The sequence below is a fragment of the Serinus canaria genome, chromosome 1 (genome assembly GCF_022539315.1).
Source record: "Serinus canaria isolate serCan28SL12 chromosome 1, serCan2020, whole genome shotgun sequence".
Lineage (NCBI taxonomy): Eukaryota > Metazoa > Chordata > Aves > Passeriformes > Fringillidae > Serinus > Serinus canaria.
In genome coordinates this window covers 86636288-86776771 of record NC_066313.1, presented here as the reverse complement: position 1 = coordinate 86776771, position 140484 = coordinate 86636288, and the positions used below count along the sequence as shown (strand labels likewise).

Here is a 140484-nt window from a genome sequence, read left to right as displayed (position 1 = left end):
AGTAACCTTTGGATCATACTTCAGGATGCCTGGCCACATCAGGGTGAATATTCCTGCTCATGGGACATACCTGGACACACAGTGGCAAAGCAGCTGTAAGCAGCCCATAAGGGCCCAGACACTGCACATGGGGCTCCCTTCCAGGCAGCCAGCCACATGTCCACCTTCATGTAGGAGCACTAGGAGGAGAGGCTTTACTTACTGCCACCACTTGGAAATAACATGATCATGCAGACTTCAAAAGCACCACCACTGGGGCTTGCTGTTTACTCAGCAAAACCCAGTCCACTTGGCACACATTTTTAAACCTAAAGGAGCAGCACCTGGAAGCCACCAAAGCCTTTGCCTTGCTTTGCTGACTCCACAGAAAACATCAGTGCTTACTTGAGGAGTTGTCTTCTTAAAAAAATAAAATTCAGCCTCAGGTCTGATTTGTGAAGCTCCAATGTGGTGAATGCTTTTTTGACAGCAAAGGCAGGTTAAGCAAACTCTGCCCTGCTTTTCAGACACATTGCTGTGTCTGCCCCCATGGCCCTTCACAGAGTCTTGTAGTGGTCCAGATCAGGGAAGCACTTTTGGCAGCAAATACCCCAAGGGAAAAGAGAGAAACAACCTTCCCATCATTTGGCTTGATCTCCTGATTCACCCTCTCACTGCTGAATGAGACACAGCACAGGGGACGGGAAAACACTGTGCAATGTTGGGAGCCAAGTCAGCGTAGACTGAGACACACTGGGATGTCTCACTACCAAGAAGAGCCTCTCACGTCCCCTCACCCCTTCCAGGAGCTACTCTCACTGCCTATACCACCTTGACTCCAACATCACATCTTCACCCACACAGTTTAACTCACTAAGTCATCAGAAGAATAATCTGGCAGAAGAATAATCCAGCAAAAGCTAACCCAGCAGTAATGGAGGATTCACCCCTGCTTTTACTGCACAGTGGCAGCAGCAAGACCCTTTGTGATAAGGGCTGCACCAACACACAGGGAGGCCTGCTTGCTGTAGGTATTCCTTAAGAAGGTCTCATAACATTTTAGCCTGTTTTCCTGGAAAATGAAGAAGTCTCTGCAGAGGTACCTGCTCAAAAGCCACTCAGGTGACAAGCCACTCCTTTTTTTTTGTCCTGTAAAGGCTTTAAAATCCCTCTCTCTCCGTCTGGCCCAAAGGTCTTGTCTTTTGTGGGTCATTCCCTGAAGTAGGTGGAGGGCTGCCAATCAGAGTCATCTGGAAGAGAAATCCCATCCTTGGGAAAATTTTGGGTGGGAGGTGGAGAGACAAATCTGTCACAAGTATTATTTCTACAGCCACAGGAACAAAAAGGGACTCCAGTGGCTGGATTGCTTTTTATCACCTTGCTGACTCCCACTTTCGCAGCAGGAAGAGAGTGCATGTCCTTGCTTGTCCCCAGGTACTCATCTTCATGCAGGTTTCTGTCTGCACACACCTTGCTGGCCATTAGAGACTGAAGCACGTGCCAAGGAGTTGCCTTCATGGATGTTTGGCAGTGTGCAAGTGACACATGCCTGCTTTGCCCCATGGAGGGGGTTCGTGTGACTCCCTCTACTTCACACACGCAGCTCGTAGCACCCTGACCCTCATTGTCCAGCTGCCACAGAGCAGGGGATGCTGAGGGCACCCAGCTCTTTGCCACAGGCCCTCATGGAAATGTAGCTGATGTTATACTTGTGGCTGAAGGCCACTCATGGGGGAGCTTTGCTGCTCCCTCTTCCTGGCTGTCACTATCCATGACTGTCCATGATGATCCATGACTGTTCTCCAGGCAGAAGAGCCCGTGTGCCACTGCCAAGGGTGAAGTGAGATTGCAGCTACACCTGAAAGGCACCTCAGTGAAGCTCATGAGCAAGAACAATCCTGCCAGATGGCTTAATCCAGGCTCCTTCTGCAGGCTGCATTTCCCAGCCTGAGCATTCAGCATATGCAGGATTCAGCAAATCACCTATCAGACAGAAATCTAATTCCCTGTCTGTCTGGTAAAACACTGATAGGTAGCAACTCTGGGACAAACTTTCCATAATATAGAAACTGAAATTTCAGCTAAGAAAAAACTGCATAAAAGGATTTCTAATGTTCACAGCCACCTTTCTTATAGAGCCTGTGACTCTAAGACTGCATTTTTTGCAATCAAAACTTTCCTGCATAAACCCAGTGTCCAGAAGAACAGCTCTGAAGCAATACCCCAGTTCAGAAGTACAAATCTTTATATCTTTAGAACTAGTTGCTCAGAAAATGTTTTTCAAACACTAAAAAGTAAGGATTAGGAAAACAGTCATGAGACAAATCAAGTAAGACTGGGTGAGAATTCTGCCTCAGTACATAGCTTTGTGTTATTAAACCAGTAACTGGAGCAGAAAGCTCCTTCTAGACAGATGCAAAAGGCAAAAAAAAGGGGTGTTGACGAGTCATTAGTCTGAATTACTGGAAAGTGGGCAGCAAACTGACAGGTAGCTTCCAGCAAAATTCTGTATAAAGGTTTAGTAGAACTTTCCCACCAAAAGATTTGAGACTTTCAGGACTTTCGCTCCTGATCACTAAGAAAGGCTTAGACATTACCCCAAGGAAGCTTCAATATTTAGAAATCTGATAACACACACATGATGGGGAAATGTCAGCAGAAGGTGGCTGCTTTTAGAACTGTGGGAGATGGACAGAAGGGAATTCTGTTCATTAAGATATTTTATTTCAGATTGCTTGATCCATATTATTTAAATAGTATGTCAGGCTAAATCAGAAAGAAAGACAGTTTCCTTTTTGACATTAGTGATTTTGCTTTGTGGTGCCTGAAATTGCTGTAAACAATCCTGCAGCTACTGAGCTATATAGTAACTAAATAATCTGTCTTGGGGAAATTCTTTCTCTTCTTCTGCCAACTCTGCCTCTTTTTGGCCACCTCCTACCTCCTCACATTCCAGCCATGGCTTTGTTTTTACTCCTGTATTTTTCACAGTACCCGTGGCTCAGAGTGGAACATCTTTGCACCTCTCTCCCTTATGCTAATGGACTTTGCTATGAATGGCCCCTTCTGTGAGGACACACGTGAGCTCTCAGAGCTCAGCAGCATTTTGTTGAGGGCATTGGCACAGAGGTACCCTGCTGCCAGCTTTGTTCCATAAATAACTACAGCATCATTTTTTGGAGAGGGGTGGTGATAGAGCGAGAAACCACAGCATCTCTTCCACCATCACCCTGTCCCAGTTAAGTGAGTGAGTCCCATCAAAATCCTTCTCCCCTTCAGACTTCAATGCTTGTCTAAAGCAGATGGCCCCATAAATAATACATCCTAGGAAACCCAATCAGTCACCTCTGGGATGTGCTTGAGCTCCTGTCTCTCATCATATCATCACTAGATTAGCTCTGGGAATTCTTTTAATTTAATCCTTTTAACAGGTCATGTGTGCAAGAAGCAGGGACTGGGAAATTAGATGCATTTGACTGGGCTGTATTGTTGGTAGCCTGAAGTCAGCAGGTCCCCACTCAGTCCTTTTGGGGATATTTTTGGGCTCTGCACTCAGCTGCTGACCCCTCACTACCCAAGCCCAAGGCAATGAGACACAGGACTGGTGTGGCTGAACGTGGGGAGGCCAGGAGAAAGGGTCCAGGGGCCAGAGTATCTGAGCAGCACTATCACACATGGCAAGTGTTCTCAGCAGGAAAACTTTGAGCAGGGAGGTACTTACTACCTCCACTGGGAATGGAAAATGCTGCATTTATTTTAGGATTTAAGATGGAAATCCGTAAATCCCATTGTCTTTGTCTTTAGTCTCCTATACTTATTCAAATTACTGGATTTTAGCAGGGGCTCAGAGACATCCCACAGGATTTATTCTCACATTCATGCAAACCTCATTTCAGGTAAGTGGGAAAAAATTCTGGGTAGCAGTGATGAGGTGAGTCCTTTTTACAGTTACTGCCAAGGTGACACCAGTCTCAGGGCTTCCTGCCCTCCCTGCCCTGCCACAGCCCCAACTCCACACACACTGGCAAAATGTCCCTGCTTGGTTCGTGTTCCCTTCATTGCAATGCCCACAAGGATGGGTGTGCAGCTGGAGCTGGGGGAGATACAGGGTCTGTTCACATGGGGAACAGAGGCAAGAGTAGGACAGCTTTCCATGCCTCTGTGCCTGCAGAGCCACAGCCTGGTCCATGTGGTCATACAGGCTGCAGCATGCAAGCTCAAAGTTCCATTTCCAAAGGGTTTGGAAACCACTCTGCTTTTTTAAAAAATTGGTACCGGAAAAGAAAAGCTGGGCTTGAGTTCTTATCTGGAAATGCCTGCAGGATGCAAATATTTGAAAGCAGCATTGCTAAACCAGAATGGCTTTTAAATCATAACAAATCATATCTTGCATTTCTGCAATGCCTTTCATCCTATGTTCTCTTCACAAACATAAACACATGAAGTTCAACAACACATCTGGCAAAGCATTGTGCCGTGTGGGAGCTTTCACCTCCCAGTTTGGTAGATGAGCAGACATGTGGGGTCAGTGGTGGCTGCCTGCCCCACATCAGACAGGATATCTGCAGCAGTGGTTGGAATACGGCCAAGATCTCAGCTCAAGTTGGGAGAAATCTTTCCCTGGCATCCCTGGGGAATTATTTGTCAAGAGACTTGGTCACAAATCCAGAAAATAAAATCTTGAAGACTGCAGGGGACAAAACAAACTCAACTTTTCCAGCTATCTTTTTTGAGCTTTTCTGTGTCCATCCAATGCTTTGGCAATTGGAGATGTCACCACATTTAGGTTTCTGTCTTCTGCATGCCCGGTTGGTATTCAGCTGGAAACCAATTATCAAGAGACACATTTACTGTGTGGCAAATCAGAATTTGTTATTATCACCACCCCATTAATTTCCACACACATCTGCTAGAATACTTGTTTCTGCCTGTGTCTCACATTTATCTTCATCTAATCCACTTTTTACTGCCCTTGTCTTAGTGCCAGCAACTATCATGAGGCACTGTAAACGCTTGTTAGTTAACCATTTATGATCTCCAGCTCTTCAAACTCCACATTGCACTAGTTGTTGGAGTTAAGTGAGTTTAAGATTTCCCATATCACTATTATTTTGCTGCGTTAAGAATAAGTCACAAGTAAGCACCCTGAGATGGCCCCAGCCCCCCAGGGGCAGGAGGGGAGAGGGAGTTTGGGATTTTTAAAGAGATCCAGGAACTGAGGAGCCCAGTTCCTCCTGGATATCTGTGGGGCTGAGCTGAGCTCAGTCTGTGCCAGCTTCTTCTAGAAAGCGAAACCTAAGTCCTTTGATAAGCAAATAAGTCAAGAGGTTTTGTGCATCCTAAGCCTTCTTTGGGTCCAACACCAGCCTAAATGTGCCCTGGCAGGTCCCACCCCACTGGTTGCTGCCACCCCTCTGATGCAGCAGGAAGGTGGAGTGGTGCCAGCTGGTAGGAAATGTCAGGCTCAGCAGCCTTTCAACTCCTGTCTTTCAGCTACTGTCCAAATAGAACATGTCCCCAGTGAAGGGGGAATGTTTCTGAAAAGACAACATATCCTGCTCTCAGAAATGCTGGCTTCATATCTGCACCTACTTCCTACAGGATGCCTCAGGTTAAAATGACTTCTGCTGAATCAAAAGTAATTTTTCCCATATTACTTGACAGCCTCTTCCTCTGTCAAATGCAATTATTTCCCATTAATTAAAGGGCTGCACCCAGGCTCAGTGGGAGGCTGGAGAAGCCCAGCTCTCGACTGCAAACTCTTCATTTCTGCTCAGCATTCAGATACCCAAAGCTCAGGAAACCCAGCCTGACTCCCTCCATGGTGCTGCATCCTGTTGGCACTCTCCTCTTTGGAGACAGAAACAAAGCCTGGGCTCCATCAGCTGAGGAGGCTGTGGTGGTGTCAGACAGGAGTGGGCAGCAGGAGTCAGCACACCCATGGTGGGCTCCCCTCAGTGCGGTGGACACCAGCAGATGTTACTCAAAGGTTTCTTCTGGCCCAATTCTGTATCTGTCAATGGGCTGAATAAAATTAAAAAGTGGTGTTGATATCATCTCCGAGCACTGAACTGCCTTGTTGTGCTGTGATCCATCCTGATTGGACTCACTGCACCCTGTTGGGTTAAATTTCCTCTTTCTGCCTTTTTCTGAAGTACATATACAGTAGGCAAACATTGGCAGGATAAAAATATCCTCCCAGAACCTCCCAGGCAACTGCAAGAAGCCTGGATGCAGGGAGCTTCATTGCACTAATGGCCTTATCAATATGTGCTGGCACTGCCTGGACCTGTAGCATTCCCCAGCCTCTCTGTGGAGCAAGAAGGCACCAGAGAGAGGAATCACTGCATTTTCACCCACACAGCCACCTGCAGCAGTGCAAAGAACAAGTATGTGCCTGTACCAGATCTAATCTGCCCCAATATCCCCTGTGCACCTGTTCCCCTGTGCCTTGGTCCCTCCTGCCTGCTCGCCACACTGTGACTCTCTATGGATTATGGGCAGGAGATCCAAAGAGAGTAGCCTGTTGTAAAGGGCATGTGCTATCACAAACTGGCAGAGGCACCCACCCTCTTTCCTCTTCAGGCCCTGCAACATCCCATTAACTTGAGCAGTAGGAGATTAGTTCTTGTATTAAGGTTGAATTCACCTGACTTAAATTTCTACCCACTGGATCTTGTTGTCCCCTTGTCTGTAACTTCATACCACCCCACCATTCCCTTATCAGATAGATTTTAATGTCTGCACAAACATAAGGCTGCTAAGATTTCTCCTAGGTGAGAATGACAGCCTTTCTGCCCCAAGTCATACCTGGGAAGGCTTAGTCTCCAGGCTGAGGGTCACCTGGACTGTTTTCCTCGGGCTCTCCCCAGTATTTCCTCATTTTTTGTGCAGCCTGGACTCCATACCAGGGCATTTCTCTCCAGAGTGGTCTTCTGTGTGCTGCACAGACAAATAGCAAAGAGACTGGTCCTGCTTGGTGCTCCTCTTCTTGCAACATTGCCCTGGGAAGTTGTGCTGAGGAGGCTGTTCATCATCACTCTCATGGCCTGTCTGGGACAGATTCTCCTGTCTTACAGGTACTCCTTATATTTTCCAAGCTGCAACGCGCCTCTATTTTAAAAATATTTAAAGGTGTTTTGGATGGTGACTATTAACCAGACATTATTCTTTCTTACTAACCTGTCATTACCACTGTAGTTTCATCCCCTAACTTTCCCACAATCCATTTTATTTTATAGCACAAGCTGATTGTAGCACTTAATGGTTTAAATACTAGATGAAATTTTGCTAGTTACAATTCTTTAATGTTTTACTTTTTGCACAGGTCTTCTTCACTATAATTAAATATGGATCTATTCCTTTTGAAATCTGTTTCTGGTGATGGCTTGGACTATAAGGGTGGCTGCCAAAATTCTGCTCCAGACTCTTGTAGTGTGGAAGACAAGAATACAGTTGATCTCCACGCCAAAAATAAATCCCAGGAGCTTATTTAAAAGCAATTTAGCTTCTAAAGTTAAAGTTTAATTACTAAAGTATCTGAACATTTACCAGGTTAATTAGACTGGATCAGCAAAATCTCATTCAGATGTAGTGGTTTCCCCATTTCCATTAAGATAGGGATCTCTTTCAGCTTTATGCTGTGAACCTTCATATCCAAGTCAGCAAAAATGCCTGCAGCCTTTTTTCTCTTCTCACTTGCTTCTTTTTTTTTCTCCTCTTTCTAATTTTTGTCATTACATAATGGCACTCTGCTTCACTCCAAATGCATTGTTCTGTCTGAAACTCACTGGAGCTAATGAAAGTCCTTCCACTGCTCTCAGAAGGCCCTACCTAAGGCTCATAATTTATGCATTACCTCGGCTATAAGCATCTGAGATATGTAAAGAATATAATCTCTTTCTATCATGTCTTCTTTTTGTTCCTTCTATTTTTTTCAAACACTGCATACAAGCTGTTAATGGAGCAAATGACATGGAAACATAATCTGTATTCCTGCAGGTTTTGTGGCTGTGCTTGCTGCTTATTCCTTATCACCTGAAGTGATAAAGCAGTGTTGGTGATACCATAATTGAGTTAGTGGAAGTGATTTATCAAGTTGCCAACAGAGAATGAAAACTTTGGGGGGCATGGGGGGAAACAAGCAGCAGGAGAATATGGAGTTTTCAGAAACAAGAATCTTGCTTTTTATGCAAATGGTTATGTTAATGAAAATCAAGGGGGGGAGGAACCCATAATCACAAGAATTTTGCTTACAGAGCGGATGATAGTTTATCTAAGGAAAAGGCTTTTAAAGCTCGCCCTGAAATGTCATGTGGGTTTCATTATCTCTCTGATAAAGCCTAGTGTGTAGGATCTGTTCTTCACTCCTTGCTGCTAACTGACTAGGAATAAGTCTATAATTCTTCATTATGCAGAGAAAATGTGGAAGAATCCTCTACTTGAATAACTTGAACAACATACTTCTCGTGTTTCTTTCAGGGAAAAAAAAAATTTTTCTCAAGAACCAAATCAAAATCCTTAATGGCTTCAAAAGAAAAGCCTTAACAGAGTTTGAGACAAGCTTTTGGTTAGTTCATTTTCCTATTCTTACTTCTATAAATTATTATCTAATATTTGCACTGTAGGACCACTCAAAAGCCCCAAACCTGGGGTTCCGTTGAGCTAAGCTCCAGATAAGCATCAAGATATCAAATTTTGTAAGTGAGCAGCTGCTGCAGCCTGTGACAGGGCAGAGCCCTGCAGCTGTCCTCAGCAGCCTCAGGCCTGGTAGCTCCCCCTCTGCCAGGGCCTGGAAAAAGCCAAGTGTTCCCCAAGGGCTGATGTGGGGACTGTGACCTCCAGCCCATCCTGGGGGTGACACCAACCACGTGTCCTGTACCTGCAGCCAGGCGTTGGATGAAACTGCACCTCAGCAGTTAATCAGTGAGCCAATGAGTTTAAAATTAAGCTGGTGTTCAAATGTTGCTGAATGGCTCAGGAGAAAGTGCTGACACCTGGCAACAGCACTGCAGTTTGAGAGCTCATACAGCTTCTGGGCACTGGTGTCTGTGGAAGCTGCTCACCTTTGGAGATCACCACCTTCCTCACCAAGCCCAAAATAAATTCATTACCACAAGAGGTTGAATTTTATTTGGCTGGGGAGTCATTGCTTTGGAAAAATTCTCCCTTTTATTTAATTACTTGTTTTGTTTTCCTCTCTACAGGTACAGGAACTGTGAAACAACCCTATCAGTTATTCCTAATTTTGATAAATTAATTGTCTCCCTGTAGAGTGATTGATTACAGGAGATGCTGAGAAACGCATTTGCACGTTTCAGAGTGCCTCAAATTAATTAATTATTCCACTTGAGTTACAAGTTAGTGATCAGGATGAAGAAAATGCCTTTGGAATAACTGTTAGCAGCTCCCTTGTTTTTAAATAGGCGGCTAACAATTTCCTGCTCCCTCCTCTTCACTCGTTTGTTTCGTTTAAACTAAAGAGTTTATTAAACTTGAAGATTAACAAAGTTTTTAAACTTTGTTAAAATAAAGTTTGTCAGGAAGGAGAACCTCAGTCATCCCTTCCAGTTTGATGCCAGGGCCAGCATGAGATGCCCAGAGCCTGGAGAAGGATTACAGGTCATCAGGAGAGCACCTGAAGCACAGCACATTGGAATTCCTGCCCCCCCAGCCAGTAAGTCATCTCTACTAGGGGGCCCAGTTTAAATACCTCTGCTCAAACACACAGCATGGGCAATAAATGAGACAAGCTGGGGTTGTGTGCACGCCTGCAGAACTACGGCCTCATGAGCATCATGGAGACATGGCTCCCATGACTGGGGTCTTGGAATGGAAGGATACAGCTCCTCAGGAGGGACAGGCAGGGGACATGAAGGAGGTGGTGATGCTCTCTATGTCAGCCACCAGCTGCCAAGGGAGGGGATTCTGCCACACTGCTCCACTCCGGTAAGATCCCATCTGGAATGCTGCATCCCCTTCTGGGGGCATAGGAAGTGTGTGGACCTGTTGACATGAGTGCAAAAAAGGGCCACAAAGATGATCACAGGGCTGGAACATCTCTCCTGTGTAGGCAGGCTGAAATTGGGGTTGTTCAGCCTTGAGAAAAGAAGCCTTCAGGGAGACTTTATAACAGTTATAGACAGCCTTCCAGTTCCTAAAGGGAAAGGTGGAGAGGGACTTCTTACAAGGGCATTTAGTGATAGGACAAGGGATAATGGCTTCAAACTGGAAGAGGGCAGGTTTAGGTTAGATATTAGAAAGAAAATATTTATTGTGAGGGTGGTGAGGCACTGGAAGAGGTTGCCCAGAGAAACTGTGGATGCCTCATTCCTGGAAGTGTTTAAAACCAGGTTGGATGGGGCTCTGAGCAACCTGGGCTAGAGGAAGGAGTGCCTGCCCAAGGTGGGGTGGTGGAGGGGAGGGGAGATTGGAATGAGATAATTTTTAATGCCCCTTCTAACCTGAACCATTCTATGATTTTATGATTTTTCATATGAAAGAGAATGCAATCAGCTTTTCTATTAAATAAAGAAGATGAGGCTCCCATTTTTAAAACACATTCACTGGCACCTCTTTATCTCTGCAGCACAACAGATGTTTTCTAAACCTTCTATTTTCCATTTTACTGTGTGTCTTCAGTTCCTGCTTTTTCTATCAATATATCTCTAATATATCTGTAAAATTGCTGTGGCAACATTTTGACTCATATTTTCTTCTCTTCTTTGCAGACAGAGGTAGCTTCCTTCCTTGTAGGTCATTCCAGAAGCCAGGCAGGACTCGTTATCCTGGGACCAGCACAATCTTCCCATCTCCCCTAGACCTTCCATGGGGCCACCTTGAGAAGACTGCAGCACAGTCCCTGTGCTTTCCCTTTCAGAAGAGCCACTGAGATGCTCAGAGGCACTGAGGGTGCAGTGCAGGAGGTACCTCTAGTCTGTCGCAGTTGATGTTGCATTCAGACCCATTGGGCCACGTGAGTCCGTGATGAAGCACTGAAGAGCAGCTTTGGTAACTCTCCCTCAGTCCCTTCATGGGCCCTGAGTGTTTCCTCTCCGTTCCCATGCCAGGGCAATGCCTCCTGGCCAGAATAATAGTGCAGCCTTGCAGATTTGTTAAACATCTGAGGGGTGAGGATGCCTCTACCTGTAGAGTGTCTGAGTGACTGCATGATCCTGCCTGATAAAAGATGATGAAAGAGACATGACAAACAAAGGAGCATGGAGGGGGTGATACGAAGAGCTGTGATGAGATCTCCAAAACCCCAGCAGAGAAGCAGGCAATGAAGGAATAGTCCCACAGCCCATTCAGCCAAATTCTGCAGAAAACATTGAGAAAATAAGGAAGGGACTGTATCTGCAGGATTGTGGTGGCTGCCAAAAGTCCTTCCTGTTGATTCTTGAATTTCTCTTTCACGATTAAAGGGCTGAGAGGCCTCAGGCATGTTTAAGATTGTGATATACAAAGAGACTCCATTGCTGCATGGGGAATGAGAAAATCTTTCTCTAAAACATCAAATTCAGAAGAAGGGTTTGGGATGCAAAAGTCAAAAGGTTTCAAATCTTTAACATCTCGAAATTTCAGGCTCCCTTCAGCTCCTTCCTCTGGGTCACTTGCGACTTTCAAAACTGAGAGTCCTGCTCCCAACACAAGCAAAGAAGAGCATAGTCAGGGCAATAATCCAAATTCTCCTACAAGCTCAGCCTGAACTGCTAGTATCAGTAATACAACTGGAAGAAGCCTTTGAGTGAGTAAATCCAGTCTTTGGCAGTCACAGGCAACCATACAAAGGAAGAACCCACGCCCTTCCCTTGTTTTCCCATGAAACACTTCATTAATCCATGAGAAAATCAAGATCTTTGGTGCAGAAATAAAGTATGCAGCAGCCACCCCGAAGGACCACAGAAAGGCAGCAATAAGGATCCTAATGGCCTGAGACAATGCCAGAGTAAGAAGCACGTCAGCAGAATAAGTCCAGATGGTATCTTCAGAGGCAGCTCATCAGTTCTTGATTTGATTCTTGTTTCTAACCTGGCGATCATATCAGTTCTGAGTTTGAGGAGCAGAGACGTGACTCATCACTCACAAGGTTGCTTGGTTGCTTGGTCCTACATGGAGAAGCTTTGCCTCTTGTCCACCTTCTCCCCTTCTACTGTTGCCAGTCTCTGACCTCCAGAAGGAGGAGAGGCACCAAGAACCACATCTTATCCAAACCTTCCCTATTCCCCCTACTCAGATAAACTGAGCATTACGGGATGACAGGATGTGCCCTGGGTCCTACAAAGGACTGTCAGGAGCATGGAATTAACTAATCCTTATCCCACCCTGGCAGAAGTCCCAGTCAATTGAGCATTTTGCCAGGGAATCTGTGGCTGAGGATCTAGCTGCATTTTTGGGATAAACCCTGCTTTAGAAGTTTAAATATTTAGCCAATGTTGAATATTGAAACAGGAAAACTCTGGGTAGCCATACATGTTAGCAGGGGACATGGCAGGTAGGTAGGAGGTTTATTGTCTACAAAATTATCTTTTCAGGCAAACTGATTAAAATCGGGGTTTGGGAAAACAAAACATGAAAATGAGGACACCTTTAAAAGTTCCCCAGATACGCTGCTATTTCCCTGCATTATGTCATGTTCTTCTATTTCTGTGTTGCTACTACAGCAACAATTTGATGTCACAAACAGAAAATAATAGTTTAAGGAGAGAGAGATATGCAGGAGCAGACGTTCTCTTTTAAAGTTAATAATAATAATAATCCTCTTTTCCTGCAAAAACCTTTGGTGACAAAAAGCTAGAAGAAAAGTAGAAAAATGAAGTAATATACAAGTCCTAGAACTGTCACTAAAAAGTGAGGTTTGTTTTAAAGCCTCCAAACAAGATGTAAGTGGGTCTTTTAGCCTGTAGCTATTGCTGCAAAAAAAAAAAAAAAAAAAGTTAAAAGAAAATAACAAAGATTCTTCTTTCTACTCTGGAATTCTTACCAGAACATGGTCTTGAGCACCACATCAGTGCAGTTCCCACAGAAGACAAGGTCAGAGTTTGACCCTTCACTTTATTTTTAAACACACTTTTTTGCATTTGAACATGTAAGTAGTAGTAGTTCAAGGGAAAAATAAAAAGGTCCAGATACTTGATGAAATATCAGCAAGGAATAAGTTGATCCTGCTTCCAGCTGATGCATTTATTGTCCCTATTGCCATGGTAGGACACCACAGTATACTGGGCAAGCATACCCAAGTAGATACATTATTTTCATTAGGGTGAAATAAATGTCTCAGAAAAGGCAGAATAAAAATTAAAACTAAAAAAAAAATAAAAGGAGTATCAGATCATAAATTAGGGCAAATTTATGATCTGCCTTGAGTCAAGAGAATACAGAAGATAAATCAGGGAAAAATGAAGGATGTTACGTGCTGTTCTGAAGGTGGGCGAAAGAAGACTTTTCATTGAAGTGCCTTGAAAGAAAAGAAGACTTTGGAAAGAAAAACTTCTTGAACATCAAAAGATAAAGGACACCAATCAGGCTTAGAGAGCTAGTCTTTGAAATGCAGTACCAACTTCTAAGTCAGCAAAACATGTGCAGATTTAAGTAAAACAGCACAATGTTCTCCCATACTTATGGAGTTATTTTCACAAATGAGACTGCATGTCTCTATTAACTAAATTCCTTTTTCTGCAGCCTGCATATCCAAAAATAAACCAGTAAAGCAGAAAATCCTCATGTTGAGAGAAACTGAGAGGGCTGCCAGAGCTGCCTATTTAAAATCTCTCCCAGAGTGGGATACATCCACTTGCTTACACATGCTAGTGCATATCTAATCACTGCAGTTAACAACCCAGCTGCAGGGTGTAATCCAGGCCCTTTCATAGCCCAGACTGAGTGCATCAGGTTGGATATGGAAGCACCTTGCCCCCATAGCTGTCAGTCTACTTTTGGGAGGATATTTTAGCACTAAGATGGTGAAGCTCAGTGAGAGGAGCCAGGGGAGGGAAGTTGCAGTGCTGGTTTTCTTGCATAGCTCGTGAGTTTAAAGCACCCAAACAGGGGACACACTGAACCCACACCCATCCAGGCACACATGTCATCTGTGTATTGCCTTCCATGAGATAAAAGGTTTCATTTCCAGCTTGCAAGATTTGATGGCAAACAACCTGGAGAACAACAGGGCTACTGAAGTGATTTTGGGGTTTGTTTGAAGGTGCTGGAATACACCAGCAGAAAGAAAACCACGGTGAAGTCTGTAAGAGGAGCTGGACACATATTGTAAAAGATGTTATGACATAAACACAGTTTCTGAGGGACTTCCCCACCACAGCAGGGACATTGTCCATAGCCCTGTGTTGCATTTGAGGTGAGAGTGGCACTTTGAGCCACACCATGGGACAGGACAAGCATGGCCACCTTCCCCTTCTGGCAAAACTTCTCAAGAAAACACTTTCACAAATCCAAGGGAGCAAGACAGGGAGGCTCATTCTTTATTAAAAAAGAAAACAAAATTGGTTCTTGTCCCACTAAGGAAACCTGAATAAAGAAGAGACAGAAGGAAGACATTTACCTATTAAAAAGAAAAGATTCAGAGATTAACTTTTGAGACTGGCACCATATAGCTGGAAAACATCTAAAGGAAAAAAAAAATTAATCCTCCTGAGACTGAATCTCCATTTGATAGGAACTTGAGCAAGGGTGTGCTCCCTGGGGGCCTTTTAACACTCCTTAGAGCAGATGCCTGGATGCTCACCTGTGGTACCAGCACATGGCTATTCCTTTCAAGCACAAGCACAGTGGCTTGTGTTTCTTTGGAGGTGTTGGGTTTGTAGCTCTTCCAGGACTATAAAAAAGTGTCACTTGTTGGTTCTCTCCCTATACACTGCTCTTTCAAGCAGAGACTAGACAGCATGCAAACCACATGCTAAATAATATTTAAATACATGTCATCTTAAGCACCCTGTGGTTAGGAGGCAGGTCTGTGCCAGGGTGGCATCCCTGAAGTGCTTTGGGAGGAAAGAGGGAAAGAAAGGCTGCAGGCAGGTGCTGCTGGCACTGCTGGGACGTGGAGAAAGGGCCAGGGGGTGCAGCCCCCACTTCTGCACTGCCCAGACCTGCAGCTGCTGCCAGCCCTGAGCCCGAGGTTCCTGTCTAGGAGACCTCTTACATCACCTCAGACTCCAGTCCAGGACTGAAACAAACATACTGGACAGACTGGGAGGGGGTGGGGGAGCAGAATCAGGCCAGGCTAATAGTGGGTTTGAGACTGAAATTCCCAGTATGACTACATACATGCTGAATGAGAATACAGCAAAACACAGGCAGGCCAGGCAGACCTCATCCCAGGATTCAGGATCAGACATGGGAGAGCCCTGACCTTCTTTCTGACCTGCACATGGGGGACCAGACTGTGCAGAGGGTCCATTTTACTCCATCCTTTTACTTGCATTGTGCATGTGAACAACTGCAGCAGGATGCATGAAAGGGGTTGAGATACAAAATTTAGTCTTGTCTGAGGTTTTGGCTCAGAAGCTCCACTGATGTTTTAGCAGCTCTAAAATGAGGTGAGGGCTGAAGAAGGCCTGGGAAACAAGGGATGAGACCTGTTGAGGAGAGCTGCCACTTGTTCCTTGTGAAGAATGGGTTAACACCATATGACAGGTCATGCTTGTATTTTAATTATGTGCCATTTACTGCCTGAATCATGAAATATCAGGGTCTTGCTCGGGCAAAGACACTGCAGAACAATGGAGGGAAAAACATCTCTGGGAGAAGGCTGTAGGACTTGTCTGGGACTAGTAAAGGAAAGGGGCTCCTGTGTGTCAATAATGCATGAAGGACAGGGGTGTGGGAGCACCCCAGCAGCTGCAACACAGCTGGTGCAGGTCTGGCAGGTGATGTAGAGACCAGATACTGTGCAGCAGCTGCTTCAGCCCCTGGAGGGGATGTACACATCCCATGCCATGCTCTTTGGCCTTCTGGCTGTCACACCTAGGGGAGCTCACGGAGCAGAGAGCGAGTTAATGACTTTTAGAAGTGAAGCCTCGAGTGAAGGAGGGCAGTGTGAAGCTCACTGCCCACAGGAGGTGATTATACCCCAATTCTTTAAAAAGCAAAGATAGATGAGAGGTCTTAGCCCAGGTCAAGCTAATATGATTTGTGAGGGATGGCAATCAATCAGCAATCAGCACACACACACACACACACATACACACACACACAGGAGGAGGAGGAAAGGAAGACCATTCCTGTGGACTCATATCTAGCCCTGTTTTCTGCTCTCCCTCCCTGTATGCAGGACTTTATGCCACTGCCCCAAAACCCAGAGAAGCTGTGCTCCCCCATGCAGGCCACTCTCACCAGCCTTTGTTTCACAGATTTTTGCACAAGGTTTACATCCTCCGGCTGCTTTCCCCGCCCCCATCCTGCTGCTGCTTTTTAAGGCAGTTTCTGAAAGGAGGGTCCATCCCTGAGGATGGCCAGCACATTCCCAGGAGCCCTAGGGAACTGATGTGACTGCAGGGCTGGCAAGCTGTCGTGTCCTGGGAGTACAGGCACAACCCCGTGTGTACAAGGACACACAGCCAGTCGTGGGGCCTGGACATTCTTCCTTTGTTTAGTATTTTTCTGTATCGTATACAAAGCTGTATATACAGCACAGCAGCTGTCACAAGGGTGGACATGTCCTGTCATGCAATGCTTAACTCTCCCCTGCTGCCCCAAAGCTGATCTTGCAGCTATTTCCAGCAGTGGGACAACAGTGCCTTTTGTTTGGATCTGCCTTGAGCAGCTGGGCCTCTGAAATATGAATGCTTACATTTTCCCCCTTTCCTTCTCCTTCTCCCATTCTCAGCAGGCTCAGCTGGAGTTCTGGCATAATAGATTGAGCCTCTGGCAGTCGAGCATTTGCGAGTTTCTTGTGTGACCACCTCATTCCTCCCTCTGTGCCAGAGCACCTTTGTTTTGTCATCCCTGAGCTGCTGGCAGGACTGGACTCTCTGACACAATGGTTGCAGGTTCAGAAGTACTATCTGCCTTGCACCACTGTTTTCTCCTGCACGTGGTGATCAGTGGCTGTCACCATCTCCCTTTGTCCCTGTGGCAGGGGACCAAGGTATCTGTGTGCTCAGCACCCTCAGGCCCTGCCAGTGTCCATATCTGCTGCTGAGAGTCCCTCAGGTGACATTTCACATTTCCTTCTGCTTCTGTCAGCAAAAATAATGTTGCTTTTGTTGTTCCTTCCCTTCACTCACTTCTGCCTTGCTGCCAAGGTATTTGCCACACAGTACTTCCCCTGCTCCCCCAGATGTCAGTACAGATCCAGCTGCCAGCAGCCCCCACCCTGCAGAGCCTGTAACAAGCCTTTTGCACTCATCTGGATTGTTAGGAGCTATTAGTCAAGTACCTGAATGTACTGGGCTATACAGAAAGATAATTTTCTCTTTGCTTTTTCTCTTCTGCAATAAGCCTTCCCTCACAACAGTCAGATGCCAAGCTCCTACCCATGCACTTAATTTTTGGTGTGGATGCCTAGAAACAGAGAAGCTAGAATGGAAACCCTTCTTCACTGCTGCATCTGGCAGACATTATCAGCCAGGGGTCTGCAAGCTTCGATTCAGGTCAGCTGGCATCAAAGGAGGCTTGGGAGTGTTTGCTTTCAATCCCAAGGCTGAACAAAATAATCTGTTCTAAAGCCCAGGCCTCTGCCTGCCCTTCATCAGGGGTCACTTTCACTTTGTGCAGGGAGAGCAGGGGAGAGAAGAAATGGTGTGCAGAGCAAAAGTCTCTGCTTTGTTCTCTGTGTTAGGGCTGGCGTCAGCAGACCTCTGAAAGAGGGAGGTAACCATGCTACCACTTGTTCAAATATTTTGAATAATAAAGGTGTTAGTTTAATAAATGTCCTGGAGGAGGAAGGGTTGTCCAGCAAAAATAGCTCAGCATTTTCTCTTTTGAGCCTGGAGAAGCTGCAACCAATGGTAAGAGATCTGAGAGGGAGGGTAAAGGCAGGATGGGGATCAAGATTTAATTTTTGTAAGAGGGCTCTTTTGGCTTTGCTTTCAGACATGGTAATCACTACTGCAGGCTCTTCCCTCATTGATCTTTCCTTAAATAAAGAGTGGCAATGTGCAAAGCTGGAAAAATACTCACATTCAAGCTCAGGCTTTTCTTTTGCCCAGTCATTTACCTTCCTGATTAGGGAAATTCTGCATCTGCTAATACTAATAATTTTCAGCAATTTTGTATATTCTTTCCTTCTTGTCATTTCCCTACACTTTAATTTTTTGTTGTGCAAAAGGATTTATTCACCCTGATTTCTGAGGACCAGCTGCGTTCTCTCCCAGGCAGAGCTGGACAGGCAGTAACCCTGCATTTCTGGCTCTGTTGGAGAGTAAGAAGAGTTTGGAAGGGACAGGAGACATGGGTTTGCTTCCTTAGTGTCCTTCTGTCTCACATATGGAGAGCAGGGCCAACAAATCTTCTGTCTCCTGTCCTCTCAGAGGCACAAGCAACTAATTAGAAAAATGGTAAGAACCCAATGTGATTCTTGAAGCTGTCAAGAGTAAACTGTTGTTATTATTATTATTATTATTATTGTTATTACTACTACTACCAAAATTATTGTTGCAATTGCCTTGTGTTTGCTCTTTTTTTCTCTAGCCAAGTGACTACTGAAACAAAGGGGAGCAGTTTCAACAGGAAAGTGAGAGATGAGCCCAAGGAGCCTGAGGGAAAGAGGAGGAAGCTAATCCTTATCTGACACATCCTGGACTAATCCTGGCACTTTCTAAGGAAAGAAGGTCCTCTTCTTCCTCCTGATGTACTTTTTGAGAAAGACTTAGGAAACACATTTCATTCAATGCATCCCCCTCAGGCACTGCAAAAGACCCTGAGCTGGGGAGCTGAGTGTGCAACAAGGCACTGCCCTGACACCAAACACAACCCTCACTCAGAGTAACCATAGGAAGCAATAATCACTTTCTCCTGGAAGAATAAAATCCACTTCCATGCAGCTAGTCATTTTAGAGGCCCACAGATTTCCTTGGGCTTTCTAAATGTCACCCCAAATGCTGTGACCAGACAGGACCATGATTTAAAAGTACATTTTCAGCTTGTTGCATGAGTGGTGGTCATGCATGTCCTTTATGCCTCCTGCTGGAAATGCACTTCCTGATCTCTTAAATGAGAATGAACTTGTTGTTTGTTGTGGATATATAATCTAAGAAATTCAGTGTCTTTTCAAATCTAAAACAAATGTTCTTCCACCTAATTTGATCCCATGAGCAGGTTGTGATCTTCTGTAAGCTTTTGTGAACACAATTAACCAAAATACATCACAACAAATATTGGCAAATTGTTATTTCTGCTGCTTCCTCTGTTTTGCATAACCACTGACTCAGGCTTGAAAACATCATGGCAAGACAAGCTAAAGACCTCACCCCAGCCTGCCCATTCACATCACCTCAACACCCAAAAAAAAAAAAAAAAAGCTAAAAAGATTTCTGTTTTTAGCTCTTTTAATTTTCCCCCTAGTTTCTGCTCTGATCTGGTGTCATAGCCCCATGCCCAGGGAGGGGACAGGGAACCTCTGTCCTGCAGCACCACTGCAGAATTCTCTGCTTCGTCAGATCACAGTCTACTTGTTAATTCAGTTAAATCACATGAAAAAGTGTTCTGGCTGAGGTGAAAGGGTCAGGAATAAATAATATATCTTGCTTCACAGTGTTATTTCTACTAAATTGCAACACATTTCAGGATACAATGATTTGATGAATAAGTCTCATCACTGACCTAGCCAGCACATGAAATGGCCAGATATGTGCCAGAGCTGAAGATTCACGAATTTACCAATGGCTTTATCCTTGTATCATCCCCACCATTCATTCCTCCCCTAGGCACCTTCCCCACTGCTGTCCCTACAGCTGGAGAGCCCCTTGGCAATTGCAGCCTCATCAAACCCTCCCTCAGCTCCTGCTCCTGTTGGCTGTCACCCTGCACAGCACCAGCCCCACAGGAGCTACAGAATCACAGAATAATGAGGTTGGAAGAGACCTCTAAGATCATTCAGCCCCAACACTTCAACTAGACTATAGCACCAAGTGTCATGTCCAGTCTTTTTTTAAACACATCCAGAGATGGTGATTCTACCACCTCCCTGGGAAGAGCATTACAGTACTTTATTATTCTTTTGGTGAAAAACTTTTTCCTAACATCCAACCTATCCCTTCCCTGACATAGCTTGAGGCTGTGTGCTCTGGTTCTGCCAGTGCTGCCTGGTGGAAGAGTCTGACCCCACGTGCCTACGACCCCCCTTCAGGAGGTTGTACTGGCAGCAGGGTGTCAGTGTGCCATGCCAGGACAGCCCTTCCACCCCTGGCTCACCCAGCCTTTCACCTCTTCTGCCTGCAGATCCATGTATCCCTCTGCTCCTGGGTGTCAAGGAACTGGGAAGATGAACATGCACCAAACCAAAGCTTTTTTTTTTATTATTTTAATTTTGTTACAGGGGTTTGGTTTGGGTTTTTTAGTGATTTACTCTCCCTTTGGGTAGGGAGCTGTGACTGAGTGGCAGTGTCATCACAATGCTCAAACCTTTGTACAGGTGGTGACTCTATCAGCTTGGAGTTTTTCACATCCACACAGCCTTCTCTATTAGATGTGTGGGAATTGGGTCCCATCAGTCTGACTGAACCCACACCAGAGCGATGTCTTGATTTAATTGCTACAGATGGAGTTACAGCACTACCAAAACGTGTAGGTAAGCCTTTGTGTATCACATGAACATGCAGCAGGGCTCTTTCTGGTGAATGAGGATGCTCAGTGGAGCGTATTACTTTCCACCACACAATAACTCATGAGTTATGTTTGGGCACTTACCATTCATCAGCACTCAACCTGGTATTTACCTTCAGAAATCTCTACTACAGCAATTTTCTTTCCTATCAGTGTCTCTTTCCATTTTTCCTTCCAACTTTCAGAGTCATCCTCCCTTTCTGCGCTCAAACTCTCAAGCTCTCTGAGAAAGCAAACACACATGCTGCACATTTACCTTGATTTCCACAGCACCAGTCTAAATTCAATCCTACAGCTCACAGTCACAGCTTTAGATGCAGTTGGGCTGATCTCAAGGAGCAGATTTTATTCTTTTGCTAAAGATCTGAGAAGCTACAGGAGATAACTCTCACCCAGAGCCATCTGAAACAATAATTACCAGGGAGAACACCTCAGGGTGAGGACCTGTTAACATTCACTGTTCCATTTTCCAGACACACATGGCTCATTCCTTTTCCTGATGAAAAATATTTCTGGGGGGCGAATGCCCCATCCTTCCCAGCATTAAAGCAAAATAAGGAAGATGCAGAGGTCCTTGAGAATATTGGAACACATAGCAGAAGTCACAGAAATAAACTTTGCTAATATGGGAAGTTTTTTATTTTATTAATGAGTGACTTTCCAAATGGGCACACAGATTTGAAGGGGGTGGAAGGAGAGGAAAATGCCTGCAGGATTAAATGACAAGGATCCATGACTTGCTCCAGCAGATGGGTGGGAGACTACATGAAAATAAACACGTGGTCTTTCTCTTGGTGCTGTTGACAGGAACAGCAAGAGCCGGATGCAAAAGAACAGGGAGCTGGTTTGATCCTTCTGTTCTTCCAGCTGGATGCCAGGAGAGAGTCTTCAGCATGGGGGCAAACAGTGCAGAGCCTGTACCAGAACAGGCAGGAAGGTAGCTGGTGTCTGAAGCTATTGTCCCCACCACTTCATCACACAGTCCACACAGGTTAGTGGACAAACATGCTCATCTGGTCTTTGATCCTCCCCATAATTAACCACAGACCCAACAGTGAGACCTGCAGAGGTGTTTGGGGGTGGCTTTTTCCATTAGAGAGGAAGAACACTAAATGGGGCCCACAAACACACTGGCAATATGGGTCTGTTACTAATCTTTAATTGTGCTGGCTGTGGCATTAAGAGTCAAAAGGAGCACAGGGCTTAAACTGCAAAAGCGAGTCACTGTAGCTGGAAGGAAGGCTAGAGACTGTCAGCACTTTATACTGGAGTTATGTGATTATCTCTTGAAGTGCCCACTTTTTTTATCCCTAGGGACAGGGATAAAACTCAGGTTACAGTAACATTGTTTAGGAACGGGACAAAGCCTAAAACCCCAGTTGGCATTGGACTGCCAAAGCAGTGTATAGGATGAAAAAAAGTACCCCTGGACAACCTTTTTCCCTGGGCTCCAGATAAGCTGAGTTGAGAGTCTGGGGTAGGGTTAGGTTTGGGAGAGAAGCAGGGAGAAATTTGGGACAGGAGCTCTTTTGGCATGGGGCTGCCAAGGGGATTCCAAAGTGAGGAGGAGGAAAGAAAAATGTTTCTTCTCTACACTTCTTCATTTAAATGATTGCCCAGGGCTCATTTCACATTTAGTGTTAGGGTTAAGATTTGGGTTTCCTGGAAGACTGCTCCTCTAACATCTTTGTTGGGACCACAGCAGGTTATCCCTAATTATAGTTAACTCAAGGTCAGTCTTTTCCTTTAGGGAAATGCCCTGAAACTTCAGTAGATGTTGCATTTTCCACAGGCTGCCAGGAGAAGCAGCAGTCTCCTAGAAGGTCATTCCTTTGATAATTTCTTGATTTGGGCTTCAGTTCCTCTGTAAAGGATTACCCCATGCACAGCCTTAGAGCTGAGTTCAGTGTTGGGAAAGGGAAAAGCCTACAGTCACAGTTAGCATGGCACTGGTGAGGGACTTCTGCAGGGAAGTGCAGGCCACAGAAATATTTCTTCTCTGATTGCTTTTTCATCTGGACCATTGCTCTGTGTGCTTGACTGAGGATCAGCTGTCCTCAGGGTTTAGGGCTGTGGATGGAAGAGGGACAGAGCCTTGCACTCTAAATAGCAAAGGTCTGCAAAGGGTTTGGAAAAGGCTGGAATGAACAGTAAAAAACTTAACCCCCTGCTACACTTCCCATCTCAGGCACAGCTGGGTGTTCTTACCTGTGAAGCAGCCCACACCTGAGCTCAGGGTTACAGTCTGAGCACTTAGAGGTCCTACAGCTCCAGCTGGCATGGGGTTGTTAATGCACTGCCAAAGGCAAAGGAGAGGCTGCAGTGAGCTTTCTCGCCTCATGAGTTTGTTATCTTGGGCAAGGCTTGGTCTCCTTGGCAAATGCTCAGTTCACACAGAAGGCTTAGGGCTAGGGTTAGTTCAGGGCAATGTCACAGCCTAGAACTGCATGTGATGTGGAGCTGCCAAGGGGGAGGGACTGGATACATTAGGGTTTTGTCTCTGAAAATTTCATCGTTGGTGTGGCTTGTGGTAATCCAGCCAAGGCCAATGTTTAGGGTTAGGAGAGGGAAAACCCTTGAACTCCAGTTGTGTTGTGGCTGACAAGGGAGAATGTAAAAATATTTCTCCCATGATAGCTTTTTGATTTCTGCTACAGCTTGTGGTCCTTGGAAAAGGGTTTAGTCTGTGCCTAGGGTTAGAGTTTGGGTTGGGAAAGGAACAATGTTTGGAGCTCTCATTTGCCTAGGAAGCCTGGGGTTGCCAACAGAAAGAACAAGATGCATAGAGACTTCTCTGGGAATCCCTTCATCCAGGCCCATGGCTTAGGGTCCTTGGCTAAGCCTCACTCAAGTCCATTTGTCAAAGGATGTTCATAAATTTTTTTCTAAGTAAGTGGGAATTTGTCATGCCCATTAGCTTTATTTTCCTCCTGAGGGTTAAAATCAAATCTCATTCTAGATGTTACCTGGAAGTCCTTTAAATAAAACTCCCAAATCTCACAAACTTGGCTGTACAAAATTACTGTTCACAGTGCTCAAAAGGAGGAAAATATTATTGATATGAGGTGAACACCAAAAATAACTCAATGAGACTGACACTGCTCAGTTGTTCAAGCCAAGAGATATGATTCACAGACAAATTCATAACTTTCTTGAAGTGGATAGAAGTCTACCAGAACTTGTTCATAGGTAGATTCTGGTCATAACTTCATACTTGCAAGCCTGTTGACATTTCCACTTAAGTAGCACCAAGTAATTCCCTACTGGGATATGGCCAATTCAACACTGTATTGCCAAAACAACTGAGCTCTTTGGGGGGCAGTAACACCTGCAAGAGCTCAGGCAAATGGGGCACAGTACACATGCTTGTGGCCAGGCCAAGAAAATTTCTAGCCTTCAATTCTTCTCTTTTTCTCAACAGAATCAGTGGGCCAGTTCAGCATGCCCAAAACCTGAACAATACCAACAAAATGTACTCTTCACCCAGGGCATAGAAGGAAGTAAAGTAATGGTATGCTCTTACAACCTGGGTCTGCTAAGAGGTTGATGAGGAGGGGCAAGCTCACTCTGAGGCACTGCAACTTGAGTCCAGTGAGAAATCTAAAAAACACTTGAAGCTAAACAAATTCTTGGCAGAAACTAAGAGAAAGTGGGGGAATAATAGGGTGAAATTGTGAGGAAAGAGAAGGCTGAGGGCTCCTGTTTATGGGGAAGGGTAGTTATCAGTGTGGGTGTGAGATACAGGAGATTCCTCAGACCTCCTTCTCACATCTGCAGTAGAAAAGGGGCCAAGGAGCAAGACTGGGCTTATGGTCAATGGGTCAGGAATGTGAGTGGCCTAGTGGGATGCAAAAGGACATTCATGTACTGGCACTCGTGCCTGGCACTTACCTGAGGCAGGCTGAAGGCAGAAATAGACTTCACAGTTCATAGGCTTGCTGGTATCAAAACCACCAAGTAACAGCTGTGCCTAGGGAACACTATAAACTGTGATCCATAGGAAACCCTGCAGAAAAAATGTTCACCCTCCTCTAGTGCTTCACAGATGGCAATCTCCAGGACATCACCACCTGTGCTGGCCACTGACAATTGGCACAAAGTGGATCACTGATGGTGCAAGAGCTGCAGGTGGCCTTGCATGACGAGCCAACCTGTACTCAGACAAGTGTGTTCAGGGAGCAGTGAGACCCAGCACAGCCTGCTGTGCTGCCCAGAAAAACTGGGCCAGAGTGCTGCAGGTAAATCCCAGAAGCTGCACCCATCTTTGAAGGTCAGCGGGTGAAATGCCGGGACTTGGCCCTTCACTTGGTATTTCCTGGTTTGTCACCCTGACCTTGGTGCTCTGGGAAGACTCAGCACTAACAGAGACTGGGCCTGGCAGGGGCAGGTGGCTCCAGCAGTTGTCTTGTTTGTTCCTTGAAAATGCAGCTCAGCACACAGCGAGACGTGCCAGGAGGTCCCATCCTGCGCCTGCACCTGCACACAGTTAAACGGCTTGTTGGACCAGGGCCACGAGGAAAGGCTTTGCTGAGGTGGGAGAAGAGAAGGGCAAAAAATACAGGATTAACACAATGCACTTGGCTCTGTTTCAAGAGCCTGTTTTGGTGCCACAAGGATCCCAGCCCTTCCCAAAAGCACAGAGGACACAACTTGTTTCGGGTCATGCTACAACCTCAGCCATGTTATGGGCCTTCCAGAGCCAGACCAGCCATCAGTTTTTAGACACACAGATGCAAAACTAACATGAACTGAAAGAAAGATGTTTATGCCCTCACACAAAAACATGACATTCAAGTCCTATTCAGAAGTAGCCCTGCAAAAATCAAGCTAAATTAATAGCTCATATCAACGTTGGCCTCACTTCAAGAAAATTTCTGTTGCCTTGGTAAACACAGCTGAGTCTCCATTTTCCTCCTTCCTATTGGCAATGTACTTTACTTGCTAAATAAAGATATCTAAACAATCTCTCTTTGTACAATACTTTTTATGCTTTCCCCATTGGTCTGTTTCAGTCACTTGCCCCTACTCTGTGCAGTGCAGTGCAAAGCAGCATTCAGAGTATGCATTAAAAAAAAATATTTGGGATTTTGGTCAACATACTAACAGGAAAAAACCCCAAATTTTCTGGATGTAAATGTAAGGTGAGAGAAAGCCCTTCTTCTCTTTCTCTGAGACAATGTCCTGCTACTGTTTCCCTTACAAAAATCTCTTTTTTTCTGCACAGAACTCATGGTATAAATTTACTGCTGTATAGAATCTAGTATTCAGAATCCATCAAAAGTACTTCCATGCATAAAATATTTCATTTTTCTGTTTTATTTCCTAAGATCTTTATTGCTGAATACTGATTAGTTATTTCTGCAACATAAATACTTACCTTATGATTAAATTGCTTTCATTTTTGCCTTCCCTTGGAACTCCCTATAACTAATTTCCATTCATTCTCCACCCCCAGAGGGGCATTATCCTGGGCAGAAATATCTGCTCAAGGAGAACTGGAAGCTGATAACTTTCTCTATCCAGTCATTTCAGCCCTTATGGCAACGAGCAGAAATCCCTGTTCATCAGTCTAACACTGATTTTATTAGGTCTTTGGGTTGAGAACAATCCCAGAAGCAGTTTCTGGAAAATGCCCTACCCAGGTGGTTATCTGGAGCTACTTGCTGCTCCTCCAGCAGCCCAATAGCAGATGGTACATAATGGAGCAGCAAACCTCTCCCTGCACCTCCAGCTGCAAAGAGCAGCACTGCTGCATCCAGCCTTGACTTTTTCCATCCCAAAAATCCTAAAAAACTAAGAACATCATTACCTTTAAATGGAGATGATCTAGGCCATACTCCTTATGCACTCCAGCTTTAGTATAACAATTTCCCATGTGTCAATGCAACCCCAGCTTTTTTTCCTAATGATCATCCTGAGATGAGGAAGAACTCTGTGAAACAAATTGTTATGCTGCTGGTGTAGCCTGCTCCCTATTGAAATAAAATTGGGAATGATGATGAGAGGGCACACACATTAGTAGGTCGAGAGGGAAGAAAACTGTGTGCTTGCCAGTGGTGTCATCTGAACAGCAGCACGGGCTCTGTAACTGATACATGGCATTTTAAGCATGCATGAGCCCTTCTCCTGTGCTGCAGGGCAAAAGCAACTCCTCTGAGACTAGGAAGAAGGATTTACTTGCCTCCCTATGCCTTGGCTTATGAGTGCATGGCATTAATTTGGTTTTAAATTACTCTGAATATAGTGCACAGTTATTGCTTCATCTATTCAAATAAATAATTTGGTTTAAAAAAAAATCTGTTGTTGTTTCTATCCAAAAGCGAGCACTTCTTGCTTCACCAGCTGGACAGGCAAACCTTTGTTCCATAACCCCTACAAGCTTTTCCAGTGGTCAGCACAGAGGGACAGACTGTGCCTGGCAGAGAGAGGATGGGTGTGGGGAGCATGCTGCTGGTGTGCCAGAGCAGTGGCTAACCATGGCCTGGATGAGGGGCAGAGGAACTGTACCAGTCTGTTGGAGCTGCCAGATTTCCTTAAAGGAGATGCTGAGTAGATTCCCTATGCCTGCTCCTCAGTCTAGACCAAACTTTGGCCCTTTGTGAGGGTGTTGTCAGCCATACTCAGCTGCTGCAGGGCTTGTCATTCAGCTCCATGCCTTGGTCATGGTGAGAGAGGTGGAAGAGAAGAGCTGTGTACAAAGGCACACTGATTTTCAAATTGCACTTTGTATTGCAGCACTGCTGAGTTAGAAGAGACTGAAACATCACCCTTTAGGCTTCTGGAAAAGGAGCCTCCCCCATGTTTTAATAGTCACTGGTACAGGCAAGGGCTGCTCACCCTGGTGCTGTTGTCCTCGTGTGAACACAGCCCAGCTCAGCTTCTGCCTGGACCAGAGAGAGATGGGGATCCAGGCCTGCGAAAGGGATAGGTGCAGGAAACTGTTCCACAGTTTGGGGCAGGGACAAGTACCTTGCTGGCACTCTCCACAGAGACAGCCATGGTCTGTCTGCAGCCCTGACTGCAGGAGACTTGATTCATATGCTAGACACATGCCACTGTCCCCATGCTTCAACAGAGAAGATGGTAAGCATCAGCAGAGAGGAAGATGAAAGGTCTGCCTGCTTTTTGCATGATGTTCAGCTTCAAAAGAGCATCAGAAAGACCTTTTTTTGGTCCATGAGAGGGTAGAAAGAGCGTAGAAATAAGCACAAATTATTGGCTCCATCTGCACTCATATTGCTGGAAATTATTTTGAATCACAAATGTAGTAAGGGCATCTTGTGCTTTTATAGAAGCAGCACCACCTACAGAGTGATTCAAAAGCAAAAGGTCTGGTTTAGCCTTTTGCTAAAGCTGGACTCATTGCTTAAATATTTTGTTAGGATCCAAGTGCTCCCCCACCAGCTTCTTTTCTTTTTAATGTAATTAAAAAGAAAATGTAGAAAAAACCCACCAGGCTCAAGATTACACAACAGGACATTTTCTCAGCAAACATGTTACTGGAGCCCAGCAGATGCAGAAAGTACAAAACCTGCTATCAACAGGAGAAAGAGGCAGGGTTTTATGATCAGTAAGAAGTGACATGGATGGAAGAGCAGCAATACCACCAGTCAGTTTACTTCAGTCAGCTGCATAACTTCTGCATCAGGAAAGTTCATGTTTGTGCTGAAAACAAAATTGCTGACTTTATCTGCTGGCATGGAAGTTTCTTCAGAGCAAATCAGAGGGGCTCAAGCACACCTAAACTGGCAGTTTAATCCTGTTACTGTACAGGATCTGCCTTATGAACAGACAGCATCTGCATCTGGAACTGCCAATCCAACTCCTTTCATTTACTCAGAACTGAAAACACAAGATTTCATAAAGGACAAAACAAAAAGGGGGTGTAAGAATACCACATGGCAATGCCTCCCATTACAAACAAGTATCTGCAAAATTAAAATAAGAATGCCTCAATCATAATGCTGATTTTACACAAAAGTAGAATGGTTAGAAATGAAATAGAACAACCTCTTCTCTGATCTTTTTCTGTCTCTTCTAGTTGCATTAGACATGTAAATTACATTATTTGCTTTTGCAGATGAACACATGCAAGGCAATGAATTGTTCTTGTCTGTAGCAGGTTCTGGTTGCCTACTTAATGTGTTTTACCAAAATTTCTGTGCCAGCCTTTCAGCTGAGCCTGAAGACAAAGCATGGTATCAAGGCCAGGTTCACTGACTTTGCCAGATGCTCTGTGACCCAGACCCTTGATGTTCACTGTTCACCTCTCCTCTCAGCCAGAGCAGGGATGACACCAAGCACCAAGAAATGCCTGCCCAGGTGGAAAGCCCTGGAAGAGGTGGGTGGCTGCTGGCAGAGGCAATTCCTCCAGTTCTTGCTGTCCTCCAGTACAGAAACTTGGGGCATGTAGAGATGTGCATTTGTGGCACTGGGAGAAGGGGCTGTTTGACTACAGAACTGGTTAAAAGTTCAACAACTTCACAGCAGGATGAGACACAGAGAGACTGAAGCTGATTTCACAGCCTGGAGAGGAGCTGGAGCCATGGAAGAGAGGGACAAAGATCTTGGTGTTTTAAAAACATCTCAGATCCCAGAGCAAAGAAAGAAAAGACAACTATCAAAAGAAAATTGATTGAAGTCCATCAGCAATTTCTGCCATAGTTATAATTGTTTTGAGTGCTCACCAAGTAATAAAAGAACTGGTTTTAGAAGCCTTTCCCAGGTGGCTGGTTACCACAACAACAACAAACAATCCTGCATTTGTGAGGTCAGTCCCCCGTTGTGCATGGAGCAGCCCCACTCACAGCTACAAGAAAGCCCCTCACTTTCAGCAAATACCCTCTCAGAGGGGACAATGCTCTGCCTTACCTCCCCTTCCTAAAGCTGTTCCAAGGCTCTCCCAAAGTCACCACATACCAGCCTGTTAAGAGACACCAAATTGATTACACTTGTTCATAAAATGTGTTTACAAAACTACTTAATTCCTGTTATTAGCACTTGACATGATGGACTGGTTTTCTTGACACGACTACAATTCCACTCAGCACTCAGTCAATCCCCCAAGAGCAATCCTGAGACATTCCTGCAGCTCAGCCACTCGTGGGTCTCACCTCCAGAGAAGCTGACAGCAGAGACTGAAACACATGCAGTGCTCTTAGCTGTATGTGCAGCATCCTTGGCACTTGCCAGCTCCCAAAACTGTTAAGTGTTTATCTGCTCACCCATCACTTGCATCAGCTTTCTTACTGCTGACCACTGGGATGATCCAGTTCTAAAAGGCTCCACTGCTGCACTGTACATCTTAAATTATACATGCAGCACTGTGCCATAGGAGAAAAGCAATCAGAGTGATTTATTTCTGGGTGAACAGAAAGCGTCCCCTTTGTCTCAAAACAGTAATTACTGTGGGCCACATTCCAATGCTAGCCTTAGCCATGGCAGGAGTGACTAGAACAGAGATTATTTGTGGAGTGAGGTATTTCTCAGCAGGTATCAGGATGCTGGTTTCCAGCCCTAAAGCCTCTACATTAAATACCACACCTTTAATTATTTCAATTTACTTTTAATCAAAGGATGTGAAACTAGAGTGCCTCCCTTTCTCTTTGCTGATAGCTGCTCCCACAGATATGCAGAAAAGCAATTAATTACTGCAAATTTTAGAACAGAAATAGCTGTCCAGGTATCTGTGAAGATGCTAAAAATGTCAGGAGAAAAGTGAGATAAATGTCAATGTTATTAAAAAGAAATGTCTACTTAATGCAACATTTACTTAAATGTTTGCCAGAATACAGCAAATAAGGAATTTAAATCCTGATGTAGCACAATAACATACTGAGGGTAAACTCCACCCCTGCACTGAAAGGCAGACCAAGATGAAAATCTCATTCCAAGCCCTGATATCATCTGTGCTAGCCCTCTGCACAAAAGTGGATTTTATCCAACTTACAGTGACTTTGTAAACAACCCACTTCCTTTTTACCAGTACTGAGTTTAGTTTTCTAATGTTTCCTTCCACATCCACAATGGTGCCTTATCAAACCCCACAACCTGGCAGGGTGTTGGGATTCATACTCCCTTTTCCACCCACCAGGGCCTCTTGGTCACTGCTCTGCTGGACCAAAGCCTCAGGCCCCTTCACCACCTGCTATCTGGAGTTTAAATAGAAGACCCTCTACCAGACAAGTGATATAAGAGTGTTTCTTACATCCTCCCAGTTTATCAAATAATGTGGGTGGCTTTTACAGTGAGCTGCCTTAGTTATTCCCTCAGTTGTGTCTGGTCTGCATGCACATCTACAAACAGTAGCAGCAATCATTTCATGTTTTCTAGCAAGCTACTGACACAAGTGTTAAATAGTAAAAAGCCAGCAAATGACCCCTGAGAGCCCCTACGATACACACCAACAGCTCAGAGATGATTCTCTCCATCCACCTCCACCTGGGGATCCACCAGGATTAAAACCACTTTCTGTTGGACACTGCTCATTTTCTCTCTGGGTCAAGATATGAAGAAGACCCACTCGGGTGACTACTGCAACTTTGACCAGGCAAGCTTGTGCTCTTGGTAAAGCAAAATACATCAGGCTGATTTGGTGAGATCCATTTTCCTTAGGCTCAGGTAGAGAGAAGCTAAGGAAATGCTGCTCCCTATATTTGTTAATAAAGAGCTCCAATTTCAGTAGTTCCATTGTTTTGCTTTGGGTCAATGTCAAGCTGATAGACCAGCACTCAATTTTCACAGCCTGTTATCTGCACACTTTTTTCCACTCACTGACTAAAAATCAAAATACAGAGATCAACTGAGCTCCTATCTCCAGGTCTTTAAAATTTCATGGATAAGAATTTGTTGGATTTGAGAATTCTAAAATGTTCAGAGTCAGCAGTTGTCCACAGCAACCTTCTCTAGCTTCTCTCTCAATGGAAAATACTTCAATTTCATTATCTGTGATAAAGCTACATCTTCTATTTGTTAGGCCATGCAAAACTGTATATTGACACTGTCTTGAGAACCAATCTTAATAGAAACAATCAAAACTAAGCCAGCTTCTTGGTGCACAGTCAAAGCTCCATTTGAAAAGCTCCTGAAAGCTGGTTTCAGCTCTGCTCAAGCTTATCATCTCAGATCAGTGAGAATAAGCTCTTTTCTAGAACATCTTTAAGCATTTCTAGCCAAGCTATAACAATTTCTTTGATGCTTGTGTGATGGACTAGAAGAGACTATAGAGGGCTTCATGCCAAAGAGTTAAACCTCTTTGAAACCAGAATAAAATACAAGCTTTGTTTTACTTAATTTGGGTTAAGAGCAAGATACTGGATCACTTCCTAATTTGACTGGCATTATTTATTTCCCCCAGAAAGCTGAGCTGGAAGCAATCACTGTAACACCAGGGTAACACTCAGCTTCATATACATGCAAGAAGAGTGACAGAAAACAGCAAATGTCCTCACATGCACTGGCAGCTCCTAAACCTGCGGGGGTTGTGCTGCCTGACAGGGAGAAAGCTGGGACCTTGACACTGCTCAAACTAATAAGCACATGCTTGACTAAGATTTGAACAGTGGTTGTAATTGCCATCTGCATTATTTGCCTCTGCTGTGTAAAAGCAGTGGCAGGCCCACATTTTTTGAATATTCAAGGAGGAATTTCAAGATGTCAAGACCTGCCTTCACAGACTGCGAGGTCAGGGCATGCAACTCACATTGTCCATTTCCTTTCACACACTACCTCCCTTCCTTTGGATCACTTCTGACAATGCAATGCCACAGCTTGAGTTCTGAGCAAGCTCTAAAAACTTATCTTCCTCATGGAGGGCAGAAGGAGATATCTGCAGACCATAAAAGATTGCATTTGCATAGCTTAGATATTATCAGCTAACATGGAAACATAATATTCTTCCTTGTATCCCAGTAATATCTAACCCATCCTAATTTCCTGTTCTGCACATCAGAACATCTGTGGCAGCAAATGCACCCCTCAACAAGTTGGAGATGCTGCACAGAGAGCTCCTGCACTCCAATCATGGGAGTTCCCATGAAATGGCTCCCGTGAGATACCTGTCAGCAATCCTTCCCTTTTCATTGCTTCAGCCTACTCCCACTGCTTAATGCACAAGAACAACAATGCTCTATAGCCAGGCAGACTTGAGTGAACAGCACAGCTCTTTAGAAGTTTGCATTGTCAAAGATACAGCTCTTCATGCCTCTTGGAGAAAAAACACTCTCTCCCCAATTACATTTCAAAAATCCATTGTAGATTTTACTGGCACTGCTGCCAATGACAGAAACCACATTGTCAGTATGAAAGATGAAACTGCAACGTAACTAAGAATGAATGCCCACTTTTGTGCAAAAATGCAATCCTAGAAAGCTACAAAAACATTCAGAAACAACAGCTCTTTTATTTGGCCCTGAGACTGCCCTCATGTACAATCCAGAATAAGACAACCCCTATCATTAGAGATGATCTCATCGAAAAGCAGCTCCCAGCAAGTTTTCTTGCAGGGGAGGCTCTAACTGCCTGCCCTGATGCAGCCTGACTGGGAGCGGTGTTTGCTCAGCACATTCTGGTGGTTTCAGAGACAAAGCCAGCATTCCCAAGGCTGGAGATAATCAAGCAGATGAAGTCATGCACTCTGAATGCTCCAGAAAGAGAAATAGATGGGGGCTGTGTAGGGTGGGTGCTGGAGGCAGGAGTGGGGGACCATATTTAACATTACCACATAGAAAAGTAGACAGGAAAAATGTTCCTCATTTAATGATTCACTATGTTAATGACATGCTGGCATTACCAATAAGATAGTATTTGAAGGAATCAGGCATTTAACCCCAGGAGGAGTCAGACTTACAGGCAGCACATTTAAATGCAGGCACTACAATGCAGCACCTACGTGCTCTCCCCAAGGACAGATCTTTGGTGGCTGCAGACAGAGCCTAAAGCCAATGAGGTCCTCTCAGGAGCCTCAGTTAAGCACCACCTCATTATCATCCTCATCTCTTTTGAGGAAGGTACTGCTAATACCAGTCTACAGCATGTAGAAGTAAAAGGTGAAGCACATGCCTACAACAAACCCTTTCATTCAGAGCCTGCTCAGGGAGTAGGCCAGGGCAGAGAGGACCACAGAGCAGTTCTCAGTAGTGATACTTCAAAGGCAGCCCCAGGGTGGGAAACAGGCTAGAATTAGATACTGATAACCACCAACATCTCAGAAAGCAACCAGAGTTTCAAGAGCCTTTGAGTTCAGCTACAGCTGCTTAAGGAAAATAAGATTTCCAGCCCTTTCTAGAAACCCTGTACTAGCTGCTTAAAAACTGAAATCATTGTATTGACCTACCCCTGAACTCCTGTGACTTTTTTGTATTCATCTCGGCCTGCAAGCCCTCCAGGGATGTATCTGGCCTCACACTGCAGCATATTTCTGGGGCTTACACTGCAATTATTATAATGAACATCTTTCTCTTCAGATTCGGGGAGAGTGTGGTGAAAATCCTTCCTATTCTCATGTGTTTTCAATCATTTTTTTCCTCCTTCTTACACACACACAACTCTTTCCAATTCTAAAATATATCATTTCCCTGCAGATAGCACAGCTGGATGGGTACAGCTCATTACTTTCTAAGAAGCTTCTTTTCTTCCAAATTCCCCATTTTTATTTGAACCCTAGCTTTATGCTTTCTTCTGCCTGGGAAGGGATTATGGGCATGATCTCTGCTGCTGGATGGAAGTGCACTATATTCCAGTCTGCTGCATATTAGATACAACCACCTCTGGATAAACTGGAAATCTCCCAAGGGAGACTTTCTGAAGGAAAGTCCATGCCAGGTGCCATGCCAGAATATCTCTCCTTGTGAGACAGGAAGCTGCAGTCAGGCTCAATTCTCCTATTGCCACTGAAATGGCAGCATGAAACTTTAGCAGAGAAAACAGTTTACACTTCAGCATTCCAGCCACAGATAAAACATAGCTAGCATCTCTGTTGTCAAGCATCCTGCTGTCTCTTGCCACACTGATTTCACTCCGTGCTGAGTCTAGTGGCAAAATCCCAGCACTAATGAAGTTAATGGGAGTTTCACCAGTGGATTCAAGAGGGCTGAAATTTCACACTGACTCTTCAGTCATAAAATTCCCTCTGCTCACCTCTGAGCTTAACAACTGTGCCTGTTACACCCAGCATGGAGGATCTGGGGTTGATCCAATACCCTTTTAAGTTAATGGAAAGGCTCCCACTGACTTTAATGAGGACTGAGATAGATGAGTTACTGGATGAGAGCATTTTATTTGAGAAAGGGAAAATGATGTTTCACAGTCACTTACATTGGCTTTTTAACCCCTCATGTACTATTTCTGTGTTTCTCTAATCCCCTGTGTTGATGTAACTTGTTGTCAATGTTTGATGTTGATAATGATTCTGCAACAGTGAAGGAATATTATAAGCATTCAGGTTTTTACTCTTCCTTCCTCCTACCACTTAATGTGAGCAATAACAATTGAGAAAGTTGGACTATCAACAGAAGCATTCAGGAGAAAAAAATACAGATGTAAAAATGCACTAGAAAAAAATTGTCTGCATAACCATGCTGGAGAATAGGCCACAGCCTCAGTTATGCCTGCAGCGACCTCTCTGTGTTAAGGTAATGTCTTTTGTTGGGAGCACACATCAGAAACCAAAAAGCTGTGACAGCAGAGTTGTGCTTAAGAGAAAAGCATTACTTTTGTATCAGTGCCAATCAATAGACCTGATTTAATGCTCTTACCTTTCTGTGTGAATATCAGTGGAGGCTCATTGCTCATCCTGATCTTTCTTGCTCATCCTCCACCCCATGCTTGCTGCATGAAAAACTCACACTTGTGCACCTCTGCTTTCTCTTGTTCCTCCCCATGATCAGTTTTTCTTCAAATACCATTCCACAGGGCACCTTTTTAAAAAGGGCCAACTCTTAATACTTACTCTTAATACCATTCATTTGTTTTAAATCCCAGTCCTAGAACAGTGAAGCAGTTTCTCTAATTCTGGATGAAGCAAGATGGGAGAAAACATAATCCAGGCAAAGTAGGTCTGATTCAAGTCTCAGAGACTGTTGGAGGACTGTGGACAACAGCGATGGCACACATCTCATGTGACCATCTTACAAACCTGCTCTGTGGTTCCCCTCAACCAGTGGCATGAAACTGGGCTTTTACTAGTATTTCACACATTTATTTTCACTGCTCTCTTTAAACCTTACCCTCAGTATTATGGCATGATTGATAACTGAGCAGAAATCTCAAGGCCACATGAATGGTGAAAATGACAGTCACCTGAAGCATCAGCCTGTGGGTTTCAATGCTGTGGCACTGAAGGGAAACACATTTCAGCCCCAGTTCCCACCCCCGAGGCCCCATGTCTCCATTTTAAAATTTTCTGGATCCCAAGAATATTCTCAGACCAATGTATTCAAAATGGAAATGAATAATAACCAGCTTAACAACAGTCATTAATCCCCTGTAAGCACACTTCTGCATGAATCTATTAATTCTCATTTCCAAGTTTTCAGAATTAAAGTGTTTGATATAGCACATGCTACTTATTCCCTTTAATTAAACAACCTCCCACTGCAAAAGCGAGTGAAATATTTCATCAGCCAAGAGCATGCACAGCCCTCATGGATAAAGTTTCCAGGCTTGCCTGACACACAATAAAATATGGAGCATCAGCTGAAGTTTCTAAGCTCACCTTAAATCCCACTTGTGGCAGAAGCAGCAGGGGAAGTAGTTCTCTGCCTTCTTTACCACATGTACCTTAAGAGAGAATTGCAGAGTTCAGATTTATATTGAATGTGTGTACCCTTCTTCACAGGCTGAAGTGTGGCTCTGATCAACAGCAAAAAGAAATTATGAATAACATTGCTGAGCACCTGAATGGCAGCAAATCAGTGACCTATAGAAAACTGTTTTGCATCACCAAAGCAATTCTACATGAACAAATGTCCATTCATGTGATGAATCCATGTGATTTGCCACTTGGCAACTCTGGCAATAAATTCGAGTAGCAGAGGGATACACTGTCTAAGCAGTGCTGAAAAAGGAAGAGACTAGCTGTGTTTACACTTCTCAGTGCTGCAAAGGATGTGGAAGAACAGGAGCTCTAACAAGCCAATGGCAGAAAACGCACAGTACCATTTAATTTTTCTAATTCCTTATTTAGTTCTATTTTGGGGGGCATATACAAAGCATGTATAGAGTGAACAGAAGTAATCTTATGATATTTGTGATTCACTATTGCTTTCACAAATAGAAAAAGGAAATGTTCCACTCTGGCAAGTGGATGGACCTTCACACATTCAACACAAGCTGAAGTTTGTAGAGGCTTTTTAAATGTTGCTTCATAAGTAGGGCCCAAGGTTGAGCTTTCAGCTTTGTATGTGATCAAGAAGTCTCACAAACTGAGCACACAGATACAAGAGGAGGGCACAACAGTGGAAGAATTGGGGTCATAGGGGGTCATTTGACATGGGTGCCTCACATCCAAGCAGGACTGTGACCCTGCTTGCACAGAGAAACTTAGGACTAGAGGAAAGCAAAAAGAAGAGTTTGGCATGAAGGAAACACACTCGTCCAAAAGAGAACAGGCACTTGAGGAAGTCATGTTTTTGAGCCCAGCACTGAAAAATGGTGATTCCTTTGAGACTTTCAAGTTTTTAGGTCACTTTGAACAAGCTTCCTTTAAGTGTGTGCAATGCAAGTCATTCCTGAAAATCCCAGAGGCTTAACACCATCCCCTTGACGGAATTAGATGACAAAGAAAACTTGGGTCATTCAAGAAACATCAACTAATAACAAAGTCATCTCTGGCAGTCCCAGTGGACTGCTGTGTAGGAGGCTGTGAATCACTGAAGACATGGGAAAATGGCAGCAAGAGAAAGAAAAAAAAGACCAGTTTGCAGCAGATAAACAGGTGTAACATCACTAAATCCTTGTCTACTAAAATCCTTGTCAAACTAAAGCAGTTGTCAGGATCTGATCCCGGCCTGGAAACTCCCTGCTCTTGTAAGCATCCAGCCCCTAATACTAAGCATTTTATAATGATTACTGCAATATGAAGCTTGTGAAGCTAGCCAGTCCCAAGCAGTAGAGAAGAAAGGGACATCATTAAGGAGCAAGCTTAATGCTTCTTCTTACAGAGAAGTTGAAAGAGAACTCAAGAGGAACAAACTATCAAACTTAGCTACAGTTGTGTTGTATTGCTATACCACCACAAAGATAAACACCAAAATCTATGAGATGAAGGAATTGAAAGCAATCATTCCTAATCTACTTTTTAAGCTCTTTCATACACTGAAAAACAATTTTCACTACAATGGTGCAACAAATGATGATCTCAAAGGCAAGTCCTGAAACTGGGAATATATGTGAGACTGTGTTCTCTGTGAGTCCAGAAGATTCCAAAAGGCATGGAGAAAAATATATTTCTACACAAATACAGGCCAGGCATGACCTAGTAACATGCACATTGCAGCTCAGAAAATTGATGGTTCTGGGCTGCATCAAAAGCAGTGCAGGCAGCAGGGCAAGGGAGGGGATTCTGCCCCTCTACTGTGCTCCTGTGAGACCCTACCTGGAGGGCTGCATCCAGCACAGGAAAGATGTGGACCCACTGGAGTTCAGAGGAGGGCTGCAAGCACAATCAGAGGGCTGGAACACCTCTCCTTGGAAAACAGGCTGAGAGAATCTGGGTTGTTCAGCCTGGAGAAGAGACATTATAGCTCCTTCCAGTACCTAAATGGAGCTGACAAGAGAGCTGCAGAGGGACTTCTCACAAGGGCATGCAGTGACAGGACAAGGGTAAATGGCTATAAACTGAAGGATGGTAGATTTAGATTAGATATTAGGAAGAAATTATTTACTTGTGAGGGTGGTGGGGCACTGCAGCAGGTTCCCCCAGAGAAGCTGTGGAAAGTCCCTGCAAGTGTCTAAGATCAGACTGGATGGAGTTTTGAGCAAACTGGTCTAAAGGGAGGTGTCCCTGCCCATGGCAGGGGGGTTGAAACTAGATGATCTTTAAGGTCCCTTCCAACCAAAACCATTATGTGATTCTTTGAGACATCCAGAATTTGTTTTTAATATTAGCTTATTATAGATGAAGAAAACTTGCAAAATCTCTATGGAATAGGAATGTAAGGTGCAAGTGCATAGGCATAGTAATATAATAGTGTTCCTTGAAGAGCTGGAACATTATTTGAAAGGTGAAATAAACTGAGAAAACAAATAACATTCTTTTTTTTTCTCCAGCTTGAGGTTTTTAAGTCCCAAAGTATAAAATTCTTTAAATTCTTACTATTAAGGTTTTATCCATTAAAAATAACTAACACTTAAAATATATTCCCCTAGGTAGGATCAGATAACATTAGACAAGGGAGCTCTGAAGTTGGAGGGCTGAATTTTAATAACCAGAAAATCTGAGAAAAGCCACAGTCATTCTACAGCAGAAAACTTAGGAAATCAGATTCAGATAAAGAACAGTGCAATAGTTCATACTGAAGTAAGCATGAAATCCCCTTTCATATAACATTCTCTTTGCAGATTTGGCATTATCTTCACTCTTTATACTTTTTGCAAGATTGGTAAAGTAAATATGCCTCGCCTAAGATAGTTTAAAAAACATGGATATATAATTTAGTCACAAATACAAATTAGTACAAATTAACATTTCTGATCCCCTATATCTTCTAAAATAAGTCCTCTTAAAATCATAAGTGTAAGTGCCTTAATACCTTTTGATATCAAACAGAAGTCAGGAAGAAATGAATTGTATTAGAGTTTGAGCCAAAGCCAAGTCTAGTCATTTTGATCTTTCCATTAAATTTCAGCCTGCCTTAGTATAAGCCCTTAGAGAACATGTAAAGTAAATGTTGATGCTCTTTGTGGTTATTGCATAATGTTGCGAGGTTCTTTCAAAATAATTTCCTTTTTCTGCATCTCAGTTTGTGGCCACTGTCCATTAAAAACAAAAGCATTCTCAAACTACAATCAGGGTGCCAGATAATGTACATGTGTGCAGCACCACTGAGGAGTAGTGAATTTTGTCTGTGCTCACATAATGACAGACAAATCTTGCTGAAACATGCCTGTATGCCATGCTTGCTCAACAAATATATATATTCAAAACATGTGGCAAGTGTAAATTGTAATCATTTACCAGAAGACAGTACCAAGACTGGCCAGTTTCCTGAGTTCTAGGGGAAGAAATTCAGAGGGGGGGGGGGGAGTACTGTGAAACTTCTCTATCAGCTGGATAGGGATTACAGGAAGGGTGAATGACTGTCAAAGAAAAATAACATCTTCATTAATTTTTCCTCTTTTTTTCAGTACCTGTCTATCATCTTAGATGAGCATAAAAAATCTATAGCTCTCTAGATCACAATTTACCATGACTTAATTTCAAGACTGTTCTTCCTAATGTCTGCTGACACAGATAAAACCTTCTGGAAAAAATCTCTGCTTTCTTTTTCAGGCCAATAAAAGACAGCTTTCATGACTGGGAAGCACAGCAGCTGAAAGCCTGGGGGGGATTAGTTCAGAGCACCCTGTAAAGAGTTCATAACTCACTTGCTCCCATCCTGACTGGGAAGAGATGGGTCCCATTCAAACGTACAAGGCCTCACAAGGACTGATGAGGAACCAGCAAAGAGACCAGGTCAGCCAGGATCACCAACAAGAAAGGTGTGTTTTAGCTCAGATTCACATGCTCTCTTGTTTTAAAAACAAGAATCACAGTCAGTCAGTGTTTTTAAGGCCCTGCATCCCCCTCATGTATGTGTACTGGTAAGTCTGCTGTTACAACTGCATAAATAGGAGGGCCAGCACAGACATTAAAACCTCTCCACTGAAAAAGAGATGATTCAGAATTGACACACCATATTTTACCTCTCCTCATCAAGTTTTATGCATCAGCAGCTCTCACTCCAACTCATATCCATGCTGATATCAAATAGCATCAGTATTGACAGAGAGCCTCCTACTGCTCTTCCACCAGGGATGGGGCAGTCCTGTATTTTCTGTGTACTGATGGCAGGCAACACATTCTTCTCACTCTTCTTATGGCAGTGGGCAATGAGGTTCCCTGGCATGGGTATGCCTACATAGGTGCAGATGTTTTCCATATTCAGTGGGAAAGGCTGGTGTGAGAAGAAAGTTCAAGGTGGTTTTCTTTCCAAGTATCAGACTTACAACAACTTGCTCAAGTATCAGGGCTGCAAAACCCTGAATCATGGAAGCCAAACGGGTATGTGTGCCCAAGCCATCGGTATGGTGGGGAAGGAGGAAGAGCAGAGTTTAATGCAATTATGTACCCTACTAAAATGGTTGAAGTACTGGTTCTCCCTTCCTAAGGTATTGAGCTCACCAAGGATTGAGGCAACCATGTACAGTCTAGGACTATGTGGATTACACTCATGCTCAAGAGTAATCAAACCTTTCCCTGCTGACTAGTCTGCTATGGAATGGCTTGCACTGATTCTGGATGGAGAACTGAGTCAGTTCTGAAACAAATAAAATATGAAGCAGTCTTTTAAATGGAGGGAAAGTAAACATGCACACATACACATCTATCTGGGACAAAGGGGATTTCTTAGATGTCTTCATTTCCTGCTGCAGAGGCTGACTGCTTATTCAAGCCCACTGCTATTTATAGCCCGCCTCTGTATCTTGAGAGAAAAAGCACAAACTTCTTTAGAATGAAACTGAAGTTCCTCTGGCCTGGGCCAGCTGAGCCCAGTCCCTTAGCAAATGCCTTATGAAATCATTTTGAACTCCACTCCAGCTCACTGATGCAAACACATACATCACTCCATTCGTGTGGGTGAGCACACTCCCAATGGTGCTGTCACCAGTCCTTTTATGCTGCTTCATTTCCATGGCTCCTTGGTGTATGCTCTTTGTCTGCTCTCCCTCATCACTGTACAGTGAATAACAATTACTTTGGCTCCTCTTTTCAGTTTGAGCTGTTCCTTCCTTTTGTGCGTGGGCTAGAGGCTATTTTTTCTTTTCAATTAAAGGGCTTTGTTTATGATATCAGGTTTTGAATGAAGATTTTATAGCACACACCATAATTGTAACAGTCCCAATAAACAGCACAAACTGGCATTTACAGCTATAACACAGTGTAACAACTCCACTATATCAGCCTAAATATGGATTGATGCATATTTAGGCTTTATTTGCATTCAAGCAAATCACATCTCAGAAGCTGTTACTGCTGAATTGCAACTCTCTTGGAGGAATCCTTACTATTCTCTCTTTTCAGTGCTAGAAAATACCAGCCAGTAGGTCAAGAAGAAACTTCAGCAAGGAAGAAAGAAGAGATAGGCAAACATTCCCAAATACCAACATAAGAATTTCACTGCCCCTGTTTTGATGAGCATGCTGTGTGGCACTTGTGGTAAATATGCAGAAATACTGGCCATGTATTTTCCCACCCCCTATTTCAGAATTGCAGATGCTTAGCCTGTTTGAGCACCTTCCACAGTGAGAACACATGCACTGAAGTCAAGCTGCTGATTCAAGTGGGCATTGCACCATCCAATAACCACCTCTGTGGGCAAGAACAGGTTTGCTCAGGCCATATAGTTATTTGCTTGATTATCTGTTCCCTGATGTTCCCACAAATACAGCTCCATGCAGGGAAGTGGGCCTGCTCCTCTGCAATATGAAGGTGTAAGGGAGAAGTGTGGAGCAAAGCAATCATTCCTCTTCATTAGGCAGGCTCTGAATATTAAAGGTTCTAAACGAAGGGAGAGTAAAAATACTTGAACACAAGAAGGAGGAGATGAAAAATTGAAGAAGCTCTGGGGCACAAGAGAAAACAGGTGAGAAAAGCAAAAAAGCAGAGTAGGAGACTAAGCACAAATGAGGCAGGAAGACAAGGCAGATGAATAAAGCACAGGACAAGCAGGATTCCTGGAAGCTCAACCAGTTCAATGAAAATTATGCCAGACCACATGCAACTGCACTAGGAAAAACACAGAAAAATTATACATCTGGGTCATCATAAAAGTAAAATCAGTGCAGTTAACAGTAAAATAATAAAAATTCAAGCGAGGTGACTGTGCGGTGCCCTACCCTCAAAGATTCAGATCTGTAATATGCACAGTTTGATTTCAGATATATTTCTGAAGGTGGTTTGGGTTGTTCTTCAGAAATTCTAAGACTATTGCAGAATTAACATCCTGCTACTGCTGAAGAAAGCAATCTCCTCCTTCCATAAGTAACCAAAGTAGTTCCTGACATTGTATTATATAATGAGCTCCTCTATTATTACAGTTTTAGAATGACTTGCAAGCTTTTACTACAGAGCATTTGATTTAAACCAGAAGGGTAACCTGTTCCCTCTTTTTCTTTGTTTCTTTCCTAAAGAACAGCCAGAGTTCATTCTATTAGGACAAAGTGCTTCCCAGAACTATCATGAAGGAGGAAAGCACCTTTGGCTCTTATTTCCACAACAGAGGATAATGCAATTCATCATGAAGAGTATTATTTCCCAAGAAGCCAACACTGGATGGAAAGGCCATTGTTCCAAATGATCCACAAAGTTCCAGAACAGCAGCCAAGGACCAGAAGACTTTCCAGGAATTAAAAAGACTGTTAAGACAGATGCACATGTATTTCTAAGAAAAAATATTGGAGAAAAGAAAAAAAAGACAAATCTGATGTTAATTGAAGGAGACAAGTCTCCAATACCACTGTTAAACAATATGGAGGGGCCCATGACTGCTAATCTAATGCTCATCACATGGCAAAGGACTGAGTTGAGAATGATAACTTTTGAAACATACTCAGGCTTCTAATTTTTACAGAAAATGTAACACTAAAGAGCATCAGAATGCTGTCAATATAGGTATAGTTACATACCACACCAGAAATGCCAGCTAAAATGAAGATATAATTTTTCTTAAACCAATTTGAACTTCACAGCAGAATGATTACACAGAGACAAGCCAGAGAAATGGTACACCTGACTCGTTAGCACAAGAAACAACCCTGAGACATATTAACACAAAACATCCAGCACTGATAATGTCAGCATTCACTGCTGAATTAGTAAGGGCAAAGGACAAACATAGCTAGGTCTAATGAGTTCTCTGTGTCATCCACCCATTCCTGGTGGGCTCTTCCACACCTTGTTCTTCTTTTCACACTGCAGTCTGCGCTCAGCCCAAGCCAGTTACACAAGTGCCCTGACACTATGGAAATCTCTTCTAACATAATCACAGTTGCCCTGTCTTTGGTGGAGACAGGTTTTGGCAGCACAAAGACAAGCCAATGCCAGTGCAAAACCAAGGAACATGAATTAACACCCCACTTTTCACTGGGACATAAATCTGCAAGGATTTTCCTTAGGAAAACTGTCACAAACACCAGAATGCTTAATTTTCCTGGGGTTTCAACATTCACATTCTCTCCTGCAGTTAATTCCTGCAAATTTACTTATGTACAAACACACTGTACACCTAAAAAGTGTTAAGTTTAACTTCTACAAATTAGCTACGTATATAAATTAAAATAAACTTCCTAATTCTACAAAGAGAAACCATCAAGACACTTGGTTAATGATGCCAGAGCCTGTTCTCTCTGTCTGCTGGTGCCCTTACCTGCAATTCTTTATGGCTGTATTATCATCACCATCATCTCTGGACTTAGTATTCCAAACATAGCAGCTGCCCACAACTGAAGGGCTTCTTTGCATTACCAATTATAATTGCACTGAATGCACTACTGGTTCTGTGACATAAAAAGGAATTAAAAAAATACCTCATCAAGCTTATTTCAACTTGAGAGAGTTGAACTCAGGTGAAAACCTAAGTCAGTAACCCACAGAACCCACTAATTAATTACCATAGAGATGTATGTATCCAATCTAATGGAGATCAAAATTAAAAAAAAAAAAAAAGTAGCCCATTATTCACCACCAGTTTCAATTACAGGTGGGAGAATAATTCCACTTAATACATTCTCTGTGGCCTGGCCCACACTCAAGAGATGTTTTTTGGGAAGAAGCTTAGAAGCAAAATCTGGCTTGAAAACTGGAGCAAGGCACCTCTTTTGAAGTCTTCCCTCAAAAAATCTAAACAAAAAGCCCCACCACCAACAAAGCAGTCCCCAAAATCCCAGTCCTCCCTTTTTTAAGACAACTATTTTCTATAGTAAGATATTGAGATCAACAACCTTATCCATCCATTCCTTCAATAAAATGGACTACATCAGCATTAATTTGTTAATTTTTGTATTACTTCATGCACTCATGCAATATGATGTCAAGCTAAATTTCAAACAAAATCCATTTAAGAAAACAGAAAAGAAAATTTCTTACCTGTTACTCTTTCCTCAAAACTGTGGACTCCCACTGCTGAAGAGAATCTGTCAAGTTAAAAGTCTTCTTTCTTCTTTCTTTTTGTTTAACCTCCCACTCTTAAACCATTTAATATTACCACATGGGAAAGAAAATGCAAGGAAAAACTTGTCTAATGTGTCAATGGCTACATGCCACTTCTATTAGTCAGCTTCTGTATCAGCCTGGGTGGATAGTTCAAGTAACAACAGGGGAAACATTCTATTTTCTAACAAGAAAAGACACACTAAGAATATGCCAGAAAAAAAATTACATTTACAATACAAAAAGAGCATAGGGTTCCAGCAGCACACAAAAGACCAGAAAGTACTACAGTTTAAGTATAGTATATATAAATTATTTTTCACATTAAGTCAATTTAGGTCAAAAAACATGTATTGATTTCTCCAACAAATTTTAACTATATCCAACAGCATGAATGCCCACCTAAAAAAAAAAAAAGACAGCAAGCTATTGCTTTTGCAAGACAATAGCACAAGAACATACATTAGGCCTTGTTATCACATACTAAAGCTGGTGCACATTTGGGTTGCAACTGCAGTATACTTTCTAGAAGAGTATTGCACACCTGATTTACTTGTTAGTCAAAATAGTGAATGAATGGCAGCATTTACTTGCATCCTTTCATTCACGTGGTACAGGTAATGCCCTTCAGGACTGTGCATGCTGTACTCTTGCTGGCTAATACTTTTCCACTTCATAAAAAAGGCACTGAATTTTGAATGTACTGAAAATAAATTAATAGGAAAGTTCACAGTTCCTAGAGCATTTTAAGAGATCAGCATTACTTCAGCAATACCATTTTCACAGCTTTTATATGTTAACAAGTTTTCCATTTAAAAATGAGTCATCTCATCCCACTGGAGTAAGAAAACAGAACCTGTCAGATTCAAATTGTAGCAATTGCCCAAGTTTCATTTACCTCTGAAGCACTGAATTAAACCATCTTAAGACCAAGAAGAAATCAAAGCCCTTACAGTTATTTAGTAGCTTTTGCCAAATAAATTGTCAGACCTAGTTCAAAGGACCTGTAATCCATTTTCTAGTTTTTTTATTTATAATTTAGACAAAAATCTGACTCATTTTTATAGGTGATATTGTATGGTGGCATTTTGAAAGTACTTCAACTTTGTGTTTAACAGAAGTTATCATTGTAAGCGTGGAAGATCTCTATTTCCCCATAGTAAAACCATTAAACTAGACACCAAACTCCACAGTACAGAAAAGCTGCAATAAAGGCTTAGAGGAACAGCTGTAAACTTTAAGGATTTAATATACATTCATGAGACATGAAGATTGAATGGAGAACACTAAGCAGAACCATTGAAGTGTGGGACTTCAGAGTTCCTGCAGTCAGACATTAAATATCCAAGTGCATGTCCTTCATTGCCTCCTCTCCCCTCAAAAGCAAAGAGTAAGTTGCTTTTGTAACACAGTAGGTCCACGTGAGTTTACCTGGCATGTTCTCAGTGCACTCGTATATTAATCCTTTACTAATTTGTCCCCACCTAATATGTGACACCACGAACAGTCAAGACAACATCAAGTGTGAACTTGTCATCAAGCTCCCAGAGCTTATAAACACGGATCTAAAATTTCTGCCACTGTGTGGAAAGTACAGCAACTGTTATGGATTCACAAGTCATTCACATTCCTCCAAAGACATCAGCAAGGCAAGAAAACGTTAACAGCTGTACAGGAATAGTACTTAGAAGTACAACTTATGCACCTGTATGAATCAGGTAGGATGGCAAAAACACCATAAAGAAAAATCACAACTTCTACTCCATCAGAAATTATTTGAGCCTTTAATGAATATTGTAAGCAAAGAAATTCAGGTCACCATGACTCCGCTCATATTTAAAAAAAAAAAAAAAAAATCCCACCCCCACCACAAGCTTTGACAAAGAGGCTCTAAGTAGTCAAAAAATAAAGGTGAGATTTTGTCCAATAATTGAAAGGTGAGTATAAAATAGGAAAATAATAATAAAATCCACATCTATTGCCCCTTTATGAAGCATATAGCACTGAAGATTATTAATGCTTAAGCCAAGTCCAACAAATGAGATGGCAAAGGTGGCAAAATTTGTACGAACATATCTCAATAATGATGGGAACAACTGAAGAGCTATTAATGAGCCTGTTGAACAGAAGGCATGCTGATAAAATACAGCATGGGAAAAACCAAGGTGAGACTTGAAAAAAAAGAAAAGAAATCACTCAGGCTAGTAATTTACAGGCCATAAACTAACTAACTGCTTCCAAAACAAAGTACTTTACAATTTACACCTCAAGACACAGAAGCTGTTTACAGACGATCAGGTAACAAAAACAAGCAAAGAAAATTTGATAAATCCATTAAAATATAAAGCATATAGTAAAACCTTCATTCAGATGTCTATTTGATTTAGTTCTAAGCTACTAATACTAGAAAGGAGTTAGGAACTAAGAGAGCTTGTAAAATGGACTCTAGAAAAAAGTGAAAAAAGATTGCAAGAAGCATATGAAAGTCCCTGAAACAGGAAACATAGGGAATATTTCACGAAAAAAATGAACACGGGGCATGAAACAGTAATTAATCTGTTTACTGAAAGAGTAAACCATTCCCATATATAATTTTTGCAAATACTACCAAGAGACAAAAGACTGAAAAGCAATTCACTCAAACCTGAAAATGTTCATACAACATATAGCTGACTTTCTTACTATTATTGCCATACCCGGTACATGCTTTGATTCATCTAAAGAAAAATCTAGGTATTAGAAGGCAAATCCCTACATTCTCTGCAGAATTCACTCATGAGGTTTAAGAAGCCCACTGTGGAGTCTTTCTGTAGGCAAGTTGTAAACAACTGGTAATTCTCACCAACTTCCTAAGGAAAACTTTTATCTTCTTAGAAGACAGTTGTGGGTAGGTGCTCTTCAGGATAATGTATGATCATATTGGATTGCTCTGTATCACTGCTTTTTTTCATTAAGCTTTACCAAGCACAAGTGTCACTGCCCATTTTTTAGTTAATGCACATACAGAAAAATACATTTTTTTAGTCTCAGTACAATTCAGAAAACCTTACAGAAATAAGATTTCAAGAGTGGTGGAAAAACAGTATGTGCATAGAACTTCAGAAACTGTATTTGCCTCTTGGATCTGAGCAAGACTGAAGTTCATTGGCAAAAGTGCCAGTGCAGTCTCCTGGCAGCGGCATGATTTACCCCAAAGCAAGTCAGAACAGTGCTGGTATCTGCTTAACCTGCTCTAGTTATACACAGAGGTAGCTGCACTACTACTGGCTGAAACACAGAATAGGTAAGAAATGTGTTTTAATAGCAAAGAGGTACCAGGAAATAGGTCCATCTTGCAGATATCGTTAAAGCTACGAATGGAACTAATTATCACAGAAACAAGAAACACAGAGCTCATTAGACACTGCCTCATATCAAAACTGTCCTCTGCAGTCGCAGATGATTTCTTTTTAGGCCACACAAATTCCAAGACAAACAAATTCATTATTCACTCTATTTCACCTTGCTAAAATAACACCAGGACTACTGCCCAAGGATAAATCCAGTACTCCATCATGACGTAATACCTTTTTTATTACAATATCCAAAAAACTGAGTATGCAAGATTTTGAGATCTCATGATCCGTTCTTCAATCTCAGGAATGTGCCATCTAAAGACTGTATATTTAAACCATAAAGGAGTTTAAATGTAAAGAAAAGAGAAAAATGCAATTTCTTCATAAACATTCTGTGTGTCTCTTCCTACCAACCACGCCATCCTCTGTAAAACCCGAAGATTTCTTTCTGTAAAGCAAATATATATATATAGTGTTGGTAGCCCGCCCCACCCTGTCCCAAGATCAGTTTTTATTAATCTTCTGTATTAGTGTCAACAATCAGCTACAGATACATATTACTTTGAGAATTAAATACATAATCGTTTAATTCAAACAAGCAGAAGGGCAAGAGGAAAAAGCATTATGTGGATGGCACATTTGGTTGTAGATTACCGAAACATTCAGCCTTTACAATTCAATTATTCTTTCTCTAGTAATCAACTTTCAAATAAAATTTCTCTTTGTTGCAATTACAGACCAAAATACACTAGTTTTCTTTTACTACAATCTTACCATAGTAGTTTAAGAAGTACTATTACAAAATGCTTTTAATTAGTGTACTCTTTACAAAGAGTCAGAGAGGCAATGTAACAGCAGAGTACAGTGTAAAGAGTGCTTCTAGGAACTAGGAGGTTTTGTAATATCCTACTCGGTAAGCGATATAGCTACAGAACTCACAGCCACAACTGTTACGTCTACTCTCTCTCACTTAAGCAGCTGCAGCTTCAGTGCATTCAAACTGTGCCCGATGTCTCTGAATGGAGAGTTCTGCCTGCATGAGCAGTCTGAACAGATTAACACTGGTTTGAATTGAAAACGCCCCTCCTTGATCTGAGCTAACTATGTAAACGTACACAGGAGAGGGGCGTTTTGAACTCTGCTGGGAAGGTGAGTGCTCGCCATGGCCACCCGAGGGAAACTCTCAACCTGAAGAGAGGTGGTCAGAGGTTAACAAAACTGGAACACAAAGAGAGGCAAACAAAAAAAAAAGGACAAACAGCAACTGACAGAGCAAACACTTTAGAAAGAGCCTATTCCTTAAGCCTGCTTCAGATATTGCTCTGCTCTATAAAAGTGAATTTAGGACCTAAGGCTTGTAAGTTATAAGAGGCCCAGGTGGCCAAGTCCATCTTCAATGTCACTGAAGTGCTTTCACAAGATATAGCTTTTCCCCGTGTTCACTGGTGAAGATGGGAGCCTTTTTGTAGTGTTCCACCAACTCATCCATAGTATTAAATCGCCGCTGCCCAATACAATAGACATTGTCCACGAGCTGCACCTTGAAATGTTTGTTCTTCCCCGATGCCTTTAGAGATACTGAGAAGTCACTGGGCTGTTGAGAAGAATTGAGAAAGAAAGAGAAAAAATTACATAAAAGAGAACAAAATGACAGCATAATTTTGCAGTTTCAGGAACAAACTGTGTCATATAGTTGACAGTAATTTACATTAGCCACAGCTCGGTGCTTTAGCTTCTTAAGAAACTCAATTGCCTATTATTCAATAAATAATTACCATTGTTATTAACGTGAGCAGTTAAGTCAGTTAAGTGAAAGCTCCCCAGATGCACAGTCTGAAGCTGCCAATTACATGACTAAACTGCAAATATTATCTTAGTTACTCAATCTAGAAGCACAAGAATGTCAAGGAGCAGGGAAGAATTTTTATCATGCATGTCTTCCTCACTGGAGTGCCCTGGAGAAAACAATTACTGCAATATTGCTTGGGCAAGATGAAGAAAATTCCCCATTTCGCTTTTTTTAAAGCCGTGACCACTAGAGGGCCATTCTTGCTTTGCATTGCAAAAGACAAAAACACAGGCACCTTTTATCTTCATTACCACACGTATGGGGAATAATTTCTCCCATTGAGTACATTTTCTTTGTAAAAAAAGATAAAGGTATAGAAGAAAAACACTGTACAAATCTCACCATCACAACACTACCCACAAATGACAGAATTGATGCACTAATTAAGTTACTCAGGACATAACAATTTCTAATGATAAATCTCTTCATCCTGGCAATCAGTTGCTTTAACAAGGAGAGTGCTGTCATCCAAACAGCCAGAATGAGACCATTTCACTTCCTTCACCACATGCCACCATAGGAGGCTAGAAAGGACACAGTGTCCCTCGCTTCCAGATGAACTCTGTCTCCAGCCACCTACTGCTGCTGGCTGCCACAGAGATGGTGTAGAAGCCTGGGCAATAAGGATTTAATGTGCTGCTATCTATGCCTCAAATACCAATGACCTTTCAACCAGGCAAGTTAGAAAAGGATATGGCTGGAAAGGGGGGGATGGGCAGAGGTAGGGCAACACCTTCTGGGGCCAATTTTTCTGTTCTGGTCCATGGAGAACACCCAACACAATGCAGGCATGGGAATGGGGTCAAGGAACAGGCAAGTCCAGTAGAGGGGGATCAAGACTACCAAAAGACCCTCAAAGCTTCCCCCGTTTCCATAAAGGTCCAGAAGAGTACCCATGCTGATTCATTTACCTGAAGAGCAAGAAACCTAATCCCAGGGAGAGGGAAACTTACCTATAACCAGGGAGCCCCACAAAGCCTTGGTGATGTGCTGCCCAGGCCCTGGATACCCTGTTGGCTGGATTGATCCTGGATCCAGGACTGCAGATCTCCTTTCCTCTGCAATCTGATCTCCCTTTCACTTTCTCTTTCTTCCCTCTTTTCTTTTATTTTTGCTCTTACTATTAATTAGAGACTAGGGACAAAACACGAATTTCTACACCAACTGTGTAGTTTGCTAATAAAACTTCATGAGCTTCTTTTGAACCCATGTGGTTTTTGCCATTCTTTGATGAATCTTGGATGCTCCCTTCCATGTAGGAGGGGGATATGACAGATGGGAGGATGAGTTTGCCCTGTGAGAGGTGTATTTAAGTAGGTGACACCAGCCAGCAGGAAAACGAATAAAAAGTACACACTGGAGTTTGTAAAAAGCACTTAGTGGAGTTAAGTAATGCCTGGTGCTACTCTGGAGGTACTGCTGCAGTGTCCCAGCTCACTGAAGGCATGGCTTCAAGCACAAACCACTGAAGGCACATGCCAGGCTTTTGACACTTTAAGGACAACCTTACTGCGTCCCTTGGTCTCTCCCCACCACGCCACTGCTTTGGCTGGGCCAGCACTGCAAACCTGTGCTTGCCCAGGTTAAACAAAACCCACCTGGTTCACAGCACTGCCTTGGGAACAATCCTGAGCACAGCTGTGGCACTGCAGAGGACCAACTGGAGGGGTCAGGAGCCCTCACATGTTACTGCTGACACCAAACTTCACAAAAGTACACCCTGAGACCTCTACACTGCATTTGTGAGGGGCCGAACACACACTGAGCACATACCCAAATAAGCTGGAGGAGAGCATTTTCTCAGATATGCTGTCTTTATTCCTGCAATAAAACAGGTCTCTGCCCACACATTCCTCATGTCCTGCCTATCCCAAAAATCTCATCTCTTGCATCTCCCCCTCACCTGTCTTAGCTTTCTCTGCCTTCCCTCTGACTCCATGTGCTCTGCCCACAGGAAACAAAGCTCCTGCTATGCCTGCTGATCTGGCTCTGGTCCAACTCAGACCCAAGGCTCGACTTTGGGCAGCAGCTCTTCTCCTTTTGTACTGCTAAAGGCAGCAGCAACCTCCACACACCCATGGCCTAACCCTCTTCTACCCCAAGCCACTACATTCCAGATCAACAGGCATCACTTCTTTAAAAATTATTTTATGTAACACCCACAGGATAATTACTTGTTCCACCTATAATCCAGGGTCACCAGGCCTTGACCAGGTCAGCACAGGCTCCATCAGGAAGGCTTCCTCTGGCACTGAGCAGCCACTGGCTCAAAATACATGGAACACTCTCTGTGACTGCCAAGAGGGGACTGGGAAGGGTGGGAGAAAGTGATGGAAAGAAATGTGCATAAGAGTGTATCTTTGAGATTTCCAGTGCTCCAACCAAGATACATTTTGTGCCCTGTTGTCCATCCCTAACTCCAAATATGAAAACTGCTATTTTAAAAGCCAGCTATCTCTGATATTAAGCCCCTGCCTCAGCAGCATCATAAAGAAGACTGCACAGAACTCACACCATAACTGGCTTATTTTCAGCATCTACCCCACTGGGTTAAAGCTAACCTGGCTGTACAAACACTTTGCTGTGGTTAAAGCCCTGAATGCAGTGTGGACAAACCTTCCAGCAGCCATAGCCACACAGGCCTGGGACCTGGTTCCAGTGGAATCTCCAAAGTTCCAAGCAGCAGCCATTAAACAGGGAGAAAGCACAGGCTTGCACAAAGCTCTCCAGAAGCTTTGGGACCCTGGGCTCAGGGAGGAGAATTTTAGGGCAAGGGTAGTGTGCTGACTGCTGTGCCCTGAACACTGGCAGGTCTGTAGGGTCTCACCAAGGACAGACTGAGGCAGCCAGTACAGATTAGCCAAAAACAATATCAAATCTTGCTGACTAATTTCTGCTGCTTCCATGGGTGATGCCTACACCAAACAAAAGCCATTAACCAAAAGGCCCTCAATTAAAACAGAAGAACTTACAAATGGGAAGTTCATAATCTGAACTAAACTTGTTTGTTTGTTTTAGGAACAGGAAACAGTTTTATAGCAAAAGTTTAAAAATAAGTTTAAACAATCACTTTGCTCTCAAAAATCTTTTACTATTTTCTGACAAAGCAGTTGATTTTAGCATGTCAAAATTATGAGTTTTCAAAGCTCCTTGTACCTGTTAAGAAACATTATTTCTAGGCCATAAAAGATGTGCTAATGACACGCAGAGAGATGCTGCACCTCTGACCTACTGTCCTATGACCCAGGCACTGGTCATACTTTTATCTTTGTGAGCTGATCCACACAATATATTAAATATTCTTTCTGCCAGTTTAATTATAAACTTAGTGAAAGAACATTTCTCATGAACTATTGTCTATTCTCCACAGCCCTGGAGCCTGCTAGTTAGATTGACACATAAGTAGAAGGCGATATCATATTTTCTGCAGAATATGTTAAAAAGTTTTTGGTTTTTTTTTCATTATCTGATTTAATTTAAAAAAATGTAAAAAGCGGAAGGGCTGATCTAACTCTTTTGAGAGTCCTTATCCGGTAGAAAGAAATGGAAGAGCTCAAACAGCTGTTGCAAAAATCCTGAAACCCTGCATTGGTCTCAGAATATTAACTTCCATAGGACTCAAGAATGAACAGCAAAAGCAATTTGACTTGTTTTTGTTTTTATTTTGGTTCCTTCTTGCCCTAACAAATGCAAATTCATTAAAAACACTATTTTAAAAAAAAATCTAAAACTATTGCTCTTAACACTTCCATTTCAAAGTATGCTAGTTCAATGCAGTTTGAATTGGTTCCCTGCTGTCCTCCTTGGATTTGCTCCAAGTCTGTTTATTTTATTTACTGTTTAAGCTATTTTGTTCTAACTGCTGGCCAATTTTTCTCTCTTCTCCCTCTTAAATTAATTGCTACATTTAGATGTTTACACACTAACTTTTCCAGGAAAAAAAGACTCACATACACTAAATAAAGGTGTATGTGAGTAAGGAAGAAGTAAGCTTTAATCCCTTAAATCTATAGAACAGTTGATGATTCTGCAACAGAGTTACAGAGCACAGCTTTGTGGCAGGGAAACTATGAATATTTCTGCACCACTATAACTGGAAAGACCTAAACCTGAAAAACCTAACCTGAAGTTAAATCAATTCCTAAATCAGAAAATTAAGTATTAGGCTGAATGCACCTACAGTCCAGGTGTAGCAGTACCTTGAATTGTTTTCAATTCCTTTAACACCTGCTTATATCTAGAGATGATCATGAACTAGCTGGTGCCTATGGCATGTGGAAAACAAATGGTAGGAAGTTGTTTCTTTATTTCTTTGGTGAGGAATTGAATGATCTTTAAAAAAAACACAACCAATTGAAAACTACCATGAAAACGAGTGATAAAGCAATATAAGGAAAAACAAACAGGTGAAACACGAAAAACAGAGTTCCCTCTTCACATCCTCAATTTGAGAATGAAATTTTAATTTTATCATTTATAAATGGCAAGGTTGTGAAAAACAGTTCCCTCTGAAAATCTTTTACTGATCCTGTAACTTATTTTAAATTTTCCCTTTCAATCCAATTCTGTTTGCCAATGCCCTTTCTCCAAGAAAGATATTCTCACACACTCATTCTTCAGGCTATTCCAGGCCCTTTGAGCTCCTGTCAGTGATCCTGTCCTGGGGCTCCCCAGCTCCTTCCATTTCAAGACCCAAGTTTTCCCTCATTTCTCCTCTTACTCTATCACCCGGCCAAAAAACTCAGTCAAGGCTCAAAGATCTAAGGTCAGGCTGGAAAGAGCCATCTGAGAGAGTTAATTCCTTTTTCTACCCCTTCTGTTTCATTTGGATATAAGTAAATACCATTCTCCTCCCTGGGTAATGGTCACGTTCCAAAATCAATATTACACAAGTCACAAATATGAATTGGTTTCATCGATCTTCAACTACAGTTTTAATAAGATTTCTGTTCTTCCATTTAAAATAAGCCTCTAGGATATTTCCTTACGCCTGTTTTCAAAGAAAAACCTTCTCCTCATGTCTGCTGTACTTACCAATCACTGTATGTCACAGACATGACCAGTGTTGACTTTTTAAACAGTTACCACATTTCATTGCTTCTATCCAACTGCTGCAGGATTAAAACCCCAGGAAAACATGCGACACTGAATGCTACAGAATTAGCATCTCAAAAAACATACAAACTCTGAACCTCTGCCTCCTCCTTCTATTATCATTGCTAGACAAAGAACAGAGAAGCTATATATGATCTCAAAAACTGACAAATCCAGTCACACCTACAATCCTGAGTATCATTTTAATATGCCTAAAATCATCATCTTAAAACTATACTCTGCAACTCTCTTTAGGATGGGTTACTGTCATTTGAATGCTGTGACTCTACCAGCAGAAAGTAGCCATTACTTCCTAATGAGTAACTGCTCCTGAAATCATCCAAAAACTTGCATAGCTCACTCACTAGCATAGGCTGAGAAAAATAACACCTTCTCTGCTTCATGAGAAGGCCTCATAGGACTACAAAGCACTGGTGTTTGCTGATCACCAGTTTCACAGCCACCTGCAGAGGACTGCAAGGGGCCCACAAGTTCTGACAAAAGCTCCCTTTGAAGTTTAAGGGTGTCTGCAGCAAAGGCTCTGCTCAGAAGCTGGAGGTGACACACTACTGCTTCCTGTTAGCTGCAGTACTAGTTAGTACACTTGTTTCCTGGTGTGAACCTGAACAAAACAACCCTCTCCCACCCAAATTTCGTTCAACTACTCAGTGAAATCTGAGATCTTCAAAGCATGACAAGCAACCACCCAACCAAGACTACCAGTATCAGCCAAGACCTGTTTGTCTTGGGTTAGAACTACACAGAGAGAGCAAAAATCTGACTGCTGAAGAGCCTGCAATCCAGAAAGTGGCTCTACAGAGACTGCATACGTTAAATCTGCTTGGTTTTTTTTTTAAATTGTTTTGTTACTTAAATGAGACAAACTGCAGGTTTCATTAACCTAGCAGCCTGCAACAGAAAGAACAACTAGTTAGCAGTATTTCTAACTAGGCATGTACCCAGTTCTTTTAGATCTCCAAAACTAAGGTGACATTACCTAGGCATAACACAGTTGGCAAAAACATTATCAGTAGGGAACTGTGCCTGTTACATAAACTATAGGCTTAAATGGTTCAAACAAGTTTATGGTTCCAATAATAGTATTTCGTAATTAATGAAGATAATCAGCCTCCTAGCTACCTTACAGAGTTCATCTCAGGTTATTCTCCTCTATGGTAGCATCCTCTAGATCTAAGTGCTACCGAGGAAAATATTTTTGGCTAAAGGAACCTAGCTGTGAGATAAACATCTGGCAAGTTAGACCTAGAGAAATATTGTAAAATCTTGCAACTACTAAGACTTGAAATGCAAAACCACGACAGTCTCATCTAGTGAATACAGAGTAATACAAACCTTCATCTATCCAAGGACAGCTTTTCATAGCTCAGTAACAAGAGTAAAATTGAAATCTAAGGAAAACTTTTATACAGACCAATTTCTGTAACTATGGCGATGGAAGACTACAGAAAACTCTAAAAGAGGTCAAAAATCAGGCACAGGATTAGGAGTATGACTCACCATTTTATCTATGGACCTTTCTAGAAAGAAATAACCCCTGCATTCCTAGCATTAAAGGTGAGTTAACAACACAGCATAGTGGGAAGTGCTGGTCTGGTGGTCAGATGAGCAAATCAGAGAGCTGACAACTTGGCTCTGCTCAGTCTGTTCTCTCTAATCAAGACCATCTGCTCAGATTGTGAAGACACTCCTGGTGACTTTTAGACACAGCATGGACAACCTCTGTAGTCACATGCGTGAAATACAGCAACTGTCAGAAATTCGTGAGTCATTGCTAAACTCTTTCTTTATTCCATACATAATAAGGTTGAAATAGATTTTTATGATCCTTTTCTCAATGCTACCAAGTATGCCAATTCACTTATTGTATCACTTGTGGCACTCCAGGGAAAAAACTAGCAATCCCCCGTGTTTTATAATTCACATACATAAACACACTATATGATAGAATGATACATAAAGATTAGGGCAGATCAAAGTTTGAGATGCAGTAAATTATTTCTATAAACCTAATAAAAACTAAAACCCACATGCAGTATTAATACACAGAGGTATTTAAGTGCATAACTGCAGTATTCTCATTGCTAAAAAAAGTCTCAAATACAGGGTTTGCAAGACCAGATAAAGAGTACAAAAAGAAGGAAAAAAGCTAAGTTCCTCAGTTCAGTGCTTTTCTTTTTTTTTCCTGCAGGTGCACAAATAACTTGCTGTGATATGAACTGAATACATTTTCTGTTATCCCAATAAGTGCTAGATGTTAGAAAAAGTTTGAAGACCACATTCTGAATGAATGTTTATGTACTCCAAAGCAATGATTTCCAGCAACAATGCAGGCAAAACGTTTGAGACCGCTTTGAATGCAAGGATTTAGTGTTATGATGTCACATTAAATAAAAAGGTTACTGTGCTCTTTCAAGGTAGTTTGTTTACTCCAGAGACAGAGGCAGACTCTTGAAAGCTAAAAAATCAAGCTGTAGCATAGTGGTCACTGTGGCATATTATGTCCTGAGAAATGGGTAAGCATTTTTGTATTTTAAATAATGTATTAATTTTCAAACTCTCCTTCTGGCACTTTCCCAAGAGATTGGGAAAATGAAATTGATAGCAACAGTCTCAGGATAAATCACAATGCAGCCTCTAGATCTGAAAGTGAGCTTCTACCTGCTGGACTGACATGCCAAGAATTCACCACATCTAGTATGCCTCTGACAGGATGTTGATAGAAAAAGTATGTTGAAAAAAACCAAATTAGTGTAGTTTAATGATTACCATAATCCTCCAGTGGCTTTCAACATTTTATAAGACTGTGTATCCCACCAGTCTTTCCTTCTGTTGACTAAACAAACTTGATTCCTCTCAGCCTCTGTAAGTCAGTCATGATTTCTAAATTCCTATTTTTTCCCCATCTTCCTTTAGTTTATTTTTATTTAATCTCTTTTTTCCTATTCACCTGTGGTTTATTTGCATTTGCCTTTGTTTAGTGATTACAATTAAGCAGAAATAGGAATTCAGTGACACAGAGCTTCAAAGAAAGGGTAGTTTGATGGCTATCATGTTTTTTGCAGAGCAAATTCATCAAGGAGAGGTGCCTGAAACTTAATCAGACAATACTGTCTTCAGATAAAAATATCTGGGACTATTACAAAGTCGTACTTTGTCAATTTTCTCAATGTTATGTACGATGTAAGATTAAAATCTGTCACCTTTTCAAAATCTCAAAGGATAATTAAATTTTAGTGCTTTAACTGCAAATTCTCTGGCCTCAGCATACATGAGAAGTCCTTTCAGCTGAATTTTAAATCTGAACTTCCAGAATGACATGAACCGTAATCAGCATTACTCAGATCCCTCTGATGCCATTAAGGCTCAAGTTACAAGGTATATGAGCTGCTGGCTTGACCCTCCCTGTTGTATGTAAAAACTTTAACAACTAGATATAACAATAACTTTACCTTATTACAAACTAAATTATCTCAGTAGATCAAAAACACATTAAAATGGAGTTTTAACTAATAAAGAAACTATGTAATTATTAAATTAAATGAACAGAACTTACCAATGCAAAGATTCTATTTGAAAATAGCTTAAAGATCAAATCAATGACCAAATTTTCAATCACCTAGAATTATTTTATCTTGTAGTGCCTTAAAGTTGAGGATTGCATGAGAAACCCAGAAAAGCTAAATGGAAGCCTGAAATATTTACTTGTTTGTCCGCAAATTTAAAAAACCCCAGGATAATACAGACCACAGCTGTTAAATTTCAGTGTAAATGTCACTGCATTTCACTGACAGACCAATTCTCACAAGGAGGGAGGGTATTGGTTGGCAATGCTGACGCCCTGCTCGCTTTAAGGGTGAGAAGACAGGGAGTCTGTTAAGTGCCGTGCTTGCTAACCCATGCACGGGGGTTACAAACCTGCGGGCTGAGCACCACTTACCGAAGATTCACTGTCTCTAACAAGGAAATCTCCTTCCACTCCCCGTTCATTCAGGGCACATTCTGCTTGGTGCCGGGTAACGTTCCCGTAATACCACTCTCTTCCAGCAAATCGTCCGGTAGAAGATGGTCCCGTGTAGCTTATCTGAGGCGGATGGGAAGTGTTCATGGAAGGACCATCACTAATGATTACTACATAGTTTTTAGGAACAAGACCGATTTGACCTCTGGAATTTTTACATTTCCACCATTCTGGGTCATTTTCTGGCTTTTCAATGACTTCCATCGTTTCCCCTTTTTCAAAATTGAGCTCTTCATCTGTGACCGAGCTGAATGGGTACAGTGTCTGAACGATGTGGAGTACTTTGGTGCCCTGGCCGTTACTCATGGAAGCGCCTTTCCTAAGGCTGAGAAAGCTGGGTGAATCTGCAGTTGCCTCCTCAACCTCCTCGACCACATAGTTCGAAGGGAACCAGCCAATCTGTCCATTGTAGCTCCCTCTCCACCAGCCGTCGCTGCACTTCTCCATGACAATCACCCGGGACCCTTTAACGAGGGACAGCTCATCCTCCCTCTCAGCTACATAGGCAAATTTCACGTAGGCAGGAATGTTAAGGTCGTAAATCCGGTCTGCGCTGCTGCCGTTGGAAGGGTACTCTGCGTCTGTGCTGGGAGTGGGGGAGGCGTCTCTCGCACTCGTCTTTCTCTTGGTTTTTCCCAAGCCTGTTTAAGACAGAAATGCAAAGTGGTCACTTGGAATGCTTGTCCTCAGACTGCAAAAGCTGGATAAGGTGACATGCTGTACCCTCACTTCAAACAACACTGCTAAATGGAGATCTCTGCTCTAATACTACATAGTCAGGAAATAGCAACGCCTTTAAGAGATTCTCCTTAACATCCAGCTGATGCACCATTAGGTAAAAATCAAATTGTGTTATAATGACTTCTATTCTCTTCTCAGAAGGAGCAGAGTTTAAGCACACTTAAACACAGTGATTTCTTCACTGGCAGAACAGCTAATCACTGAAACGTATCTTTAAATTCCAGCCAAATGACCATGCCCCTTTTTATTTTGGATATGACTTCAATTTGGCTCAAACAAAAAGTGAAAGAAAACCTACAAAAATTATCAAGCACAGGAATAAAAGCTAAAGTTTCTCTGCAGACTGTATTGCTCTCTTTGCTCTGGCAGTATCCAGACAGGCACTGCTACAATTCCTTCCAACTGCAGCCCCCCTTCCAAAACTCACACCACATACATTTCATCACACACTGTAACAGCAGAAATCTGATGGTGAGGAAGACCATTTGCATGTGTTTCCCTGTAATCTGTAAATTCTGGTGTCTTGTCATGGCTTTAATTATAGTGTTAAATACAATGTACAGAAGAAACAACAGTAACATTGAACTCATCACTTTTTTTTTAAATTAGAGAAACCATACTAATGTCTGTTTAAATACAGAAAAATTGCACAACACATTTGATGTACTTTTCAAACTTTTGCAGCAACCCCTCCTTAAGCTTATATATAAACAAAATAATAAATAAAGTGAACAAGTAGCCCTCTCTTGTGAAATTCCCTTAGAAAATTTCTGAAAAACAAAATATTATGTCACAGTATAGCACAACCAAGCAACACCCAAAATGTCATGCAAGGGACAGAAAGCAAAACTATCACAGAAATAGGAGCATTTGTACTTTTCTCCATACTCATAGAGCCTGGGTGGCAGGTGAGAGAGATTTAGTTGAGACACAAGAGCACACATGCTGATTATAGAATACTTAATGGAAGAAAAATAAATAAAAGTATTTTGTTCTTATTTCTTCAAATAATCTGAAATAAGGACATGCATGCTATTTCATTTTTAACTATTCTGGCCTATTCAATCCAGCCACTCCACTGCCAAAAAGTGTGCTTTAATATATTTAGATATATATGTACTTGCATGTACAATGGGCATCTTCAGCAAAACTGTTTGTTCACCACCAAACTTCATGCTTATTTCAGTTATCTGTACAGCACAGACTAACTGTGAACACATAACCATGCAGAGATTGCTGTCTCTGCATGGGTTAAAAATGCATTATTTAATATGTGGTCTTATGGTCTCAAAAGATGGCAGAAAATTCTGATGATCCTAAAGTGTTTCCTGACCTTCCCCAGCAGGGCCTTGTTTCCTGCTGTAGCCTGCTACATCCTATTGTCATTCTAACTACATCACTCCAGCCAAGAGCCAGTGCCTGCACTTTCAGGCAAAATGAGGGAGGCAGCTTATTGTACTTGGGAAGACAATCACAGGAAAAGAGTGTACAAGCAAGTACTAATCAGAAGCTGGTCAGGCTCTGATCTCTGCCATGACTGGAAATTTTCATCAGTTTAGAGATCCTTTTTAACCAAAAAGACAAGGATGTTTCAGAACTAATGAGCATTAAATTACAGTGATATAAACAACACAACTTAAAGGTCGTTCTGTTGAGAAAAGGGGGAAATTCCTTTTATAAATTCATGGAAAACAAGCAACTTCATTTCAATAGATTCACTCTACATAAAGCCCTCCACTGAGACTAAGCCTTCCAGATTAAAAACTTAGACTTTTACAGCTCACTAATGAAGATATGCAGTCCACTTCTTGGAATTACAGCAAAAGAACTAATGAAAAAAGCAGTAGATGGTGAAGCAGCTGGCCTACCTAGTTGAAACTCAGAGCACAGAGATAACTGAGAAATGGGGATGCAGAGTGCCAGGAAAATGCCTTAAACTTGAGTATCTAAGGAAAAAACTGTTTACAAACAGGTAAAAATCCAAAATTTCTCAAAAACCCTTCTGAAATCTGATAAAAGTACCTGAACATTTAGGAAAAAGTTATCCTTCAAACACTGTCTTTCATTTGGAGTTGAAGAAGTTCCCTCTTTTTCCACAGACCTTCCAATAGTGCATCTGACATCTCAAATATTGCTTCCTATCATGCCCATTAACCATAAATCATTACTAATTTGGGAAAATAATAATAAAAAACAAACATAGTAAAGTTTCTAATTTTTATCAATAAAGACAACTGGAGTTCTTTGGTTTAAACTTAACATTTCACATGAACAAACTTTTTAAGGCTGACAGCATGGTAATGATTAACATTGTGCAATAGCAGCAATGTGCACCAAAGGCTTTCCCGTTGGTTTGACCAAAGGAACAAACTATGCAGAGACTCATCTGCAGTCAGGCACAGCAAAGGGAATGCAAATTATCTAAGAAGAATTTTTAATGTGAGGTTGCAACATTCGTAACTGTGCCCATGACTGAAGAGGAAACAAGTTGTTCCATGAGCAGAATGAAGGAAATCTGTTCCTGTTTTTCTCTTTATACCTCCTGCTGAACTATTCCTCCTCTTCCTCCCCCTTCTCCTGCAGGATTCACAGTAAGTCACCCTACTGGATGACTGCCTTCACATTCCCAGGTCATTCTCATACCTCTAGGTCCCCACTGCAATCTCCAAAATACCTTCAAAGCATACTCCATCTCCCCTGGAGCTGCCCTCCTCCCTACCTTTGTTGGGCTGGTCGGCCAAGCACAGTGCCTGGTGCCCCCCTGCCTCTCAGCCCTGCCTGGACTGAGCAAAGAGCTGGGGTTGCTCAGGCTTCTCCTCCAGTGAGGGACATCAACAATGACTCTCCCAGGCACAGACTTGGAGAAAACTAGTTAGTTTATCTCTGCCAGTCTGTCAAGTTTGCCTAAAATTGGCTGAGTTATCAAGGATGGACAGATGGACGGACTATGACAGCTGACTGTGACAGCATGACTAGTGTAAGCTTCATTTCCTTAGGAAAGTCTAAAAATACAGTTCAGTGGGATGGTTCATCACAGCTAAGCAAGAATAAAGTCAGGTCAATTATAAACTTTGTATATGCATCTATAACAAAAAAACACAACTCCATTAAAAAAAGAAAAGTACAATCTACATGAGTCATCTCTAGTAGAGTAAGCACTGCCAATTCTGCTAACAGAAATGTTCACTTACTACTATTTGTAAGGGGATTCTTATGTCTGAATGGAATGAAACACATAAAGGATTTCATGGAAAACAAAACATTCAAGCACTTTGGGAGTCACATGTAGAAAAGTTGAATATACTTGCAATTGCAGTATAATAATTTTGGTGTGTTTTATTTTCTTTGTTCTAATGAAAACCTATCTACTGATCTATCTACTGATCTATCTACTGATCTATCTACCTATCCACTACAACTGTGCTTTTCCTATTCTGACTCACTGGTTACAGTTCATCTGTAAACTGTGGAGGCCACAATCCTAAGACAAATAGTTGTAAGGAGTAATCTAAAGCAAGAGGTTAGCTTTCAAGTGAGAGGAAAAGTGAGGAAGGAAAAGAAGCATTGGAAAGCAGCAGAAAGCCTGTTTTGCTACTGCAATTTTTAGGAAGCAATACTGTTCACAATCTACAGTAACCCACAGTAAATTACTTCATTTTCACTCTTATAAATACATTCCCAAGTGATGTGAGCTGGTATAATTCTTAGGATATATTACTGAGACAAAAAAAAAAAAAAAAAAAAAAATCAACTGGTTAGCAATATTTCCAGATAAGAGACCCACTGCAAATCCTCCATCTCTCTGCAGTGAAAGAAATCCTCTGGCCCCACAGTTAGTCTTAGGGAAACTCAGAAACGTGCCTGTTGCATCTCTATGTGCTGTCTTCCTTTCCTAGCTCAGCTGTGGCTCTAAAGAACAGCTTGTTTTTTGAGCAGCAGGCTGAAGACCAGTTTCCTATGAATTTGCTTCCTGTCACTTCAGTTCCCATTGTGCAAACACCCCTTCATTACCAGCTTGTCCCTAAGAAAGTCTTTCCACTGTACCTATAAGGTCCTTGACCTTGCACATCCAATTCCCTCTCCTCACAGCATTTCCAGCCTTCCCACCTCATCCTCCCTAAACTTCCCTAGGAAATGTCTTGAGCTCCCCTGAGCCCCAAAGCCCAAAGTGGTGGAATTTCCCTGTGGTCCATCTCCTTTGGCCTGATGGTGGGCAGTGCCATTTCCCCTATCCCCCAGGTGTGTCTCCTGCCATGCTGGCCACGCTCCTGGGCCAAAGCTTGGCTGCCTGTCAGCACAGATGTCCCAACTGCCCAGGTGATTCTGCTAAAAACAAAAGAATTTCTCTCCCTCTTCTGCCTTCAGAGATGGCACTGAAACAAAGCTGCAGAGCTACAACCTCTATGAAAATTGATTCACAGGATAAACAAGTTTAACTATATTTAAAACATGATCTTAAAACATACCTTATCAAACACATACGTAACAATTGCATAGAAAGGGATTCTTGCCATTAGTACAGGTTTGTGTTCCATTTGCTAATTATGGTTTAATATTCCAAACTACCTTTACTAGGAAAAACCTATTTACAAAACAGACAACTTCCTAATTTTACAAAGATTTATTTGACAAGTCTTTCCACGTTCCTGCAAGCTGGTATCCTTGTCTGAAACTGATGAGCGACCACATTTTGTATTTTAACTGCATTTGATCATCCCTAGAGATGAAAGAACATCTCCACAGGCTTATCCATACTCACAGTTATTAACTTCTGCTTAAGAATAACATGATCCAAACATTAAAGGTATTTGCAGTCAAATTCTCTAGGATCCTCTTCCCAAGACTACTCACTAAATTTGTAAAATCTTGTATGCAGCTTAACTTTAGACTAAATACATTTGTATTTCTTTTTTGAAGAAAGTTTAAGTTGATTTGATACCTGACTTTTTCTAAAGTTGATTTGCTAGTACTGTCTTTTGATTTGATATTACTGCCTTTTATATTTTCTCCCTTCTGTATACAAAAATTATTATTCAGTACCAAATGACAATTTCGGAGAAACTGATCTCAGAAATTGTCTCTGATTTTAATACAGAATTTTAATATAAAAATGATAGGCAAAGATTTTTTTTTGCAGCTCACCTGCATATCAAATCAAAAGCACAGGACCAAAAAAAAAAAAAAAAAAAAAAAAAAACCCCAGAAAACCCTTTCAGAAAAACATTGCAATACAAGAAAACTACTGCTTTGAGAAATTGTGAGATACCAAATTTCCCAAGCAGAATTCCTCAATTCAGAACTCAGTGAAAAAGACCAAATAGATACAACTCCTTAAGAATCCTCCAATAGCTTCTTATTCAAATATCAGGAACAATTAAGGAAGGACACTCTCCTCCAAAAGTGACCTTTAAACTACAGAATACACTGCAAAACTAACAAAAGGGTCTCAGTACAACTGAGTTTTGAAAACTACTTCCTCTTGAAGGGACTAGAGTTCTATAAAATGGTGTTCTTCAAACACCCTCTATCAATGTTGGAGAAGCCAGTTTTAAGTCTAAATATGCAGCTGGAAATATAAAAATGGAGGATGCTGAGTAAAGCTGTCAGTTCTCCCCATGGCAATTAGAAAGACAACCATTTGTGAGTTTTCATCTATTGCTGTATTTACATATTTTAATAGATTTTTTATCATAACAAGTTGGAACTAATTTTTCCATAATGTATTCAACCCTTTATGTCTGAAATTAGTTTTTGATCAGTTAATATATATTACTACAAAACTGTAAGTTGGCAAAAAAGTAACTTGAGCAAGGAAAGAGTCAAAGAGGTAGCTTGAATTAATAGTGCATCAAATACCAACAGGCACTCTCTTTCACAGTCTATTTACAAACACAACAAGCTTTTCTCTCAATTAAAAAATTAAAATATGCTGTATCATCCAACAAAAACACAGAAACTGATACTAGACCTGAAAAGGACACACATACATGCACAACTCTCACACAGGCTGTAAAAGCACGGGTTTTAAACTTCACATAAAAAGCTGAAAATTTATTTATGGGAAAAAACAATTTAAAAAAATATCTTCCATGGGAAATATGAATTAACTAGTAACCCAATTTTTAAAAAAATTAGTGACCATTACCATCTGAATTTTAAAAAATCAAAAAAACAAAACAAAAACAACAAATAACCAAATGCAACAAAACCCCCCCAAACCAACAAAGCAGTTACTTGTAAAATTCTTCATACTAATTTTAATGTATTTTAATTTAGCCACCCTCTCTAAAGTAAAATGCTTTAACAGTACCACTTGCTTTATGGTTATAAAACATCCCCAAAGAACCCCATAAAATTATAGAAGCCACACAAAGAACATGAGCACAGTACAATTTTAATGGAAACATTTTCATTTTAACAATTTTTTATAGCAATGAGTTTTGTTATTTACAATTCAAACTGAAACAAAGCACTCCAGAGTGCTGAAAAATTTAACCTTATTATAATATTTGAAAACAATGACTTCCATTAAAGAACTTAAAGATTCAAGATAAACAAGTTTGAGGCTGATAAATTCGAGGAAGTCAAACAAATGAACTAGGAGAACTCCCAGTATAAATATCCAGCGGGGGGGGGGGGGAATTAACATAATTGCTGCTAATTTCTGAGTTCTATAAAAAGTTAAGAAATAAATTTCATATGAAATTAAGATATGTTTTAGTTCCCTTAAACATTAAATCAAATTTTACAGAACAGCTCTCCTTATTTTAAAAGTCTTCAAAGGCAAGGCAACCAGAAATTTTCATTCCATTTACTAATCTAGTGTTTTCTGTTAGATGTAACAGAAACAAGCAAATACCTCAAAATTAATTTTTAATTTAGAAGTAATATTTCTTCAACATTTTAGCTATTTTTTATTTAAGGCATCTAAAATTATTTTTCTTGTGTATTCTAATAAAATTGAAATTCCATCTGACTTCATACAGATGCAGTTAAAAACAATGATCCTTTCTTGTTTAACAAATAAGTTATTCTTCTCTGAATATTACAGCAATGAATTATATTGCATATTAATGCATACATTTAATAAGAGTGCAAAGTGTACAGTGTCTGTTTTGAAATAAACAAAAAATTGCATTAAGAAAGAAGCAATTAACTTTTCAGGAAATTCTTCAGGAAAAAACCCACCACAATGCAACGTAAATTAAGTAATTCATCCACTCAATACAGAGCTAAACACAACTTCTTGTCAACTGGAATATTCAAATCAGACATTCACGTAGTTTTTTTATTTATTATTACTTTTATAATTTCAAATTAACTTGTCTTTGCTTCTTTATTTCTAAAGAATTCAGCAGACCAAAGTTTCTTCTGTTACACAGAAAGAAAAGCCAAACATTTCTGCACATTTTCAGACTGCAACCTCCCACTCCTCCTTCTCCCCCTCCACTGACACGTCCAGTTTCCAAGAAAATGTTCAAAGGCTAAGATCCATATGGGATAGTCAGTGTTTTAGAAGCAACATATCCATCAACAGCACTCTTTAAAGGACACTGCTAAAAATTCCAGAAACCTTCAACTGCATTTGTAATACAGAAATAAAGCTTTACAGCTCAATTAATGACTTTTTTTATCTTCTCTAAGAAGCTCAATATTGGAAAAAAGCCACACTAGAACAAATCAGAAAATGGAAACTCTTCTCTAAATGTCAAAGTGAAACTCTGACATTTCGACAACCAGGCTGCTTTATCACTGCTTTTCAAATACACAAAAAAGTTTTCCATGCATTGAACACTATTCAGTCAAGGAGGCTTCTGCAAATAAATCAACTCAACAACTATATTGAGAACAACTACTGCATTAATTCCTGTAATTTACACTGTGCTACACATGCCCATTTGGGATTAGGAAAGGTACACTCAAATTCCAGTATCAGGTAATGAGTTTTCTGTACCCAAAGCATTAAAATTATTAAGATGCAATATAGGGACATATGTGAACGGAGACAAATGCACAATCTGCAGGCTCCCATAAACTGCCTCATGTATGTTCTTACCCCAGTGGCAAGGTGAAGTGGAAGACTCATTAGGCAAATTTAAATGGTCTTAGGATTTAAAATCCTCTATATAACAGGAAAACAGCAGGCTTGGTCTCAAATATAAGGCATATAAAATGAACGGGGCTCCTCAAGACCATTCCAATTTCCCTGTACATATTTAAATTGAAGCTTGCTTGCTTTTTAAAGAGGCAGTCTCTGCTTTCAAACACAAATAAAAATATTTCCACCTAATTTTTGATCTTATAAATTATGCTATCTTGACTTTGAAAGATGTCCTGATAAGAGAATATAACCAGAAATGCCTTAAATCTAAAGCAGCCTTATAATTCTAAGAACATATCTATAAAGTGTTGGGAGAAGGCACAGTAGCCATGTAGGACTTCCCATTGCTTTCTGTTCCCTTGATGCAGAGAAGAAAAGCTACACTGTTTTGCCTCTCCTTCACAAACACTAACAGAGGATATTGACAAAAGAAATCACTAATATGCATGAGATGCTCCAAACTGTCTACCTCAATGCCTACTCCTGTCCCTCAGGAAGTGTATCATAGCTTGTGTTCCCTCTCTGCTTCCAGCACTTGGTAGAAAGATGATTTATATTTAGCTATCTCACATTTATATGAAGTGAAAGAGGTGCACATGACAGCTCAGGATACAAATTTGACTTCCTAACACTAACCCACTCAATTAAAAAGAAACTGGGGGAAAAAAATACAGCAAGGTACAAAGTAAACTATCCTGAGTGCAAGATGACAACCCTCCAATTTAAAGACCCTTCTAAATAACCAAGATGGAACTATTCTATTTTAGATACACGTAACTATAGTTCTAACCTAGTCATTTCACTTCCTGTACACTCAAATTTGCTCTCAATTCTGTATCTGAAAAGCAAAGATGTTACAGATAGAGGCTGAAGTTTAGATCACAAAGCCTAAACCTGAACAGAGAAACTACAAAGCAGCAATTCTACAGCCCCTCAACTTAAAGAAATGCTTTAGAAGACAATGATCCAAATACTGACCAAAGGGCAGTATCTCAGCATCAAAAAGCCCAAGACAGTCCCTCCTGAAAGTACAACAGTCACCCCTACCCTTTGAGCTTACCATGTTTTACTCCAGTTGACACACGCCAACACCAAGTAGGATGTAAGTAAGGCCAGAGCGCCCATGTTGTACTATACTAACGTTTCCCAACATTCAACAAGTGTAACAAGAAAATACAAGATATTGATTACATTTTCTCATAAGAAACCTCAAAATTCCTCAAAAGCCTGTCATTGATACTGCAGTTTTATTGCAAACTCCTTTTTGGAAGGGGAAAGCAAACTAAATATCACCTTTTCTGTACTAACTTCCTTTCTGAATTTCAATGCACGTAGCTTTGTTAATCAAGGGCTCTCAGGTTATTTGCAATTGCATACATAAAATCAGGCCTCTCCATCTTTGAAGGGGAAGTAACAGGCTGAAATGTCTCACTTAAGAAACAGCCTACCTCCTCTGAGGTTTAGTCCTCACAGCCAAACCCCAAAACCTCAGGACTCACACACAAACCAGAACAATTTCTTCTGTACATTTAAACTCAGTAGCTACAGAGTAATAATAAATACATTTATCTCCCATTCCGGAGAATAATTTCCTGAATGAACAACTGAAAAAATATCTTACAGGTTGTTTAGGAAACCAGTAGAGCCCATATACAAGAAGAATGACCTTTCCACCACATCAAAATACATTTTTCCTTTCTGTTTTCTTTCACTTTCTATATCCTCTAATTTATAAAATCCCAAAGACTGCAACCAGGCATTATGGCAATGACTGCATACAATTCAGACAGCCTACAGCCTAATTCCTAAATCAATTTCTAGTGCAAAATACAGCTACAAATAGTCATCTGTTAGAAAGAGCAACCTTAAATGTCTACCAGTCCAAGCTGATCATCTATTAAGAGAAGTGTCTGTCCAAATGAACTTGCTGAGACCACAAAAATAACTTGTCAATAAATAATCACATTCACCAGCGAAGTAACTCTTAAAAAAAGCCATCTGTGCTGGAACCTTTCCCCTTGAAACAACAGAGGTGGGCATTCTCTCCAGCACTGCAGCTTTGTGCTTTATGTCTACATACACTCCATGCATGTCAATTCCTGTTTTTTAGACTCCACAAAACAAAACACTTTTGAGACTCAGAAAATGGAAGGAAACCTTTCCTTATACATTCTAAGACAAACCTCAGTTTTCTTTTAGTGTGAATGCTAATTTACAAATTCTGTTTTCCTGGTGTGAGACCATGTCACAGTCTTCAAAAAACCTGAGAAACAGAAAGCAACGGAACCCAAGTGGAAAAAGAAACAAATGCTTAAAAATACTCTGAAATATGAAACCTCAAGACAGCCCAAGGACACACACACAAAAAAAGATATCCATCCAGTAATACCAAAAGAATTACTTGAAGTTGCATATTGAAGGAAATAGCCACATCTGAAGGAGAAAAATTCCCCAATGATTCTAAGGTGGGAGAAGGAACAGCCACTGTCACCTATGTATTGAAAAATCTCTTGTCCTTTGAGTCACTGTAATTCCTTGGAAAATGGTGTCCCTCAGAGTACATACAGAGGCTATTGATTTTTGCCAGTTACCTTAGCTTGGTCTTTGTCTTTAGAATGGTGACCTAGCTCCACACACCAAATAAGGCACACAATACTCCTAATACCTCAGCTCCTGTCATCTGTTTCTTCTCTCTGCTACCACCTTCATGTGCTAGGACATGAAGCCAAAGGGGAAGACAGTATGCAGAGCATACAAATATATGGACTCCTATAAACATGTGCTTATGGAAAAAGTCCAACCCAGGCAGAGAGGTGCCATGCAGTGACCCTCACTGCAGCCCCAGTTCTGCTGCCTCAGACAACTTCAGTTCTCCCAGGAACCTGATGGAAAGGAAGACAGAAGGGAACACTGCAATGAATCCAGAACAAGACAGTACTTGGGAAAAAAACCACACTCTTATTTTCACTGGTTCAGAAGAAGAGACATAATTAGCAAAATGCTTTAAGTATTTTATTCTACATAAAAAACGAAACATCAAAAGAGTTGAGGGTTCAGACACAAACTTTTAAGGCTAGGAAAGTAAAAGACTGCCTCAACACTGGAACAGGGTGTAGGAGGAGCTACCAGCAATGGAGTGACTCTCTTCAATAGTGAGCTGTGAAACTACCTCGGGAGCTAATTTTTGGGCTTGCTCTAAGGCCAGACATTACAGGTTGAAACATAACTGGCTCAGAGAGGGGCAAAACCAAGGGTCCTCCAAGGTGACAATTGAAGGAAATAATACCTAAGACATCAGTACACACAGCCTCATTGTGAGTTGAGGTGATCCTTTTATCTTTTCACACATAATTATGAATACAATAAAGGCTCATTCTTTGATCTGTAAATGCCAATGTACCTCCAAGCACACACAGACATTCTGCATGGGAAAGGGGGAAAAAGTATACCTATTAGATATAACTTCTAATACAATGAACAAATTTATTTACCCAATATAGACTAAAAACAGGAGGACTTCTTTATGCCTTCAGCCTTGCAACATTTTACTGCAACAGTTACAGTAGAAAAATTTGCTGAAAGGTAGAACACATCGTGGTTTCCATAGCATTTTTGTTTTAAATTCTTGAAGCAGCACATCCTTTAAATGATCTACTCCAATAAATAATCTACCCCAATAAAGCTAAAACTTCAACAGAATACAATATATACAATTGTAAAATGAAAAAAGCAAACTTATGAACCATTACAAGCTAGCACAGGAACAAGCTTCAGACTCTGCATTCACTGCTGCATTTGGGGTTTTTACTTTGGAGTAAATAAAGGGCCTGGTGCATACATCCAGCAGAGAAACTTTTTATCAAGCAATAAAAGAAGCATTATTCTATACCATGAGTTCTCCAGAATATTCACCAAAAATGCTTTGCTTTCAACTCTTTAAAAGGCATGAAGTTTGTGTTCAATTTTCATTGGGGATTTTTGTTGTGGTTTTGTTTGTTTGTTTGTTTTGCATTAGTCTGCTCTGCAACTTCAGATTTTTTCCTTCTCGAGCAGATGTTTCCTTAGAAATTACAACACAGTATGTTTCAGAAAGCCTGATTTTAGTTCCACCAAGCAGAGACTTGTATTCCTTTCACGTTACTTTCAGTGGACACAGTTGATATGCACATTAAAATTAGTTAAATGTTTGTGGGTGTAAAACAGGTCCAAAACCATAAATTCATGAGTTTGTTTTGCATTCTAAATAAATATTTAAACATTTTATAGTAATACTAATTCAAAATTAATGTATTTTTTGCAATTATGTATCTAACTGATAGTCAGAAGGCAGATCCTGCCCTGTCATCAGTGTTCGTACGTCATTTTCCATATGCAAAACTGCTGCTATTGGGTATGGCTCCATACCTTCAAAGATCACCAATAAAGTGAAAATGCCTACTTTAATCAAGTCTAGGTTTTAATGGTGATTGTGGGACAGATATATGTCCAGAAAGCAGCAGAGTATTTCAATTACATATTATACAAATCATCTGCTACCACTCCAGTGGCATCAGCACTGCCAGCATCTAACTCCACATGCTCTAGATGGGAATCTAGAAGAAATCTTTTCTGTGTTTGAAATAATTGTGAAGATCTCCCATTCTTCCTTCCTCAGCAATTTATGTAACCACATTCATCTATTATTACTGTGAACATGGAAGAAATGTAATTGTTCCAGCTTATTTTTCCCCCAAAACTAAAGACAGCACCACCTAAAAGGAGTTCCCATCACTTCTCTCACTACCACAAAACCATGTTCTCCTCAGTTTCATCACTGGTGAAGAGTCACCACCGTTGCCACACTGTCTCACAAACAAACATGCTTACTCTGAGCAACGCAACTACAAAGCAGGATGAAGCACTGCAGAGAAAGTGCTTCTGTTCAACAAAATCAACCATGAAATGAGCTATTCTAGGATTCCAGGAAATTGGGCAAGAATTTGTGCTGTATATAAACACTTCCACTACTTCCTCTCCCTAAATTTGAACTTAAAGTCCTGTGTGCGAACTCCTTTAAAGTGCAAATAGAGATGACTTACTCTCATCCAATCCTCCATGAAGCACAACAGACGTGCCACTACTGTCATGCTCACATTTTCTGACAAGCTAGAAAGCTTCAAAGCAACAATAAGTGACACAGAAAAAATACTTTTTACTGAACTCTTACAAGGGGATTGATTTTATCACTAATTTCAACTAGAGATGTTCGGCTAAACAAAAACTTCATATAATTCCTTCATAGGAATTTTTATATGTGATAATAATTTGACAAGTAGCTATATGCTTTAAGAAGTTATTGGTCTTTTAAAATCAACTTTATTAAATGCTGGTTTTTGAATGGGAAGACTAGCATTTCTAACAGGTCTGTGACAAGGAAGGCCAAAAACATTGGAAGCTTGGAGTTCTAGAGAGATTAAAATAACTCTGTTTGTATTGTAGGGTTGACCTGTTTTTATTACAAGAGTTGTATAAGAGGCTGTGCTATACAACAATACACTTATTATAAAATGATACCATATTTATTTTTATTTCTATTCTTTCATTCTGTAGCAAATTTTATGCCCTTATGGTGTCCAGAGAAGACTAGAATTGGAAATAACTAATTAAGAACTAGGAGAAATATTTTCAAACTGGTACTTGTTTCTATTATGAATTTAATATGTTTTCTGTGATCTTGCAGTTAGGGATCAGACAGGCCTCTGATAAACAAATTCATCAAGCAAAGAGTACTGAAGACTCAATTTAGTGCTCTGACTGTGCCAAAAATACTGGACATACTTCTTATGATTACACTTTGAAAAATTAGTGTGGAAGAATTGGAAATATTCAGCTAAAACCTGCAATGTTAAAGTCATACAAGTAACTTTTATGAGTGAAAGACCTTAGTAATCAAGTTTCAATACTTAAAACAAGATTTAGAAGCAATCTGATAAACGTCAAAATACCACCTTATAAGTTAAATCTGCCACACACTTCACATCAGAGCTAGCAAAACTGGACCAAGCAGAACATTGGTCCAGTTATAAGTTATCAACATTCAAGCAGAACTTGAATGTTGATAACTTAACTGAAGAATGAGATTTCATAACCATATTATACAGAACTGTGATGATAATTGCTTAAATCTGAGTTGAAAAATTCATAGGTAAAAAGGAAGTACACCAAGCCTCTTAACCAACAGTTATGAGGAACAGTTTTCCATTGCTAAAAAAAACATTGCATTAAAGAATGAGTAATTCCTCATTTCTGCTTATTACTAGGCAGTGGCTCTGCAAAGAAAAAAGGGCTAACTTCCCCGTCAATTTCCTAATAAGCACTGAGAAAGCAGTACTAACTAGCCCTCAAATGAGAAAATATGAAGTCACAAATTTGAAAAAAACCCAGCATTTTCATAAAAATAACTGAGGAGAGAAGAGGAGAGGAGAGAGATAGAAAACTGTGATTCCTGGAAGCACCAGTATTTATGGCATTCAGGGACTGCTGCAGATCTACAGACTAACCCAAGTAGACACAAACCACAGCAGTTGACAAACACAGGAAATACTCCTGGATGCTCATAACACTTGTGAAATAACTTGCTAGGAAGACTGATGCAAGCAAGAACTGGCTTCTTACATTATATCTTGCTTGGCAATTCTTACTTTCCAAATCTGCTATAATGAGTGAAGTTACTGAAAAGTTTTGCAGACTTTCAGAAGCCCAATACAGGAGCCATTTAAAAAGTCTCTCATGCAACTCCAACACGTCTGTGAAATGTTATCAAGGTTACTGTCACTAGCCATCACCACAAAAACTCATCTATTTCTATTGCTCCTACAGATTTGCAAACACTTCTCCTGCATTCTTGGTGTACAATCTCCTTTTCAATACACATTTTATTAAATCTTCTTCTTTTGCAGGGCATCTGTTCAAAAACCCCCACTAAGAGCAGAGCAGAAGTATCCTCAAGGTTTCTTACGTAGTTGCTCACTAAAGGGAACAAGACCAGAAACCTGTAAAAAAAGCCTATTTGCAGTGCTGGTTGTGAAGCAAAAGCAGCAAAAACATTCAGAAAATCATGGATTCCCATGAAAATGGCACCCTGCTGTTGGATCACACGCTTCAGTCACTAATGGCACGCTGCTGCCTGGGGAGTTGTGCTGCTGCCAGGAAAATGACTTGCAAAGGGATGGAAAAAATGTAGAAGTTTTATTTTGAGTACACAAACAACTGACTTCTCAATTATTTTGGCTTTCTTCAGATAAGGTTTCTGTTTGGCATGACAGAGATGAGCCAGCAGGCATAGATCATCTTTGCTGCAGACGGGGAAACCCGTGGAGTTGCACTCAGAGGCAGCTCTGGGGGTGGTGCTGGCAAACACCCACTCCAACCAAATGGATATGGGAATTCCTTTCCACCCCCCAGCACATGGGAAGAATTACATTTCAGAAAATTACAGTTTAAAAGATGCATGCTGGAGGTCTCTTGCTTAGTAAGACTTATTCAAAATGTATAGAAAATACCCTCCCTGCAAAAGAAATACTGTAAAAGGAAACTATTTTAAGCTTCATTATAATGAATGAAGATGAAATTTTAATCACAGGCATGGAAGCTGGCTTTTGCCTTAAGAATAGTTATAATTACCAGATTTCATTCAATATGAGCAAACAGAAGACAGCGATTTGAAATGGCCAAATTACCATTAATGTTTTACTTGCAGTGCCACTCAGTTAAAACAAAAAAGGGAAGGAGAAGATGAATCATTTAAAATACTCTATAGGTGGCCTATGCACTATATTTCCATAATTAAAACTAGGCCATTGTAGCTGAGTATTCATTAGACCTCACTCAAGAGAGAGATTTAAGAAGACACAAGTAGTATATATCAAGCAGAAAAATGACAAAACCAGACATCCATCAATCAAAGAATTACAAGACTCAAAGTTTCTCCAAGTAATTTATGAAAAGTTAAAAGTTATGGAAAATTCCCTTGTGTCAGGACTAAAAGAAGATACAACAGAACAGAGCATGCCCTTAGAAAGGCAAAGTGAATGGTGTAGAAAAGGCTGTTGTTTTGTGAAAAGGCATAGGATGATTCTAAAGTATCTCTTCAGAAAGTACTGGGGGTCATTTGAGATTTTGGGTGAGCTGTTTTTCAGCTCACAAGGAACTGATTTAAAGAATATATGCTAAACAAGCATTAATCAGTGTTTTAATAAGAACCAAACACATTTAGGAGAGCTGTCTCTGAACACATTTTAATTAATTTTTCTTTTCAAAAAATGCCAAAATAAAATGGAAGTTGAAGAAAGCTTAAAGACATTGCTAAAAATGAGCTGATATTTTAAAACATCAAGCTGCCTATGCTAGGTAGCCATATGTCCATCATCCTTCCACCAACCCTAAGCCAAAAAACTGTAAAGCTGATAGGATTCTATTAATAAAATATTCAAGGGTTGAGATATAATTAATGACAGTCAACAGTTCATGGAAAATTAGTTTTAAGCATCAAATAGGCATGAATTAATTCTTTGATGATATTATAAGTTTTTGTGTACAAGACCCCAACATAACTGGTGGCATAAAATTTAATTAGAACACAGATTGCCAAAGATGAACAGCTATTCTGATGATGCATCTTCAACAGAAAACAAGGGGAACTATTAGTTAAATAGTTATAGCTCCTACAGGGTCTGCCACAATTTGAGCTATGGCTGGCACTTTTCATATTTATTGAATATAAAAATATAAATCAAGCACCAGTAATTACTGGGGATAAGAATAAGAGTGGCAGATAGCTACAGGTAATCACATAGACAACACATGACATCATTTGCATGATAACAATGCTTTCAGATGAATTATTTTTTAACACAAGGAAATATACTCTATTAAGAAAGAGGCAGGGAAAAGTGCATCTCCATGGGAACAACCATTTGCTTGAGTGACACAAGCATGAAAAGGAGGGGGTACAGGTATGTCACTGGAAGCAGCTATGAGTCTGCTGCTTCTCTCCTGAGATTTCACAAGATTCATGATTAATTATTGACAGACTATTAAGTGACATTTTGTTGGGTTTTTTTAAGTTCAGTACCTGATATTTTGACAGCAGCTTCAAGATGAAAATTGGAAACCGATTTGGTTTAAGGACTAATACTCATGACCACCATTCACAACTGTGCTGGGTTAGGAGGTATTTTAATGAAAATTTTCTTGTGATCCTTGGAGAGGCAGGCACGATGATACATTAGACATATCTGAAGAGGACTTCAGAACTTGCTTCACTGGGCTAAGCAAAACTTTCAAAAGCTGTTTCACTAGATGAAGCATCAGTCTTGCAATTTGCAAGCCTTTGTTTAAAAAGAAGGAGTGCATTTTTGATGGCCTCTCAAAACAATGGATCCTCTAAGGAAGGACACATGCTCTGCTTGTTCTGAATGGGAAATTACTGTACAGCAAGACAGGAAAGGCTTAAATACTATAGTTTAGTTGAGGACACTGATTCAGGAAAAGTAAAAAAAGTTGTACAGATACGTGGTGCACAGCACATACATGTTTCATTATGGTAAGGAGTTCACAGCACCTAAACTTTTAAAAAAGAATACTCTTAAGCACCAGCTCCTTGGGGTGGATATTAAGCATATTGTGAATCCATTTGTGAGTAAGGTATGCCTTAGGCAGTTTCTCACTGTCACAGAGTATATGAGCTTAAAAGAGCATGAGAAGTGCTTTACACTCTAGATGCTCACCAGGTAAGTGTGGTCTCAGCACACAAAGCCCAGACTCCATCATAAGGCACTTTCTGCCTCAGCTGAACAAACGCACAGAGAAACCATTAGAAAGGGAACAGGGAACATGTAACTTGTCATAACAGTGCTTCAGAACTCAAAAACCTGTGCAGGTGTGCACAAAGGGCTGAGGCTTGGGAGATGTGACACCCAAGGATGGCTCAGCCAAGAAACCACCAAGCTTTTTTCTCACACCTTTTCATCACTCACCACTAGAGTGAAGGGAAGCACCCTGCACCATGCAGTTTTGCTAAGACTGAAAATAAACACACACGTAGGCTAGGACACACCTCTATTCCTTCACTTAAATAGATTTCTGTTGGACATATATAAAAATGTGTTTGCATCAAGCAAATATTACTCACATTTTACATGAACACTTGAAATATTATTACAACAGGACTGCAATGCTTTCTGAAGGTACCTTTCAGACAAAATACACACTTTATGTTTTAAACAACATAAATCTATAAAAAAGGAGCTTAATATCACAACTGGGTCTTTAATCTTTGAAAAGGCATAATCACATTTCCTGGCACTATAATCAGAATGTTCCAAGAGTATCTGTAAAATGGACTGCGGTTCTAAATGTTACCATGGTAAATTTTATGATAACCTTGTTTGCCTGCCACCCATCCTCTAGTCCCCAATTTCCATGTACTTTATGGCAACTCAGCAGTGGAAGACATGGTAATGAAGGAGTGACTAAGAAACCAAGCCTGTTAGAAACAACATTGGCACAGAATTATCTTGCATCAGCTATTGCCATGTTATTTTTAAGTGAACCTTTTAACTTTTGAAGTCCAATCCCTGAATCCTAATTTTTCTATTGCAGAGTCATTTTGTACAGCAGTCTGCAGCAGAATACATTTTCTCTATGTAAGACTTCATAAAACACAGGCAAAAAAACAAAACAAAAGCAAAAGAAAACCCCTCAAAACACTTTTAATGTGCCTGTTTCTGTTTTATTCATAACATCTTGAAATATCACTAGTAGGTCTTCCTGGCATAAAACAACAACTTATCATTATGTTTATAGCCTTTTCTAACCTTTCCTATACAAGGCCCTTTTTAATCAGTCTTTAAAAATCAAAGAGAAAAAAAAAACATTTAACTTGACTTTCAAATAGATTTCTTTAAAATACATACAAAATTATTCAAAGCTAGATTATTTTACGTGTATGAGATACTGTTGTGAAGACTCTATGTGCAAGTTGAAAATAGAATACATATTTAAGGACTTGGAAGTTGACAGAACATCTCACAGACCACAAAAACTTAACTGTATATAGCCAAACTGTAAAATCCCATTCATAGAGTGATTCAGCTTTGGCTGTGATACCTATGCTGAACAATCCAGTTTACATCCTTCATCTTTCAAGTGAGAAGAGTTAGCATGAAAGGAGAGGATTCAGCAGTTGATTTGTGTATGACACTCAGTTCTTCAGCCACTGAAATTACAGAACCTTTGAAAACTGGAACAAAAGTAACATCTTTTTCTTCTGGATGTGATGGAAGGAAACATAGTACAGATTTTTACACATGATTCTCCACCCACACCTACTCTCTCTGTCTCTCCCTCCCTCAATCATCTACCCATCATGTCACCTCAAACTAAGCATAAAGACCAAACATGCATGTTAATTTTTTTTATATCCACATTACACTCCCAACCTGAAACTCATCAAGTCTACTAAATTTACTCCAAAATACAAAAGGACTTACCCAATGTGTCTTTTAGATTTTTAACCAGAGAACCTTTCTTCAAGCTGTTTTTTCGTTCCACATAATTTGATGGCACATATCCCGTTTTGTTGGCCGCGTTTCTTACCCTCCACCATGTCTTAGAATCGTCTAATAGCCAAAGACGTTCATTTTTCTTGATGTCAAGTTCTTGGTCCTGCTGTGCAGTGTAATCCCACTTTGCAATAACAATAACTTCTTCTGTCATCTTTCATGGAGTCCTTCTGCAACAAAATAATAAAACATTATCCCCCTAAATTTTGTCATATAATTCTTAGTCATTTTTTCCTTTGAATTCTTCTAAAATAAGTAGGAAAACAGCTAGGAGAAAATGAGAATGTCATATAGGAAAAACCCTCTTAAAAATAAGGGAAGTCATAATGACTTTTCTTGATTTTTCAGCCACTAAAATATGGCAACATCTTGATAATAAATTATAGTCATAATGTATTACATTCACTTCCTCCAAATGTATATAAAATATTACATGGATATATATTAACAGAAGCTTATTTATAAAATCTGTTTAATTTTTTCATATAGCATTATAAAAGTATTCCACATGTGGCATTCCAAGTTCTGATCTGAGAAAAAAAATTAAATAGCAACATTTGAAAAATGTATTTTCCCTCTGCACTTGTTCCACATCCTCGTACTAATTTCATACATAAAAGTTTTCTGCATTTAAACAAAGTTGACCATCTTTATTTAGTAGAAAGTTAAGAAACAATTCAGGAAGCAATGCAACCCAGCAGGGAAATCTACCACCAGTAAGTGGGTATTGTCTTTAGCAAGTCTTTGTTCACCGTTTTGTGCAGGCAGCACAAAATTGCATTTAAGACACTTCACTCCCCCTTTGTTCCCAGAAAATCCCAGCTCAGCATAGTCATGCACCAGGCATTAGTCAGTGGGGTGGAAAAGAGCACACACTGGATTTTCACTTCTTCCCTACCTGAAACATATCCAGAGTTCCATTAAGACTGAATCAGTTGTCTTTCTCTCACTTACCTGTAAGAACAATTATATTTTCCAAAGCTATTTGTCAGCTGCACAAAGACAGCTGCATGCCTCCACGTTTTCCTACGCATCCCAGCAATTACCAGGAACAAAGTGAGGCAGCACAATAGTGTGCAGGGATAAGTCCAATACTAGCACCAATATCATTCAAATATGTTATAATGCCAACCGAGACATGTTGATTTTACCTTCTAAATTCTGACGAGTCACCTAAAATGTTCTAATTGCTGCCGTGGAGCTTGGGGGAGAGGGAAGTGGAGGAGGACAGAGAGAGTAGGAGGTGAGAACATATTTAAAAATCAACGTGTCCGATTCTGGGGTTTTTAAAAGAAAAGGTGTAGATTTCATTTAAATTACAGATTAGTAGAAAAAGGTTCAAAAATACTTCAAACTAATAATGTCCAAAGACTTCTGAAATATTTTACTTTGTTGCCTAGGTCTCAGAAGTCCACAGCCCTATCTTCTCTGATACTTAGTAGTTTAGGTGACAGAAAGGTAATTAAAACCCAAACTTCATTCAGAAATTCTGTTCAGCATGTAAATTATATCACCTATATTCCAAAAGGGTTCCTTCTGCAGTCTGTAAATACAGACACAAACACACACACACTTCCCTCTTTAGCTACAGTACAAACTGTGAAAACTGCATGCCAGACAACCCAGCTTATCTACTATAGGAAAAATAAGTGCTTTACTTACTTAATCTATAATCATAAAACATGAATTTTACAATTGCTAAACCATTTGATGGCAAAAAGTTGTGCTCGCCATTTGCTGGCAAACACCAGCAAATTTACCCCTCATGGCCAAGGCAGGACATGACTTTTGAAAATCTGAAGCTGAGTTGAACAGGTTTAAGTTCTCATTTTCCAATCAAAAAACAGAAAGAACATACAGCAATTAAAATATTATTCAAATATGCATTTGTGTGGCTGAGGTCCCCAAGACGAATTTAAAAAGGAGCTATGATGATTTGAATAGCTGAGAAGCACAATCCTTACAGCTTAAACAGGCTGTGACTTATGCAGTGGAACTGATAGTTTTACAAGAAATAAGTCAGTAACCATTCAACCATTTTTTTTCCCCTAAAATAATAATCCTATCTGACAATGATAGAGAAGAGCCTTAACTTTGGACCTCAGTCTCCAATAAACTGCCCTGCTTTCTGACTGACATAAAATGGGCAGAGAGCCTACAGGTCAATAAGCTGATGTAGCCACAGGGGACTGCAATCAAACATGTTCTGGAGGCTGGTGTTGTCAATATAATCCATCTCTCCAATTTAGGTTGGTTTATTTTATCTCAGCAATTATAAAATGGTCAATTCTTACTATTCCTGGGGACATGGAGAACATGAAGAAATAGGACATCATCATTGCAGTTGGTTGATGATGTTGCCACTACATAGGCTCCACTTCTAAAAAAGGTTATTTTCACAATACAGGCAAGTCAAAATTATCAATATTACAGCATATTAATAATAAAAACCCCCACATTAGGAATAATATTTGAGTAGTGATTAGTGGAAAACTATTAAACTCTTCCTATATCTCTAAAGAAAAAAACCATTTGAATTGACCCTTATTGTAAGAGTCATCAAGTATTTCCCCACAGTGTTGGGCAAGGACAGAAGCACAGGAAGAAACTGTTTACCAGGGCTGACAACATCAACTGTAGTCCTCTGAAACTACCCAGGACAGGGTGCTCAAACCTACTCAATTTCTTAAATTCCCATTTAAGTAGACATGCAAAACTGTCACTATGCCTGAGAAATGCTGTCATTTCGCAAGCAGACCCCTTGCACGATGCAATTTTGGCAGAAGTATTCTGGAATAGAGAAGCCAACTTTCCTGAGCACCATGCTCACACATAACCCCTTTCAGTAAAGTAGTCCACAGGTTTTACTAAATGTTTAGTGGCACAAGCTCTCCTTTCCAAGTGGAGACAGGATTTAGAGTCAAAATGCATAATGTAATTGCAGCTGAACATTTGTCTATTTAAAGGTGTGTACATGTGTGTACAATTCAGTTGTGTTGGGTTATTTTTTTAGTTTTAGGTTTGCTCTTTCTGGGGGAGCGAATTTTGTTTTGTGTTTTGGGGTTGTTTGCTTGTTTTGTTTTATTTTGTTTTTAATGTGGGGAAATATATTAAAGTTCTTCAAATTATTTTCTTATGATTACATCATTAGATGTATCCATCAAGGACAATATGGCTCTTCCTGTGACATCTGCAGAGCTAAGATTTCCTAGTATGTAAATAAGGATATATTTGTTTCCCAGAAGGGAGGCTGTAGAGGTAATAGTTTTGAAATGTTTCTGCAACACAGCCATGTGCCAAATAAAAGATTATAAGCAGACAACATAACAAGATTTTGGGGAAAATGAAAAGAAAACACAGTAAGACAGGCTCCCAAAGCATCCGAGAGTACTGTAAAAACTTGACACGGACTGAAAGCATGAAATTTCTTCAGTGTACTGCTTACATACTGCAAAATAAAACATACCACAGTTCCCAAAGATTTTAATGGCAACATAAGATTCCTTCACATCAAGAAATGAAAATCTGTTACTGCGAAAAGCGTACAGCATTTTGGAAAATTCCTTCTCAAAAGTTTAGAAGTCCTAGCACTGAAATACTGAGTTGTCTTCTCTGACCTGACAGAACAACATTCCACACGGAAAGCAGCAGTGAAAAGCTTTGAAATACAGATATAATACAAGTCTGCCAGGAACTATAACAGTCTTTCCTCCATACAAGTTTGCTTCACATGACTCTGGCTTTTACCTTCCCACATCAAGTGGTCATTTGCTTTACTTCTATGGCAATCCAACTTCCAACCTCAAAAACCAGAAACAACCTGAAATGAAGACACCACATTAAATGAGAGCAAACAGAACTCCACAACCCAGACCTTCAGAAGTTAATTCTTGCAATACTAATACACAACCCCAACTCCTTTTAATCCAGCAATTCTTTCACTGCTATCAGTCTCAAAGAACTAATTTATTTTACCAACACTGTATTTTTGCTGAAATGTTAAACTAATATAGTTTAGATTGAGCTCATGTATTTTCAGCCACTTAGTTACTTCCCTTCAGCTTAGGTTTTGTTAGGAAAGGAGTCAAGTCTTCAATGGAAGCTGCCCTACTGCAAAAGTGCACATGAAGATTTTTCTACAGAAAATTATCCTTGGGAGAGAGGGCAAAAACTAAAAAATTGCCAAGAAGGCAACGAACAAAAAATCAGCCAAAATCAAGACAGTTATGGCTCTACTAAAAATCTGCTCAGACAGAGCAGTGGAACATTAACTAACCATATGGCAGAATAAATGCAGACATTGGTAGAGTATCTAGTACTGAAGCATCTGTATGTCTTTATGAGAAGGAAGTCCAGAAAGGAAAAGGTTATGTTCAATAAACTATCAACAATCCAACAACTTAGCAATGACAGTAAAAACAAACTAAACAAAGAAACACCTATGCCATTTTGAAGCTATCCTTAAAACTGAACCATACAAGTAATATATGAGATAATGGAAATTTAAAGATAGAGGAACTTAAGAGAATTTGCTTTAACAGCCTTGCAAATCTACTAGTGATTCTTCATGTGAAAGATTTATTCAGTTGGTGTCATTTTAAATACCAAAATACAAAGAATTGTTACGCAGATCCCATTCTCTTTTTACCAGGCTGGGATTCCAATGCTCACTTCTCTCCCCCTCCCCATATAGGACTAATGTATTTCTCCCACAATGACCAATAGGAAAGGACTCTCATCAGCATGCCAACACAACTGCAATCTTCTCCTATAGACTGACACAAGTTATCACCATGACTAGTTTAATGCCCTAGTCCAGTGGGTAGAAAAGCAGCATCTTTTCTTGGGCTCAAGAGGAAGGCTCACAGTTATGTCAGGGTTAGTTAGGACAGTACAAACAGAAGGTAAAGATGCAGTGAGAAATGAAGCAGTTGCTCTCCTTGTTCACAATTTGTTTTGCAAAAAGGAACATCACTGAAAAATGACTGACAGTAATGCTTGAAATGTAATCCCTCACCAAGGGAACAAGCAAAAATTCTAATAATAGGCAGCACCAATTGATATAACAGACTGTTCTGGAATTGGATGTTTTCTTAAAACACATGGAAGGAAAGGGACAGAATTGATACAGAGGCTTTTGCATGACACTGATGTACATAAACCATCTAACTGCTATACAGTATTAAGTAAAATATAATTACTATATGATATTTAGTTAACTACATGGGAAGAACGGAAAACTAACTAATGATGTATCATGGTTTTCTCTAAGATTTGAAGGCTGAAAAACCTCTCCTCCTGTCCCCAAACTCTGAAAAATCAAAATGTGTTTTGAACCATGCAGCATTTGTTGCTGACAGGCCGGCTATCTAGTGCCCAACTGTTTAATCTTCCATAAGCTATGGCAAATAGGCAATATTCGGTCCTCTAAGGTAATACAGTTGCAGTAAATCAATTTTTAAAATCTGTGTTCATACAGACTTGTTTCATTGTACCTGGATGTGCTTACTGTATTCTGCAATTAATAACTTTTGGCAGATCACTTCATCTGAAGTACACTAAATCTGAAGCTTTCTTGTTTATGATGATGCAATCTCTGGTAAGCCTGCCTACAGTTGCAGGAAATTTGAAGTTTTGTTTTCACCTACAGTTTTTTCTTTATTGCATGAGTGGGTGTGTGGTTAGTTTTCTTACATCAGCCTAGATGAACAGTTTTGACATATAGAAAGATTTCAAAAAAATACATCTTTACATTTAAAATTGTTTTTTCGCTTCTCAAGGACCAGTAAAACACTAACACAAATACCGAAATCAGAAGGCATTAAAAAGAACCAGTAATGTGAATTCAAACAAACGTTTGTGAAAATGAATACACCTTTTGGATATACTTTTAGCTATCTCCAATAGAAACAGGAAAATATTACCTCCTTCATTCACAGGCCAAAGTTAACCTAAACTAAGGAAGACATATTTCTAATGATTGTTACAAGAAAATCTCAAAATGCAAAGGTTTAAAAAGAGTAAACAAACTGACCCAAATTATTACCAGTTGTTAAAATTATAACCATTGTTCTAACTAGCAAAACCCTTTCCATGCTTTGTTATTTGAGCTATTTGCTGGTGCTTGGACAAACAAGAGATGGAACACATAAAGGCCATTTTGTCTAACTGCTTTTGCAGTTTAACACTTTAATACTTCATATAATGTGTGTCAACCCACCCCAAGAGACACATTTCTTTGGAAAGAGGTCACTGCATCAGACTACTCTCTCTCTCTTTTAAAGGAAGCTAACTAAATAGCTGTGGTGGATAAGCATTCATCACCTAGCTATGTGGTTCTCAGGCATCAAACCCATACCTGAGCAAGAACAACCCCCCCCACACAGGCAACCTAAAATAGTTGACTGTTTTAGCACAAGCTTGACAATTAATTTGGGGGATTTCACTATTAGGTCTCATTAGGATACATTGATTACAGAACTAAAAGTGATAGCTGAGTAAGTGCAAGCAATTATTATCTAATTTACTTTGATGTGCAAACTGAAGACACAGTCACAATCAATAGATGCTGCTGTCTGTATTTTAGGGGGCCAGTTTTCCAAAGCTGAAAACAAAGATGAGTGAAAGGCTGTAAAAAATAAATATGAAGAAAGATGTAAATAAATTCATCCACTGCAGAGGAGAAATGTTTTATTACAATTTGTAACCTACTCTCACAATTTAGCATTTACAAAAGAACTGGTTTAAAAAATAATGTGTTAAAAAAGTGAAATATAAAGCCCTGGAGGTTTTCTGTGTCCCCTCTCCCTGGTCCTTTGCATGAAAAGGAAAAACTGACAGCAATTAGCTTAAGTCCAGAAATGCAAACTGAAAGTTTTGGAAGAAATAAAATTCAGCTCATCAAGAACTATAAAAAAGGTATTAAAACTGCCTTGGAATAATTTACATATTAGCAAAAGTATAAGTACAGAATTAGATAGAATATTAAGTTGACTGCACATGATGCAGGGGGAAAAAAGGTTTAATACTTATTTCTACACATGGGATTATTTTTCATAGACAACCATTTTCGTGTCATTAACTAGCATATAAAAGTAATAAGAAAAATTAAAACATTTTTAATGTTCAAATGTACCCCAAATATCAGAAACATCCACAAAGCTATTACAGTTTTAGCTATTCCATTATTTTGTTTTTTCCACTTCTTTTGAGATCCTGGTTTAGGTCGACCCATCCACCCAAGCTGGACAGACTTATCAACCAGCTGAGGGATACCCCCAGCCATAATGCAGGAGCGACTCTAAGGCAGGCTCAGCAGGTGCCATGAGCTTTTCTGGCAGCACTGAGACATTTGTTCTAAAGCACAAAAAATGCTTGATTTCCTTTCAAGTTGCTTAGGGAAAAAAAAAAAAAAAACCAAACCAGAAAGGCATAATTATAAATGAAATGGTGAATGTGAACCAGGCTGGTGCAACACTTAATGGCACCAGAGGTGCTATAGCCTGTGCACCCAGGCAGGACAACCCTGCCAGAGTTCCCTTCTACAGGCACAGAAAGGATGGGGCTAACATAATCAGGTGGTATATCTCCAAAAAGGGTGAAGTATCACTCCTAATTAACCAGTAGTTTAGAGCTGTACTAACTTGACCTTGCTACGTACACACCTCAGACCCTGTCCCCTTGGTGTGGCCAGCCACTGTTACAGGCACAGTGGTGTGAGGACTGGAGTTTGTTTCTGCAGCCAAATGCCTGTGACAGCTGCCAGGCAAGGTTGGCCTCTCCCAGCCCCACAACAGATCTGATAACCCAATCTCTAATACAGCTGCAGCTACACACCGGCACCTTGTATCTTGCATTGCAGAACAACTGAAAACAGGAAACCTCAAGAATAGTTGAGTGGTAACGAATTTCTGCATAGCTCCAAGAGAGCACAGAGCTTAAACACTTTTTTTTTTGTCTTGTAAGCAGCTTAGAAGTCTTTTAAAAAGGCTGACAAAGAAATTAAGGGGAATATATGTTAGAAACACCCTGAAATACACACCCTGAAATACATCTTTCCTGCTAAGGAGTCAGTACAGCATTTTACCATTCAACAAAAACAAAATCTTTGTGTGTTTATCTAAGAATGTATGAAAAGATGTTAGCAAGAAAATTTCTCATCCAAAGTTTTCATGATGTCTATCATACGAATGAGTCTGCTCAGGTGAAATAAGCAAGCAGGGAGTGCTTCAAATGTAAACTCAAAACTTAAGGAAAAGGAATAGTGTTAAACAAAAAGGCTGCAACTTCTAAGCAAGACCCACTTATGTTTTGCTTGAAGTCCAGATTCTTAGTGATTCAATATCTGATGGCTGTAGGTTTTTCCAGCTCTCTAAGCTCCACTTCAACAGGAAGGTGTAGCACAAGTGTCTGTTGTACAAGACAAGGATGCCCTCAAAAGAAGAGGCTGCCCAGCACAATGAATGCAGTGAGGGCAATTTTCCAGCTCACATTTTTCTTCCTCTCTTGAAAACCAAAGTCACCCCACAGTCACAGCTGCCCACTAATCAGACTAATACATATTCATAATTTGAGGCATACAATGTCAAAAGCTGTAAGAAGAAACACAACATAAGACTTTGGAAAATACCAAATAGGAATAAAATGCTAATGGTTATGTCAGAAAGTGGCTTCAACAAATGCAAGCCTTACCTGACCAACTCAGAGTGGCCTTCTATGATGGAGTGACTACAACTGTGGATAAGGGAAAGGATACAGATGTTGTTTGTCTGGACTCCAGTAAGGCCTCTGACACAGTCCCCCACAACACCCTTCTCTCTCCATTGGAGAGATATGGATTTGATGCATAGATTACTCAGTGGAATTGGCTGGATAGTCACATCCCAAGGGTATTTGGACATTGATCAATGGCTCAGTGTCTGGATAGAGATCAGAGGCAAGTGGAGTCCATACTGCGATCAGTACTGTTCAATGTCTTCACCAGTGACACAGATGGGGGAATTGAGCACATCCTCAGCAAGCCTACATGTAACACCAAACTACAGCTGACAAAACTGAAGGATGGGTTGCCATCCAGAGGGACAAGGACAAGCTCAAGAACTGGGCCCATGCTCACCTGAGGATGTTCAAAAGGGCCAAATACAAGGTACTTTGCCTGGGTCAGGGCAACTGTGTATCAGTACAGGCTGGGGGATGCAGGGATTGAGAGCAACCCTATAGAGAAGGACAGTGGAGCATTGGTAGATGAAAGCCTGGATGTGACCCAGCAATGCTTCTTGCAGCCCAGAAATCCAACTGCATCTTGGGCTGTACCAAAAGCAGCATGGCCAGAAGGTCAAAGGTGCTTCTGCCCCTTTACTCTGCTCTGGTGAGACCCCAACCAGAATACTGCATCCAGAACTGGGGCCCTCAGCACAGAAAGAATGGGACTGTTGGAACAGGTCCAAAGGAGGGCCACCAAGATGACCAGTGGGCTCAAGCACCTCTTCTATGAACACAGGCTCTGAGTTGGGGTTGTTCAGCCTGGAGAAGAGACAACTGTATAGAATCTTCTAGTGCATAAAGAGGGCCTATAAGAAAGATGGGGACAGACTTTTTAGCATGGCCTATTGGGATAGGACAAGGGGCAATGGTTTTAAACTAAAAGACCGTAGATTTAGACTAGATATAAAAATTATTTTTTTTTTTTACTATGAGAGTGGTGAAACACTGGAACAAGTTGCCTGGAGGTGTGGTAGATGCTCCATCCCTGGAAATATTCATGGTCAGATTAGAAAGGGCTCTGACCAACCTGATGTACTTGAAGATGTCCCTCCTCACTGCAGGAGGCGTTGGACTAGATGACCTTTACAGGTCCCTTCCAACCCTAAATATTCTACAATTCTATGAAAAGTAGCAGATACTTTGGGCAGCTAACTCTCTGGTGGTACAAAGAGAAAGCCATCCAGGCTGTTATGAGGCAGGCTACTGCAGCATCAGAATGCAAATCTGAGTTCTGGCCTACTAATCATGCAATACCACTCTAATTTTATGCACTCCTGTTTTATGTCGTGACTTTCACACAAGCTAGCTCTCCCTGTTCAATATTTTTTTTTAAGATATTCATTGGTAATACTGCTATACCACTAAATTTCCTCATCTGGTGCAGTTCAAGAAACAAATGCTTAATCAGTGTGGCAGACTTTAAAACACATAATACTAAGTATAATCTTTTCTATTTACAGGATAAGCGCTCTGCTGTTTCAGGATGCTGAGCTTTTAAAAGTCTTTTGATGTTTTACTTGAAAAGGATATTTCTATAGCCTTTTTTGGAACAGTATGACTGTTATAAAGTAGGCAGTGTTCATTTTCAGCTTCTGAAAGATGATTTAAATTTAAAGTTCTATTTCAAAGGGCAAAAAGCTGGTATTCTACAGGAACAAGCAGCTCATGTTACAGTTACACAGTACTAGCTTCAAGCCTTATAACTTACCTATGTTTAGAAGATAAATAGCAATAGTAATACAAATTACAGAGAAAATACTTCATTACATCTTCAACTAAGCTTAGTATAGTCACCAAAAGACAAGGCAAAGGGCTTGTGAGAAAAACCTTGCCCAAATCTTTCCATAAATATGGGATGACAACCTTAAGGGATTAGGAAAACCAAACAAACATGTTTCAGTTTGTTTGGGATGTGTGATGTTTTTAAGAAAAGTATCATTCAGAAAACAGGACGAAGATTAACAGACAGTACTGGCAAGCTCCTAGAGACCAAAAAACCCAAAAAACAACAAAAGGATTTTTGCAGTTAGATGATTTTTACTGTTTCATCTCAGACCGTATTTTTGGAAGAAGGTATTTCCTTCTATCTTGAAGACTATATATCTTTCCATGCTCTTTTATCATATACTTACCAGAAAACACAGGGAATGTGAACTGTCACCTTTGCTGATTTTAATTTGTTGAAAGATGAGAAAAAAAAAAGAGAGAATATAAAGTAACTCCAACAACAGACAGTTGGCTAACATCCCTCTTCTTGGCCAGCCCTTCCTCCAGCCTTTGCCCTCCCTGTGCTTGTGCCATCTGCCCTCAGCCTCCCTCTCCTGCACCTGCTGCTGCAATCCCCAGCAGCAGGCAGGGCTCAGGCAAGTACAGGCAGCAGCTGCAAGGCTTTTTTCTGCCTCCATCAGCTTAATGCAAATGCAGTGACTGTGAATGACCCAACCTGCAGTGACTTTTTCCCCTATTAGTGCAAAAAGTCTTCTTGCTTTATTCTGAAGGCAACCAAGAGCAATGGTACATTCTAGACAGCAGTGGGAATACCCAGACTGTGCAGAGAGAATATCTTCAGACCTTTTGACTACAAACAACATGAGACAAACAGAAAGATGGCAGCTTTTTTGGTCCATTTTTCTTGGCTGCAGAACAGAATCTCAAACTGCCTCACATTTAGATATAGCAAGAGGGCAAGAAAAGAGCATTGGCTCATCTTTTCATGAATTCTTTTAAAAGCAATTCCAGAAAAAAATGTGCAGTTAATAAACTCTGGGGCCCTAAAGAAAACTTTTGGAAAGGTGACCTCATCTCATCTCTAAATCAGCAGCAATGATTAATGACCATATCTCTGCATCGGTTTACGGGCGTTTTGGTGTTTCTACAAAGTCAGAGACACAGATAAGCTTAATGTTTGTTGCTGTTGCTCTGGATGGCTCTCTCTCCACTTCTCCCAGGAGACAGCATTTAAACTTACCTCTCTATTCAGAAACACATGAAACAAAAAGCAAACAAGATTAAAGAGAAGGGAAAGTCCAGGCAGAATAAAACATACCTTAGGTGTCTACATAAGACAAAATTACAAACCATTTCACACCTAACAACCTCTCCACAGCTCTTTCCAAAAACAGAGTAGGAGGGAGCCAAGCACACAAGGTCAGGAAAAAAAAAAACAACCAGACACTCCCCTGAGAGGACATTTAGGTAAACTTAGCTATATGACAGACTGGTGATCCGTGCTCTGTGAAAGAAGAAATTAAGTATACTCCTGTTCACAGACTTTCATCCTTACTATCAGTAAACCTTTCTTCTCAAAATTAAACCAGCCAGCCACTCAGGACATGGTGAACTCCATGAGATTTTATAAAGGAGACATCCTTGAATTTCTTTCAAGATTCCAAATAATAAACTGCTTTAAAGATTTGCTTCCACTGCTGCTTCTTTTCCCATAGTTGAAACATTCAATGGTCTGCAGAGTTATACTTCACTGGAAGAATTAGTACATTTCTGTATTGTATAAACAAAGAACAGTTCTCAGACATAAGAAGTTTAACCTTGATCTCACACAGAAGGACAAAGCTCAGAATCACTGTGGATTGCTACATTTTACTGCTAATCCCTTGAAACACCGCTACCTACTTTTCAAGGGATTTCACTTTAAACTGTCTATAAAATGCTGAAAATAAAACTGAACTGCTGACCTTCTGTTCCCCAATGGAAAAATCATATATTCACTTTTTAACTAGAAAGAGGAAGAGATGTTTGTTCAGTTCAAAAACCCATTTATTTCCAAAGTTTTTAAGGGGGAAAAAAAAAGAATATATTGGCCACTCCTAGACAACATTCTCTCTTTAGTCTTAAGCAATTTATCATTTGCTTTTCCAAAAACTGCCACAACAATCTATCTCATAACAGTAGGAAAATGAGAAAACAATTGTAATTGTTATAAGAATTTTAAACTTTATAGTCCACAGAGTACTAATTAATTTAAAGGTCCTGTTCAGACTCTGCTCCTGTAAACTTTCCAGTTTACTGTCATTTTGAATGCTGAATAAATTCTTAGGTTTCTAGATTTTCTTTACAAGTCACCTGGACCAAAATTTTTACCCAATATCAAAGGGTGCATGTAGCAGTAGGGGAAAAGAAAAAGACACTCCCCAATTTAAATCTCAAGGCAAAGTTCCAAAGCTGAATTGTGGTTAATGAATACCTATTTCTCATATCTAGGAGAGGTTCTCAGGCAAAAATCTACTTTCTAGAAGCAGGGTCTTTGAACAGCTCAGGTAAAAATAATCACTGGACACAAGATACCATTCTTGATTCTGTGCTTATACATGTAACCAAAGAGGAAGCTTGAAAGATGCAGCGCTAAATTTCATTAAGAGACAGCTAACAGTATTAAATTTCTTTCTGTATAAATCTGTACATCTTCCTGAAAATGACTGGAACATGAGATAGTTACTCAGGAAGTTATGCTTTTAATTTCCTGATAGGACATGCACCCAGTGAAAGCACAATTTAAATAAAGAAACACTCCTGGGTCTTTTATGAGATGCGAGTGAATGCTGCAGCTTCACAAGTCTTTTGTCAGTCACACTGACTGCTGTGCTAACCAAGAAAGTGTAGGCTTAGGCAAGAAATGGCAATCCCAGCCTTCCCTTAAAATTACTTATTCTTCCATCTAACAGCACTTAAGAGTCGATACAAGAATCCTTTCTTACTGCTCCCAAAACACAAATGTAGAGGAAACACTATCCCTCAAACTTTCCTAAACAAAACAGGTTTCAAAATGACTTGCCCTATAACTTTAAAGAATGCTTTAAATTTAAAACCAAGACAACATTTTTGGGCTGAATTTTTGGTAGCATTCGTTTATTTCAATCCAATTATTTTCCATATCTTCCTCCAGTTTAAATGAGGACCTCTTCCAAAAAGTTGTACTTGTGAGTGCTCTGCTACACAATTACAGCAGCTAGCTATTGCTAATTCCTCAGTTGATGGAGAGGGACACAAAGCCAAGAGAGAAACACCTTTCAGAGAAGAGGGAAGAGGATGAAAGGGGATTTTCTAAAACCCTTCTTCTAAAACCCCAGGAGTGCTCCAGAGAACACATGCTTCTGTAAGTACGTTAGGAAGACGCTCCTTATTCTGAGCTCTTATGTTGCAGTTCAGGTGCCAGCTGCTCTAAGACAGCTTACACAGACAATCTCAAAAGTTGTTCCACTGCTATTAGCCCAACACAATTTTCCACTGCACCAGATCTGCTGCTCAAAAGGATAAGCTTTTGAAAGTAAATTTGCACTGTAGGAATATCTGACTTCCATAGAAACACTTACCCAAAACCAAAAATAAGCAATTAGAAAAGTCTACATTTCTAAGAGCAAAATATACATTCAAGAGAGGCCACGCTGCCTTCTGATGTCAGACTCTCGTTCTCCTTCATTCCTACTCTCACCTTCAGTGCTTGAACAAAATGCAGTACTTCCAAATGCCTTTAAATCCTATTATTTTTATCTTTTGTCAAATTTCTCCAAAGCTTGCTTTTCCTGAATAAAACATCCCTGCAATAACTTGGTTCAAAATTAACCATTTGGTTTTGGCTGCTAGATCACATTCCCTTTCATCCAGAAATGTTATGTACTCTTGCACTGATGAGACAGTCTACCCTCACACACTCACAGACACATTTTCTTCCCTACTCCTGCCAGATAACAATACCATCAACAAAAATGAAAGGGAAATAATAGCAGCCAAAGGATTTCCAAACGTGGACAGAGATTGTGAGGATTAACAGCTATACAAGAACAAAGATTAAATAAAGAAAAGAACAGGTTCAAAACCACAGGTCTGAAATGTGGACCTTTTAATTACAGAGTTCTTGCTCCTTCTAGATCAATACAATTTAAAAAATTTATACTGTTACTGATTTTCAATAAAAATGACTATGCCATTGCTCTCAAACACCAGTTCAGCTGGAAGCCATACAAAATACTACAGTACTACAAGACACTGTCAAGTACTAAGCATTACTTGTAGTCAATCTCCAAAAGTGACACACCACAACCATATTAAAAGTAATGGTACAACAGAAGTAGGCAATTTCTTCATTATCTAAGACCTTACTCAAACAAGACAATAGTGTTACCAAATCTGGATCAAGCCTCAATGAAAGGCATTCTGACAAAAACCAACACACAAATTACTGGAAGCTATAGTGCAGTGTATTAACAGAGCAGCAAGTTACAATCCCATGAAGAGCAGCAAGTTACAATCCCATGACTAAACAGAAATAGGAGCCTGTGTGCAAAAATTCACAAATCACCTCAAGGTAACAGAGAATAAAACAGAATGTAGAGAAAATAGAGAAAAAAGATAACAGGAACAAGTAGGAAGATATACTCATCCCTTCCTTCTCTGGCCCCCAGGAAGAACTTATAGAAGAGACATCCCTTTTCCTTTCCTCTACCATAGAATCCCTGACTGTTTCAAGTCAATAATACCAACCATTTTTACTTTATTTGTTCTTCAGCTTCTTGCAAAATAAACTCTGAGGAAAAGGTCTTGGTCTGAATTGTTATTTGAGTTCAAAAAACTCCAGCTTGAAACCAAGCTATGGCTTGTAAAGCTAAGTAGCACTACGTAATTTTCATCAAAATTTTTCATCAAATATTGCCCTCAGTTTTGTTTCTCTTATTTTCAAGAATTTTTCAGGATTAGTTAGGGTACTGACTCAGGATGTGGAAATGCCAAAATGCTCAGCCACCCACCGACAGGCCAGAATCTTTAGCTGACCAGTGACCTACTTTGTGCTGTCATTTTTCTCCCCTTCTCCTAAACCACAGGCAGGAAGCAGGTCACAACAACCAACAGGCTTAAGATCTCTCGGCCACCACTTTTTTTCCTAAAGAATACAAAGCAGCATCTGCTCTTCACACAATGGACATAAGCCCAGCACACAAATCGGACACCCCCATTTTGGCCACAAAACAATATGTGAGCACTCACATGGAAGAAGACTTACAGCTCACAGCTCACGACTTCCTCATGTTTCAGTAATTCACTGCAGTCAGAAAGTATGCCACAGCAGCCATGCATCCAAAAAGTGCCTGAAGTGCAAGTCAGCAGCTGAGAGCGCTAGCTTCCATCATTCCTTTGACAGTAAATTCAAATTCTATGGAGCACAATTGTCAAAGCCTTGCTTATGAGGTAGTTTCAAAATCAATTTTATAAACATAAATACACACACAAGTTTTGTAGTTCTACTCCAAACATTCAAGTAAATGCACGGATGTCAACACCCTTTCATTTTGAGACAAATGTTTCACGCCACCATGCATCCCGATCTTCACCATCACAAACCAGCCCTCTCTCCAGCAATAATGGAACAGACCTTTCCAGATCCCATGCAAATCTAAGGCTGGCAGAAAATACCATTCAGTAATCTTCAGGGAGAAAGAAGCAAGGAAAACTAATACTCTGACTGTTTAATCTTGAAAAACAAATTCAGAGATCAAATATAAAGAGAAGTCTAACCCTCATTCAACAGCATTTTTGTGGCTGGTATGTGATAACCTAAGAACTAATGGTATGAGACAACTGAGCTTATCAGGGAATGTGCTAAGAGCTATGGATTTTGGTGCAAGACAGAGAATTCAAAATCAGCCTCTTGGGAAAATTTGGATCCCCCAACACCCTGCTGCTTCAGGGAAATAATCTCTCTGACATCACCTGCTGTAGCTGCTTGCATAAGGCAGATTTCTAGCTCATATATATGAACATGTCTGATGGTTTTGAACATTAAAAAAAAAAAATCAGGCTCCTGGTAAATTTTAAATATTATTAGGAAAAAGTGAAACAAGCAGTCACAAGGAAAAGGTATGCTACAAAACTTCAAGGACCCAAACCAGTGAGGGAAAAAACAGTCTGAGTGGCAACAACAGTACCTGGAAGGATTACGCATAAAGCTGCTGAATCAAAAATCAGGAGAAGGATGATTTTAAAAAAAGGTGGGGGGATAAAAGAGAGGATGAAGCAGGTAGAAAATAGGCTACACCAAGGCTCTACTGTGGGGAACAAGTAAGAAGCTGACACAAACAACAGCCTCCAAAATAAGGAGGGATGAGAGCTGCAAGCAATCCCTGAAACAAAAGGATGGGAAAAGACAGTACAAAGGAAAGTGAGGCTTCAATCCACAAGACAGCAAGGAGACTATGATGTCTTAAAATAAGGCTCTCAAACTTAAAATCAAGGAAAGGAAAAAAAGAGTGTAAAAGGTTTGCATCTGTATGCATGGTATTCTATGCTTTGCTACTGGCTTAAAAAATAAACAGGACAAGCTCATTTTCTCAGTTCTCTCTGCTTGGTACAATTGAAGCTTCGTTACTGCAGTGCAAAGAGTAATAGTAATCCAAGATTAATTAGATAAAATTATTAGAAAAGGAATTCCACAAGAAATACAACACACTAACTTTTAAATATTCCTCTCTTCTGTGAAATTCACCAACTTCAACATCCTGATGACATACCAAACCATTTGGCTCAGAAAAACTGACAAGCTGGATGACAAGACAGACAAAGTCCACACTGGCTGTCATATGCCAAAACTACTTCCATCATGAAAGAAATATGGTCATTTTTATATTTTTACTGAAATTAATTTTCCTGCACTATGAAAACTGTACAGTGTTCTCTGATGAGGAATCCATATGGACTGCAGTTAAAGCACACTGCAAATGACATTTGTGGGCTGTAACGGGTACTGCTGATACCTACAAACATGAGTTGCACCTGAAACTATCAAAACTGGAAAAAATTAGACAACTGATTCTTAACTTCCATATTATTATTAATATTATATTATTAAAACATATAGTTCAAGCAAAGAGCTACAATTACTACAAAGAGAAACAGAAAAAACTGCAGGAAAGAAAAATCTAAAAAAAAAAAATACTAAAATAATGTGATTTAGGGAAGATCAGTTTATTTGAGGTACATACCTGTAATGGAAGTGTAAGAGTGGGCTGAAAGTGTTCTTCCCCACCATCCTCAATTATAGGTTAGAAAGTATTGTGCCACTCACATAATGTAACAGGCAGTATTATATGAATTCATTTATTGTATTAAATGTCTGTAAATATATTTAAGTAACACTGAAGTTGCATTCAAAGTCTTACAATCACTTAGGGCACCTGAGATAATTGGCGTAATTACAGGAATAGTTTTTTAAGAGACAGGAATCCAGACATCCACTCAGCACATACCTTTCATTCTCTTCATAACTGTCAGGATCAAAGTTTCCCACAACTAACTCGTATGAAACACTGAGAATAGGTATCATTTTTCTTGGATTAAAAAATATCCGAAATTAGCAACTACAAACATGCTGAATCACAGAAAAATACCAAGAAATATTCTGATACAGTATCACAAACAGTTCCAACAAGTTGAAATATCTGTGGTGCTTTTTCCTCTTGAACAGAGGAGGTGGTCAGAAGCTGTGTGCAGGTCCCCAGTCTCAAAATGGGAGGAGCTCATCTCTACCATGGTTGCTCTGACAATCTTTACAGACAAGGATTTCTGTTCTCTACTGTGGTACTGCAGCCTTTCACACATCTGCTGAGTATGAAGACATCGATAACTTTACTCATACTGGTTTGATTCTGATCTCATCTAACAATCTCCCTCCCATGTACAGAGGTAACCCTAAAGAACCAATCATTCCATACAGGTGCATTAAGTATTAAAAAATCACAGAACATCTCCCAAAAGATTTTAATCTAAAAAACAAAATGCTCAATGCACATATCAATACTGCAATCACTTTTCAAAATATTTTGTTGTGAAAATACAACATGAGATCTTGGTTTTGATTCAATAACTGCAAGTGAATGAGGGCCAAGTTCAAAAGTATGGAATACCACTACATAAAATATGATGTTAGAGGAGAAGGAGAAGAAAGCAAGGAACTGAAAAAAGCCAGCTTGCCCAGCTACATAAAAGAAGACCTTGCAGACCTTGATAGCCGCAACAAAATCCTGTAAGGATACATATTTGCCTGCAGTTTGGTGCAGTTTAAGGACTTGGAGTGTAATCTCTGAAAATTTACTTTGTTGCCAATTTCATTTCCTTGTCAAAGGGCAAAAGGTTTACTATGTCGTGGTTCAACAAAGAATTAGAAAAGTAGGCTTTACTGAACTTACACCTACACATTCATTTCCTTTTGGGAACAGCATTAGAATGCTGCAGGTTTTGCAGATTCACATATTTAACAAGCTGAATACAGGCCATCAGAAAGAACCACACAAATGATGGGAAAAGGCACAAAATATTAATACAGTTAGATTTAATTTTATCACTGAAATTGAGTGTGGTCCAATCATATACAGCAAATATCCCTGGCACTCATTCTTCAATTAAAAAGGAGAAAAAAAAAAGATACAAAAAGAGAGACACTCATTACAAACTCCACCAAATGACATGCCCAGGTAGTTCTTCCTCAGCTCCTTTCAGTGAGCTGTTACCTATTTACTGCCTCTTGAGAAAATAAATAAAACCTTCACCTGATATAAATACCTCCATTTTGGGCATGTTTGGTTACCCTTCACATTTACTGGATTCAAGAGTAAAAGAAAAATTGCTCAATATTCCATATATCACAGCAACTAGCTCGAGAAATAAAGATGACTAAGTACGTAACCAAGACTTCTGGCAACTTTTTCCTTTAAGTGAGCAGGGGTTTACGTTTAAAATTATTTTCACTGACTATTTAACTTAAAACTCTAATGAAAAAGGACAAGTAAGAGATTCCAAAGATAATACTCTGCATTTTAGATTACACATTTGAAATAAATACATAATTTAGTCCATAGCCAATAAAATACTGGCCTAATTTTGAGAAGAAATTATTGCAGAAAAATAATTTTACAATGACTAAGTCAACAGCTTGATTAATCATTTGCTTTAGGATTGTGTATTTATTTTGTTTTCACATTTACAGCTCTTTCAAGAATATTTTGACTTTGCTACTTATACATCATAGAAAAATTATTAAAGAAAACTAATACAAAGGTTTCTCACTATCAGTCTTTAAACACCTAAGTATTCAAGGTTACACTGATCTGTTAGAGGTCAGGGTTACAAATCTTTTTCAGTACATTTAAAGACATATGTCAGATAATTTGAAAATATAGTGCAAAAGCCCACTATCTCAGTATTACTTCAGAATTTCCTTTTCAATTTAAAGGAAAATCAATCATCTGCAAAAGCATATGGAGACATTATAGTTAAGACTGGATTGCATCTTTAATTCCAAGTGGTTTCCCTTCATTTTATTAAATAAATAAATCTAAATTCAGCATCTCATAACAATTAACTAAGTATTTAATAGAACTCACGGCAACTATCAAGAACACAACACCTAAATTTATTGCTTTCCATTTGAAAGTTCCAAAATGTCAATAAATGGATTCCATAACTTCCCCCTGAAGAAGGCAACATTATTTTTAAACAGAGAATTTGAGTAAGAAGTAATAAATCCACATGGTAAAGTACTGAATAAGGCCAAGATTCCATGCTGCACTACTACAGTACTGAATGCTTATTCAGTGGTCTGCCATTCTGCTTCTATTTTTTGGTACAGCAGTAATGTTAATAAATTCCTACTAAGCCACAGAGACCAACTAAAGCTACTAGAAACTGACAATAGGGTACACAAATTAAAAGAAAACAGCTAGCCAAACTCTACCACAAAAACATCTTCTACAGGAACATCAGCTTCATCAGATAATTTCAAGTCTTCAGAGTCAGCCTAGGAAGATGCTCTCTATATACTAAACACAATTCTCTTCTGCTCTCACAGAAAACACAAAAACCTTCTTTACACCCAATACTTTCAATACTTTTAACACTTGCAAAGCTATTACTTAGTTTTTAGAATTCAACCAAAGAATAATACAAAGCCTGCCCCCACCATGGTTTATGGATGACTGCTTTTCCTCCATACTTTCCAAGCCATTATGTTGTGCTTTCAGGCAGCACCTTCAGGGGAACACATCCCAAGTTAAAACAGCAGGTAGCAGGAGACAGCAGTCATAAAACAGTGGAAGCAATATCTAGTTCTCAATTAATGGTCTGAGCCTATCACTTTTCCTTGGATTTTTTTTTTTTCCTGAATGTAAGAACTAGAACTGATTTGCCCCAGATCACGGACAGAAAAAGACAGGCTATTTAATAACTCATCCAGCAGTTTAAAAATTAAAAAAATCACAACTACACCGCTATTACATAAAAGCCAAAACCAAGCAATACATTCAGTTCACTTGTTATCTTAAGTTATGAAAATAACCACTAAACTTGAACCACTCACCTTTGACACACTGTTAAAAGGACCCAGGCAGTGAAAGGCAGGACTCTCCAACAAAGTTCTATGCAGCACCACCTGAAACAACAAACATATATTTTAGTTCTAGCACTAAACTTAGAACACTTCCAAATATGTAATTTAGCTTTCAGGCTGTCAAAACCTCCTAGGAGATGCTGAAGAGCAGGCAGAATGGCTTGAACTTGATCCACCTGTTGAGCATAAACAGACCCCATCTTCATATTTAACTTCCCTCAATGAATACAAGGTGATTTTAACCCCAAACAATCCAAACTACATACAAGTTAAGCCTTCATAATACAGAAAAAAATCAATCAAGAAATGGAATTAAAAATTCAGCCTAGTTTTAAAAAGATTATATTTTACAAAGCACCATTATTTACTGTTTCCTTCACTCTTGTATTAGTCAGTTTAACTTGACTGTTCTTTTTAAGAAAAAGAAAATGTCTCTACATGTGGAAAAGAGGTACAGCAACAAAAGCATAGGCAGGAGTTTTGTGGGGCAGTGAAGTATTTCCATCCAGAAGGCCCTTACACACACACATGTGTAATTCAGCTGGATTACTACCACATGTACCTTGAAACCTTCTGGCACAAGAGATGGTGACCCAACAAGGGAGCTCTGACAGCAGTGGTGAAGCTTGTCAAAGGGTCATAGAACCACATTCAGGGAAATACTTGCTGGCTGTAAAGAAGGCACAAGGGGGGCCAAGCACGCCACATATACTTTGTGAAGTGATGGGCCTTCTTCCTGGGAAAGTCTCAAATTCTACTGTACATTGCCCCAAGGTGCAGCCTCAGCCTCGACAGAATGTGCAAGGCTTGTCCACAGGTCCCTTCTGGCCTCCACTGTTCTGTGAAGTATTTCTAGCCACAAAAGTAAGAGCCACACCAGAAGAGAGGTCAAAGTACTTAAACACTTGTTTCTGTTTTTAATGACCCTTCTAACTTCACAGGATGTCTAACAAGTTCAGGCCATATCAACCTATCAAGACCCAATTCAAAAAGAAAAAAATTCTCAGCAAATTCTTGTGCTGCAGCCTCTATCTCATAAGGACAATGTGTTAAAACTCCTGCACAACCCCAGGCCACTCATGCACAAATGTTTCTGTTCAAAGTCTTTTCTGAACAGATTCCAAGCAGTTGTGACTCTACAAAAGCCTCCTATGAAGAAATTAACTTCAAAGAAGCAAGTCACCCAGTGATCCCATGCACGATAACCAAGTGAGGGGAGAATAAAAAAGTATTGACAAAGGTATTATAAATACCTTACACAAATGTTTCAAAGTGAGATTTACTCTCCCATTCATTAGTTGTTCTGTTACTCCATCTATTAAAGTCACAGTTTGACAAACATTTAAACCTAAACATATTGGTGGGGGTAAAGAACACAAGACTCCCTGACCCTCAGCTCCTGGAAACTCACCCTTTGCTCCCCAGCAACTGCAAGGGACGACAAACTGTTGCCAGCCCTCCTGAAAAGCACACAAGATTTAAAAAAAATAAATGAATAATGGAGGATGGCAAATGAAAAAATGTTATTCCAACAGAAGAGCTTCCTGATCCAGTTCACCACCTGAACAAAGACTTGCCTATGAGAGCAAAAAGCTGACTCGAGGGTGACCAATCACTTCTCCTCTTCCAGGTGGTGGCTGGAATAGCTGCTGTCCTACCTAAGTTTTCAGTGTTCTGCAGGCTCAGACCTCAGGCAACAACACTTTGCTGTATCAATTTTTCTAAGCAATTACAGACCTTAACCGTATTCCCACTGAAGACTGCTCTATTGAAATTGCAGGACAGATATCAAGTAAATGGGAGAGAGGCTTTAATAAATGAAGCAACATTAAATCCCCAAGGCAGAGCAGATCTACTTTCCTGCTGGCTGAATGTTTTGTAGTACATGTTCTTCTCCTGTCAATAATACAAGGATATTTTTAATATTAAGACGTAAAAAAGAGAAAATAAAAATCTCCTCATTTTTTTGGTACAAGATCTTCTGAATAGTACTATCTTTAATTGTCCTACCTCACAAATCATTTACTGCTCATTACCATCTATCATTGAAGTGCTGTACCAAGCCTCTGATTTTGCTAGGGCATTTTTGTTTCCTTTAAAGAAAAACACAATACCTCCCTTAATTATTGCTTCCACCTTCACAAATGCACACTTGCAAATAGAACATATGTTTGAAAGTGAGCTGGAAAACAGCACTATTCATCATCAATACCTGAAAAACGAGCCCTGTATTTATTAGTCAAATAGAGAAGTACAGTTGGGAAAAAAAAACAGTCCAAATTTCATCTAAACGCGTAAGAATATGAGTCATGTGTTTGTCTCCACATAACAATGCTAACTTCCTTCTGTAGAGCAAGAATGGTTTTATTTTGGCAGCTCAATTAAAAGTAGTTTGGAATGTTAATAGTGATAGTGCAAATAGTCAAAGGAAGAAGATGCACAAAATACCATCACTCCTAACAAGACTCAGATTGAAATAAAACTCTGTTAACCTAACAGACACACAAGCACAAGATGCAGACTGGTCTCTGTCCTCTTTGGGTTCAATCCTGTTGCACTGTGACTCCATTTTCTCATGATTTTTCTCACGATAAAAATCTTCACTTGGCTTTGGAAGACCCAGAGGAAGTTTTCTGCTACGAGTCACACTAACAGGCACTTCCCCAGAGGAGTAGCCAATTTCCATCACACACCCCCACAGTCCAAAGCTTTGCCCAAAACACTGTGATTTGCCAAGTGACACAAACTCAGGATGGAAACCCAGACCTCAAATATTTCACTTATATTTGAAATGTTCATTTAGAATATGTTCCTTGAAACAATCCTCAGTTACAGAAGTTCAGGACCTTCCTTCTCAAGGGTCAAAAAATTATAACAGCAGTTAGGGTTTGGGACTACCTGCCCCCAGGCAGAGTTTACACTACACATGGAGTTTCTGGTTCTTCTGCTATGTCCTATTAGCCAGGAATAGAAAGAAATATTTGATAGCACAGACATTCTGGGGAATTAATTTTAAAATTTTGAGAGTACAAAATTGTTTCCAATCACCTTCAAAAGCCTTGCAGCACACAAGACTTAGTGTTCACCCAAAAGACAAACTGGTGCAACATTGGAAAACTCAGGAAATCAAGTCAACAACTTTTTTTGGAAGTCAGCAAAGCAAATGCAAGCACAGAGGTGGGCAGTCTTCTCCCATGGTATCCCCAGTGCCCATCACTTCTGCACCATTCAGCACAATGTCCATTTGCCACACCTCACTCAATGCTTCTTCTTCTGGAGTAATGTCAGCCTGGCCACATGAAAATGCCATGGCTCCTTGCCACTCATGAGTCTACTCATACCCTACACTTCCCTTGAGGCCCAGAGCAGAGGAACAGAAGACTATTACAAGGAATAGGAATGGCAGAGTATAGGAATTGGATGGACATAGGATTATAAACACACAAAGCAAATAGACAAATTTATCTAGTCTTCAACAATAACTTTAGTCACTCATTTGCTTTCTAAATCAAGGTCTTCCAAACACAAGGACTATAAAAGTTCCACAGTAAAAAGCCTCTGTCAATAGTCAGAAATAAAAATTTGAACTTGATGCTTGCAAACAAGCACCAGAAGGTAATTATCAATAACATCTAATATAAGAACATTATTATAAAGGTTACTGCCTCACAGAATAAATTAGTGGTCTTATAATGATTACATTATAAGAGACATCCACAGTTATTAACCACCTCTTCTTTCACTAATAGCTCTAATGTGCCCCATTTTCTTTATCTCCATGGCTAAAATCCAGATTCAGCCTTACAGCAACGATCTCCATCACAATTCTCTCAGGCTCTCTTCCCAAAACCCAACTACCTCCAATTTAAATTCTGACATGAAATCGCTAAAATAATCTCTTTGATACTTAATATGCTAATACACAAGAATGATCTGACCATAAACCTGTACTGCACAGAGTGGGAATTTTAACTCCAATTGACATATTACTGGTGACCTTCTGGAGAACAAATGAAAAGCATCACATTAATACAAATTCTCCTGTGGAGAAGATCAAGTTGGCAATCTGCCAGTTCATTACACCATCTAGCTTCACTCCAACATTAAATATTGCCTTCCTTTGTAATTGACTGAAATACACTGGAGCAATTGCAGGTAACCACTTTGGGCTATTAAAGTATTCCATTAAGACTTCTCCATTAGGCAGATATTTCAAAAGAAGTTACATTAAAATAGGCTACGTTCAAAATATTTTAACTATGCAGACAATTGGGCAAGCACAATCCAGTTCCATAGAGCAGCAGACAGATCAGCCTAAGCACTCAAAAGCTCAGTGCCTGAATTTGCTTAAAGGGAAAAGAAATCCGACAAGTTTTTTAATACTCTAGTATATGCTTTGTATTTTAAACCTCCTAGTCATATACATTGTCTCAAAACTCACTTAATATTACCTTCTTCTACAGCTAAGAAAATGGTTATGTTAAAATACTAATACACTTTCAGAGGCAGTATGAAAAAGAAAGAAAAAAGAAAAGTGAATTTACATCATATTTCAGGTTTCAAAAAGGCAGCAAATTAAAACACTGCATTACAATGTGTAGAACATTTTAAAAACAAACAAAAGAGTTAAAATCCTTTCATACTATATAGCCTATACAACTAAGCCTTTCTTCTCTTAAGATTGTGGTTCCCTAACAGCAAGGAAGCAAGTGAAATGAGGCACAAGAATAGGTTCACTGCCTTGCTTGCAGAAACAACTGTGAGATACTTAAAACACTGGGAAAGAGTTGAGCTTGCATGCCAGCTATAAAAACAGGAATAGCCCTTGAAGCAAAGACAAATTTCTGTGTTTAAACGGCCTTTTTTAAGCAGTCCAGGTTTGGAGCAATCACCACAGGTTGCACAAGTTACCCTAAGAAATTCATGTCTCTATGGAACAGCACACAGGCAGGAGGTTGTGCATCTTCTCTATGCCCCTGTCTGGATGCAAGAGATGCCGTGCACCTCTGGCCTTGCTGGCTGTATCGAAGAGAAAGCAGTTAGACACGTATCATTGGTCCTTCAAACCACTCCTTCTTTAAATAAGCATCTACTTGTGGGGGAATAGGAAAAGAAATGCAGCTAGAGGAAATATGCATGGCTCTCATTTTAATCACACACAATTAAAGAATCTATGCTGACTTGTATTCTCATTTAACTCCTTCAGTAAAGTGCATATTCTCTGGAGTACAATATGTTTCCAAAAAACAAGAATATTTTTACACATATTTGCACAAATACCTGATATACTCATGACACACAAGTAATTGGTAGTTTAAATAATATTAGTATTTAAAATAAATACTGTCTTTCAAAACCGAACTGCCATTGCAAGCTTCCTATTTATTGTATGTATAACCTTCAATCACTTTCATGACTAGCATCTTTTTAAACTGGAAAGAAATGAGGAGGGATCTGTTAGAGGATGCATCTGCTGAAATTTCTACAACATATATTGTACAAATTTACATTATTTTAAGAGAAATCACAAGCTTTTTACATTCTCTAGCTCTCCCCCAAAAGTCCAAGCTATTAAAAAACCTAAATACTGATAACAAATTATTACCTAAACTCATTGTAAAATGCAAATTTTAAAATTCCTGGATTAAGCAGGATTTTCTATCTTGATACCTGCTGATGATCTAAATTATCTAAATTGATTCTCTAAATGACATTTAATGATCTAAATTCATATTTGATTATGCCTAGCTGCTAACTTCCGTGGCAGCCCCTTCATGAGAAAAAGAAAAAAATAAACCAAAAACCATAAAGCACAGTTGAAAAATCATGAATGGGTGGCCAGAAAGCTTCCCTGACAGGAAGGCTATGAACTCTTTGAGAAGACATGCAATATTGCAGTCTCAAAACCAAATAACCCCCATGACCAAAACCCCACATTATCTGTTGTTCAGACCAAAAATCAAGCACAAAATAAGTGCAAGGTGTGACCAGTTACTCTGCAAGCTGAAGGAAGCTCACAACAAAGGTGCTTTGCCACTATCACAGCTCCAGGTTTTTTAGAATTCCTATTCAAGAACTATCAGCAAAAAGTGAAGTATTCAAACTCCATTTTACATCAATCCCCTATTTTTTCTTCTTTATCTGCAGTAAGAAAACAGAGCTTGCAACCTTTCTTATTTTCTTTTTTGAAGGGTTTACAAGCTGGCTCTGTAAGAATATGGATGAATATCCCTAAAGCTCACATAGGAGAAGCAACAAAAATCTTGATTCATGCCTAGGACAGCTCTAACCACTTCAAGAACCCTTACAAATGTACGTGGAAAGACCTGCATTGCAAATTATAACTGCCAATAGATCAGCAGAAACTGAACTGTATGTACCAAGACTGTTCTTAAACTTTGTCTCACAGTGTCTCTAGGGAAAGGAAGGGATTAGACTTCAGCCCTAGGTAATACTTCACTAAGTGAGCTTCTCAGGCCATGGTTTGAGCATCAAAATTATTTTTGTTTCCTTAATAGGATGCTTTATTATTCAAATTACAGATACCACTTTTAGAAACATCTTAGCATCTATCATTAGCAAGAATTTCATAAACTAGTGCTTTAAAGATAAACAGTTTAATAACTGGTTCCATTTGAGCTTCAGCCTTTTTCTTATCAATAATTTAATGCTTTGTTTGCAAAAACTGTACGACAACAGTCTTTTCCATTAAATATAAAATCAGCTCAGAATTTTTGAGGATGACCCCAGTGGTTAGCAACTTACCAGCCCCAAGCAGCTCCTTCACAAATATGTTCTTCTTATTACATCTTTACGTAAAACATTTTAAAGGCAAAGATGTATACAACCCACTGAATTATACCAGTTCTTCCAAACTCTCTACTAGAGTCAGAGCTTTTAACTCAGTACCTGTGGATTTCAGGACAGTGGAAGATGACTACAAACAGCATGTTAACGTATTCTTTGGAGTAATCTAGTAATCTGCACATGCAGATTACTGAAAATTAGCACCTCCACTGGAAAAACATTCACAGATGCCTTTTAGAGAACTGAAAACCACATATTCCAATGAATTAGCTACCACAGAAGAATGGGACATTAACTCAGTATCAGAGAAACACTAGGCAGACACAACTGGTTACCACTCATGGCTAAGATGACTAACACTTAAAATAAGCAAATAGATCTCACAGTTACACAGTTTGAGATGATTTGTTTAGGGGTGAGATGTAACAGAAAATGGACTGTACCAGGGGCCACAGTGAGTCAAGTAAGGCAGACTTAGCCTTCTGGCAATTCAAAGTTAAAGGCTGACTGGTGCTAAAATATATGGCAATGGTGATTTTAAGAGGGAGAGGTCAAGGTCAGTGATTGTCTTTGAAGCCACCAGGCAGATACAGAGAACTAGAGGAAATGCACAGAGCAGATTGTGACTGATGTCTTCAAGTAAACCACTGTCAGAAACTTCTTGATAACTCAAACTGCAAAGTGGCAACCATTTAATTTCTGCTGACAAAAAAGGCAAGGTTTGGGCACTCCCCAGCAAAAGCTGCCATCACCAACAGCCATCATTCCCCACACCTGAGCCTATTTGCTGAAGGTGTCTGGGTTTTATCCTTCCTCCAGATGCTCAGCCACCAAGAACAAGGATGCTCTAGGCATTACTGTCCAAGCAGAGTATCTGACACTGAAGACTTTGCAAGCTCTGTCCCACTCTGTTAAGGCAAACTGCATCTGAAGTACTGTCAGCATGAATGAGCCACTTGACTTGGACAGAACAGCAGAAACAAGTCCAGGCTCCCTGGCCCTCAGGTAAAGAAATCTGTGACAACTTCAGCTGAGGGAGCAAGTTGAAGAAACCTCTCTAAACCACCAACCAAGCAGAGATCTACTGCTTACTGAAACTTAGTATTTCATTTACAATGCCAAAAAGCACACTGCTGAAGAACCCACATAATCAGACACTAATCTAGAATCAATGTCACAGTAAAACTCCATTTTACTGCTATGGCAGGGGGAGACCACTCAACAAAAAATCCCTTACTGACACCAGAATAGCCTCAAATACTATCTGGGTTTAGTACTCAGTAATGCTTGGATGAAAATTATCTTCTTTGGGAGGAGTAAGGTATTTTTGTCACAGTCTATTTGTATATCAAAGGCTGTGAAAAACTGGTATTTCAGATTTTAAGTTTTTCTGAGCATCCACTGATGATGTAACTAATGAAAAACAACAAAGTTCAAGTTGCAATAACTTGCATAAGGTTCAAGTACAAAACTACCAAACTAGAGGTTCACATCTAAGAGACAAAAGGAACTGGAAGACAAACACATGGAACTTTGAAGTGGTTTTGCCACTTACACAACTTGGTAGGTGGTAGAGTGACCATTCTCTTTGAACATGGCAGAACAGCAGTCTCCAAAACCTCCACCTTCACTGTGCAGGGCAAAGATCCTTAGATCCAAGTTGCCTTTTGGAAATAATGGCCAAGTCTCTATGACCTCCACTTCCTAAGAGCACAGTTCCCCCACAAACCTGTTTTTTCTCCCAAGTTAACCATCAGAAAAGCAGCTGAAGCAGTTTTTGCCTGAACCACACAGAAACTTTGCTTTAGGTTGGCAACAAGAGAAGTGTTAATGCAGCTTTGGTTTGGTTACAGAACACAGCAGCTCTAGCCGCAGGCTGTGATGTTACTGGTGTTTGGAAAATAAATAGGTATTCCAGAATCTCATCATACCCAAATAAAATTTGGCAACAGTCTACCTTCTGAAGTTTTTAGCACTGATTTTTCCCCTTTCATGTCCTGTACACATTTGATGGTGTCTTATTCTACTCATTTTAATCACAGCAGTTCAGTGGCAGACTACAAATGAAAATGCAATAGAAACATTGCAGGCCCTGTAACAATAGTCAAAACAAAGATTTCCTATGGCAGCTGTCAAATTAATGACATCTCCAAAGCTATCTAAATACAGTATCTGGGCAGAAATCCAATTATGTCAATTCTGTCTGAATACCCCAAAAGAGAGTCCTACTGGGGTTAGAAGTGGAAATAATTTTAAGCGAAGATTAGCTACATAAGCAGCTCCACTCTTGAAATCAGAACAAGGGAACAAAAACCTAAAGGCATGACATTTATCTGGATGCAAGGGAGAGGGGAAAAGGAACTGTTAGACATCTGGCAAAAGGTCAAAGCCAATTACCTTGTCCAAATTTGCCCCCAAGATAATAGCTTCCAGGTCCACTTCTTTGAAAAAAGACATATTCACTCAAGTAATTACAAAGATTTCTGCTTACCTCTCTATCCTCAACTACCATTTTGGTTTTTCCAAAACTTCTTTTTCCAACAAAACATTAACAGCAGTAGTATATCACGCCAACTTCCCAGAAGCACCAAATAAATTTACCTGAAGTCTACACAGAAGAAAATAATATTCTCCCTCATTTTGACAAATGGTATTTTAATTTAAGAGTATGACTTCTTGCAGCTTTATTTAAATCATTTTAACTTCTGATTTCCCTTTTTCTTTGGAAGTATGTGTTACTGCCTAATTATGGGGCAAATTCTATTTACTAACCCTGCAAGAGGATTCTGTTTATTTGTTGTTTTAAAACAGATAAGAATCAAGGAGAAAGGGAAATAGTATTTTAATACAATGAAGAAATAATAAGGATTTTTTTTCTTTCTTTGCAGGCATGTTAAAAAGTAAGTTTACCTGTTTTTTAAATGAAGCTATTCAAGATACTGCTATGAAAGAAAAGAAAAAAACTGCATGTGCCAAATAACTGAAGCAATGTATGTTGGTTAGTAAATGCATTCTACCTAGAAAGCCTTCTCTCTATTATGAATAGATGAATAAACCTCTAAATACAGTTTTTTTACCCTTATCTGTCCAGAACATTTTCAGTGGTAAGGATATAACTCACTATACATATATTGCAAGTGCTTCTGGTATCAAGACAGCACAAAATTCAGGAGAGAGCAAAGCATTCATTATTAATGTGGCTATATTTAGGACTGTATATTCCAAGCCTGTGCTTCTTACACCAAGTCTCACACAATTAGAGGTGGGTATTTTTTGTTTCTGTTTGGTTTTTTTCCCTAAATACAGTCATTAGCAATACTAAGAAAAATCTGAAAACAAAAAACTATCTTGGTCAAAATCTGGTACATTCTAGAGTATGGAGCTAATTTTAAAAGAAATTCAAAGAAACACCTAATACACAAATGCAGGGCTGCACTCCAGAATTCAAGATAGCCTTAATTCAAAAGCAGTGCCAATGAAGAGCAGCTACCATTTTCTTAAGACATTTAGTCTCAAAACCCTTTTTCAGAGGTATTCACAGACATCACTTTGCAAGGCAGCAACTTTGGATATTACCAGTTTGAACCAAATTCAAATCAGTAATCCACATGTTTTCTGCTGTTAAAGCATAACAGAGAATATCAGACAATAATTTTAACTAAACTTCTAAACTAATGATAACTTTATTGTAATTACATACAATATACAGTTAATATACTGAAAATATATAGTTAATACATATATATATATATATATATATATATATATATATATATATGAAAATATACACTTAATTGAAAATATCTCCCAACTGAATCATGTAGTCAATGAGCCTTGAGAAAGCCTAGAACAAAATTTTTCCGCTACAATTTTCCTCAACTTCCCTTTTTTTTTTTTAAGGATATATTCAATCTATTTGTTTCCAGTTTTGTATGAGATTTAATTTTTGCATTTGCTCTCTACAACAGACTGAGCACAGTACGATGAATCCTCCTTCATGTCACACAGGCACTGCAAATCCAATCAAATCCAATTACTACTCCATTAGGTCTCATTTAAATCCCATACGGTATGACAATAAACTGAATGAAATGAGAATCAGCACATTTTTCAACCATCTTTATAGTATGGCATAGATGGCAATCACAGCTTAATAAAATTTCATTTACAAGAAAGAAAACTCAGAGCTACCTTTCTCTGCCAAGCATTTCAGAAACACTTTGGAAATGCCTCTTCTTCCCACCATCTCTTGAAGAAGCCAGTTGCTATTTCACAGTTCTCAAACAACTGTTCTTTTGCTTGTGGCAGAGAAATTTGTCCTGGTCCCAATGCTCAAAACATATGTTAACCGCAACAACAACCACCAGGTGAATTCAACTTTTACTCCAATGGTGTCCCAGTTCTCATTTTCTTGTTTGTTAGGGTTTGTTTTATTTTGTCTGTTGTTTTTTGAAGATTTCCTGGGTAAGGAACCCTTAGACACAGGGTTACTTCATGTTGGAAAACAGGGAGGGGAGATCAAAGCAAAACCTCACCACTCTGAAGGGTACTGAAAAGAGGATGAAAATTTAAAAAATTAGCTCTTATCCTATCTGGATTTTCAAAATTATCATTCCTAAATATTTAGACAACTTTCGGAAGCTCTGAATACTTCACCACTTCAGTGCAGTTTATTTATGGATATATTATAATAATGACCCTCTCTCCATATAGTATTTCCCAAGCTCATCCAACTACCCAAACATTTATACATGTCCAAGTTTGTCCTTTCTTTTGGGAACAAAAAAAAAAAGAAAACAAATAAAAAATTCCTCATTTGTAGCACGCAATCACAACAGTCAAAGCTCTCTCTGAAGAGTACACAAGAGCCTTGTTGAATAGCTCTTTCTCAATAGCTAACCTGACTAAATCATCTTCCTCATGGAGGCTAGAAATCAAAATGTCATGCTGCCATTTAAACACATGATCTGTTGCTAAAAAACAAAAGCCAAGAAAACATATGCTGTCCACTCTCAAACACAGATGCCAAACACTTTGTTTCTAGTACAGAAAGGCTCAACGAACATACTTGTAAATATTTCAGTCATTTCATTAAACAATTCTACAGTTTTATTAAATTTTCTTCCTTACATGCCTACTGACAACCTGAGAAACAGATAAATTCCAGACTGACAGAGAGAGGATGCTGATGGGGTGAGGGAGGGTAATTAAGTAATTTCAAGGTTGGTACTCCAATTCCACAATTAAAATGGGAAGATCTGGGCCAGAGCCTTCTCAGTGCAGGGGAGATTAAAAGACAATAACATGAGGTTGGAGTTTGGTTTTTTTCCTTGCTGTGACAAAAGGAAACAAAAGGCAGAGGAATTTTTCCATGCATATTACTCAATTACATGGGTTTCTCTGGTGCATTTCCATGGGGTTTTCTGCATACACTTTAAAATGGCTTTATTGACCTGCAGGAACAGAAGCTTCACTAACATAAATATGAAGACACTGACATCATGATCTGAACATCTTTTGCCTAAAAATGAAGCTAATGATGAACTCATCTCTGAGTTTTTTTAAAACTAATAAAGATCTGATAACACTAAATTATACTTGTATACTTAAATAATTTTGAAATTCCTAGTTAACTTCAAAGGAGGCAGAACAATTCTCTCTCCTTTCTGCATGATTTTAATTATATTGGTTTTCTTTGTGATATACCATTCCTTTCAGTAGATTATGATGGCAAATATGAATCCAATAGCAAGAACAGATACTTTAAAGATGTTACACATCTCAAACTGCAAAAGAGCACAATCATCCCACATGCTTCAGAACACAAAGTCTATGACATGAACCCTAAGAGCAACACTTTCAAAAACTCACTGTTAATTGCCAAAGCAGACACACGATTTTTCTCCAAAAAACTAGTTATAACAACCTTTCATTTAAATCAGCAAAATCAAAATGCTACAAGTGTTTTTTTCTTGACGAATATGAAGAAACAGTTCCCAGGAAAAATTAAGTCTTTTCAAAACTAGAACTTATCTACAGACTGTAAACATATCAAGTGCTCAAATTATAGCTACTGAATTTTTAGAAGCACTAGGTACCGTAAGAAAGCAGTACAACAAGCTTCACGTTCTTAGCACATTTGACATATGGTGGCAAACAAAAAAAAATTTTAAAAAAATCAACCCAGGAACAAACATGCTGTGTGAACAGGACTCAAAATTTTGGTGATGCTCCAGGAATCAGAAATAAACCTACCATGACAATACAATATCAAGGATAAAAAGCATGATGCATGATCTAGTACTGGTTCTGACACTATAAATGGGGTACCCCATTCATTCATTCATTCCTTTGCAAAAAAACATGATCCTCACCTTGTATTTTACCAGCTTGTAGTAACTTTACATGTGCATACTTCTTTCTATCAGAATTATTATATTTCCTGCTGATGACAGGCATTAAAGAGCTCAAGAAGAGTCAAACAATATTCAACATTTCAAAAAATTTTCAAAAGAAAGCAACTCAGGGCAATTTGTTTTTATTAAAGACATATTACTATCTTACTTTGTGAGATACAAAGGAAACAGAAAAAAGAGCAACCCTACAGAGGACATAGCAACCAAAATTTCTAGCATGGGTTTCTATGCCTATTTAATAAATTTTTGAAGTAGATAGTGCCCAATTATAAACTGTAAGGATAAATGTTACACACTTTGCTTAGCTTGTGTTTCAGAAACGAGTTTTAGCTTTGCCACCTAAAAAAGCTGGCTGGCTTCACCTCTTTTCTGCAGAATACAACCTGATGGGAGCTTCAAAATGAGCACTTTGGGTCTGAGAACCAAACTCAAAACTGTCACATGGCAAAAATGCCTCCTGTTTGAATAAAGCCTGATTTGAATAAATCACCTCAAAGGAGGATAGTATTGTTTCTTTGTCCAGCCTTTTAATGTCCCTACAGGCAAAAACACTTCTCCTTCCTATCAGTGCTCTCCCTGGAGCAGAGAGGCAGGAGGACTGCATGGACCTGCTACTTGAAGACAACTTACACTGGTGAGCAGAAGAGTAGATAACCCTAACTTAAGTACCTTTCTTTGGAAAGCTATTGGCACATGTTAGTTAAATTTATAATGTCAATTTTAAGAATAAGCCATTAGACTAATACACACACATCCACAAACTTTGAATGGCATCTTGTGTACCTATACAAAAGCTTTATCAAAAAAATGGAATGAGATCATGGGGTCCTCAAAAATCAGCATCACAAGATTTCTGTTATTCTCAGCAGGGCAGGATTTCTGTCCCTGCATCTCAAATGACTGACTCAGGCTAATTACCACCAAATGTTATGAAACAATTCTTCACTAAAAAAGCCCAACCCAAAGCAAAACAAAACAAGCCAACCACACACATCTATCATTTAAAAGAAAATCTGCAGAACCAGAAGTATGTGTAAATGGATGGCCTAAGGGCAGCAAGAATTCTGCTTCAGGTCTACAGAGCTTCTCCAAACAGTACCAACACGTAAACGAGATTACAAATCTACCAGGGCTGTATCTTGATTGCTAGCACATGCTATCATATCTTCCTTAGTGCCATTACCTGCAATATCCACCAAGCAATAAAGCCTGGATGGGCCTGCAATCACAATTTTATTTCAGAATTGCTCTTTGCTGGTTTTCAAAACAAGAACATGGATAGCAGATATAGTCTTTTAGTAAGTGGCTAGTAAAGATAACTCACATGAGAAGGTCAAGCAGTGAAAAAGATGAAGAAACAAGACAAGAACAGCCAAAATGTTAGAGGAACACTGAAAGAGATGCAGAAAGGTTTTAAGCAATCAACCATTCCCTTCACAGACAGGGAAGGAAAAATACACAGAGAAGAACTATGCAGAGCTTAGTTTTAACTTCACCTGACAACAAACAGCCACCAATTATTACAGTATTCAGAACAATTTGATAGAAAATGAGGGTTGGCTGCTAATAGCCTCAGAACAAACACTGGTTTTGACATACTGAAATTTCCAAGATAATACATTTGAGAACATTTATACACAATAAAGGAAACACATATCACCTGCAGTGACCATTACACCAAAAGAGCTCAGGTTTTAGCTACAGTTTTGTATTTGACAGCTTAAAGTCTCATCCTGTAAGATAAAACAAAATGCCAACAAATTCAATTCAGTCTTTCAGAAAGGGAAGAACTGAGGAGATGTTTGTTGCTAATTCTGATCCAAGTCAGAGACACATGAAGAAAAGTTCAGCATACAGGGATTCTTCAAATGGCTGACCACATGTTCCATTTTGTGATTTTTTCCAAGAGTTTCTTACCTCTATTTTTTCAAAGATACGAATATACACAGACTTTCTAGAAAAGTTGGAAGAAGAGTTTTGAAACAAATTTGTAAAGAAAGACGACTAATTAACAATTTCACAGTGTACTAATACCCCTCTTAAACCATTCCAAAACCAGTTTCTATATGGATGGCAATTTGAGAAATGTATTGCCATTCTGACACAAAACCTTATGTTTCAAAATTGTATGTGCGTAAAGCAGGTGAAGTTAAAAACTCAAAAATGTCCTTTATTTTATTCCTACCAAAACACAGAAATTGCATTCAAATATTCTAAATTCTTGATTTCAAATAAAATTTTTTCACTGAAAAGATACTTGGTGCTACATATGGTTTCACAGAATTTCAAAAGCCAAGAACAATGACTTATTACTATTGTGGGGATCTCTGTACTCCAGAAGTCTTTAAGTGGAATACATATATAAACCTTAATTTTGTATTAAAAAAAAAGTTTGCTTAAATTATTTTAAAAAATCCATCATGTCAAAAAGAGGAAGATAATTTGACAACCTATCACACACCAGGGGAAAAAAAAAAACAAAACCAAAAAACATTCAGAAAGAAAGAAGGTATATAGTTTTCTCCTCCTTGAAAACTCCATGAATTTTCCAGTAATTGCCCACTGTCACCCAGCAGGACATGATCCCAGCATTAGGAACCCCCCACTCTGTGTCTGTTCAGGCTCCTGACTGTGACCTCCTACCAGGGAGAGCTGTCCCAAGGCCTAGAGAAGGATTGCACACACACAGATCCCAAGGGCAGCTCCTGGCCCTTCTGCTGCCACTGGCAAGAACCACAGCTTCCTGCTTCTCAACTCATCAGAACAGCCAACCTCAGCAAACTGATTTATTAAATAACACAGACCTAACAATCAGTATTTTCTAGGAAGAAGGAAAACATTTTTCCGCTGTGTTTGTGAGAACATCAGAAACATTGATAATTATAAACACCTGTAAAACTGCAGCTTTACATCCCTGCAACATCATTTCTTTGCCATCATCTTCTTGAAACAACTGTAACACACAACATACTCTTTCATTCAATGTCAGACACAGCAATTAACTGGCACACAGCAAGTTAAATCAAATCATGGAGATGACCTAACATGGAGAAAACTCAGAATTTTATGAAAAGCCTTAGGGTTTCACACAAATCAAAAAGCATGAGGCCAAGGCTGTGTGTTGGAAGTGGTCATGAACAATTATTATATCAAGGTACATTTTTTAAAAGAAAATTTGGGGGAAATTATTAAGTAGCATAACATGATTTCCCCAGTGAATATTCAGTTATTCTTAGAGCAAGAAAGAATTAATTTTACCAAATTATACCAGCTAAGTGACTATCGTGGCAAAATATTGATCACTCAAATTAGTGATCTCACGAGTACATTTCATTCCCCCTTTCTACATTAAAAAACTACAAAATAATTGTCTTTGATTCTGAAGAAAATTCACAGAACTGTGTAAGCTGATCACACAACTGATCACAAATAACTACCTTAATAGCTTGCCCTCTGCAAAGAGGAGAAGCTTTTTATAACCAAAACCTGACACAACTTCCCCAAACATCTTTTCTGCATTTAAAAAGTTTACATAAATCTCCAGAATGAAAAATAACCCGGGTACAAATACCTTTACTAATGCTTCCTCAGCTTTTACTAACCAACAAAAGCTTAAGAAATCTACTCAAAGTATAATCAATACAGAACCTTTTAAGGAAGCAGAGCGTATACAGAAGTAACAGTTCAACAATACTTAAGAATTAAATTCAGGCATTAAAGTCTGAAAAAAAGGCTTAGGCACAAAAAAGGGTTGGAAATGAAGAATTGAAAATGGTAACAGTTGCCAATAGCAAAAAGATGCTCAGTATTTCTTACCATCTCCCAGAATAGCACAGCAGCAGATAAACTGACAGCCCGCCTGAAATTAGCGCATATTTTGAAACATAAATTACATCTACACCTTGCTTCATTAGGATGGTGGCTCAGAAATAAGCACACAATCCCTCCAGCAGAATTTACTTCAAAGCTTTCTCATTCCTCTGCCTACAGAGCTCAGCAATAGATAAAATTGAGAATGTGGTTTTCATTCATTTCTTCCAGGCACTCTAAAATTCACACATGCACCTCAGAGTGGCTTGAAATCTGGTATGCCATATGGCAGTACACTTGTCATTTCCAGAAATATGTTGAATATGGGTTCCAGAGATATAAAGCCCCAATAAAAAAAAAAAAAAAAAGAAAACAAAACCAAAACTCCTGAAGCCAACAAATTCTGCTCAAATACTACATCAGGTTTATACTACACACAACTGGAGAGCCTGGGCTTTGATCAGGCTTCAAAGAATCTCTTCATTTGCCCCAGAAAATAAATCTGATGCCTTAGCTTGTGGAGGCTTATTTCCCTACTGTTTTGCAACTCTGTAAAGTTATTTACACTTGCCTTAAGTGAGACTGAAGTAGAAATGATACATCAACATCAACAGTAGATTTATACAAACACATTGCACTTGGAGCACAAAGTAAATGATTTACAAGCTGCAGAACAGTGGAGAATCAGGATAGAGGGTTTTATGGCTATTCCAGTGTGAACCAACTGAAAAATAAATAATTACTTCTCATTCCTACATAAAATGTTTAATGGTGCACATGATGAAGTAACATTCAAAAAAACCCCAAAACCTCCCAAACAAAACCCCAAAGAATTAGGAAGCACATTAAAAAAAACTGACAAAAGAAATAAGGCTCTCCTGCTGGCTGAAATAATCACACGGTCTCAAAGCTCAGCAAATTAGAGCGAGATTTCCAAAAACCTGGCGGAGCTGAACTAAACATCTTGCTGTTGCCAAAATGAGAGAATCCTGTGCTGTAGGTAGAAATAATTAATTCATCCCTCTACTATTGTTTCTTCTTTCCAGGGCTGTCTAATTTTCACTATTTTCAATCTCTAATCTTTCTTTTCTGAGAAAGAAAACCCAGACTAGCAAACTGAAATTAAGTAACATTACATGACCACAACAACTTTCCTCCTAGCTTTTTTTCTTCCAAGGATGTAATCACAGTTACAGAGAAACATATAATCATTCTCCTTTTTGCAGGCACACTGCTCCTCTCTTTAAATCTCATATTGCATCTTGAAACTAAGTTATCCTAACACACATCTTTTTACCCCTAAAATGAACATTAACAGCAAGTAGTAACTGTTGATAATACATGCTTTAGGAATTATACTAAGTTTTCAAACACACAGAGAAATCAAGAAAATAATCTTACTCCAGGGGAGTGGATGCTATAATCTGCAAACTTCCCATGTGCATATTCCATAGAAATACCTGTTTTGGAGACAGTGAATGTGTGCTATTTATCCAAGTATGCAGAAGTGACTTGGAAAAAAATGGCAAGGAAATACAGGTGATTCTATTATCAGAGGCCAATCTAGACCTACTGCAACATTTCTATGAATAAAGAAGAAAATCAAAGGCATTTTGACCATATCTGGGAGGAGCATATTTGCAAGCACCTGAAACAACTCATGGCAGCATTGACTGGGATATGTAACACAGCACAGACACTCTTCCATTACACTAATCCATCAAGTTCATCCCAGACCAGGATCCCATTCAAGCTGTTGCAACTGATGACGGTTTCAGCAGAGACAAGACTACCACATACCTGCCACTCACATCTCCTAACAATCTCCTAAGGAGCACCTCCTATTAGCTCACTACTGCTAGAGGCAGTGGGCTTTTAAAAAGCCAGGGCTTTTTCCCCAGGCATAACAAGCACAGAGCTGCCAGCCACTGGTGTTGCCATCTAGGGAAGCTATTCCTAGAAAAACAAGAAAAATGTGTGGGCTGAGCTGAAAAGACAAGGTAGAAACTAAAGCAAGCAGAAAAGTTCCCTGCAATACAAGAGGTGAAGAAAATCCCTATGTCTGCTAAGATTTAGTCTGAAGAGCAGATCTCCCCCCAGCACATTCCACAGCCAATAACGGGGTTTTTCAGGTACACTCAGTGTACCTGAAAAACCCCGTTATTGTGGGTGGGATGAAAAGTGATTTCCACATGCTACAGCAAAATTTTACTGTGCCCAGCAGACAAATAAAGTATGCTAAATTTCCTGAACATTTTAATATTCACTGCAAAGCATAGTAAAACCAAACAAAACCCTAGAAAATCTGCACTTTAGAGAACTTTCCATATATTCTGCAGATGGCATTGAAACCATCTGCATCTGCTGATGCTGCCAGAACAATTCAGGAACCACCAAAATATGTGTTTGACAGGTCCAGACCTACTGTAACAAAAGGAAAATTTGAACGACTTCAGCATGATACATAAAGGTGCTGCTGGATAATACAGATTACATTTTTTCTTTAATCATTATTCCAATTAAAGCAGTGTGAAATTCAACTTCTATGTTACTTTTAATTGTAGTTGTAGAAAACAAAAAAGCTGTCAGCTACTGAAGCCTCACACACACCACCATCCTCCCACAGCTACTACTACACTGACAGAAGAACTACAGAAACCGTTCTCACACTGGCACACCTAAAAAGCTGAAGAATCAAAAACAATTCTCAACTGTGCATACATTTCTTTTAATCATCATTTTCTTCTTCCTATAAGTGCTTTTCTTTACAAAGTCCCGAATCCAAACCACAGAAAAGTTAACTAAACACATTCATAAGTGGCTTGAGTATCATAACTCAGTTGATTAAACATTTGGAAGAATTCACCTGGTGGCTTTGAAGTGCAGCAGAGGACCAATTCAGGGCTCTGCAAGTGGCAAAATACTTCTTGAGGATCTATCAGTAGAGTGGTAACAATCCTTTAGGTAAAGCAAAGCCAAAAGATTCAAGATGGGAAACAAAGCTATAAACAGTAAGAACGCAGAAGTTTACTTCCTGTATGCAAGGTTACAACATCAAGGTACATGCCACTCTTTTCCTTTCTTACTTAGAGATTTAGCATTTAAGGCATCCAGTGCACTTTTTCAAGCTCTTGCTATCTATTTTAATTCTATACTTAAAGATCTTCCTGCATTCCGACACAATTATTATTTTGCTTTGATGCTTTTTTCCTTGGATGTTTTCCAGATGAAGTTCTAAATTGAAGCTCAGCAGAAAAACGATCAGAGCACTACATTTCAATAACAGAAGCATTGAAAGTGTGGTCTTCAGTGTATTAAAGTCATTGCTGGAAGCTACATATGAAAATATATTACCCACCTCAGAAAATCCTCCATTGTTATAATTTGGTCATTTCACACACCAGTGATCAATCTCAGTTGAGCACATTCTGTAAGTCCATACATAATGATAAAAAATTAGACATACTGGAGAAAAATTTAAATCTTTCCTTTGTGAACAAGTATATTCACCTAGTGATTTTATATAAAAATCACATTTCTACTGCTTCTTGGTATGAAGCTAAACAAGGTGAAGATATACAAATTGTTGGTTACAAGGGTCAATGACTCAGCAACCTGCATTATGTCCACTTTGCAGCAAAAGCTGATAAGCACAAAACAATTACTTTAAAAAACAATCTTGGAAGTATGCCCACATGAAAATTTTTTAAATGTACATACACATTTAAGGCTACTAACTGTGAATCATACATCCTTTGTCTAACCCTTCCTGAACTCAAGATTTCTATTTTTCCACTCTCTTTCCTTTATCTGCCCTTAAAATTTTTAAGTTTCAGATCATTGTTGCATATAAAGTCCTCAGAATCAGCAGCTGTCAGTAAGTATATTACAGCACATCTACAAGCTGAAAACCTCAGGCTACATTTCACTTCAGTACAGAACAACACAGAGTTTTCAGAACAGCAGCGTACTGAAAAAATATTACAAAAAAGAGAATATCCAGGTATTGGAAAACAGAAAAAATGAAATAATATTACTTCTACCATTCCCACAACACCCTATGACACTGGGATCCAGCGCAGAACCTCATCACACAATTCCCTCTATAGCAGCTCTCCCACACTACAAAGACTGGACAAGCAGGAGAGGGAGGATGTACAGTGAAGGAAAGTCCAGCATCATTTTTATACAATTCATATTAGCCCAAAGACAGTTCATACTGGTAAATCCTATGCCAATTTGGACCACATTAAGTGGTCCAAAAATTCAGATTAAATTATTCATTCTCAAATACCAAGTGGCAAGCATATACACATGAAGGTAGAAAATGAGAATATAATATTCTGCAGAATAACCTATAAAGCACCCTACACTTTCTCCTACCCTGAGCAGATATAAGCAATCAGACAACCTTATTTCCATGACTGTGTGCAACTACACATTTAGTTAGAATAGAGAGCCAACAAAACACTAACAAAAATATCTTCATCCAAATCCTATTCACAGCTGTTAATTTAATGAAAGACTCTTCCGGCATGAAGAATACATGAGTAATAGCCTCCACGGGAACTTTAACAGCAGATCGTTAGACAAAGGGCTCCATAACACAGCAGCTGGACGCCATTCAGCTACCTGACAGCCCTGTGCTGCTTGGAAAGAGTGCATTAACCACAGGATGTGGCTTTCTGAGGCAGACTGGTGCTGCCCAGTACTGCAAAGGGAGCAGAAGGGAGATGGGGTAAAAAGGCAGATTTGGATGCTTTGAGAGAGGTATTAGAGCAAAGGGCTGTGTGATGCAAGACAACATACAGCACACACAGCAGCTGCAGGAAAACAGATTTCTCTGCAAAACAGTTGCACATGGTCATTTTAGCCTTCCATGAATTTACAGGACTTCAAATCAATGCCACTGAAAATTCTAGAAAAACAACGCAAAACATTTATTTATTACATTTCTCAATGTAAAAATGTTTCTTCTTATTTAAGGAAAGATGCATATTGACTGACCCATGTGGGAGCTCACCTCAACACCCTAACACAATTCCAGAATATATTAATAGAAGAAGGACATTAAAAACAATTATACAGACATATTGTAAGCAAAGGTTCAAGTGTATCCTCATTTCAGAAAGTTCATCAACTCTACTTCTGCACATCATGTAACTGCAATGTTCCAGTCAAATCTTACTCATTCCCAAATGTGTGTAATCATGCTAGACAGATTACATTTCTTTCTAGTTTTATCTAATCTTTTATTTTCTTTGCTTAACTATTTCTGCCATATGAATGAATTACAGACAACCCAAAAACATATCCACCCACAATCGAAGCTATTCCTAATCCTAATTATCTACAAAACACCATGCAATGGAAAAGGCAGAAGGAAGAGATTAACAAAGCAAAGACAGATGATCACCATCAGTTTGGGCAGCACAATAATCAAGGTGTGCCCCAACTAAATCAAATATTTTCTTGAATTAAGTATTTACAGAATCATAAAATAAAATGGCACTTCCCCATGAAAATCTAAAGATTCATGTACACAACTGCCAAAACTATGAATTACATTGATACCAGGTGCAAGTACTAATACTGAGATTTGTATTTTGGTCACTGTTGTGTTTTGTGGTGGTCTTCCTAATATCTAGCAGGTGCCACAATTTTAGAACAACAGTATCAACAATTTAAAAATCCACTGAAATCCAGCTGCTTAACATCAGGCATGACATCCTGCACACTAGTCACATGCCCCTCACATTCAAAAAAGCCCGTGGCAGGAAAATAGCACAGGAACAAGAGTCAAGGGCTGCTACCAGTCAGGCGGGCAGAGCTGACGAGGGAGCGACACTGGAAAAATGACCTCCTCTCTAGCACAACTCCACCTTGACTCACCTGCATTCATGACTCACTGACATCAGATTCTTGCTACTTTTGAAGACTGAAGCATTTAAAATTTTACTACCTGCTTAGCAAGAACAGTATAATCTACTAAATACCAAGCTGCTTCAAATGCTATGTACTCAGTAATGGTATGTATGCCATTGCTGCAGAAGAGTAAGTCAATGGCCATTAATTCAGATTGCAGTTATGTATGGTATCTTCTTTTAACCACAAGGATATCACTTACATTAACTCAAAGGAATCCAAATGACCAGCTATTTAACCACAAAAATTATCTATCTGGAAAGAAGGAAAGAAATATCAAAGAACAGAACAAGAACAGAACAGACAAATCACAAGGACAAGCTGAAAAGACTTTTATAACAGAACACTGAAATCAGGTCTACCTGCACCATTAAACAAGCTAATACAGTTAAACATGGTGGGGAGGGGTGGGGGTGGGGCAGAGCATTTCAAAAGTTATGAATTTCCATGATCTGCATTAATACACTTATTTTCAAACCTGGGTTCCTCCAGAACAGGAATAACAACCCTCAATGCATTCAAGAGCCTTTCTTGCATCACATTTTAGTTTTCCCTTTTTTTTTTTCCTGTTTTCATTCATTCCGGTTTTCTGTTTTAAATTCTAGGTTTCCACATTTTTAAATGAAACACAAAACCAACTAATTCTAAAAGGATTAATTAATTAACCAACTAATACTAAAAGGAGTAACTTCCTTTTCCATCAACTTAAGCAGGCATTATATCAAGCACTGCCTGATCCACACCTGTTCTATAACTCATTAATTAAGCTCAGTATTACTCATTAATTGGATTGTTCATTAAATAATCCTAAACTACTAGGAGCCACACTTTATGGGACTGCTGGAAAAGTCATGTCATACACAATGTATAGGCATAAAGTCTGTCTCTAAAAATAAGCTGGCTGTGTGACACTACAGCAGAAGTTCCATAATTCAATATACATGTTGTGACAAGTAAAGAATGTGTAACTAAGAAAGAATTGACCTGCAACGTAACAGTGGTTCTTGTCTTGGAAGAGATGTGCATATGGCTCAGCTTCATGTTTTGTAAATAAGAGACGTTCACTCCAATAGGACCACTTGTGGTACTGAGCCCATGTTTTGCATTTTTACAGGGCCACAAAAATGGAGACAGAAGTTGGGATACAAAACAAAAAATGAAACTTTGGCAAAGCTTTGACACTGTGTCTTCCAGAGTGGTGAAAGAAATACACCTGAATAAAATAAACATCCAGAATCTCCTGTCAGCAAAACCAGAAAAGATCCTAAAGGAATGCCATTGTGAGTATTATAAGACAAGACTAACGGAGGAAGACAAACATTGTCCCAGTAATGACATTACCCAGACTTTAACAGTTTTTTGCCATAGGAAGTCTATAACATTTCAGTTCATTATGATTCCCCATGCGTCCCTTAAGAGCCTCAAAGCTCATAAAAATGATGTGTCATATTTTGATACTTGTACTAAACACAAGCTTTGTGATTACCAGTGTTTAAACTCAACACAATCCACACAGACTTTACTGAGGTATCTGATTAAATTTCTGATATTCATGAACTAGAATTTTAATATTGAATGCTCAAAATGATTTAGGTCTTTTGATGTAATGGAACATAAGTCCTTTAGTGTCAAGTGGAAGGCAGATCCTTTATTATGGCATTAATTATTTGGCATATTAGCATTAATTTCTTTCTCTATTTGAATTAAATGGAATTCAAAACAGTGTGAATTTATGAATAGTCCACAATATAATTATTTCTATATTATCCCTGCAGCACTAGCAGAAAGACTGCCAACAGACCTGAAAATGTAAAGGAAGGAAATTGATCATCAATTTTTCTTTTCATGTTTTTCTGAAAGATGGGAAAGGTAAAGCTCAGGATATTTATACTCTAAATGGCTTCACCCTTTTTTTTTGATGTAAAAATACCCATCTTTATACCTATAAATGCCACCTACATTTTTTGCATTCAACATGCAATGATTAAAAGAAAGCACAATTAAACAAGATATACCATAACCAACTTCTTTTATGACTGAAACAAAACCATTCTTAATTAAAACTACAAAGGTAAAAAAATAGCAGGGATTTTTACAAAATTTCAGTACTCACTGGGAAAGATTCTGTCTTCACTTACATTTCCAAAGTTGCTACATACACAGAATTCCAAGTTCTGGTAGGAAGGACTAATTAAAGATACAAACATGGTACCTTTTTCCCAGCACCTAAATGGTACCAGTTATCATTTCACTTTTATTACAGGTATAGCCAGACAGTAATGTTAACAAAAGTAATTCATAACTATAAATAAATAAATATATCACCACACATGAAGAAATGCTTTTTGCAGGTCATTTGAGTCAGCTACCAGAGCACTAGATACTGACAGATCGTAATCCAGCTTAACATTCCAATACAAAACACACATAAAACAGCATTTATATGGTTTTACCCAACTTTCAGGACTTTTTCACTCCAGTTAAGCCAGAAACACCTGGCCAACTGAGACTGCAACCTTACAAATAAACAACAGCCAAGCCTATAAATAAACCAAATAAGCCATCTGTGCCACTGACTGCCCCTGTTTGTAGCCCATCTACACAGGTGTCAGCTCCTGGCCCTGCACTCTACAGCTGAACTACCATGGAGTGTTTGTACCATCACTGGCTGACAGCACTAACACAAAAAGAAAAAAAAAATCAGTGAACAGAGTTCTTGCTTCCAACGAAACAAATACTCAAAACCTATCATTCTGGTTTTGCTGAAATTTTTACTGAAAATACTGAAGGTATTTAAAACATATGCATCTTTAAAGAGACTGGATGAAGTCCAACTACTTTTTTTTTTCTTCTACTATTTAGCAAACAAATTTTCAACCAATATTAAACCTATTTAAAATGAAAACTCTAAAGATACTTGTAAAAACAAACTAAAAAAACCCTGAAACAAACCTGGAAAAAGCCTAAAGTTTTGCTAAGTCAGGTGGCAGTGTGCATTTGCAGCAGCCCAAGTCTCCTGTGGTGGAATCCAGAATCCCTGACATGCCATCATTCAAGACCTGTCAAATTTGATATCACTCAGTGTGTGTCTGGAAGGACACCATCCATTCAGGGAAATGAACGTGCCATTTGTTGTCATGACAGCTATCAAAATTCAGCCCGAGAGCATATCATAGAGCCACAAGCATCTCTCCTTCTGCACTAAAAGGTTGAAAAATACTTTCCTTGTTGTCATCCTAAACATCATTAGGATGTCAACTAAGAAGTCAGCTCCCCTGAAACAGCAGTGGCTCAGGATGGCACTGGGAGCCAAGTCCAACACACAACGGATGTGGGAGAAAACAAGTGTGATGGATACACTGCTATTGTAGTAACAGGAAGGAAAAACCTTGCAGCCATGGTATGCTGAGGGTGTTCTTACTGCATTAAAACCAAGAGATCAGTATGATCAATGCTTGGGACTCTGCTTTGTTATCAGTGTCAGGTTTTGCTAAAGAGGAGGCTTCACTTATTACTGTCCCCTGAAACATTTATTAGTCCAGAATGCTTTAAAAATTTAGAACAGTTTAACTCTCCATATACAGATTAGGTTTTAACAGGACATAGTGCTCCTCTCCCAAACCTATGAAAACACTGAAGGAATGAAGTGTTTTATTTTACTATATACTTAATTAATACTTAATTGTATACAAAAAGCAGTATTTCAGCCAACTTAAATTTACCAAGGATGAATTAGAAAATCCTACTATACTTCATTTATAGTTTATATGCTTAATGAATACCATTATTCCTTTCTAGACCTTCCCACCCCTGCAAGGATCTTATTCTGAAGGAAAGGTTTAATGGCCTTTTGAAAATAATATAAATAAGAAAAAGATAGTTAAATCCAAAGTGAAACTGACAATTTTTTTTTCCCCAACAGCTTGCTTCTATTTTCTCAAAAACAGAACACAAACTTTTTAAATTATGCACTGCCAGCAGAACCAATAATCCCACCCCAGCAGGAGAAAAAAGCACCTGCCTTTGTTAACCCTCTTCCTGTTCTCCTGCAGCGTCTGATGGCCCCTCTGTACTCACACAGAGCTGACCCAGTGTAACCCACAGGGGAAGACAGCCAAGAGTCAGCACTCAGCTAAAAGCAGCTTCTCACTCTGTATGAGAACATGACCCACACTCGCACTCGAAGGACTGCATCAGGAAGAGTATCCACAGCCTCCAGCTTCTCCATAAACTTCAGTACCTGCTTTCACACTCGTGCCACTTCTCTTTATTAAGGCCCTCATAAATACTCTAATCATTTCTGGAATGTAGAATCTTCAAACACCTCAGAAGGCTAAAATCTGCCTTTTTATCAAAAATAATAAACTGAAGGCTTGCTCATTTATTTTTGGTTATTAATGCCCCACCTATGCAAACAGAACAACTGCTGAAACACAACAGGCTCCCTAACCATACTTCTTTTTCTGATAAAACACCTTATTTGAAACAAAGTTTGCATTTAATTTATTATATTTTAAAAAAATATTTTTAAAAGGAATTTGCCAAAACCAGTTGTTATCTGATTCTGTAAAATACTACCTTTTTTTTGTCTACTAAAATTTCTGCTCCATTCTATCTGTGGTTTATCTCACTACCTGTTTTCTTGTCTGTTTCTATGGTTGTGTGTACTCTGCTTATAGTAACTGATAAGAGTTAAGGAAAACTGGGTAGGAAAAAAGACACCCGTGTAGCATTTTATTTTCCACCTGTATTTTGTCACAATTGTAAAAGAGAATCAACACTTTTGAGAATTCAGGGATCTGCCAAGTGTCCCTTGTTCACCACATTGTCTGCTCCACCAAATAATCAACAGTAGTTACATGTCACCATATTCATACTGGCTAATGAGATCAGAACCAAAACCAGCATAGCAAACCTATGCAAAAAAGCAAAAAAGTGCAAAAAAAGCCTCTAAGCCACAAAGTTTGTTTCTACGATTGTGAACAAATACAGGCTATAACAGCATGCCTAAACTTCCACTCTAACAAATGTTTTTCATAGCATGAGTATTTTTAAAACTTTACTTGACACCAGGATTTTGTGTATAGCTGCAGTAATTTAAAATGCAATGGGTTGCTATTCTCTAATCAAGATTTATTCCTCTGCACCTCAATTATTAAAATTTTCAATACTCTATGAAAGCTTAAAAATGTCCACTGTCAGGCCACCTCATTGCACACAAAGTTATTATTTATGTTTGGTTTAAACTATAAACTCCCTTCATTAATAGTGAGAAACAAAGTGATTTGCTGTGTCACATATACTTAAGTGAATATAAAAACTATATATTTTGTATTGCAATGCACTTTCAACTTACTCATGTCATTAGCATTTATGAAACAGTTAAGAATTCCTATAATGGGGAAAAAGGATTACTTTAAGGAAAAAAAAACCAAACCAACAAAAACCTACCATTTTTAAGAATTACTTTACACACTAATGAACAGAGCAACAGTTTAATTGGGCAGAACACTGTTGACTACATTATTATGAGAAAACTAATGGACCTAATTAATTTGCAGAAAAAATTTAAATTGGAACTACCTAAAACAGAAATAAAGTTTTGGATTCCTGGGCCAACATGCAGAAATCTGCAAAGCAAAACAAACAGAAAAGTCATTCCTCAAAAGGTGTACCAGGATCTCCCGTAGTAAAGACTGGACAATGGGGCACAGGTGAAATGATTAGTGCACGCCTCACTTCTTCACCTCAGGATGACAAAACTATTCCCCCACTGCAAACACCATCCCCAGCTCTCTAAACATCGTTCACTTCAGGAACTAGCAAGAATTCCTGACCTTCACTCCCTGGAAACTACTGTTTTACAACATTTCTGTATACCTAGTAAATACAAGGACAAAGCCTACTACCTTTAAGTTCATTATTTGATGAGAAGCAGAAAGCAGTTCTCCTGCAGAGTGCCTCAACCCTCTGCCTCTTCCACAAGCCACATGACCTACTTTGGGGGAGCAGGGTGTCCAGCTAGCAGCACCTCACCCTGGGCTGACTGAACTAACCCTAACACGGCAGCACCTGCTTTCAGTTTTCAAACTCCCTCAAACACCTCTAATAAATCCACATCAGCAATTCCCGTTCCTCAAAACACAGTGGGAGTGGGATTTGGGAATACCCACAGCTTAGAAACCATCAGTCACTCAATACAAACAGAAAATATTTTTTCTAGAACCTATGCTTTACATTCAACGATGCTTTGGTTTTAATTTTAGACCTGCTGCAAGTAAATTGATACAGCACCTGTCTCCATGAGTCTGGAAGCAGCCCTTATGCTCAAGGAGCATGAAAAATGCAGATACTCTGGGTAGTTTTGCTGCTCAAGACCCAGACCAGCAAACAGAGCTATATGGGTATCACTTTTCGAGTCGTTACTGTAATAGTTTCTACGGAGAAAAGCCATGAGCACTGCAAAGGATTAACATACCAACAGCAACACAAGGCACAAAAAAAAAAAAAAAAAAGGCTGGAAAACACTGCTGACCTTGTCCCTCTTCTTTAGCTAACAGAAGATGTGAGGTGACACGGAAGAGAGCAAACACCTTTCCTTAAGCTTTCAGACAGCTAGCCAGGAAAACAGAGAAGAAAAGAGAGGAAGGGGAGGTAAGTTCCATTTCTGTAATGCAACAAGGCAAAGGCTGAAGTTCTGAATTTTCTGAATTTATCATATGTTCAGTAGCCAAGATGTAGTAAAAAGGATCATCCAGACTATTAAGGGCTAACTCTGCTGTTAGTTTTGGAAAAATATTGCAAAAGACATTTTGTGTATCTTTTTTTTTTTCTTCACAAAAGCAATCGGAAATGTAATCTGGTAGAAGGAGGAGGAAAACACAACAGTTAATGTTGCAACGACAGAACAACAGCAATAAGAGCTAACATTATAATGAATCTGTATCTGTTTCATGGCCTATATAAAAATATTTGCTAATTACAGCCTTGATCTTCATGGTACAGGTGCCTTCTATTGCTACATTTATTCACTGTTCCCAAATGTGACATCTTCTGTCAAAGTCACAAGAAGAAAGTCAGTTACAAAGACAAAGCGATCTGCTTAACTTCTTAAACACACTTGGGTGAGACAGAGGCTTTCGATTTCCAGAGTTGTGAAATCAATATTTCAGAGAAGCAACAACATTACATCAGAAATTATAATCCTAAAAATGAAAACACAATGCCATTAAAAACATCTATGTGGTGCTGACTGCTTCAGATTCCTAAAAAGCAATGGCAAAACAAGTACTTTCAAACAGAAATTCTTCATAATCTCCTACCCAGTAAGTCCTTTCAAATTCCTCCATATTAAGTTACCAGTCCAAACTCCCGATGATACAAACCACGCGTGGTTAGGCCATGAAAATTTGTTTTTACAAAAGCTACTACCACATTTCATGAAAGAGAAGTCTAATTCTCCCACGTTAAGCTGCTAGAACAGCAGCAGTATGTTCCTCAGAAACAAAAAAGCTTCATGGGAAGAAACACTGTTCAAAACTGAAGAATGCTTTAAATTCTTGCCGACTTTCAGTCACCATACAACTTTTAAAACAACAAAAGGTTTCTCTTTGTTTTACAAAAATATGACAGTTCCGAGTGAAATACTACACAGAATTCACAGAATAACTCTGATGCACACAGAGAACCACATTCACTGTTAAAAACAGTGGAAGATATTAACATAGAAACTAGAGCCGAGAGCCCTCATGATCAGCCAGCTGCAGGTCAGACCTGAACTACAAACCTGAATCCCGATCTGGCAACCTGATCTTAGATAGGCCGAAGTGCCTACCCTGCCAAGCAAGGGGTAGCTGTTAGCCTGGTCACATTTTTAATTAAAAACAGGGCGAGAAGACTCATAAACTTCAGTAATTTTCTTCCCAAAACACGCAGGGATGCGCTTCACTGAACACTCGTTACGTGAGATGTAATTTTACCTTTATGTCCTTTACCTACACTGGCATCGACCGAGGCCACAGCGCACCGCGCTCCTTGAGAAAATCCCCGGCCTCAGCCCTACTGAGGTCGAAAGTCGGTGACGGAAAGAAAAACGAACTGAGCGGACCAAGGGCGATGTCCCCGCCGCAGCCCTGTGTGTCCGCCCGCCCGCGGGTCCCCGTGCGGGGCGGCGGCGCTCCCGCTCCCGCCCGGGAAACTTTCGGGTTGCGCCGCTCTCCGGCCGGGAGGCGCTGCCCGCCTTCCCCCGGCGCTGCCCCGCTGCCGCCGGATACGCCGCCTCCATTCACCGGAGCCCCGCGAGGGGTGCGGGGGGGTGGCGTCCCGGCCCGGCGCTGCCCCCCAGCCGGGCGGCACAAAGCAGCGGCTGTCACACGCACACGAGCAGCAACTCGGGAGGATGAGGAGGAGCCGCCCCCGAGCCCCCCCCCGCAACTGGACGTGGCACAACGAACACTCCTCCTGCTGCGGGCCCCCCGTGCCGCCCCCGGCAGGTACCGGCCCCCTTCTGCGCGGGGCGGCCGCGGAGCCTCGGCCGCACAGGTGACACCCGCCTTTCCCCTGCTCCCGACGCCCCTTCTCCGTGTCGTCCCCCGCGGCCGCCACAAGTTTGCGGCGGGCCTCAGCCCCCGCCCCGGCCCCATCCCCGTCCCGCCCGCGGCCGCGCTCACCTCCGGCCGGCCGGCGGGGAGCGGAGCGGGGCGGGCGGCGGCGACGGGGAGGCTCCCAGCCCAGGCGGGCTCCGCTTCTTTGTCTCCTCGGCGGCGGCGCCCGCTCGCTCCCCCTCCGCTTCCCTCTGCCCTTCCCTGGGCGGATGCGGGCCGCGTCCTCCGAGAGGGGCCGGCTGGCTCCCCCCGCTTCCCCTTCCTTCACCTCCTGCGCTCTTCCCCGGACGCGTCCAAGGCCCCGGCCCTCGGCGGCGGCAACGGCAGCTCCGCTCCCTGCCTTCCCTCTGCCTGCTGCGCCCGGCGGCGGCGGCGGCGGCGGCCCCTCCTCCGCGAACCGCCCCCCCCGGCACAGGCACAGCCCCCGCCCCCGCCCTGCCCTTCCTGCCGCTGCCGCTGCCGGGATCGCGCGGGAGGAGCTCTCCCGGCTCCCCCTTGCCCGCCGGGAGGGCCGCTGCTCCCCCGCCCCAGCGTAGGAAGGACGGACAGGGACAGCCTGGGTGGCTCCCTCCCTTCTGCGGGAGGATCGCTCCGGGACCGCGGGGCGGGGCAAAGGGGGCCCTGCCCGGCAGGAGCGCCCTGACGCCTCCTTCCCGTTCCATCCCCGTGAGACCCGGCGCTCCCGGAGAAGCTGTCCCGCTGGGAGCCAAAGCGCCCGGGAAAAGTACTAGCGAATGCCGAAAGACCCGGGCATAGGGGGGACGCGCGCTCTTCGGGGCTGGGCCGGGGGAAGTGCCCCTCAGCGGGGAGGGGAGCGCCGGGATTCGCCCTGGGGCTGCCACGGGCCGGGGGCACTGCGGGGCCGCTGCCGCCGGGGAATTTCCAGCCGCGGTATCGAGGCGCTTCCGCCGCCGCCCATTAGCCGCGGGGCGGCCGCAGCCGTAACTCTTCCCGGCCCTTCTTTTTCCTGCCTGCCCGGGGGCGAAGTTTCAGCCTCAGCGCCCCGTGTGTCAGCCCGTTCGGGCGGTGATTAGTAGGTGTTGTGCCCTCGGCAGAGGATGGTGGGCACGGCAGCCACCCCAAGCCACAGAATCAGAGAATATCCCGTGTTGGAAGGGACCCAGAAGGTTCATCGAGTCCAACTCTTTGCCAAGCACAGGACACTCCAAGAATTCCACCATGTGCTGAGAGCGTTGTCCAACTGCTTCTTGAACTCTGTCAGGCTTGGTGCTGTGACCACTTCCTTGGGGCGCCTGTTCCAGTGCCCAACCGCCCTATGAAGAACCTTTTTCTAATGCCCAGCCTAAACCTCCCCTGACACACTTCAGGCCAGTCCCTGGGGTAAGCCAGTTGCGAAACAGAGCCCCGTGGCTGGGTTTATGTCCAGCCCTTGCCAGCCGCTGTGCCCCTGCACTCACGGAAAATACCCCCACGAGTGGTTAAAGGCAGAGGTCAGAAGTCCCCCATGGTGGCCATGCTCTCTAGTGGGAATAGCCAACCTGCCAGCCCCAGTGCTTTCCCCTTGGCATGCTTTCGCCCAGTAGTGTCCCTGAGCTCTGGGGAAAGATCATCCCTCAGGGTGGGCAGGGAGCAAGAGAGAAGCCACTCAAACATATTGCAAATCCTTTACAACATGGCAGTTTCAAGGGAGAGGAGGCTGGAGAGTTAGGTACTGGTTCTGGAACTGTACTGGTTCTCCTCGGGAGACATTTCCTGGCTTGGGAGGCAAGGCTAGGCAACACTACTCTTTCTGAATCCAAATTAAAGTCAGCAGCCCTGCTGTCTTGTTTTTTGTGACCAAGCTTAATATAGTAGTGAGATCTTGGGACAAAGATTTTAGAAGCTTGAAATACGATGATATAAAAATGTGTGTTTAGCAATCTTTCCATGCTCCGGCTTAAAATGGTTTAGAAATCCTCAAATAACTCCCTCTTCCCCCTGTTAACTTTTACAAATTCTCACATCACTTAACTGATGGTTTGGTAAGTTCCAAGTGCCTTTCACGTGCCTGTGAGATAAACCTGAAAGGAAAATGCAGCCATTTCTTTCTTCCAAGAGAGACTTTGCATGCACCTCAGGGAGGAACAAAAATCCCCTTTCCTGGGTTTTTGTGCATGCCTTTGATTTCAGTTCAGAGAGGTGTTAATCTTCCTTTTGAAACAATAATCTGACCATGCTTTTTTAGAGCTGGAAAATATTTGGGGTCCCTGCTGGCTCCACCTCACAGCATGGTCAGGCCTCACTCCAGCCTGCAGAGGCTTATGCTGAATTTAAATGGGATCGGTCATCCAAGGACTTTCAGATAAAAGTCTCTGTTGTTTCTAGAACAAAATGCACTGTAGAAGTGATAAAAGAGAGGTGAATTATCCCTTCTCTCCTTTGCATTCATAGTACACAGTTAGGTTTCAGTCTCGGTTTTGTCCCTTCTTACCACACCCTTGCTAATGCCATCCTACAGTAAATCCTCCACTTTGTTCTTTCCCCTATAGCCCTGTTGAGTTGAGGGTGTCCAAGGCAAGGTGCCATGAACCCTTCCAAGTTTCCAGGCTAAGTTAGACCTCCAGAAGGAACCATAAGCTGCTGAATGAGCAATAGCTCTCAAAGCTTTACAGGTATCTGAAAAAAAATTATAAAACATGCCTAACTTTAGCAGATTAATGCTAATAGGATTTACAGAATAAGAATGTTTTAGGGAGGGATTTAGATGAATACATTGTCTTGAGGCAAAGGACTAATTTAAGAACTCTGAAGCATACTGTTGTTAAATATACTTAATTACATTAAGAAGTGATCTATTAAAGCTGGTTTTTTTCCAAAGTGTGGCTTATGATGAACAGAAGACACTGTAGAAAGTGTTTGCAAGGTTTGCATGTTGAAGGATGTTTTAACTGCCTATTTGCTGAATGAATCCTTAGGTTTCCCTGCAAAAACAACCAAGATGTTGCCCTGAGTAGTATTTCAAAACATTGAGCCTACTGAAATATTAATGTATGCCTTTTAAAATGTCATAATTAGCTGTTATCTCTGAAATAACTGTTATTAAGAAGAGCTGGCTGCTTGTGATTTGAGTGAGAATTACATTCTAAATATGAGAAGATGATAAATTTGGGGGAATATGCACAGAAGTGAAAGCAGTACATGATGTGGCAGGCACACTTTTGTATAAAGAAAGTAAATATGTAAAGCATGCACTTTTGCATATGCATAAGAGTGAGTGGTGCTGTCCTTAGAAAATATATACACCGGAGAGAAGAGCATAAATATTTTTCCCAGCCTAAGGGCATAACTACATACTAAAAAAAAAAAAAAAAAAAGGTTAAGTAATAGAAATATGTATCTGTGTCTTTGGCAAAGAAACAGCATGCCTCATACTGCTGCTTCAAGCAGGGCTACATGCAAACCCCAGACCCAGAGGTTGTGTGATAGACCTATTTTGCAGTTACATAATGGTAGCCAATTCATCTTGATGTTCATGTCTTGCACAAGAGGCTAAAAAAAACCAACAGCGTGTCTTTTGGCTTATAGTTCATTATTTTATTTTCTACCTTTCTTTTTTCATGACTGCCCATTTTCTGTCTCCTCTGTGCTGCTGCTTTTGCTTTCACGCTGGCCTGGCAGAGCGGTGGCTTCCACAGGATGGGCATGTGAATGTATGGATCCCAGCCATGCAGATCCAAACCACGCTAATATATTTACACACACAGTGGCAGGAGACAACAATCACCTCCCAGATGTGGCTCCTTCTGCACAAATACCTGGTCTTTTCTCCAGATGCATCACGTTTTCTCACCAGCTGCTCTACCTAGAGTATGAGCTAATACCTACTCCCATAGGGAGACATTTTAGCAGGGATGTGAGACAGAGGGACTGGTGAGTTGAAAATCTGGAAAACAACATTGTCCAGTTCAGAGGTGGACAGCAAAGGTGCTCGGTCACTCTGTGTTAGTCCATTGGGGTGAAAATATACCTAATCTAAGTTAATATAGGTTGGACTCTATGATCTGAGAAGTCTTTCCAAAACATAATTTATTCTTTGATTCTGTGATTAACCTCTTTCAAAAGCCCCTGGAAAATATTTGGGGTCCCTGCTGGCTCCTACTCCTGACTTTGAAAACTGCCTTTTAAAGATATCAGTAGTTAAATAAACTCAATTTATACACATGGGGTATTTACCACTGTGTCAGTAACATATGGAAATGTAAAAAAACCTTGGGCACTTTGGGGAAGAAAAAAGGAGATTTTTAATTTTCCCTAACCTGGCAAAAAAACCGCTCATTTTAATAAACAACAATAACAGAGGATAACAGAAAACTTCTGTCAGTGTATTTTCTCTCAAAAAAAAAAAAATCTTGGAGGGTTTACATCACTACATATTTAGTTTCTGCTTAAAACGTGTTCAGTTCCCATGCAGATGAAGGGGAATTACATGACCACTACCAGGGGAGAGTAGATCCCAGATACTCACTTAGTTACTGCTGAGTCACTTAAGTATATTTGCACTGTGATTCTAATTCAGCCTGACGGTAAGACAGCTGCTTTTCTCACTTACTGCATGGCTGCTGCATCTTCAATGACATTTATGAAAAACGTTGAGGGGAAGAACGTGTCCTTAGAGCTCACAACACGTCCAAATTCTTCTATTCAATGGACCAAAGCTCCCCAAAGGTGCTGTAAAACTGCAAGCTAAATCTATCAGCAGATCACATTTAACTATGACAAATTCTGTCGTTATCTTTTGTAGACAGTTGCTGAGATTCAAAGTATTTATGTAAGGAAAACAAACCGGTGTTTTGGGCTTTGGAAATGTCAGGGCCCTTGATTCTCCTGTTTGTTTAAAAGTGGATGTGTGCTGAGGGACATCTTTTGAACTCCATTCAAAGGTTAAAACTGATCTTTCATACAGTTTTGAAATTCAAAATACTGCTGTTAAATGTTCTGACTCTGCTGTGTAGTCTCCGTTTTGCACTTAAATACCAAATTCTGCCTAGAGTTGGCTGTTCTGCACAGTGCAGAGACACAGGCATTGCATCTTCAAGCCACGAGGTGCAGCCATTTCAAGGGAGGAGCACAACCCCCTGACATGTGCCACAGCTGTGCAACAGTTCAGAGCCAGTGGTGCAGATATAGCATTCCACTGCTGTGGTAGGTTATGTCAGCAAAATGGGATTGCCCACATTGGACTTTGCTCAGGACTGCAAGCTGATACTCCCCTCTCATGAGTAAAAAATGTGTAGGGAGAGGCAACAGAAAAGAAACTGAGGAAGTTATCTTACCTGGAGATCCAGCAGGCTGCATTACCAATCTATGAGTTGTATAAGGCCAAGGACCAGTGCTTTCTTTGCTTGGGAAGAACATTTTCCAAGTGTATGTAGTTGTTTACTGATGCAGGGAAGTTCATCCCATGGGCCCTCAAAATCCATGGGCCAAGTTCCATGGCAGCTTCCTTGAGGACCCACAGCCAAAACCTTGCATCTTTTGTGTGCCTGGACAGGACTACTTCTCTGCCCATCCCAGCTTGGTACAGCAACCGTGGTCTGAAAAAGTGGCAAAGTGATGTGCTGCAGATCTACAGATACATTACCACGTGACACCAAGAGCCTGGGCAAATGGAGCAGAGGGATGGTGGGACTGAGTTGGGCCAAGAGGTTGAAAAAGCAGCTACAGGTTGTGAGTGAAGGCAGCACGACAATCCTGTGACATCACGCTGACTCAGGTTTAACTTCCTATTTGGCTCTCTACTATGTGTCTACAGCCTTAATTATCAACTTCATTTCAAAGGGCTGACTTCACCCTTTAGAGGTCTGACTGGTGTCAGTTTCACAAACAGACAATGCTGTAGTTAACTGCAGAGAAGGAAATAAATGCTCCCCATTAGCCTTCCCAATTATTTTCTAATAACTGGTGACTAATCATAGGCCTTGCCTTTGAAAACTATTTTGCCAATTGTTTTAATTGTTATACAAAATGTATTGTATGTCTCAGAGCACTGATCCCAAGAAGCATAAGCCTATGTTGAGAAATGCAACCTTCAAAACAATGTTTCAGGCCTTCATGACTGCCAGGGAAAGTCTGGAAGCCTGCTCTCTGTGAACTTAGAAACCTGCAGATAAAAGAAAAATCAATGTGCTTTTAAATCAGGATTTTACATTAGTTCCATGATTGGTGTTGTGATGGAATTTTTGAATGTTGGAGGTTGACGACTCTGAATAAGGTCAGGCAGTGTAAGTCATTTTCTGCTATTATATGCTGGCATGAATTTTACCTTCATGCAACATTTCCTGTTTGAATGGCTATTGCAGACTCTTACCGATCAGTGCACGAGATTTTAGTCTACAGTCTAGACAGATGTACAATCCATGCAGATCAAACATCATCTGCAATGGTCATAGTCTAATCTGTTTTTTTCTGGTTCAGAAAATACAGAAGTGTAGTCTGTATTTTATTTTTCAATCCAGAATTAAAAGACAAGACCATAAGTAGTGTGATCACTAGATGATTTTCCCTGTATCTATGTGATCTACAATAATGGGAGGCAAAACACAATGGGCACACAACAATAAACCAAGACTCCAGCTTCCTCTGACGAAAAACTTAAAGTCGAGATATTTTGTGCAGTCAGTTTTTAAAGTTCCTTCCTAATGTTGCAGAGCTTATGATCTCTACACTTAACAAATGAAGTCATCCTCATTTTCTAATGAGAAATAGGCTAAAAATACCTGAATAGGTGTGACTTTAAAATCACAATTTGAGTATACAAGATGATGGACCACTGTTTCTAACAGAACTAGTACATAATTATTGTGAAATTTGGTGTGCTCTAGTATTTTGCTGTCACTCAGCAAATAACCTCAGTCATCACTGTGGAATTAATTGAATAGTACATCAGTACAATCAATTGCTGCTCGATCTAATTAAAATTACAATTAGCTGGGAGAAAAATAGTGTGAAGAACCTAATATGGTTGAAAGTGAAATTTTCCTGACTCCATCAGTCATAATTGAAATTGCTGAATGATTATACATAACAGAAAAACTGAATACCAGACAGCATTATAAAAATCAGTGGTTAAATACAAACATTACATTAAAAAAATCTGGAAACACTGAATTCTTAAATCAGAGATTAAGAAAATTTTTAACTATACAAAATCATAACTATGGGTTGATAACTGAAATAAAATAAAATTTATTTTAAATATTGAAAAATAAAATTTATTTAATTATTGTATCACAATTAATTATTTTAAGGAACAAATTTTTAGTAATGACAAAGGAGCTATGAAAAACTAGTCAGCTTTCAAAATACAATTAGGGGTGTCTTGGTTTTGGGTGGGGGTTTTTAAAGTAATCCCTTTTTTAAGCTGCTATTGCAAAGACCACAACATGGCAATAACAACTGGCTGAGCATATGTAAACTTGGATCTGCATACTATCATTCTTTTACCTGATCTCTGTTACATACAAGAATTGTCTGGAGACAGGAAAATAATTCAGAAGTCAGTGTTCCTAGTCTTTGTTTTTCAACTGTCACTCAAGTGCTGTGTAGCTTTGGCCGAGTCAGGAAAGCTTTGATAGTTCAGTATTCCTTGGTTTAATACGATTATAGTAATAGTTCACTGGGATGATGAGGAATAATTTGTAGATGTAAAGCACAGAGGGCATCCTATAGAAGTGGTATATTTTAGCATTACAGCTTGCAGCAGCAAAGTAAGTCCTGATTTAGCTGACAAATCCAGTACCCAACTTAAATATACCAGGTGCTATTTTTTCTTCAACAAATTTTAGGAGGATCAGTTGTGTTTGTAGTTTTGACACTCATTTGCCAAACACCTTTGTCATGCTAACCTAACT

General features: G+C 40.1%; 1 protein-coding gene and 1 long non-coding RNA gene across 3 annotated transcripts; both read right to left on the bottom strand.

The window, feature by feature from the left end:
• Positions 1-35564: 35564 nt before the first annotated feature.
• On the bottom strand, positions 35565-45189 carry LOC127059904 (uncharacterized). Its single transcript, XR_007778255.1, has 3 exons — positions 45101-45189; positions 36470-36534; positions 35565-35672 (listed from the first exon to the last, which is right to left on the bottom strand). It is a non-coding gene; the product is annotated as an uncharacterized LOC127059904 (long non-coding RNA).
• Positions 45190-48718: 3529 nt separating this feature from the next.
• Positions 48719-133009, bottom strand: NCK2 (NCK adaptor protein 2). 2 transcript variants are annotated; one of them, XM_030234861.2, is made up of 5 exons: positions 132903-133009; positions 101044-101115; positions 79854-80095; positions 59400-60121; positions 48719-50092 (listed from the first exon to the last, which is right to left on the bottom strand). In XM_030234861.2, the coding sequence occupies exons 3-5, from the start codon at positions 80077-80079 to the stop codon at positions 49898-49900; spliced, it is 1143 nt and encodes a 380-aa protein (XP_030090721.1). In that variant the 5' UTR covers positions 80080-80095; positions 101044-101115; positions 132903-133009; the 3' UTR covers positions 48719-49897. The 2 variants fall into 2 exon arrangements, with proteins under 2 accessions (XP_030090721.1, XP_050833986.1); XM_050978029.1 differs by having other exon boundaries at positions 132701-133001.
• Between the last annotated feature and the right edge of the window lie 7475 nt (positions 133010-140484).

Excerpts from the sequence above, each read along its gene's own strand:
- NCK2 (XM_030234861.2), bottom strand. The coding sequence starts at position 80,079 with ATGACAGAAGAAGTTATTGTTATTGCAAAGTGGGATTACACTGCACAG. Across the intron at positions 60,122-79,853 it reads AAATCTAAAAGACACATTGG|GCTTGGGAAAAACCAAGAGA; the intron begins GTAAGTCCTTTT and ends TGTCTTAAACAG. Across the intron at positions 50,093-59,399 it reads TTAGAGACAGTGAATCTTCG|CCCAGTGACTTCTCAGTATC; the intron begins GTAAGTGGTGCT and ends TCTTCTCAACAG.